The sequence below is a fragment of the Lygodium microphyllum genome, chromosome 16 (assembly GCF_053477565.2).
Source record: "Lygodium microphyllum isolate KBCC chromosome 16, Lygodium_microphyllum_v1.1.10, whole genome shotgun sequence".
NCBI lineage: Eukaryota > Viridiplantae > Streptophyta > Polypodiopsida > Schizaeales > Lygodiaceae > Lygodium > Lygodium microphyllum.
The window spans coordinates 45175653-45319831 of NC_141150.1; the positions used below are offsets into that span (position 1 = coordinate 45175653).

Consider the following 144179-nt stretch of genomic DNA (forward strand, 5'->3'; position numbering starts at 1 on the left):
CTTCATTCTTTGTTCTTTCATTGACTAATGAATAAGGAAAGATTGGCTACACTTTGTGACTGGTAGGTAGAGAGGATAAGATTCAAGATAGATAAGTGAGACCATAAGCAACCAAACTAATTGTAAAAACTAGATTTCTCATGACCAAAAATTGCTATTAAGCATGTGTGGAGTGCACACAAGATCGATCGCTCTGATACCAAATGAGAGAAAAGAAGATTCTTGGAGGCTCAAAAACAAGATAGGCCATAAGAAAACCACATGCTCTATTGCATGAGCTTGCCTCTTTAAATAGGCACATGAATATATTGGATACATTGTACTCGGTTCAATTTGACTTGCCACCCCAAATCCTTATCCTTCCAACTCATCATAAACTCCACGTGGAAGCTCAAGTGATGGTGGTTGATATATCATGTTAGCACAAAGGAGACTCTGCCTAAGAGATTGCATTATAATGTATCTACCTTTATTATGTGACGAGTAACGTTTAAGTAGTCTCCCAGAGTTTACCTTCCAGTCGTGCCATCCATACTCTAACCAAAATGATCAGATTTTGTCCGGCTCTATAACCCTAGGTCTACCCTGCAAAGGAAGCATCTTGTCGTTACCCATGGAGGACCAACCTAAAGGTTTCTAATTGACCTAACAGTCACCTATCAACAACTAGCTCACATCCGGAGGTGTCCTTCGAGAGGCTTCTTGTCCAGAAGGAGCGACTGCCATTAGCCTTGGTTCATGGAGTACAACGCTTTTTCCAATAGTAAAATGGGAGAGAAGGTAATGAGAAGAGGAGACCAAGCAATGAGCCAGAGTATGTAGCTCTTTCTAAGGAACTAGAATAGTGTCTAAATGATGGGACTCATAGATTGAATGTTTTTTGTGATTCCATGCTATTAATGAAGAGTACCCTTCTACAACACCAAACAAGGCTAGGTAGAGGTTGCAAGTAGCTTGCTAGCCATGAAAAACAACAAGAAAACAATCCTTCTCACCAAGAAATCATCTCTCAAAACACACAAGAAGATGGCATGCAAAACATTGGAAAATGCTTCCATCCTCTTCCTCACTCTCCATTGAGTCTCTCTCTCTCTTTCTCTCTTACTCCATCTGCCATAGGCCACACCTCCCTTACTTCTTCTTACTTGTGTTCCCACTCGAGGTATCTACTCATGCATGGACATCAATTCCCCTTTCGCTCTCATCACTGAAGGAATAACAGTCCTCATGTTTGTCTCATCAGAATTGTGTTTGTCTGGTTGCTCATCATTCTCCAAGCTCTGACATATCTCTTTTTTCTGGTCAAGGATTAAGACCCAATTGTATCTTAAATTTAAATTGTGCACTTTGGACCTTGTCCAAGAGGTCTGGGAGTGGCTTAAGATTCGTTGTTGGATTGCTAGCCAACTTTTCAGTCAAGTACCCTAGGATCTCTAGGAGCTCTCGTCTATTGTTTGGGACTTGGAATGCAACAGGGTTGGGTCTTCCATGTAGGCTCTCAGACATCATGTAGACTGGCACTAAAGGTGTGTCCCTGAGCTTGCTAGTTACCTTGATGGATTTCTCATACTCCTCAGTGTCTGAGAACGGTAGGTCAATGGTAGCAAGAACATGCATCTAGTCTCGCTCATCCTCAAGGCACAGGGTATACTTGGTAAGGGCCTTATAGGATCCCCTAGTCTGTCTGTCGCCCTTCAGCATGGTGGAGATAGCATCTAGGTCAACTGGCATAGTCTTCCAAGTGTCCATCTCTACTCTTACAACCTTTTTTGATTGCCTAAGAAGATAAGACCATTTTCCCAGTCTTCTACAACTATTGCATTGCACATCTAAGGTCGGCCTAGCAAGATGTCATAGTCCACTCCCTTCATGACTATAAAGTCAACCGAGAATTGGAATCTTGCAATATTCACTGGCCAATTTTTCATCACTCCATGCGGTTTCACCTTCATTCTGTTAGCGAGTGTGAAATTGAAGCTAGTAGTCTTGATTGGTGGGTTACCCCAAGTTTGGAGTATTGCATGGCTTAGTGCACTCACTCCTGCCCCTATGTCTACAATTCCCTTTCTTGTGGCATCCCCCAAAGCTAGAACTGGCACGACTGAATGCATTTTCATGCCTTCCCAAAAAGCATTGACGTGCAAGGATTTAGGCATGGAGTGTAGCGTCAGACTCAGTATTTGAGTTTCTGCATCGTGCTCAAGCAAGTCTGTGGTAATTGGCTCAGTTGGGTCTTCGGCCCACTATTTTAGATCTAGCCATAGCGTTGGATGTTGGCTAAGCAGGTCACATAAGCTTAGAGTTACAAGGGTGGTCACCAGTGTATTGAGGAGGTTTCTAGTTACTTGCCTCTCTCCTAAGTCTGCGGTTCTTGACAAATGGCCTTGACTATTTTGCTGGCCAGAAGCATTTAGCTTTTGTCTAGGTGGCCTGGCTTGCAGTGCCATCGCCACCCCTGGTCTTGGGCCTCTTTCACCTACTCTTTTACCTTCTTGATGGCTTCGAGTTGGTGCTTCAGGTTAGGGTACTCCCCAACCTTAGCACTTCCCTTTTCAGCCATCCATGGGGCCGACGGTTCTTCCTCTGCGTCAATGACTTTCCCTCCATCAACCAGTAGTGTTGTGGCACTTTTGGTTTAGAGAGTGACCTTAGCGTCTAGTCTTTTCTTCCTTCATCTTTGGCTCTTTTTTCCAACTAAGGTTGCATCAAGGTTGCTGGGCCTTAGCAATGATATGCCGGTCTACTTCATCTATGCATGGATCATGACGTGCAATGGGATAGGTGTGGCCTCCCCATTGAGTGTCTCAACACCGAACAACCCCAATGGAACTGATGTCTTGTTTGTCGAACTAGAGGATGGCCTTTGCCTAGGGCAATCGACAAAGAGGTGAGTGATTCTACTCTCAGTGCATCTCAGGCGAGTCTTATCTCTATTTGTTTGCTCCCTCTCGGGGCACCGTGAAGAAATGTGTCCTAGGTGACCGCAAGTCCAACACATGATTGGCTCTTGGGTATGTGCCCCTAGGCCTTTGCCTCTCCCCCTACCTAATGCTATCACAGGTACTAATCAGTAGTCCATAAGGATTGTGTTGCCTTCCTCATCATACGACACGTATGGGTTTACATAAGGCTCGTCGTTGCTAGGCTCATCCACATAGTGGACCGGAGTATCACTCGGTCGGTGGGTCACGTAGGGTCCAGGTGGTCTAGGGATACCTGTAGGATTTATTTCCATCCTAGGGATGGGTGGCTTAGTATCATTAACTGCCGAGAGAGCTAGTGGAGCTCCCCTTCCAAGGAAGTTTGGTGGCCTATTCTCAAGGTAGGGTTGACCGTAAGGCTGCGGATATAAGAGTCTCCGAGGTAGTCTACAATGCATGGCGTCATGGCCGAACCTACCACAATTAGCACAAGGTTGTGACCTAGGGTCATGGCACTCGACTAGAAAGTGGTTCCTGGCACAATGCATGCATTGGACATGTGGGTGTGTTGGTCGTCTCATCATCTCTCGTAGTTTGGTTATGTCCATCCTAATCTCTGCTAGCTCCAGTGCCCTTCCCTTTGTCCTACGCACTTGGGCCTGCTCTCTCACTCGGCGTTGAGGCCCTCTCAAAACTCCTCGTATTGGACTCTTCTGGATTCGAGCACCTGGAGCTTCTTTCCTTGAGCTGGTCATCCACTCTGATAGCTTCCTCAAAGACCCTTGCTAGTGTGTCTCACTGCAAGCTCGAGTTGCTAGCTAAGGCTTTGTAGAGCTTTCACTTGGTATTCCACTCATGAATACCGTGGATACCGCTCTTTTGGTTGGTCTCTCACCCATTGGGATTCTCTTGAAGAGGCTCCTTACCTAGGTCATGTAATCTCGAATATCATCTTTCTCTTTCTGCTTGATGTTCATGAGTCGCACTAGCAGGTTGTCAGAGTACCCAAGTTTCAAAAATCTCTTGATGAGTAGATTTTTCAAGCGATTGAAATTGGCACTCTCTACAACATCCAAACTCGTGTACCAAGTCCGGCCTTTTTCACCTAAGCACAATTCAAAATCTTGGGAGCATTGAGTAGGATGGGTAAGGCCATTGGCCTCGAAGACTTGCTCAAACTATTCCACAAAGCTATACAAATCCGTCATTTGCTTGGTATTTTTCCAGTTGCTTTGCCACCACATGGATTTTTTATTGGCTCTTAGAGCCTTGGTTAACCCCTAACCCTGCTAGCAGTGATGTTGCTAATGCTGCAATGCTTTGCTCTGCTACTATGTTATCTAGCAGTCCCTTCGTCAAAAGCTCACCCAATGTGAGGTCTCCCTCTAGCACTCTCTCTCTCTATCTGATCGATTTCTGTCTGCTAGGGCTCGTGCTCTCTGGATCTCTCACATTTCCAAACTCTGGTGCAAGCTCCTAGTTTTCTAGTCATGGTTGTACGCAGCTAGGCCTTGCAGAGCCCTATGAGCCAGCTTTCTCTCTTCCTTGAGGTCTACTATGACATCCTCTATAGGTCTACTGCATTGTTCTAGCCAGGTTTGAACATTGTATTTGTGCACTAACTGTTGGACAGCCTCAGGAAAATCGCCTAGGTCAAGCTCTTCGTTGCTTCTACGGCATGAGCTGCCTTCTTCCATGTCCAAAGCTTCCTACTGTGCCAAGTTGTCGATCAAGTTGATAAGGCTGGGTAGATCCACTTCCACGATAGTGTGTCCTTGTTTTGTTCGGCTTTTTGGCTGTGTTCTTTTCTTGGGCCTACCTTTGGGGATTCAATCACCCTTGTATGTCTTTGGGTCTTCTCTTACTAGTGGGGTCCTTCAAAGTTTTATGTCTGAGTGAGTTCCTTGTTAATTGCAACTGGTTCTCAACTTACCCTCACTCTTGAGTGTGCGCGTATATGTGTTTCTTTCCATGCACTGTGCAAAATCAAGCTGTTAGCTCTTTTCAATTGTGCTTCGAGTGATGGAAACCAGAGTGAGTGAGAAAATAAAGTGTGTGCAGCTCTAGCTCTCTTGTCTAATGGGTTGGCTTGATAGGGTCATGTGTACAGTTCCTAGCTCTCTCGTCGGCTTCTTAGGTTTGTTTGCTGCGCTATCCCATTCGGCTCGTTCAGGGTCGAGTTGGGATCTTACAATCAGCCCACAACACCAAACATGATTCCAGATTGTTTAGCCACAATTTCTAGGTTTGTAACTACCTGTGAGGCATTCGGTGGGTTCTTCTAGAGTGGGTCACGCTTCTCATTAACCAAGGTTTGTGAAGCTTCTGGTTTTTTCTTCCTCAGGCTGTGTCCAATTTACCAGTGTCTAATTCTAAGAATCGGACAGGGTCAAGTTCGATTGTCACAATCGGATAAGATGTGTCCAATCGGACAGCTCAAGTTGGTGGTCCGATTGGGATATGTCTGATTCTCGGAATTGGACAGGGGTGCTCGATCCGATGATTGAATGTATGTTCGATCGGACAGGGTACTAGGTCCAATTCTGTGGTCCAATTCGGACGATCAGACGGGCGAGCATCCAATCCGATAGGGTAGTGTGTCCTATTCCTTCTCGTCCAATTCTCGGAATCAAATGGAGTGGTGTGTCGTCCAATTGTTGCGATCGGATAGGTCAAGTGTCTGATCAAACGGGGTTGTGCATTCGATTTTAGAGTTGGTCCGATTTGGAGCTAGTCCAATTTTCACAATCGGACGAGTATGTCTGATCGGACGAAACAGCTTGTCTGAGTCCAATTCTAGGAATTGGACTGGTCACTGGGTCTAATTTTGGGGATCAAACACTATGGAAAGCATCCAATTCCACCGGTCGAAGTATGTGTCGATTACGTTTTTGCCAAAAATCTTCACTTAAATGTTGCTAGTAGTTACCAGGACTTCCATGAGTCAAGGAGGAGTGTAGGCCAAGGGCATTCTATACCTGAATCTCAGCATCTTCCTATCATTGCGAAGCAAAATTTGCCAAGTGTTGGATTGTTCACCCACCAATAGGGAATGTGAGTGGGGTTTAGACCATCATGAGACAGGTTAGTTTTACCTACTGATGAGCGGTGCCGCAATAGTAATTCAACTTAGTACAAGAGGAACCGTTGATTCACATAATTGGTCATTGTGCTTGGTTGAAAAGCCAGTGGTGTGAAGCTACCATGTGTAGGATTATGATTGAACACCTCTAAGTCATAATCCATGCTAGATGTGGTGCTCTCTACCTCCCCAATTGTTACCCAATTGATAGTAGGGGCACTTGTGCATCCCCGAGAGCATGTGTCGAGAGGCTCACTTGAGGTGCCGAAAGTGGTCGCCTCAAGGACTCTGAATGGAAAGTTCGAATGATCTAACATGCTTTGATCGATTCGACATAGTCTTGTGCCATGCAAGCTCACACACACACACACACACACACACACACACACACACACACAAAGCCAAGACTGCAAATGAGGTTTTTCCTGGTCACCCAAGACCTTAAACCCTTTTCGGCCAGCACCTCAGCCTTCTCAATCACTCCACCTGCGTCTCCGTGACATCTAAGCCCTCTCCTTTTCCCATTTTGCCTTGTTATTGCCCTATCTAGAACTGTTTTACAACAGAGAACTATAAGCTTCCCACCCTGCTTTCTCCTTCCTATCCTACTCTAAATGCAACAAAAATCAAAAGCAAGGTACTGAATTGATTTCTCCTACTCAACCAATCATCAAAAACCAATAATTCTTACTTGTAGCATGGATTAAAACCCAAAACCTCCTATCTATCTCGAGCTCTAGTTCGAGGATGAAACCCTTACTTTGATGCTCGATTTGAAGAGCGCAAGCGCTCAAGCTTGAATCGGTTTGTCGTGGCATTGGAACCAAAATGTAGAGATGAGCTCAAGCTCAACCGCCAAGACCCATGGACTGCTTATTGTTCAAGTGTTTCAAGCAAGCACTAAGCTACCTCTCACACAGCCGATGCACTATCCCTCTCTACGAGTGTAGTGAGCTTACTTTGATGTCCGATTGAGTTGCTTCCTCTCTCAAGCACCCCAATAGCTCCATGATTCGTGATGCAAGCTCAAGCATCCTCAAGACTCTTCCTCCAAGCTCCATCCTCCATAGCCATGCATGAGACAAGAGAAGAGAAGAGGAGAGGAGAAGGAGGCAGGCTTCTCCTCCAAGATCCCTCACCTTCACACACTCACTCCCTTTTTGGGCAATCATCCCTTATCCCCTAAATCCCTTTTTGGGTAATCATCCCCTTATCCCCTTTTTCTTACATGTCCGACGGCCTAGACCCTTTTTCCCATTGTCCTCCTTTCTTTCTAGCTTAGTCCTACCGCCCATTCATCGTTACAAAATGCACAAGAGGGAGCTTGGAGCTCTTTTACAGAGGTTTCGGCTATGCCTTTATATTTAAAGGTGTGCCTTCTTGCTTGCGGCTTCCATGGTTGCATCTTGTACTCCTGGTGGGCCTACACTCTTGTAGGGCACCTGCTAATCATTAGGCAACAAAATAAGCATCTGGAGGTCTCCATATATCAAAGAATATCTCATCAAATGGCAAGGCCTACCCCTAGAATAAGCCTCTTAGTGACCAAAAACCATTTTGGAGGAGTTTTTCCACTTAGAAAAGGCTCCATGGGATGAAGGCTAGCTAGCTGAATATACCCTTGTTTTGACCACCCCAAACTACATGGAGATATAGCACTTTGTTTTGGAATAGTTTCAAACCTACATTAATGATAGAAAAAGTACTTCCCATAAATTTTGTTTTGAAACATGTCATGCCCCATTCTGATCAACCCATAAAATTCTTTGGTAGATTTACCCCAACAAGCCTATGGTGGACAACATGCTATTCATAGTCTTCAAGACCCCAATTGTGAAGAATTGGTGGCCAAAGTTTCGATGCCCATTGGTATGAGCTCTCCCATCAAAATTTTCTCTCATTGTAATGCTAATTAGAGTAATATTCTATAGCCCCACTTTTTAGCCACATCACCTTAAGTCCCTTTCTTTTTTCTTTAAAGGGAAAATATATTTAGGGTTGAAGTGTAAAGAGAGAGATTGCATGGGAACCATGAGAAAATAACCAATTATAATGAGAAGGTATAAAAGGTGTAAAGGGAATCAATTAGGGCATCCAGAAATTGACAATCAACTAGTCTCTTCACCTTCCTTCAAGCTTCCATACCTTTGTCTCCTTCTTTCTCCCTCTTCCTATATTTTTCTCTCCTTCTCTAGTCTTTCTCTCTCCTTCTCCCTCTTTTCTCTCTCCTTCTATAGTCTTCTCTTTGCACTCTTCTCCTCTCTAGTCCTCTTCATTATAAGTAGGTCTCCTAACAAGCCATTGGATAGCAAAGATACTAGAGAAATAATGATTTAGTCTCGGGTAAGTTACTCATGAATATATGTGTGCATCACGTGGGTCCAAAATAAGGTATTGTTAAAATACCAAATTTATAATTTTTTTACATATAGAAGGGCGTAATATAAAAGTGTCATTTACAGATTGAATAGAAAAGGGTTATGTTTTATTCATGAAAAAGTTACAGATAAGGATATTTATAAATAGGCCTTGAATGCACGTGATGTAAAGGACATACATATAGTAACTTCCCTGAGGATTTAGTAAGAGAACTACTAGTTATGATCACTTGTATGTTTTTTTATGAAAGGCATTCATGCATATACGTAGGGACAAGCAAAGTAAGCTTAATCCTAAGAAATGTGCTCTTCTTGGCTATGGAGGGTCGAGTGAAATGGGCTATTACTTATGGAATCATGAATCAAAGAAGGCGATACATTGCCATGATCTCATCTTTGATGATGATGCCATCTTTAATGAGTATAAGAAGCATAAGAAACCTATCAAAATGGTTAAGATCCATAGAGTGGCATTTCAAGATGATGGGAGGCCAACACATGAGCAAATTGTATCTATTCCACATGATGTAGAGCTTGGAAAGTTAGCAAAAATGTTGAGATGGGAGAGGCCATGAAATGGTAGATTGCCTTATGTTTTACAAAATAAAAAAATGGGATAGCCAAGAATCTAGTTGAGCCAATTTTATCAAATCTACAAGGGTTTTTAGATTACCAAATAGATATAATATATCTTTAGACTATGGCATGATCACATATTTGGTAAGCCTTCTTGTTATGCTTGCAGATGCTATGATTAGGGATGATAGTCATAAGTGGAAGAGGGGTATATAGTTAGAGATGGATTCTTTACAAAATAATGCTCCTTGGGAGTTAGTTCATTTGCATAAGGATAAACATGCATTGCCATGCAAGTGGATCTACATATTGAAGATATATTCATCTAATGCGTTGCCTAAGTAGAAGGCAAGATTGGTGGCCAAAGGATCCAAGAAAAAGGAGAGAATTCACTTTGATGAGATAATTCTCATTGGTAGTTGAGATGACCACCCTTCACATAGTTCTTACTTTAGTTGCTAGAGAAGATATGGAGTTGGTTCAGATGGATGCAAAGACCACTTTCTTGCATGGGGATTCACATGAGGATATTTACATGCAAAAACTTAAGGGGTTTGTTGTGGAAGGCAAGGAGCAATTGGTATGTAAGCTACATAAGAGCTCATATGGTTTGAAATAGGCTCCCAAGGAATGGTATCATAAGTTTGATGCCTTTATGCAGTCTTAAGGGTACACTAGGAGTGAACAACCTATACATAAGGGAGGCTAAGGATGTGTTACCAATACAATATGAAGATATGAAGAAAGAAAAGAGTATGGAAGGGCCACAACATTTTCAATTTTTGTGTTTCATTGTTAATTTGAAATATGTAAAGAGAATCACACTCCCTCCCATGCAATTTGTATTCGCAAATGAGTGGCACTTAAGTTAAATCATGTAAATCAATAGCTCTAGGTGCATGTAAGAAAGTGTGGCTAATCACTTGGCCAAAAAGAGGGTTGGAATTCCCAAAAGAGGATGGAAAAAACTTGACCCCTCTTGCAATCTTACTTTTTCCTTCTAGGAGAGAGAGTGAGGGAGAGAGGTTGAGATTAAGGGAAAAGGAGTGAGAATGTGTGATGAGGGACCAAGGGTGAAGCCTCTTTCTCTTATCATATACTCTTTCATGCCTAATCCATGCTCTCCTCTTGCATGATGAAGGCCATAGAGGATTTAAGAGCCTAAGGAGTGCATCTTGGATGGTGGGGTGTACAAGAGTATTATTTGTGCATAGAGATATGCCTTACACATTCATTACAATCAAATGTGGATTCATGTGAAAGAGACTATGTTAGAGGTAGTCATCAACATAGTGGTTAAACCTATTAAATCAATAAGAGGATTTCCAAACTCCCAACATTGAGCATGTGGTGCCTAAGATTTTGGTTTTGTTGCTAGGACCAGGACACATCAACTACAAAGTCAATTGCACATTGCACATTACAAAATAGTAGAGAAGCGGGAACATAAACTCCAAAACCCTTGTGACTAAGTAGATTTCAATTCATTTTGGTTGACTTAGAAAGAATTGGAATTCATTGTAGTAGATTTCATTTCAATTTACTTGAATTAGAAAGAATTGGAATTCATTGTAGTAGATGGAATGAGTTTCTTTAGCAAGTTATAGGAATATGAAATCATAGGACAAATAATTCAATAATGATACTCATGGCTTAAAATGAGAATATATTAATAAGCATGATGTTATTTACATAGTGCCCAAGACAGCTCATCATGCATGAATGGGACTTTACATCCCTTCAACTCAAAATACATCTTAGATGCATGGAAAGGGGCCACTTGAGAATTGGAAAGATAAAAGATGAGATTGGTATGCTCCCAGGTGCAAGTGGTCCCATGGGAAGTGAGACAACTAGAGTTAGGAGAGAGGGGGTTGAACTCCCCCTTATTTTCTTTTTTGTTAAATTATTTCTTTTAAAAAGCATGCAAGATGATCCTTTTAGAAAGTCCCTCAAATAAGCCATCTCCCTTAATGTTATCATCATCATCACTATTGTTTAGCTCCATCTATTTTTGCACCTACATGATCACCACCATCTTCAGTATTGCCCTTCACTCATCACCATTATTAAAAATGCCCTTGACACCTAACTCATCTCCACCATGCTCCATCTACCCCAACTACATGCATTTTAGTGCCTCTTCCACCTCTCCCACCACTCAGCCCAAGTATGATGTCCACCAATGTACACCCTTCTCCCAGCCATCACTCCTACATAACACTGTAGTGCCTATAGTAGCTCCACAATTCCTGTTGATACTTACAACATCTACAACTTTCTCATCAACTCCACACATGCTACTCATAGTGATGTTCACTTCTTTCCAACATTGTGCCTACAATCTTTCCCCCAACATGTCATCTCGCAATGCTATCCTTGCCCCCCACAATCATTAGCTTCCAACCATGCTACTACCCTGCTTCCACAACACCATGAAGGGAGTGAGCCTAGAGTGGAAGCATGTGAATGGAAGCAAGAGCTATGGTGGAAGGAGCAAGAGACAAGATGTGGAAACTCCAATAGTCACAATGTGTGACTGACCTTTCTTTTATTCAAATGCCTCTAAAAGAATAAAGAATGAAATGATAGTGATGGGTGCTCACCAGTTGTGGTGTACAGATATGTAGGTACTATCACAGGTAGCTAGGTGCAGGTGCCTTTGCCCTCAACAACCTTCCACTTAAAGATGAATATGTCCCTAGTGAGAAGAGAACAAGAAAAAAAAAGTGACAAAGTACAAATGTACATAAATACAATAGGATGAGAAAACATGTCATCTCAGCTAATGCCCATCAACTTCCTAAGGAAGGTTCCTAAGGAAGGGAAAAATGCTCTAATGAGAGACTTTTTGTGAGTAGATCTATAGGATTTTGGTCAATTGAGATATTGACAAAACCAACAAATCTTTCCTCATCAACAGCCTCTCTGATGAAGTGGTAATGCAGCTCAATATGTTTTGTCTTCGCATGGAAGAATGGATTCTTAGCTGTCTAGATAGCACTTGATCCGAGAAAATCACAAAAAATATTTGTCTAACATTTTGTTGATTTTTTGTACATTTGGAGCTTTGAAATAAAGAAGAGGGTGGGAACAACCTCTTGGGAAATCCAAGAAATCACTGGATGAAAATATTTCATGGACCGGTTTACCAAGGGGGGGTGAAGAGTAAAGATCAATGGAGGAAGGTGAAGGGAAAATGTATAATGTGAAAAGGAAAGATATGAAATGGATTTGGATCCATCCAAAGGGCATGTGAGGCTCATAATGTCATGACTTTGGAGCCTTATGACAATTCAACCAAATGGGACCCTTCTTGGAAGCATTAGTGGAAGAAAAATCAGGCACATGATTTTGTAAGATTTTTTTAAAAATACTTTCACTCCGATCCAAAAAAACTTTTCAACATGAAAGTTGTAGCGCGAGTTGAAGTTTCGGCTGGTATTTTTTTATAATTTTTTGGAGCTACGAGTCGGGAGATATGGCCAAAATGGTGGATGCCAACTTTTTCCAACTGCAGTGGAGACCACCTCCCAATTTAATACACATCCATACTTTCTTCCCCACACTTAACACTTCCATAAAACATCATTCATTAGACCCCCAACCCTTTCCCCTCTCTTATCCTCTCTCTCAAGCTAATAAACCATTAGAATTCCCCTCCTAAATCACCCTCAAATCATCCTTAGTTGTAGTAGTAATGTATGAACTCTCATTACTCTCTCTCTATTATTGCTAGATATGATCTTATTTTATGAAGATTCTCTATATTTTTTTATAGGAGAGCTCTTGGACTCAAGCTATGGGGGGGAGAATGGAGACAACTCACCTATGATGGAGCTTGATTAAGTACAAATTGGTCAACAAAACATCTAGATGGAGCTTCCATATTGGTGGAACCGCCTTAATGCAGCTTTGGTGGTGTTAATTCCTATTACATCTTAACCTCCTCCCTAAACACCCTCAAGGCCTATATAAAGAGGCCTTCTCCTTTGTAATTTGGAAGAAGAGGAGAGAGAGCAAAGAGGCCTCCTTCAGCCCTATTGAGCCTTCCCCATTCTCCTTCATGAGCTTATGGAATTCCTTCTCTTACTATAGCTTATGTATGCTCTACAATGTAATAAGCCCAGGATATTGGTGTCCATATTGTGTATATTGGTTATGTCCCGAGGGTTCTCCATCTCTTAAGTTTATTGATTCATCTATTTTTTCGTAGTTCTCTCATTCTCACTCACTCTCTCTCTCTCTTCCTCTCTTAGTTTTCATCTCTTCTCCCTTACAATCTCCTCTCCCTCTTGCATAGCGTCCTAGTCCGCTCTTCCATGACTAGGTGGTGCCCTTATCTCATTCACTTTGTGGCAGAAGGGAGTTTGGCATAGTATAGAGGCTGCCATACCGAATTTCCTTCGTCATAAATTGGTGCCCCCGCTGAGGACATTCTCATCCATGCGGGACGATACAACACATGGTGGTGCATCCTCTAAAACAAGTACTCCAAGTGGCTCTTCTCCAACGCCTTCACCAACTCTTTTTGAAGCTGATTGAAGTCCACGACTCCCACAATGGTCTCCCAAGGAAGCCCAAGAAAGGAAGTATGCCTATCGGATGACGGCACATATGCGGGTAAAAGGTGTTCACCTTAGAAATTCCATTCTCTCACAATGGAAAAAATCATGTTGCCATCAATTGCTAGGTTCTCATAATTGTGGTGAGTGTTTTGCAAACAAAGTAAAGGCTCTTCCGGAAGGTCCTCGTCTCCAAATCATCAAATCCCTCTCTCTCTCTGGCCTAATCCACATCAAAGGAGGACAATTATGCATGAACGGTGTGGAGTTTTGTAGAAGTGCAAAGTATGAAGACTACCTTCAACTGTTGTTAGCTCGAAGGTTGGGTGTGGTTGAAAAGGTGGCCATCACACCTTATGAAATATATGTCGCCGAGGATGGACACACTAAGGCAAGAACAATCACTGGTGAGCAAATTCTCCGTATAGCAAAGTTGGTGGGATCCAAAAAGAAACATTCTGGGAAAAATCCTTCATAATTCAAGAAAGTGCATTCCCTCTACTCCCTTAAGTAGTTTCTACTCATGAATAATAATAATGGCCCGAATTTCTACACCTTCCACTCTGTACAAAACATCCAAGTTAATGTATGCATCAGTAGGAAGATTTTCTTCCAACAGCGTCTTGTCATGTACTTTGGAGCTGAAAGATTAAGGGAGATTCTTGTATCACCAGAACCTATAATCTTCCCAATGCTAGACTACAATGCATCCTTCAATGTACATGTCTTTATCCTATTATAATAGTTTCTCATGAATCACAACGAGTTGTATGGACCTATCCGTCCACTTGCTATGCAAACTGTGCATATTGTAGCTAGCACAAAGCTTAGATTCCAAGGCATTATTAGAAGCATATTGGGGCCTAGACGTCTTGCTGAAATCAATGCATCTGTAAACCCATTCATCCTTCCTCTCATAAAATACAACTTAAGTCTAGACGTGTTCATCTTTGTACTCTACTAAGGCAACATGGCATTTCCAAGCTTCTTTGGGCGCAATGGAGAAAATGCATTGGATTTTTTGGACAACCTTGAGATGGCCTTCCTTGTCTCTGGGAGGGATGATGAAGCATTAAAGTTGAGGGCTTTTCCTTTGGTGCTCAAGGAAGAAGCTAGAATGTGGTTCCAAACTCTAAATCCGGCCCAAAGAGCTGAATGGGAAGGATTGAAGGCAGCTTTCTTGCAGAGATTTCAACAAACTAACTCAGCTGAAGAGTTATGGCAACGGCTTTTGGCCCTCCATCAAAGTGATCCTTATGGTTATGCAACTTATGAGGAAGGGTTTTTGAAGCTTTGGGGGCAGTGGTCGGACTCACTAAACCCTGGAGAGAGAGCTCCAAACTGCCTTCAAAAGGATCGATTTATTTCAGGTTTGTATCCCTTGCTTAGGGAGAAGGTAAAGGTGAAATTTCCAAACACTTTTGAAGATGCTTTGAGAATCACTAGGGAAAAGAATCGAAAGATTCTGTACCAAGCCCAAGCTAGCCAAACAGGTTTGGGAAACAACATCACAACTATGAAGGCCTCTCAAGTTTCCCCAAATGTATCTAATGCACCAGGCCTTGTTAGAGGTCAAGAAGACATGATCCAACAAATAAACAATCTTACTAATCAACTAGAGGGTTTGAGAGTGAATCTTGTGCAAGGTGCAAGAAGACCTATCGAGGGGAATGGTGGGAATCGACCACAAATGCGGCGACAAGCAAGGGAGATGTTGTGTTACAACTGTGGAGAAAATGGACATGGCATGTACAATTGTCCTCACCCTAGAAGATATGATCACCCTGCCAGAGGTCCTCGACAACAAGTAAGCCCTCCTTGTGCTAGGACTCAAGAGCAAGAGCAGTCACGACCTGCAATTTTACAACCACCTTATGTTCAAGCTGAAACCCCTGTTGTTCAACCAAATGTTAATGTCATAAAAATAGAGGAGGTGGTCAGGGATAGAAGGCTCCAAGAAGAAATAGCAAGAGGTAAGATGAAGGTAGATGTAGTAGAGACCATGCCTATCAAGCGAGTACGTGTCCAGACTGAGGCAAGTAAGGAAGCAACCAATGAGGCAAGTACATCACGGGCACCTGGAGATGAAGGGAAGAAGAGAAAGACTCGAACTAGGTCTAAAATTGATATCTCTGACTTCCCTTTGGGTTCTCGGACACAACCTTATGATCTGGTAGCAGACGTGAGCTCTCAAGGGCCAAAAATTACTTGGCCACAACTACTTCATGCCTCTCCAAAGCTACGACGACAATGGTCAAAAATGGTAAGCACAAGGGCAAGGCAATGTAAAATGGTTAGTGCAATCAAGGCATATGGACTCAAAGATATAGTGCCTATAGTGGAGGCTCAAATTAAAGGTCAACGGATTCGAAAAACATACATTGATAGTGGAGCAGAGGTTTGTGTCATGACAGAAAAACTTATGCATCAATTAGGTTTAGAAGTAATGGAATCCTCAACCTTCAGGGCAAAGATGGCCAACAATGATGCGGTCACATGTGTGGGTGTAGTGAAAGCTTTGAGAGTTTCTGTTTTTGGAATCACTGCAGCAGTGGATGTTTATGTGATGCCAGTAAAGGGGGAAGGATATCCCCTCATCCTAGGGAGACCTTGGCTTATGGGCATCGGAGCTAGGCAAGATTGGGCAACAGGAGATCTGGAGTTGAGGCCATGTAAGGTGGGTGGCCACAATCAAAAGGTGGTTTACAACTTGAAGAGTGGGCGTCAAGAGAACCTTGAACTAGAAACGTCTGCCGATGAGTGGAGCTCAAGTGGATGTTCCTCATCAGTAGAAGAGGAAGAGAGTTCAAGTGGAGAGAGTGATAGCACTCTCGAAGTTATGGGCGTCACCTTAAAGGAACCTACCTTATCAGAAGACAACCCAAGAATCCAAGGAGAAGATGTGTGGGATGCTAGCCTAGAGAAGATGATATCCAAGGATATAAAGGATGAAGAAAGGGAGGGTTATGTGAATGTTCTCAAGAAGCATGCATCATTGTTTATTTCTGATTATAATCACATTACAGGTGTCACTGCAGTGAAGCATCACATCCAACTCAAAGAAGGAAGCAAACCTATAGTACAAAGATTGAGAAGACTGGGAGTTGTGCAACAGGATGCACTGTTGATGGAGGTGAAGAGACTCTTGAATGCAGGATTCATATACCTAGTGGAAGATTCAGAATGGGTCTCCCCAGTAGTAGTGAGGCCAAAGAAAAATGGTAAGTGGCGAGTATGCATAGATTACAAGCCACTAAATGCTGCAACAAAGAGGGACCACTTCCCTCTCCCATTTCAGGATGAAATCTTGAATGAAGTAGCGGGACATGAGCGGTATACGGTGTGTGATGGCTACTCTGGCTACTTCTAGATTCGCATTGCAGAGGAGGATCAAAAGAAGACCACTTTCATCACACCATGGGGCTGTTTTGCCTTTCGGGTCATGCCCTTTGGTCTCACAAATGCCCCAGCAACCTTTCAACGATTCATGAATATGGTTTTCCAACCTTACTTTGGTAAGTCCATAAGGGTTTTCATAGATGACTTTTGTATTTACAGCTCAAGGAACATACATCTACGCAAGGTTGATGAAGGATTTACTCGCTTAGCTAGGTTGGGTGGACAACTAAATAAGGATAAATGTCACATTGGGGAAAGCAAGGTTACACTACTAGGGCATGTAGTGTCAATTGAAGGAATTGAGGTAGATCCAAATAAGGTAGAAACATTGCTAGCTCTACCTTCCCCAACCTCCATCAAACAATTGGTCTCCTTCTTACAAAAGCTAAGATATTTGGGTAGATTTATACACTTACTCTCTCAGGCCATATACCCCCTGCAGCAACTGACACACCAAGAAACACTTGTATGGAGTGAACAAAGTGAAGAACATTTTAAGGAGATAAAGAAAATGTTGGGGTCACTTCCTATAATCCTCCAGCCTTGTTGGGAAGAAACATTCTTTGTAAACCCTAGTGTGGGAGAAGAGGCCATTGGTGCTACTCTCCTACAAAAAGATCCAAAAACATCCTTCATGAGGCCTGTGTATTTTGCCAGCCGCCTCATGAAAGCCTCAGAGAAGGCTTACACCTCCATGGAACAACTAGTGTTGGCCCTCATGTTTGCAGTAACCAAATTTCGGCCATATTTACTTCCAAAGAGGTTTGTGATCATCACTGTGGAGGATATGTTTCCCTATGCACTACAACATATGGAAATCTCTGACAAAATAGCAAAGTGGGTGGTCCGACTTCAAGAGTTTGACTATACAGTGTAGGTTGAAAAAACAACTCGGGCATGCTTGGCTGATATTTTGACAAATAGGTGCTATGAGAAAAATCTCGTGGTGAAAAGAAAGAACCTTCCACCACCCCCATCCATAAAAACTCTTGTAGATGCTTATAGCCTCTACTTTGATGGTGCATACAAGAGAACTAAGGATAAGGCAGCCGCAGGCATCGTTGTTTTCTCTCCTTTAGGAGAGAAAATCTATTGTGAAGGAATCATCTTGGAAGGTGTCCACTCTAACAATGAGGCAGAATATCAAGCTTTAATTCATGGTCTTTGTTGGTGTCTTAGTAATTCAATCGAGAGATTGAATGCTTTTGGAGACTCCATGCTATTGGTAAGGCAGATGCAAGGTACATGGGCATGCAAAAATACAAACCTCTCTAGTAAAATGAGAGAGGCCAAATCTCTTATGAGAAGATTTAGGGAGGCACAAGTACATCATGTGCCAAGAGACCAGAACAAAGATGCCGACCATCTAGCATCATCAAAGCTGAATGAGTCAATGGTGGGAGCAGTGGCTATCAAACCCCCACTTCGACAAGGCAAGGAAGACTTAGAAGATATTCTACATCTCTTAGAACAAGGAGAAGCTCCCAAACACCTGACTAAGGGAGAAAGACAGTGGCTAGCTCGGAAGGCTACAAGATATCGCATAGTAAATGACAGTTTGTATTGTCTTGGTAAGGATGGTGTGCTTAGGAAAGTGCCGTCAAAATGGGAAATTGAAGAAATCTTAAAAGCTTGCCATGATGATGTGTGTGGAGGCCACTTTGCACACGACATCACAAGTAGAAAGGTTCTACAAGCCGGCTTTACTTGGCCCAGTCTACACCGAGATGTCAAATATTGGTGTCAAACATGTGAAGAATGTCAGAAATCAGGACCACGACGGCTCATAGCAGAACCCCAAACCCCAATCAAGGTCTATGGACCCTTTGAGAAGTGGGGAATTGATGCCATAGGGCCTCTACCACGCACTCCATCAGGAAAAGAGTATATTATCATGGGGGTAGATTACATGACTAGATGGGCCGAGGCTATGCCAACTAGAAGAATCAGTGCTAAGGAAGTGAGTAAATTCATCTTTGATCACATTTGTTGTAGGTTTGGTACCCCTCTTGAAATACTATCAGATAGAGGACCAGGGTTTAAAGCTAATGTGGTGGGTGAACTCATGCAAAAGCTAAATATTCAACGACGACACTCTACCCCTTACTACCCTCAATGCAATGGATTGGTCGAAAAGGTAAATGGAATGATTTGTAAAATCATCAGCAAACAGGTACATTCAAGGCCCCGGGATTGGGACAAGCACCTTAGTGGAGCTCTATGGGCTTACAGAACCTCCTTCAAAACCATATTAGGGTTCACACCTTTTCATCTAGTTTATGGACAAGAGGCTCTTTTGCCTATTGAGGTAAAATTAGCTAGCCTTCGAGTATTAGGTGGCACAGTAGGCTCTCAAAAGGAGAAGTTACATCAAAGATTACTAGACCTAGAGAGGCTACAATTGGATCGTGAAGAAGCCATCAACCACTACTCCCAGGAAGCTGAGAAGCGTAGAAAAAATTTCAACAAGAAGCTAACAGATAAAAACATCAAGGAGGGATCTTTAGTACTTCGATATGACAATCGCTTTGATAAAAGAAAGGATGGCAAGTTTCTCTACCGGTGGGAGGGACCGTTTTGGGTCACAAAAAAATTCAACAATGGCTCCTACAAACTTCAAGACATTGAGGGAAAAGTTCACAAGAACAGTGTAAATGGATGGCGCTTAAAACCCTATCACATCAGGGTGGGGTTAGCTCAAGATACCAAAGAGTGTCTAGAGGCATAAATACCTCTAGCCAGGTTGGGGGGGGCTATATGATCCGAGAAAATCACAAAAAATATTTGTCTAACATTTTGTTGATTTTTTGTACATTTGGAGCTTTGAAATAAAGAAGATGGTGGGAACAACCTCTTGGGAAATCCAAGAAATCACTGGATGAAAATATTTCATGGACCGGTTTACCAAGGGGGGGTGAAGAGTAAAGATCAATGGAGGAAGGTGAAGGGAAAATGTATAATGTGAAAAGGAAAGATATGAAATGGATTTGGATCCATCCAAAGGGCATGTGAGGCTCATAATGTCATGACTTTGGAGCCTTATGACAATTCAACCAAATAGGACCCTTCTTGGAAGCATTAGTGGAAGAAAAATCAGGCACATGATTTTGTAAGATTTTTTAAAAATACTTCCACTCCGATCCAAAAAAACTTTTCAACATGAAAGTTGTAGCGCGTGAGTTGAAGTTTCGGCTGGTATTTTTTTATAATTTTTTGGAGCTACGAGTCGGGAGATATGGCCAAAATGGTGGATGCCAACTTTTTCCAACTGCAGTGGAGACCACCTCCCAATTTAATACACATCCATACTTTCTTCCCCACACTTAACACTTCCATAAAACATCATTCATTAGACCCCCAACCCTTTCCCCTCTCTTATCCTCTCTCTCAAGCTAATAAACCATTAGAATTCCCCTCCTAAATCACCCTCAAATCATCCTTAGTTGTAGTAGTAATGTATGAACTCTCATTACTCTCTCTCTATTATTGCTAGATATGATCTTATTTTATGAAGATTCTCTATATTTTTTTATAGGAGAGCTCTTGGACTCAAGCTATGGGGGGGAGAATGGAGACAACTCACCTATGATGGAGCTTGATTAAGTACAAATTGGTCAACAAAACATCTAGATGGAGCTTCCATATTGGTGGAACCGCCTTAATGCAGCTTTGGTGGTGTTAATTCCTATTACACCTTAACCTCCTCCCTAAACACCCTCAAGGCCTATATAAAGAGGCCTTCTCCTTTGTAATTTGGAAGAAGAGGAGAGAGAGCAAAGAGGCCTCCTTCAGCCCTATTGAGCCTTCCCCATTCTCCTTCATGAGCTTATGGAATTCCTTCTCTTACTATAGCTTATGTATGCTCTACAATGTAATAAGCCCAGGATATTGGTGTCCATATTGTGTATATTGGTTATGTCCCGAGGGTTCTCCATCTCTTAAGTTTATTGATTCATCTATTTTTTCGTAGTTCTCTCATTCTCACTCACTCTCTCTCTCTCTTCCTCTCTTAGTTTTCATCTCTTCTCCCTTACAATCTCCTCTCCCTCTTGCATAGCGTCCTAGTCCGCTCTTCCATGACTAGGTGGTGCCCTTATCTCATTCACTTTGTGGCAGAAGGGAGTTTGGCATAGTATAGAGGCTGCCATACCGAATTTCCTTCGTCAGCACTCATAGAATCTGAATGCAATGTAGCGACCACATTAGTAATACTAAGATTTGCTAATAAATGGCCTAACCAAGGATCCTCCTTGCAAGCCTTAATGGATGCAACATAGTTAGCCTTAATAGTAGAGAGGACTGTGCATTTCTATACCCTAGATATCCAAGAAACATTACCTCTAGCAAATGTGAAGATATAGCTAAAGGAGGTGGACTTCCTACTATCTGCATGTCATGCATAATTAGAGTTAGTGTATCCCACAACTCATGTATCCTAGCCACCACAACATATGCACATAGCTATTGTTCCCTTTAGGTACCTCATGATACCCTTGATGACATCCCACCATCTACTAGGTGTAGCCATGTAAGTGCCTCGACTCCCACTGCAAATGCTATGTCAACACGAGTGACTATCAAGGCATATATCAAACTACCCATGGTGGATGCATAAGGGATCTTGGCTATCTCGGACTTCTACTCATTATCAAACTACAAACAATTGACCTCACTAACCTTCACATGAGGAGGTAGAGGACATGCAATAGACTTACCATCCTACATATGAAACCACTAAGGACTTTCTGGATATACTCTTTCTATGAGACAGATAAAGGAGTCCCTTAAAGCAATCGAACGTGATACACATTCTAACAATATGCAAGGCTTGTCCCATGTCCTTCATCTTAAAGTCCTTCTTGAGTTGAGTTTTCAAGGCATCCAGCTCATCTCTCCCCGTAATAAGCATATCATCCACATAGAGTATCAAAGTCATAAGGTTGCCATATGATCCTTCTCAGTGTATACACACTAATCCATAGCACTTCAACTATATCCTTGTGAATGTATTAAAACATAAAACTTGTGGTACCATTCCCTAGGTGCATGCTTAAGGCCATAAAGACTCTTTCTCAACTTACACACTAGGTGTTCCCTACCTTATTCTACAAATCAAGCTCTCTCAAGAAAAGGCAAAAGTATAGCTTCGGGAAAGAATCACAAGTATCATTGTAGGAGAAAGAACAATGGAAGGTTGCCTATGAGGATTTGCAAAGGACAATGGCCACCGCACTGACCCAAGTGTAGTAGGCTCAAAAAAAGATGAAGTGTAAATGTTGTAGGAATAAACACTAATAAATCTTTCCACTGACCTAGGGGCTACCTCATATGAAAAATTCCAAAAAAAAACTGGATACTTATAGGTTCTCATCCTCAATAAACAACAGGAGATATACAAGGAGGTGGCACTTAGAGCTTGCATTCTATAAACTGATGACCTATGAAACTCGAGGCCCAAATTTGGACAAGCACAAGCATGTTGCAAGGCATGGAACATGTCAATGAGATCGACCTAATGATATAGAACCAACTAAATAAGACCTCATATATTACCTATAGCAAAAGGGGTATGCAGACCAAAGCTACATAAATTTGGACTCTTGCAAGTTGATCCTTCTTTACAGAATTTACTCTTGCCCTAGAGCAACCCACCGTCATGACATTGCCTATGGATCTATACAATCTACTAGTCTTTGACTTTGGAGAGTCAATGATTAGCTAATTGAAGAAACCGTTAAGTAGAAGAAAGCATATAATGACATCGTTAATGACCTAAAGGCACAATCATAGAAGGTAGCTAATTTTACTCTTCCATCAAAGCTTCTAGTAGAAGAAAAACAAGGAAACCCTGAGGAGGTAGTACAAAAATTTTAGACACAAAAAGAATCCAGTAGTGTGGTAAACTTTGATTTTGATTTGGATAAAGGAAACAAGTTCAGGAGACCTTTACCCCTAAGAATAGTGTAGATACTCATCCAAATATCAAGAAGCATCATAGAGAAGTGGGCATGGCTACTAGATGCTGAGGCCTTCAAGAGATCTTTTCAAGCCTAGGCTAGATAGTTGGAATGGAGATACCCCGCTAGCAAGAAATATAAGGAATGAGAACATGGTAGATATAACTTTTTCCAAATTACAAATGTCAAAGCCAATGAGAAGAAAAGACTCTACATGTCCTTTTTGTGAGGCAATTTACAAACTACTCAAATCCTTCCTTCCTTCCTAACCACATGCAACTGCCTTTACCTCCCCATCACATTGCTCCAACAACCCGCCACACCATATGAGGAAATAATACTACCACTATTCTTCAAGATAAATGCATATATTGATTGAGTAATGATGTTATGGCTACACCTCAAGGTATTCCTTCTTTCTCCTTACTATGTGGAGCTTTTACAAGATATGTTGGATAGCAAATTTGCACTTCACACTCACCCTTCTTTCCAAAGTTTCACCTACAACTACATAGCTTATTAAAAGGGTACATGCTTAGTAAGGAATACCTCTAGCATGTGCTTAGGCCAATTCTTGAATAATGTAAGTGCCCATCAAATTTATTCACAAGAAAAAGAGAGAAGCATGACAACACACTCACCACACCTAGGGTGCATCCCCTAGCCCATGCCCCCACACCACAATCTCAAGGCACATCAAGGGCATGGCAACTCAAGCATGCTTGATAGATATGTCACCTTGGGCATAGCACCAAACCCAATCCTACACCAAATGGGTCCTCAAGTATGGAACAACATTTTGAGTATATTTCAAACTCAATCCAACTCCTTGTTCCATAGCATGTACACTCCACATTACAAATCAGAGGTGATTGAGGTATGCAGGTGATCTTTCAAGAGGAGCCTCATGTTACAATATAGCCAACCCCAATTAGATAGCTTGTTAAAGGTTGCTAATGATATAGTGGCCCAAGATCCAAGGCAAATAGATACACCCCTTAAGGAGAGCACAATTGCATGATTGGTATACTAAGCACATCTAAAACCATCAAGATTGATGGCCCAAACCTTCTACTTCCTACAACTTCATACACTTCCGATGACAATCATCCTCCTCTTTCTTATCACTGTAATAATACCACGAACCCTACCACTCTCTTAAATCTTCAAACAATCCCTTTCCCTTTGAGATCTCTTCATCAACTAACCCAACCATCCCCACCATCTATATTGTGTTCCTATGGTATGAGTGCCATATGATTGGCACTTAACTAGGAGGGGATTAAAATGTTAACAATACAACATGAAGACAGAAAGAAAGAAAAGAGATTGGAAGAGCCATAATTTTTTCAATTTCTATGTTTCATCATTAATTTGAAATATGTAAATAGAAAGGGTCTCCCTCCCATGCAATTTGTACTGGCAAATGAGTAGCACTTGAATTAAAGATATGGAAATCAATAGCTCTAGGTGCATGCAAGGAAGATTGACTAGTCATTTGCCCAAAAAGAATGCTTGAATGCTAAAAGGAGGATGGGACATCCCTAACCCGAAAAACTTGTATGTAAAGGATGAGAAAGAATGGAACTAGCTATTCTGTGTGCTTTTGGCTCTTGCAATCTTGTTTTTGTTTTATGGGAAATAGAGTGAGGGAGAGAGGTTGAGATTGAGGGAAAGAGAGCAAGAGTGTGTGATGAGGGACCAAGGGTGAAGTCTTCTTTTCTTCTCTTTACTCTCTCATGCCTTATCCATGCTCTCCTCTTACATGATGAAGGTCATAAAGGGTTTTGGGAGCCTAAGTAGTGCACCTTGGATCATGGGGTCTGTGAGAGCATTATTCATGCATTCATTCACTACAATCGAATGTGGATTCGTGTACAAGCAACTATGTGAGAGGTAGTTGTTGACATATGGTTGAACCTCTTGAATCAATACAAGTCAAAAGTCCCAACATTGAGCATGTGGCATCCAACAAGATGGTAGCCTTATGATCTTGATTCTTTGTGTGGATGTTGCATATTTGTTAGTTATAAAACTAGATCTACACAATTTCTATAGACTAAATCTTTGCATCTAGTATGAGCTTTTGTAGAACATATGTATATGTAATCATACACTTTGAAATTTTTATATAATTTAGTTGCATGATAAGGGTTGTGGATTACAACATATATAGTAATGTATACCCAATCTAACTTTTACATGCAACTTCTCTATTCTTTACCTAGCGTGTTGTATAAAAGTATAAACGCACACACAAATAGATATATAATTCATCCTAATTTATAAAACACATCATGTGCATACATACATACATATGTACATATGTACATACGCGTACGTGTGTGTGTGTGTGTGTGTGTGTGTGTGTGTGTGTGTGTGTGTGTGTGTGTGTGTGTGTGTGTGTGTGTGTGTGTGTGTGTGTAAGCTTGATAGTGTATATAAAATGAGTGTGTGCATGCTCCCATATGGATCAACATTGTGTCTCTTACATGGGAATAAAAAAGGACTAATGTAAACAACACAAAATGGCTTTCTTTTTGTTTCAAGAGTTTCATGTCGTAATTACAAGAAGTTTCAAAACATTATATACAAGAAAGAAACTCTTCAAGATGAGATAAAAAATATTTCAATGCACTGATACTACATGCTTTAATGTGAGAGAACAACCATTTCAATGTTCAATGATTCTCAATTGGTACTTGAATTGCACCACCCACCAAATCTCCATCTTGAACTGGAACTTATGCACTAGTGCTTGACCCCCACCATTGTTATAGTCCAATACCCTGTTCATAATGCAAATGCTAACTCTTTTCATCTTTTGTCCTTTTTGAATATGTGCTTCATTTAACTTCAAGGAAAACTTCAAAACATCCTAGCATTCCTCTATTGTGAGTTTATACATGTGGACCATTGCAATCTGCACTCTTCTTAGATCAACCCATATATTGTTAAATGCATTGTATTCAAAAATAGATTTTCTTTTTGGCTTTTTGTATGGCATAGACCCTTCAATATGAATGTATTTCCCAAAAACGTGTAGAATCTTACGATTCATAGCCATTCTTCCAATCGATACTACAAGGGCCTAAGGCAATCCAAATGAACTTATCCAATTACATTTAAGGTTTTTAAACCATAATCTAGAGATAGCACAATAACTTTTTCGACTAATACCCATAGTAACATGTATCTCTACAATTTCGTTTTGTTTTACTGTCCTTTATCAATTCTTTGAGAGTTGGGCCTCTCAAATCCACATTTTGAGGTGACTTAAGAATCCTCAAAATATATTTCTTATTCATGGTCTCTTTTAAAATATTGATTCTCTCCTCACTTTCTCAGATATTAATACCCGATATGTTAGAGACATGCTTCTTTGCAAGATTTAGTCTTCTTTTATTTACTCTCTCACACAAGGTAGTTATATTTTTGAATGGTCTCTTCCTCTCTCTGAATCCTATTGGAGTTTCCTTCAAACATGTTAGCTTGTCTTATAATGACTTATTAGCATTTTATAAAAATTCAATCTTATCTATTAGCTCAAAAATACTTGTTTGTGCAATTAATAATGTTTTTTTTATTTCATGCATTTGAGCCATGTGTGTGTAAGATGCAAAGCATAACCTTGTACAATAGTTAAGCATCCCATCGTAACCTTCTCCAACGCATCTTATGTAGTCATGAATATTGAAAAAAGGAGGAGGTTTACCTATAGAAGGATCCTTGGGATAAATATTTACATCTACCCACAAATCTATATGCTTCTTTCCTTGTATTCGCAATTTGTTAGCTTCCATCTCATCTGTCAGTTACTCAATGATGTATACTTCTCCAAGATGTATAAATCAAATCTAGTTGAATAGTAAGTTTGTACTTGCATGTGCTTGCATCAGTGTTATTTGAAGAGGTATTGCTAAACATTTTAGCAAATCAACCACAATGAATCTTATAGTGATAAGAAAGTAAGCGCAAAGAAGAGAATGGCAAAAGAGAATGGTGTGTGAAAAAGAAGATGTGGGAGAAAATGAATGTGATTTTGGTGCAAATATCTTGAAAATACAAAATCTCTCAAGTTTCAAGATAAAAAACGGTCAAAAAGGTGACCTTGACATAAATTAGAAAATGAGGGCAATCAATGGCTAACCCCTTCAATAAACTAAATATTATCTTATTAATCATATTTGAGCAACCAAATTTGGTGGTTTCATTCTTCCAAAATCTCAACTAATTAGCAACTTAATCATTTCCTTACAAGTGCCTTTTTAAAGCCATTTTTGGCTCTATGATCAAGCACTCAAAACATTATAGAGAGCACAACCTATCCATGAAGAATGGATAGTGTTGAAGATCTGAGGACTTGCTGCTTGATCCTAAGAAGCTGGATCAGTTAAGCTCAAATCTAAAAAAAGAACAATTACAAAGGAATCACATCTCTCGCAAGCCTTTTGGTTTTTGAGACAAGAGATCACAATAACTTCATCCTTGTAGCTAATCAATTGGTTAATTATTGAAGTTTTGCAAGCTTGATTGCTAAACTTGATGGAATGCTTATTGTTTCAAGCCCTTCATCTGGCAATGTCTACCTCTCACATAGCCTACACATCCTCCATACTTATCAGTCTATCCATCCTTCTCCCAAACCACGCGAAGTAAGAAGGAATGAATTGATGAGGGTGTAATGAACTCACCACCTTACCATCTCCTCAATGCTACAAAGTAAAGGCTTGATGGTGGCTCTACGATTTGTGCAATGGTACTCAATCTTCCTTCTCTAATATATTGCTCCTGATCTGATCTGTAAGCACCCAATCCATGAGAGAAAATGAGAAGAAGAAGGGGAAGTCCCCCCCCTTCTGCGCTCTGTCTACCTTTGCTAATTTGGTCTATCATTCTGCCACCTTTTCATTTTACGACAACATTATCCCCCCTCCTAGTGGAATGCCAATCCCATAGCACTCTTTATCAAAGGTAGCATGCTTAGCTTGCACCAAAGACGAGGAATGTCACAACAGATAGTCATGGCATCATTGTGAGTAGATATCCCTCAAATGAAGTGGGAATTTAGTAGCATGGATTTTGTACTGGGACTTCCCATTGTTCAAGGGGGCTATGGCTCTATATTCGACATAGTATACATGCTTACAAAATTTCCCCACATCTTCCCAATGAAAATAACATTCGAAGCCTTAGATATTGCCATGCTCTTTGTGAAGAAAATGACAAGGATACTATATTCACCTCATGGTTTTTGGACCAATCTCTTTCAAGCCATCAAAACTCAACTATGCCTTAGCATAACATACCGCCCTCAAATTGATAGCCAAACTAAGAGAGTAAAGCAAGTGTTTGAAGATATACCTAGAGTCTATTGTCATAGAGAACTAAAACAATGGACTAAATTCTTATCTCTAGTGACCCCCTCACAAGTGCTCTATGGTCAAGATTGCACATCAGCTCTTAATTTCTCATATCTTACACTCGAGATAGAAGCATCCAAGAGAATGTTGAAAGATATGGAAGAACAAGTTAAGGCAATCCGACATGATATCAATATTGCCTAAGATCACCAGAAGGCATATGCAAATCCAAAGATATTTGAGTGAATTTTCAAGGAAGGAGATATGGTCTTCGTACAAGTTCGGCCTAAGAAAAGTTCTCTATCACTGGGGAAATGGAGGAGGCTTAGCCCAAGATACTATAGTCCCTACAAGATCCTTATGTGGCTAGGGAGTATGCTTACAACTTTGAAACTCCCACATCATCTCAAGGTTCACAATTTATTCCACTTTAGTTCTTCAATGCATGTGTACCAAACCCTCATCATGTACTTGATTGTAATGCCCGAGCAAGGGCTAATCAAGATGCAACCTAATAGGATCCTCAACACCAAGTAGAGGATCCTTACATCTTGTATAATGGAAGGGCTTCCTAGAAGAGAACACTACAGATGAGGATACCCTATGTAAAGATCACCCCAAATTTCTATATCGACTCCTCTCAAGGGTAGAGGATGTAATGTACCCAAATTTTTTAATAATACACTTCAAAAGTTCCAAATATTATCCATGTACATTAGGCAATTCCTTTTCATTTTTATTATAAGTCATAAATAAAGATCAAATATTCCAAATAGTCATGACAAAAGCCTTGGTGAGAAAGGGGAATAACGTAAGGAGTAAGGAATAAAGAGATAAGCTAAGTAAATAGTAGTAATAATATTATTCATAACACATTTATTGAAAAGATGATATTACAATAGTCCACTCACTCTAAACAAGCTCTAGACTCAGAGAGAGGGCTACAAATATGTCCTAGCTCAACCTACATAGCCAAGGACAGATTCCCATGGTTGTATATTCATAATCAGAGTAGGCCTATCTTAAGAAACCATTCCCTATAGCTCAATTTCCTACATAAACACTACCCAAACTTTACCCTCATTGCTCTTGATAATAACCCTTTTTTGTAGAAAAGGCAAGCAAGCAGCCCCTCTTTTGGGCTAATTAATTCCCTATTTTGCCTACGTTTATAGCCATCATATTAGCTAGAAATTAGCTCTATTCCAACCCATAATCCTTGAATCTCCTCTACCTAAACCTTTAAAAGTAGCATGCACTATCTTCATACTTTTTCTTTGAGTAATATTAAATTCAACCACATGGGGAAGTATTTAGACTAATGAGAAGCCAACGAATATTCCCTTCTCAAGCTAAGGACCTTACAAGAGTTTAAGCTACCCATAGTCTTGAGAAATCAAGAGCTTCCAAGATCATACAAGCTTTAGATACATGAGAGCTTGTTACAAGAAAGCTTTAGGCAAGATGGCACAAAAGAGATATGCAATTGGAGTGGAGCAAGTTGTGTTTATGAAGAGCGTGACACCCCCTTCTACTTGAAACTTTTAGTCCACATCCGATTCTCGTAGTGACTATAAATTGAAAGACATTAAAGAAGTTTGATTGGATTAATGATAATTCACACACACACAAAATTATTGGGTAGAGGATTTTGTGTTTCTAGATTCCCTGCTATCTCGTTAATTAAGCTAACAATGTTGTTGTATGTCTACATGAAATGTCACAACTGTGAAATCTGTCTCTACAGCTACAAGGATTCACAAATATAAAAAGGGATTAGAAAAAGAGTACTACTTCCACTAGCTAAATAGTAGAAACATAAGTTAGTATGCTCTCTTCTTTTTTCAATAAGCTTGGTGACGCAAACTTATTGGAGTCAACCCTTATGCAAACCCCAACTTGCTTGTCAAAGTCAATGAGGACTAATAGCTCTATTGGGTTATTTCTTTTCCAAATTACATGTGTACTTTAAGTTTCTCTCAAGAAGCAAACCCTCTTCCTAAGGAAAGAAAAGTGTACTAAGTGAACTACAAACAACCCAAATGATACTCATGGCGAACCAAAGGGATGTCCTAATGTTCATTATGGAAACCACAAAGATTAGCTAACTTATTTATGTAATTGCAAGCATCAAGTGCCTTAAGTAATATTGTTTTTGTGTAATAAGTGAAGTAACTTGAAAAACTTAATTGTGAAAGGATTGTTTCCCTTGAAAATATTTTTGCTTTTCTTAGTGAAAGGATATACAAGTCAAGTCATATTTTTCGGTGTGGACTTACTTTTCAACAAGAGATATTGATCAAAAAATTCCATATAGATGGCACATGGGGACAAGAATGGCTAGCCCCAAGTCTCTTGCTAGGTTCCCCCACCAAGAACCGATTATCATCACAAGCACTAGGACCGGCCCCACAAGGAGAGGTCTCTTCACAATCATAACTTATTTCCTAAGAATCGTGGTGACTAGCAAGGCTATGGGGATAACAACCATGATATCAAATAAGGGATAGGTACCCTAGGAACCCACTGAACTCCAAAAGTCCAAAGGACCCTCAAGCTAGATATAGGGGTGGTGGATTTGCCTAATCATGGGCAAGTTCAAATCAGTTAAGGGTCATGATGACCTCAAGGTCAAATAAAGTATATTTCCTTTGCTTGGAATAAAAGACTATTTGCAAAGGGCTAATATTATTATTTGTATATCCATACCCAAGTTATGTGAACTAAAATTGTGCTAATAGATGCAATTATTGAAATTCCTTTTACATATCCCAACTAAAAGTTCTAGAACTAATTAGAAAAATAAAGAATGACTTGGGTCTGTGCATGGAAAGTGGATGGACTACTTATCGGACGAAAGTGTCCACCACAGAAGGCTAGACCCAACAAGTCAGTAGGTGCTTCTCAACTAGAAACCAAGTTAATAGAGCCAATGCATTGCCTAGCAAAGGGTCTATATTGTAGAATTGACTTAGCACCCTTTTAAAGGGGCAGGGTAAGATTAAGCCTTATAAGCAAAGGGATTGATGTTCTACTCCCCCTCATTTCTCACTCTCATTAAACCAAGTGCAATGCTAGCCTAATCAAACCCCATAAGTGATCTCTCTTAGCTCAATACTACATTCATATTAGATGTCTTGGTGAGATAGAAACCTTCAAGTTGATCCTTACTTATCATGCCATGCACTTCTCCTACGAGGTAAACCCAAAAGCAACCTAACCAACCAAGCCCATAAATTCCATAGAATCCAGGTGGTGCCACTTAGAATGAGCAAGTGGGTGGCTAGTAAATGCTCCCTCTCTAGCCCCACGAGGATAGGACATTTGTGTGTGTGTGTGTGTGTGTGTGTGTGTGTGTGTGTGTGTGTGTGTGTGTGTGTGTGAGAGCAAAAAGCTCGATTCCACAATCATCAGAGTAGGGATGGAGGCAACGACGCCTATGGTGATTGAGGCCTTGCCCAAGTAGTGACTTTCTTATATAGAACCATATGCAACACTAGAGCATTGAAATATTATTTAAGAAAAATACGACTCTATGTAAAAGGATAGGAGCATCCATCAAAGGTGGGAGCTGCCTCAAGTTAGATACTTGTGGCTAGCACCAACTTCATCTAAACAATTAGCAATAGAGGGTGATAGAAATTGCTAGTATGCTCACATGGTACATGAATGAATTTGTAAGTTTATATATTGATAGATTACACCCCTATGATTACAACTTGGATTTCCCTACACTTGAGCTTTGCCAATCAAAAGCTGAACCGTGTGATCAAAGAAAACATATTAAGACTACATGCAAGACAACTTGGATTAGACTCCTTTTCCCACGTGTGAGGATGCAAAACATTCATTGGATTAGACTACAAATGCTACCAATGAATGAACTCAAAAACACACAAAATAAAAGGATGCTCAATGAAATCAAATGATGATATAATGGCTTCAGGCCTCCATGCCTCGATGTTCAAGAGTAAAGGGTGAGCCAAGGAGTCAATGATGACAAAGTGTCTCTAGATGATTGCATTATCCTAGCTAATGAAGCGTGGCAACAATTGTGAAAGGAATATGCGCTGTGGAGATGTTAGAAACCTAATGGATGTGGAAAATAGTGAAGGGAGTGAAACATAGTCCTCCATAGTTGATATTGATGAAGAATTTATCTCAAGGAAGAGTAACATTGAGACACAAATATATAGCACATCCTTATTAGCTTGGATAATTGTGTTAGAAATGACCAATAGGAGGAAAAACAATAAAAATGCAAATAACCACTATAAAAGAGATGGCGACTAGTAGTAGATTCGATGACAACCCCCAAAGTAGGCAAAAGCTGAAAGTCCAAGAAGTTAGCTACTCTTATGGGCTCAATGGCAACCTACCAACGAGTGTGGGGTGGTAGCCTTCAACAATGAACAAATCCAGCTATGCGAACAATAGCTCTAAGGTAATGGCAGAAACTCCAATAAAAGACTATATCTACCATGCAACCAAAGGAGAGTGGGCCTTGTAAAGAGAGGAGTGATCACTTGGAAGAATTGAGATATATACAAGATTCCCATAACACGTCCTAATATATGGGGGAAAATTTTTTGGGCATTGTCCTACTATGCACGTCGTCTTTAAGGAGCAAAATTAGACATAATGCATGAGGCCTTGATATTGGTGGCTCAACACCCCATCTTATACCTAAAAAGAGTCCTAATGGGAGAGTCGTTAGAGATCATTAGCTAAGACTGGAAGGGCTATGGTCCAAGAATGTGAAACTCCATTAAAGAGGAAACCTCTAGGGAAGAACAATAGCCAATGCTAGTAAGAATAGAACGGCATGAGTGGCTTGGTGACAAGAGAAGAATGATCAATTGGAAGAACCATAAGAGTGACAAAATCTCCACGTGCTTTTTATAGGGAATTTTTGGGCATATAATTCTGCTGCCAACAAAGAAAGCCCTGTGAGTGCTTTGGGGCAGATTGTGAGTTTCGGGTTAGCTCACTGCTAGTGTGTCGTACACACTATCGTCTCCATTGCAAATCCTAGCACGCTTTACAGTCCCACCTCTGGAAACTCCCACAGATGACAGCATGACAAGGGGGCCTTGAGGCCTACCCATAGCCCTCTTGCACGATTGCAGGCATGGGCTGACAACGATTCTCTGTACGATCATTGGATTTTGGGCTTTGGAACTATTGGATCGTCAGATTATTCACGAAACCAAAGATGCAAATACCTCTCTATGACTCTCTAGTAAGGTCAAAACAAACACGCCAAAAGAACCTCTCTGTAACTCTCTGGTAAAGCTCTCATACATTTTGGGGGCCAAGATAACCTAACCCACACTCAAGCCTTGAAATTCCCGTAGCTTTTGAAAAACCCAAATTTTTTTTCAACAAAACACAAGCAAAACTGCTCAACCATTTCACTTGTAAACTTAACAGTGCCATTGTGGCAGTACTTTGAGCCATCTTGTACTTATCCATTACCTTTACAACATAATCAACAAGACCTATCAAATCATCAGTGCCTCCTTTTCCTTGACCTTTCATATTATATTAACCTTACACAATTGGCATCAGTGCCTCCCTTTCCTTGACCTTTCATACTATATTTACCTTATACAATTAGCAGCTGAAATAGGATCAAATTAACCACTTGATAAGCCACCCAGAGAACAGAAAATTAAGCACCATGTAAGCTATCCAAGCTACTCAGAGAACAGAAAATTTGCTTCGGACCAAAAGAATATGCTGAAAATTTCAACATAATTAGCTTTAAACTGAAAAATTATGAATCATAGTTACTTGCTCATTCCGAGTTTAGCAAAATATCAACATATCCATGGGACAAATACATCACCCTCCACCCATGGAATTGCTGAACTAAAGAATTTAGGGTACTAATGAGGAAGTTCATTAGTGGTATTTTCACATCCTCGAAACAGATGTGACGACTCTTCATCCAGCTGAAATGGGCTCCTGGAACAAATCCTGTTGCAACAATCTTCATACAGAATCAAAAATGAATATGCTGCTTCAGCTAGACTGTATTTTTATTCATTTTGCCTGTGGATGCTCATTAAACCAGGTTTGCTCAAAATGTGGAAGGACTATCCTGCATAAAGAATAGCCATTGACCTATGTGAGTTCCAAAACCTTTGCATAAGTTCAGAACTGAATGAAGTCTTACTGCTTTGTTACCCCTGAAAAGAGTAGACGGAGCAGAGTCAAGTGCACAGCGTATGGGCCTGATGAGAGCTCTTGGGGAATCATTACAAACCTGGATAAGCACTTCTTTTGTTGGTTATATTAGCGTTGGATCTCTGTATTTACTGAAAATTTCCCCTATCCCAGATACCAATTCCGGAGAGAGTGGCCTTTCCATTGTGAATGCAGATAGATTTTCTTTGAGTTGCTCCATGGTAGTAGCACCAATAATTGAGCTTGTTACAAAGGGCTGATCCCTTACAAAACCCAGTGCAAGCTGTGCTGGAGTAAGCCCATGTTTGTGAGCCAATTCTGCATACTTCTGCACAGCTTCCTGTGGCATATTTCACATAACCCATATTTAAGGAAGGGATTGACTGCTTTCCTCCAGATGAGGCATTCAACAAACAGAAAGGAAAGTACTTACCCTTGCTAAAGACTTCAAATATCGATCCATGTAACCTGGAAAAAGGTTTAATCGCCCTTTCTTGGCTGCAGCAGTATTAACATCAAGGTACTTCCCACTAAGTACCCCTCCAGCTAGAGGAGAGTATGCCAGAAGGCCCAAATTGCTGTGTCGAGGATCACATACCTCAACCAGATTGACTGCAACCAGATGATATAGGCAAGTCAATATGTCAATAAGAATTTTCCACTTCAAACGTTTAAAAATAAACCAGTTGACAGTACATAAATCAAAACATTCGCTCAAGCCAATATACAACTAAAGTTGCCCCAGTGTTTCATATTGCCGACTGAAATTTGTGACATGAATTGTACCTTCAAACTGGCACCGTACAAGGAGACTGTAGCTGTTCTGGATGCTGATAATTTTAGGGAGCCCCATTGTTTTTGCGAAGTGTACAAATTCCATCACACCAAAGGAAGTCTCGTTGGAGACACCAATGTACCGCACCTATGACCATTTTACAAGTAATGAGAGTAAAGAAAGTAATTGTCCAGTAAGTTTCCATGACTACTTAGTGGAAACAGGGTAAAGTCTGATTTTCATCTTCCAAAAGAGGTGGAACATAAAAGAGATGACACTATAATAGTGGCAATCACCAACACAACTGGTTCCAAAACTGCAAAGAAATATGTAAAGTTGAAGCTCAATTCTGACTACAATTACAAAAGACTGAATGTTATTGTTGTGGAAGGAACAATCGCATGGTTTGATCATTACTGATAGACATCTTCAACAACATAAGAATGAATTTTTCAATTTGTACCTGCATGATCCCCATTTCGCCATTCATGCTTTACAAAAATGCACCTATGATAGAGTACAGTCTCATGCAGAAAAGTGAGGAAGATAAATCTGTATTTTCAGCATTAGTACCTCAGTGAGCGATATGTTCTAAACCGGTTTTGTTTCGGTGCATGAGTGCACTTAAACTTACACCATCCAATCCTTTTTTTGAAAAAGAATAAGACACCATCACCTACTGCAAGGAGTTCTTTCCACTACCGACGAACATTGAGAGTCCTAGGGTGACCTGCCAGAAAGGTCATAGAGATGCACATGCCACATGCCAAAGCAGCACCAACCACACATTTTGAAAGATATTCCTCACCAAGGAATTTGTTACTTAGATTGTGCACCTCCAAAAGATACACCCAATGTGCTCTTTTGTGCTAGACAATCCACAAGTGGTACAGTCAAACCCATTAAAACGAGTGTTATTAAGGATTGCATGCTTGGCTGATGAGGAGGAAGAACTATGAGGTGTTTGAGGGTAAGGAGGGTAGTAAGTATAAGGAGGGGGATAGGGTGGGTAGGCAAAAGAAGTTAGAGAGCTGTTGGGTAAGGCCCTCGCGTGCGTCCAGCAGGCTATGGTGGATGAAACTCCATGGAGAGAGAGAGAGAGAGAGAGAGAGAGAGAGAGAGAGAGAGAGATTCTCCCTAGATAGGATTTGCTTGCTTGGCACATTACAATTTCTTCTTGTTGGGAATAAAGGGCCATCGTGCCTTTTATATGTGCACGGATGTGAACACACCCTTAGCACATTTGTACTTTCATATATATATCTATCTAAAAACCTAAAGAGGTACACTCGTCATTGTACCCAAGAACGTCATGCTCACTCTCCTCTCTACTCTATCTCTCTGCTGTGAGAAAGCATTCTGTGTCTCGATCCTCGCGCCCTCTGTCTTAACAAACTGGTATCAGAGCTGGCAAGGAGTGCACGCATCTCAAGACAACTTAGGAGAGGTAGTCAGACTAGCGAGCAGAGTTGCAGGTGTCTCAAGCGAGCAGGAGTCGCAAGCGGGCAGCAGTCGGCAGGTCACGGGCTGCAGACATCATGCGAGCAGGCGATGGCAGCAGCTGTGCATGACGGGGTAGCAATCGTGACAGGCAGGACGTGACGACCAGTTTCTGCAGGCGACCAGACCTGTGACCAGTGTCCAGCGGGAGCAACGAAGCAGGCAGGCGGAGGCCACGCAACTAACAGGTTGCACGACTGGCACGCGACGGGCTGGTGACGGGCAAGCGACCAAGCAACAACCTATAGGCGCCGACAGGCAGGTCAACGAACCCCAAGTCTCTTTTTTTTTTTTAATCAAAATTTTTTCCAACAGCGTTCGCGCGTGGAAGCACAATTTCCAAATCTATGCAAATTTGGTCTGGAAAAATTGGGGCTTTTCCGGATTTGGGAACTTTATTGCAAAACTGGACAATCTGACTCATAAATTGCAAAATCGGTGCACATTTGCCCGAGAGTTTTGGGGCTTTTCACATTTTAGTGAAATTTTTTCAATTTCACTGAATTTTGTGCACACGGACCCGAGAAATTTGGGGATTTGTCCAGATTTGATGCGAGCAAGACACAACAGTGATATTTGTCTCAAAAATTGCAGGAATTTGTGACATTTCGCCTCCGACATTTGGGGCTTTTCATGTATATACAAGAATTGGGCTGAAATCTATCCAATTTCTCGACATTGATGCACATTGGACCCCGTGCAATTTGGGGCTTTTGCTGTTTGGGTGAAATTTGTGCGCTATTTGGTCATTTTATGTACATGCAACTTAATCCCGTGCAATTTGGACATCTAGCACTTGGAAAAATTAGGGGGTTTTACTGAAACTGCTCTATTTTGGCAAAATTGGCTTGTTCTATGCATGTCAAAGACGGTGCAGATGTATGGTTGATGCTTTGAGCACAAAAAATTTTGGGGATGCTTGAGCACGAAAAATTTTGGGGCTTTTGACCGTGCGTGTCAAATTTTGTGCCATGGGTGCATTACAAAACAAATTGCAGCTAAAATTTGGGACTTCTCATGTAATGTGATGTATTTGTCCTTGGAACAGCTGTAATCAGTTGTGGAGTGCTGTAGCACAAGGTTTAGTGCTTCTGAAAATTTATTTGCGGGTCTGAAATTTCTGCCTTTACGTGGTCATTTATTGTTGGTTGGTACTTGTTTGTACCTTGGTTACTTGTGTGATAGTTTGGGCCCGCATTTGCTGAATTTTTTGGTCGCATTTGGGCTGAAAATCATGGCTAGCAGCAGTGGTAGTAGTAATCTCATGCACATTAAGAAGCTTGAAGGAGCACATAACTTTGCAGCCTGGCGCTATAATATCCTGTTGCAGAAGAAGCAAGCAAAGCCGATTAAGACCAAAGGGACAAAGCCTGTAGATATGGAACAGGAAGATTGGGATGAGTTAAATGAGCTTGCACGCTCAACCATTGAGCTACCGATTTCTGATGCCTTGCTGTTTAACATTGAAGGTTTGGATTTTGCCTATGCTATTTGGACTCAACTGGAAAAACTGTATGCACACAAGAGTGCCGCAACAAGCAAAGTTTATTGGTTGAAAAAGCTTATGGATTTGCGTATGAAAGAGGGTACAGCAATGTCTACTCACTTAAGTAAGTTTAACTCCATTTTCAGCCAGCTGGTTGCCTTGAAGTTCATGATTGATGAGGAATTTAAGGCTACGTTCTTGCTTTGCACTCTGCCAGAGAGTTGGGATACATTCAGGACTGCTATGAGCAATTCTAATGTGATCCTTTTGTATGTTGATGTAGAGAGTGCTCTACTCATGGAAGAAATGAATCGGCAGAACAATGCATCCTGTAAGTCTTCCAGTGCTTTGCATACTAGGGGCAAATCACAACAGAAAGGCAAATTTGATAGCAATGGATGCAATAAATCACGTGGTAAGAATGTTGAATGCCATCATTGTGTTAAGAAGGGTCACTTTAAACGTGACTGCTACAAATGGAAGAAAGAAAAAGAAAAGGGCAAAAAGACGAATGATAGCAAGTAAGAGAAGAAAGAGAGTCAGCCTAAGAAGAGCAGTGTCAAAATTGAAGAGGTGAATGTAGTCATTCATGACAGTGATAGTGGGAATGACGTACTCTTTGTATCTTCACATTTTAGTACACACGCTTTACTTGTAGATACGAATGATGACATGCATACTTGGATTCTAGATTCAGATGCTTCCTTTCATGTCACCCCTCATCGTGAGTGGTTCTCTGACTATACAGGGGGTTGATATGGTGTTGTCTATCTTGGGAACAACTATACATGTGACATTGCAAGTATTGGCAGTGTGTAGCTGCAATTTCAACATGGTTCTATCTTCACACTTCAGCATGTACAACATGTACCTCAGCTCAAGAAAAGCTTGATTAGCACAGGGTAGCTAGATGATGATGGATTTCATGCCACCTTTGGTGATGGGAAATGGAAGATCTGTAAGGGATCTAGAGTGATTGCTAGAGGTTATAAAAGTGATACCTTGTATCCTCTCCATGTATCTAGTGTGAGTGATCATGTTGTTGCCGTGACCGAGCAGCCAAGTGTTTCTTTGTGGCATGGCCGGTTGGGACACATGAGTCAAACTGGAATGAAAGTGCTCTCTCGTTTGGGTTACTTGCCTTGTCTTCGTTATGCTGATTTTGAGCATTGTGATCATTGTGTTTATGGTAAACATGCACAGACGTCTCATAAAAAGTTTGTTTCGCTAAAATCTTCTCCTCTAGAGTTAGTACATTCCAATGCATGTCAGATGCTAGGGTTATCTTTAGGGGGAAAGAAATACTTTGTCACCTTTGTCGATGATGCTACACGGAAGATATAGGTTTATCCTATTCGTAGCAAGGATGAAGTGCTTGATAAGTTTAAAAAATTCTTGATATTGGTTGAGAATCAGACTGATAATTAGACTTAGCTGATTCTTTTCTCCCCTTAAGACACATTGCCTTTAGGTGGAAGGTTGTTGGGAATAAAGGGCCATCGTGCCTTTTATATGTGCATGGGTGTGAACACACCCTTAGCACATTTGTACTTTCATATATATATCGATCTAAAAACCTAAAGAGGTACACTCGTCGTTGTACCCAAGAACGTCGTGCTCACTCTCCTCTCTACTTTGCACTCTCTTTCTCTGTCTCTTTGCTGTGAGAAAGCATTGCGTGTCTCAATCCTCGCACTCTCTGTCTTAATACTTCTGCCCCTCTTTAGTCACTCTGGTTCCTTTGTACCTTGACTATGATATCTGAGTTTTTACACACCATGACCTAGAGCCATCTTGTATCTTGTAGCCATGCAATCTATTTTCGTAAGGGGGTTTGTTAGATTTATTTATCCTTGTGTGTGAACACACATTATTGTGTGTAGAAGTGCATCTTTAAGTGTAAACGCCTTTTACACCCTTAGCATTAAATAAGGGTCAAAGGTTTAGCTACACGGCCTAGCTTATACATTCAAGCCCTATCACTTGTACTTTCATCACACATATCTCACATATAATTATAAATCTATTTCTTCCAATTTGTATACTCGCAAGAGTTCTCTCTCTCTCTCTCTCTCTCAACGTCTTACCTCGCAAAGCCAGTGTCTAATCCCATACAATGATTCTGAATAGGAGATACATAACTAAGAGAGATAAAACATGAGGTAGGTCATGATATGGTCTACTGACAAGCTCAAGAACCACATGTAAGGCATGGTTCAAAGGTACATGTGCATGGCTTAGAGGCTGATCAAAAGCCAATGTGGCTCAGGGACACTAGGCACATGAGTAGAGGCCAAATACATGGGTAGAGCTTTCAAGATCAACTCAAAGGTCATGCGCAAAGTGGTTAGAGTCTCCCCTAAAATATAACTCCTTAGTGAATCGGAAGGAAAGGAAATAAAAAGAAATACAACTCGTTTGAATTAAAATCCAGACAGATAACCCCACACAATTATTTAATGACGGAAAGGTCTTAGCACATGTGTGCACATGGCTAGTGTCTAATTCCAATCACCTAAGTTTTAACTAAATTTGTGATAATCTTTGTAAAAAAAAAAAAAAAATTGGATTAATATTTCCCCTTGATGTTGATGCTGAGGACATTGCAATGAATGTTGATCGCTTGCAATGGCATCACCAAGCATTGGATGCTTGGTGGGTCATTTTTCTGCTAATGTTGAAGGCAAGCACTCCGGTGATCTTTGACATGTTGATGGAAGCTCCCATTTGATGGCTACGCGCTCAAACATGAAAATCCCCAAAGTTTGATGAAGAAATTTCAACCAAAATTGAAATTCCCAAATTGCATGTGAACTGTCCTTTGATGAAAAGTTTAACATTTCAAGTAATTAAGGTTTAAAATGAAAGCGATTTTAATTTAAGCCTTATCTTTGGTGATTACACATGGAGGCAACACATGGATTACGATATGTAACTGTCAATGCAATGGGACAAGCCAAGCGGGACAGGTCAACAAGTTTTCACAATAGGTTCCTGATAAGCAACATGGGGCGACTTGTTGGAAGCAATGGTGTCAAATCTAACGTGACAATGCACAAGTGAGAAAATGGTGGGCTTCATTGATGCAATTAGACAAGCTGATGGTGCAAGTCAAACAGACAACAAGTTTGTCGTGGAGGATAGGCTATAGGGCAAGCGCATAGACAGAAAGCACAACACTTCTTCTTGTTCTTCTTCTTCCTCTTTTGCATTAATGTGCAGTAGTCCTAGACTTGGTATGTAGCAAGTTAGGTCTTGGACAAGAGCTAGCAAGTAACATAAGGTTGAGCTACTAGGGTAGCATGGGTGCCAGAGCTAGCTCTTGGACAAGAGCTACCAAGTAACGTAGGGCTGAGCTACTAAGGTAGCATGGGTGTCATAGTTCGGGCACACCTGCACATGGCAGCATTGGAGATTGCTTTGATACCACTGTTGAGCTAAAATATGCATTACTTGCTGATTAGCCTCTTAAACAGCCCCAAAACACACTAAAAATGCTCTTTTAGAGTAAAATCCTAAAACGGGGAGCGGTTCGAGAGAGTTCAATGGAAACCCTAAAACGGGGAGCGGTTCGAGAAAGTTTAGTGAAAACCCTAATTTTTGGGGCGCCCTTCCACATCTGTAAATAGACAGGCTGCCCCCATTCAGCAATCATCCTTGTTTGCAGGTTACACCAGCCCACACACCCTCTGCTACTGTTGGCGCCCAGTTTCCAGTCTACAGCCCACCTCCATCTGCTGTCCAGCCATCATCGACTGCAGCCGCATCATCTTCAGCCTGTCCATTGCTGTAGGCGACAACTCTCAGCTGCTGGGGACTGCTCCAAACTGTCCCAGACTGCTGTTCAGCCTGCTGTCCATCATCTCCAAGGTCAGCCAGCCTGCGTTTTCAGCATTGCAGGCCCGGACACTCTCAGACACTGTTTCAGCCTGCTATTTACAGCAGACTATGCACAATTTCCAGCCCCCGATCGGTTGTACACTGCTGTGTTTACCAGTTTCCAGCCTCCAGACTGCTGCGTTTTGGTGATCAGCCTGCTGCCATTCACTATTCAGCACTCCTACACTCCGACTGGTGGTCACAAACTTGGGATCCGTCTTCGGTGGACGTCACACTCCGGCATTGCTCTGCCCTTGAGCACACTGTACACTCTTACATTCATTTACAGCATTCATTCACTTCAGAGTTGTGTTCTCTCTCTCCCTTCTTCTGTTTGTGTTTGAGTTTTTGTGTTTGAGTTTTGAGTTTTGCGTTTAGGGTTTGAGTTTTGCCCTTTGTGTCTGTGTCTGTGTCTTTGTGTTTCTGTCGTGGTCGTACACTCTGTGTGTCCTCAGTGCAAACCCTAGCAGTCTTCTTAACATGGTATCAAAGCTGGTGCTCTTGTAAAGAGTATCCTGCGGGTATTGTTGAGAGCTATTCTTTGTGCAAGGCACACAATACAACTCATAACCAAATCACAATGTCCTAAACACCTTCTTCTCCAATTCCTATGATGTCTTATTAGGCTTCTCCATCATTGGAGGCCCTGAGATGGCATTATGGACTCGGTGGGGAGGACGACACTCCACCTTCACCAAATTTCACTAACATGACAGAGGAGGACTTTGAGGAGTACTATCGCAACAAGTACGGTGATGTTTACACCCCTCCTACCAGTTTTGCTACCACATTCGGACCGGTTGGTGAGGCTGGCCACCTCTCCGACCATGGAGGACATACGGCATTCGGAACGTCTGGCGATCCATCTTCATCTCCGCCAGGTCCAATGTCAAGTTTGTACAATTCTTTTGTGTTGCATGAATCAAAACCCTCGCCTGTTTCTTCTTTTGAGGTACAAGATCCAAATGGCTTTGCGTATGTGAACTTCAATAGAGGGGGCTCACGAAGTAGACGAAATTCAGGTACATCTACAGCTTCTGTTTCATTTGAGCATATTACACACACTTCTCACTTCCCTCCCATCCCACCCTCTTCTATATCACACCTTGATCATCTCTCATCATCTTTCCAAAATCTTGGATTATACTCCACATCTGCATCACACACCCTAGGGGTTGGATCTACCATCTCCGCTCCTAGCACCTTTTCCTTCTCCACCCCATTCTCTACCTCTTTGCACCATGGTACTTCGTTAGGGGGAATGCCACCCTTTAACACAGTGCCTCTCACCTTTCAGCAAATGAGCACACCCATCACTCCTGGGTTGACTGTGATGGGCATCCCTCTCACTATCCCTAGCTTCACATCTCCCATGACCACTCATATGCAAGAGTTTCCATCTCAGCTTATGGTGCATCTTCACACTCTCCTTGGGTTACACCTACGCAGGGATTCCCATCTTCTACTCCCCGTGTTCCCATCCCACCTCCTTGGGTTCCTCATGTGGCTACCATGCCCATGGCTAGTCAGCCCATCCCTACCTATGGATCCACCTTGCACACTACCCGCATGCCTAGTGGGCACTCTGGGGCCCATTCCCAAGTGTACTCCACTCCCCCATCCTACCCCCACTACATTTTTTCACACTATCCATCTCCGAGCACTACCACTCCTATTGCAACGGCCAAGAATGCCTTGACGAATAAGACACGTTTTAACGGGTCAAATTTCACTACTTGGTCGAATTTCATGCAACAAGTGCTTGAGTCTCAGGGTCTTTGGAACCTCGTCATTGGTCTAGAGCCTATGCCGGACCCTCGACTAGCTCACCCTGACTACATCCGTCAATGGAGAGTCCGCAATGCTACAGCCAATGTTGAGCTGATGCAAGGATTGCATCCTGAGTTTCACTCTCATTTGCAGCACTTCCCGCTCGCATCAGAGCGTTGGAGTCACCTTCTCGACCACTATGCGGCTCGTGATCGTACTCGATGCATCAATCTTGACTTTGAGCTTCAAGAGTTCTCTCTTAAGGAAGGGGATGATCTGAAAGTCAAGCTGGCTGACTATAGGCGGTTACTTGCCGAGTTCGCCACCACTGGCTCTCCAAAGTCAGATGATGATCAGGTTACATTCTTTTTGAATAAGTTGCCTGCAAAATACTTCAATTTCATTCAACACATCATCTCCCAACCTCGATTGCCAACCTTCTACGAGTTTGAGTGCTAGTTCTTGCGTTACGCAAGGCTGCATGATCAAGTCTACAAGAAATCCTCATCATAGCCTTATTCAGAGCAGAGGGGGTTGGTTGTTTCTTATTCGGGAGGGAAAACCACCAGTGGCTAGAACTCACTAGATGCGAAGGCAAGCCAATCAAAGGGTGACTCCTCTTCCTCCGATGGAACCAAAGAATCAAGACCTATCTGGCAGCAACTCCCTAAGAAAAACTGGTTTTGCACACACTGCCAGAGAGCAGGCCATGTGAATGAGGAGTGTTGCTCCAAGGCCCAAGGTCTTCCACCTAAAAAGCCTCAGCAGACCGCTACGACTTCACAGTCCAGTGGGGGCTTCCACCTAAAAAGCCTCAGCAGACCGCTACGACTTCACAGTCCAGTGGGGCTACGCCTTCCGCTGCTGCCCCATCTGCTCCTCCAGCCCCCACAATGACCCCTGGACATGTGACACATGGATAGCCTCAGCGGCCATCCTTCTCTACTCTTAAAGGATTGGCTGATTGGTCTGCAGGTACTGATCCCGTTGCACTTCATGCATCTATCTCACCTTCCTTCCCACCTTGTCAAGTGTTCCCTTGGCAGATCCCTGCTACTGGGCATATGCGATGGTGGCCACCTTCTTAGACTAGCATGTCTCTAGGTCCTTTCCGATACCCTAGGTCAATCTAGCATTCATTTTTCACACTCTTAGAGTCAGGCCCATAGGATTTTTGTCTCTACATTTTAAGTCTTCCACTGCATTTACTAACACACACATATGCATTTGCATCTTTGTATTTGTTCCTTCAGTTAGCTTTTCATTTTTGTTTTGTTTTGTTTTTTGGAGCATCTCACTACTGACCTCTGTGATTGTAGACTTTAATCTCCTTTGCAAGTTTTGTTTTCAGTGTAGGGTTAACATGCAAGTTTGCCCAATCCTACCTGGGTTGAAGACTTGGGATGCGTGCCGATCCTTCATGGTTTCATCATCCTTGGAGTTTTGCTCTTCTACCAGCATGGAGGCTTCCCCTTCCAAGGCGGATTGTGCAGCATCTCTCTTGATACTATCATGGCGGCGACTTCTACCTAGCTCTTCCAGCTGGGATGCTTCCTCCTCCTCTTCATTCCTTATGGTTCTTGGCACCACACGAAGACCGACATCAAGCTCCTCTTCCTTCTTCGGCATCTACATCCAAGTTGAGAGGGGGTTCCTACCCTTCTTGGTATTCTACAAGCTCCAACACTTTGTCTTCAACATTGGCTTCTCCCCCCTATTGTACCTTACCCTTTGCATTGCATGATTTCATCATCTTTGTACTAGGGTGCTTGGGCAAGTGAACAATTTTCCCATGAGAGACACTATCCAAGTGGCACCTGCTGCATAAGCATTCTTCACTGGTAGCATACTTTGCATCTCAGTGTGCAGAGCACCACTTGAGCGGATCCTAAGTTGTTTCCACCAGCGGTTGTTGTTACCACACCACCATCCTTCTTCATCACATGGATACCTCATCACCTACTTTTCCTCGTCATCGATACCATGAGTGGATGGGTTAGCTTGTACTGTTTTGTGATGTGTTGGATGTACCCTCCCTACTCCCGTCTTCTGGGTCACTATTCCTCAATCGGCCGCATCCCATAAAATTTACTACACTTATTCAAAAAAAAAAAAAAAACAACACACAAAGTTCAATGTGGTTCCATCCGCCTTTGTAGGACTTGGTAGGCCATTGGGCAACCAACGTGTACCCTTTGTCCGATGCCCTGTCCTCTCTGAGGTGACTACTTGGATTCCCTTGGTACGATAACCATCGCCTCTGTAGTCTTGGTAGGTCACTAGGCAGCCGACGTGCACCCTTTGTCCGATGCCTTGGCTACTTTGGGGTGGGACGCCTTAGGATACATAAACATCACCATGGCTGGCCTAACCTTTCAGCTCAGTTTTGGGCCTGAGAGGGGGTGTTGAGCTAAAATATGCATTACTTGCTGATTAGCCTCTTAAACAGCCCCAAATCACACTAAAAATGCTCTTTTAGAGTAACACCCTAAAACGGAGAGTGGTTTGAGAGAGTTCAATGGAAACCCTAAAACGGGGAGCAGTTCGAGAAAGTTTAGTGGAAACCCTAATTTTTGGGGCGCCCTTCCACATCTATAAATAGACAGGCTACTCCCATTCAGAAATCATCCTTGTTTGTAGGTTACACCAGCCCACACACCCTCTGCTGTTGTTGGAGCCCAGTTTCCAGCCTGCAGCCCGCCTCCATGTGCTGTTCAGCCATCATCAACTGCAGCCACATCATCTTCAGCCTGTCCATTGCTGTAGGCGACAACTCTCAGCTGCTGGCGACTGCTCCAAACTGTCCCAGACTGCTGTTCAGCCTGCTGTCCATCATCTCCAGGGTCAGCCAGCCTACGTTTTCAGCATTGCAGGCCCGGACACTCTCAGACACTGTTTCAGCTTGCTGTTTACAGCAAACTGTGCACAGTTTCCAGCCCCCGATCGGTGGTGCACTGATGCATTTACCAGTTTCCAGCCTCGCGTTTTGGTGACCAGCTTGCTACCATTCACTATTCAGCACTCCTACACTCCGACTAGTGGTCACAGACTTGGGATCCGTCTTCGGTGGACGTCACACTCCAACATTGCTCTGCCCTTGAGCACACTATACACTCTTACATTCATTTACAGCATTCATTCACCTCAGAGTTGTGTTCTCTCTCTCCCTTCTTCTATTTGTGTTTGAGTTTTTGTGTTTGAGTTTTGAGTTTTGCGTTTAAGGTTTGAGTTTTGCCCTCTGTGTCTGTGTCTGTGTCTGTGTCCTTGTCTTTGTGTTTCTGTCATGGTCATACACTCTATGTGTCCTCGGTACAAACCCCAGCAGTCTTCTTAACAACCACTGTTGGGTACGGAGCTTGTATGCATCCAGCAAGCTATGGTAGATGGAACTCCATGGAGGTAAGAGAGCGAGAGAGCTCTTGCGAGTATAGAAACTGAAGGAAATAGATTGATAATGATAGGTGAGATATATGAGGTGAAAGTACAAGTGACAGGGCCTAAATATATAGGATAGGCTCTCGAGCTAACCCTTTGACCCTTGTTTAATGCTAAAAGGTGTAAAAGGCATTCACACCTAAATACGCACTTTTACACACAATAATGTGAGTTCACACACAAGGATAGATAATGTGTGTTCACACACCTTGTAGGGACAGTACTCTACAAGCTCCCCCTGAAGTTTGATGAAGTGGCCAATGCTTTGAGGGCATAGACATCCTCGACACCTATGTGCTTTGCCCATATGTCCTCCATGGTGCTTGAGCATAAGGCATCTTTGCGTCTCCAGGGCAAGCTTCTATCTCATTATACAAGTTTTGGTAAGGCTCTTGCAGCTTCAAAGAGAGGTGACAAAAAGAAGAAGTCGAAGGCCAAATGTTATCACTGTGGTAAGAAGGGACACTTGCGAAAGGATTGTAGAGAGTTAGTGGTTTGAAGGAAGAATAAGGAGAAGACAAATAAGTGGGATCCAGACTCTTGTGCTAAGTCATCCTCTTCCTCAAACATGGATTTAGATCCTTTGGCCATAGCGAAGGCCAAGGTGCAAAAGGGATCTTCATCTTCCGATCAAGGGAAGGGCTTGGCAGCCCCTCCTTCTTCTACTTTCTAGTACAAGTGATACGGTCATTCCTTACGACTCTCCGATGCCAAAAAGGGTGTGTGAGAGGGTGGTGAGATGGGGTTGGTGAATCTCATCTATAAAGGTATACAAGTGCACATGTTCCAAAGAGGGACATCCCCAACGCATTGACCAAGCAGATTTAAATCTTAGAGCTGGGGTTGACATCGAAGTTCATGATGGGTTGGTATTTGACACAAAGCAAGAATGGCTCCTAGTCTGAGCTCACATGAGGGGACACTTTGGCGGTCTGGGCCAAAGGCAAGGAATCCATGATCACATATGTTCATAGGCATTTTTGACAAGATAGTCTTGTATACTACTGCAAGACATTGTTGATAGGCATTAAGAGTTTCTCTATTTTCGGGAGCTTGTACGATCGACATTGACATCAGGTTCCCTCCGAGGCACCTTGGTGGTGGCTTGCACATCTACTACTTAGGTATCCATGATTCTACTTTGGCAATCCTTGTTGTATGTACTGTTATGAAATATTATCATTGTATATTATATTGTATCAAATCACCCATGATCTGAGAGATGGTGTTAGCAAATATGTCAACTCATGTGTGAGTCTACGCATGCCAAACTAGGTTGACATGTGTTAGATATTTTAGGCATTTTATTGTGCATTATTTGTGGCATTTTAGGATATTTTATGCCAATCAACTAGCATTTAATGCTCACCAACTACTCTTTATGGCATATTTATTGCCTATATATTGTGCTCCTCCTCCTCACTCATTGTATTCATCACCTGATATCTTGGTGGAGAGAGAAGCCACTATCAGTGCCCGCACAGCCCAATGACTCACTGTTGTACGCAATTGTCTCATGTCTTAGTATATGGATTCCATTTCTCGAGCATTCTTTTGAGTTCTCTTCTTTTGCAGTGTTCTTCTTTTCTCTTTGTCTTCTATTCAACAGTCTATTTCAGCATACATATATGCTTCCATTGCTACATCCACTTTTGACATAAGCCTCCCCTAAAGGTGCATGAGCACCACCCAGAACTGAAGGTGTAGAGGTCCTAAAGCATATGTCTATGTTTGAAAAAAAAAACCCCAGTGTGGTGTGTGCAATGATAGGCGATGTCTAAAATGAAAAGGTGAATGGGATGAAAGGTAATGGTGATGCAATGGAAGAAGTAGGTGGAATGGGTGGGTTTTGAAAGTGTGGTGTAAATGATGATGAGGATGATGCAAAATGCACCATACTCATTCTGACTATGAGAAGAAAAGGAAGAAAAAGAGTTCCCAATCTTTTTCTTATGGTTGCCCCTTCATATATTAACATACAAAAATGGATCTTCAATGGAACTTTTACCATGATCAACATACGGCACTTTAGCTTCATCTTGATCTTTACCAAAATGCCACAAAGGTGATGAAGTAAAAAAAGAAAAAAAAGAAAAGTAAAAACTTATCTGCCTTGCACCAAAGTAGTACTCTAAAAGTAAGGAACATACTCCAATCTCTTTCTCCAAGAGGGGAGCCCATTCCTGATGGAGATCTAGACAGCCCTACAACATCATTAGATTTATGTGCAACATCTAACAAGAGAGAATCAATTATATTTTCTTCAAGTAGCTTTTATCGAAAGGTTATTCTTCTAAGCTCTTCACTCTTCTTCGCTTTGTGAGCCATGATCAGCTGCTACTGCAACTCCTCATATATGATACGATAATGATGTGTGTCTCCAACACAGTCAAAAGGATCTACGACTGTGTCAAAACCTTGTGAAGTTGGCAACATAGACTACTTTGGGTACTAAGTAGGTGTGGAAGTGTTTGATGTCATCTTCCCTCTATAGTTCATGTTTCCAAAGACAGAGCTTTCTAATCAAGGGCCTGACCTCACTCTAATACCATGTAGAAAAAATGCTTGTCTACAAAATACAAACACAATCATACAACAAATGCACAAATTGATAAAGAAACATAGTTAGGGTTAGGGTTAACATAGAGACAATGAACATAGAAGATAATGAAACTAATTAATGAATGAATAAGTACAATGCTCAATGCAACAAATACACTATGCAAGGTGAAAAATGACTCTCGAAAGCTATGCCTTGAGGATTGGGGCAAAGAGTATGAGCAAAAGAGAGTATCGTACTCCAATGGATCTTGAGATGCAGCATGCAGCCTCCAAATGTGTCTCACAATAGCAAATGGAGCCTGTGATGGCCAAATAATGACAGACGAGTAGCAGAATGTGCAAAACAGAAAAACGCAGGTATGCTAAAGATGTGTTTGTACAGATGCAAGCGGCTGCAAAACACAAGATTTGATGGTGTGGCAAATCAGGTCAATACAGTCCATAGCAAAACACAACAATAGGTCTAATGTGGTGTTGAGAAACTCTTCACCCTTCACTCGTAGTTTGAGTTTTTGCGTTATGCGTTTAGGGTTTGCAGCCCCAAAAAGGGGCACTACCCTAGACTGATTGTGCCTATTTATAGGCCACTCTCTCACTCATTCTTTACAACTGATTCATTCAGTCCATCATCTCTTCTCTCCAACCTCTCCACTACCCTCACACCTTCAAGAGGACATTGTGGTTCATGGTTCGTAGATGTCTTCATCATCTTCCTTCTGCTACGGCACCCTTGTTCCCTGGTATCACATTCACTCCATGATTCAGAACTTCATCATTCCATTCATCAGTTTTTTTTTTCTCTCTCTTCAGAGTGTTTGCCGAGTTTACTCTGTGTTCCTCCCTGCAAACCCTACTGTCTCGCTGCTACGTCGTCTTTTGACATGGTATCAAAGCTGGATCTGCTCAAACAGTGGCAAAAATCCTCCACTCTAGTGAAGACAAAGACCGGTGGCGGGTTTGACATCCACTTGTCTTCTTTTTTTACTACATCAAAATCTCGTTTTTGTAGGTTTCAAGTGTTTTCAGCTTGCTGCCCACACCCCTTTTGCGGAGGACATCACAGTCTCAGCTGTCCCTTGCTGTCATCTACAGTCTAATGCCTATTTCCAGCCTTCCTGCAGTTTGCAACTATTTACAACAAAGCAGCTGTTGCTGATCACTCTCCATTTAGAAAACAATCTCATTTTTGCAAATTTCAGGTATTTCAGCTTGCTGGCCACACCCCGGTGTCATGGGATTCTGTGTACAGGATGCAAATAAGCTGAATATTTGCATTCATGAGGCTCTTGATGACTAAACACAAGAGTAAGTTACAAGGTGTTTCCTAGGCATGGAAAGCTTAAGTTTCATAAGTCTCCTTCATATGACATGATATATATGTTATTGGACAATAATATAGCTTGGATGTAAACCTCATGCATAGTTGCACTCGTACGTAGTACGAACTAGTTTGTACTATATGGTTCGTACCGTACTGTATCGTACAAATTCGTACCAAAAAACAAGAACTTTTTTTTTTTGCGTGGTTGTTGTTGGCGGTGGTGGTTTGGGTTATTGACTGTTGTTGTTGTGGTGGTGGTGGTGATTTTGTAGCCTTGATCGATCAACCAAGAAAGGGGGTGGAAGCTTGATTAGACTCCTCATACATGTTTTGTTATGATTTATCCTAGAGCCAAAGGTCATACATAAGGTATTCAAGCAGTTCCAAACGTTTCTAATTGATGTCCCATCATTTTTCACAATATGTTAGTGTCATCAATAAATAAACTCAACACCAGTTGAGAATCATCAAGTAGCTTAATCCTATTGATTTTACCTTTGTTCACAGCTCATTTTGTACCACCCAACCCAAAGCATTAGTACACATTGCTAATAAAACTAGGCCAGAGGATAGCTTGGCCTAATGTACCTTCTGAGAGTACACGAATTAGTGAATGTACCATCAGTAGCTACTTTAGCCTTAGCAATGCCAAACAAAACCATAACAAAATTCATAAATCTTTTACCAAAACCTTTGGTTGTTTGTTTGGTAACTGTTGGTCTCACATGTCATTTTGGCCTCTTATAGACGTTAATAAAGCATCTCATGTCATTTCATCTCTCTCTCGCTCTGAACATTTCAGCCCAAACAAAGGATTGTGAGCAGTAGCACTTATCTTTCTCTTCTTGAAGATTCATGTTCATTTATTGGTCCTACTTGCATTGATATGCTTGATGCAAGTTGATATTGCATAAGCATTGCGGAAGGGGTATCAAGAGAGCATCTTGTTTGCTCTATGTACATGCTTGGGGCTGAAATAGGTAGCCAAGAACAGGGCTGACAAGGGCAACAGGATCTCCTTCTTCTCTCCTACTTCTACATGCTTATTGCAAGCTACCTATTGCTTGTTACATGTTCTTGAATATAGGACTGCTTTTGTACCTCATCAAAGTGTCTTCTTGGAAGGTAGATGCCATGTATATGGGCTGAAATAGGCAGCCCACACAATGATTTTGTGGACAGCAGGTCCCTTTTCTTCTCTATTGCTTCTTATGGTGTGATAAACACTTGTATTTGGTTAATCTATGCACTCCGTGTTAGGGGAAGTTTATGCTATCATCAGAGGTGAATTTTGGAAGTTTTTTTTGGGCTGATTTGGGCTGAAATCTTCAGCCATATTCAGAGATTTAGCTATAGCAGTGTTCTTTGAATTCATTTCTTGCTCTACAGAAGGCATCTTGTCAAGGATCTCTATTTGAAGCTCTCTTGAAGCAAGCCTCTTTGCCCTACAAGCCTTGTAATTGACTCATAAGCTTTTGTCCCTTACAGTCTACATTGAATGTAATCATGCAAAGTTGATTCATGCTATGGCATCATGTATGAATGATGGGATGCATAGTTGATTGTGATACATTACTTGATTTCATAATTTGCAATTGCTCTTACAGTCAAGAAAACAAGCTTGATTCGAGTAATACTCTTGTGATCTTTACTAAGAACATGTAGTTGGAAGCTCTGCTAACATCTTCAAGGACTTGGCTTGAAACCTTCAACTCTTCTCTTATCTCTACCATCTCCGAAGTCAAAGCTCTTGAACCCCAATACAATCTTCTCTCCTAAACCCCCGTGATTGACCGTGAAGTACCTCTTGAACCTTTAAACATTCACTGTAATCTACTTATCTCTTGAAGACACGTCTCTATCTATCTTGTCCAATTTTCTTGCCAAACCCCTGTGGTGGCCTTCAACCCTATGCGCTGCGATACCGGACGCAGAGGACATCGCGGTCCAAGTGACCATTGCTGTCTACAATAGTCTGGCGCCTATTTCCAGCCTATCACACACTGTTCGGAGCTGATTTTAGCATGTTGATTGTTACTGCTGGTTTTTCCTGCGTTTTTAGTCTTTCTCTTTCCTTTAGCTTGCATTTTTTCTTTCTCTCTCCTCACCTGCGTTTTTAGTATTTCTCTCTCTTCACCTACGTATGTTCAAGTGAATGACAAAGGAGGAGAGAGCCAAGCCTATAAGCGAGCAACAATCAAGGAAAAGTCGGCCAGTCGAAAAAGGCCTAAAATATGCAATTGACCAAATAAAAAATGACCAACCAGCTACATTCTAGGGCAAATAAATTAGGTGCACACTAATCATCACTAAAGCAGAAATTCATGGCCACATGTACAAACTCAAACTCACACATGGATTGTCTATGACTCTAATCAACTAACACCCTCTCTCAAATCATGGGTGATCTAGTACAATACAATATACAATGATAATGATGCATCATAGTGCATATAACAATGACCATCAGAATGACCCATGGATACCTAAGCAATGAGTGATCAAGCAACCACAAGGTGCCTCTAAGAAAACTTAATGTTGATGTCAATCATACCATCTCTTAAAAACAAAAAGTAGTCATAGCAACTCTCTATGTCTATCAGCAATGCATCTCCAATACTATACATGATCATCATGTTAGCAATTGGCCTTTGCCTCAGTCGAAGGATTTGAATCAGAGCCAAAGTTAGAGGAGAATGGTGACTCATCAGAAGAGCCTGTATCTTGCTTCTTCTTAGATGCAACAAGAGAAAGCTTGCAAGCACTGCCCACAAAAGCGCTTGGAAATGCCAAAGCACATATGTCTTTGGTCCTACAAGATAGCATAGCTGGTGTGGAGAGGAGTTTTTTGTATTCTCCGTCAAGTGACACCTAGCCAAGGATGTAAGGTATATTACATAGGGAGCCTTGGCCCTTCTGCTGGTAGTCGGTAAGTCAAAGACTGCCACCTGTTGTACAAGGCACGGATGTGTGACATAATCTTCATCATTGAGGTAGGTTCCTACAATGGTTGGCCTGGATGCATTGCCTATCCACTAAGTATTGCAGCCCACAATGTCAAAATCAGAGGTTTGGGAGATCATTAGGAGCCTCACAAGGTGACACATATGGAAGGCACGCTATCAAGTGAATTTTAGTGGCTAGAGCCCCTCAGTATATGTGATCTTGGCAAAGCTCAGCATCCATTATCCACTCGCGTCATGTCGTGGTTATTGGGACTAGGTGCAAGGTGAGTCTCAAGCCTATCATGAGCTCTATGAGCAATTCTTATTCACCTAAGGGTGGCCACAATATGTTATTCACAATGCACCCAAGCAACCCAAGGTGCTGATACATTCCCACTCCATGGCTTCTTTCCCCGTACCCCCAAGTCTGCCTTGAGAGGCTTGTACAATTGATTGTGTGATTTTAAGCTACTCCAGCTAGACTATTGAGGACATGTACTTCTTTGTAAAAAATTTCTGAGTAATATAATTAGCCACATTTTTACTGCATGAAATGTGTGTTTGTGTGTGTGTGTGGAGAGAGAGAGAGAGAGAGAGAGAGAGAGAGAGAGAGAGAGAGAATCCGCAACGGGGGGTGGGGGGTGTGTGGTAGGGTGGTGCGGTGTTGGTGGGGATGATTGTACACATTGTTAAAGTAGTGCTGACATAACTTTTTTAGAAGTCACAAATACATGCATGCTTTGGATTCTTACCTTGCCCTCTTTTATGACATCTTGAAAAGCTTGCAGCTGTTGAACAAATGGAATGCTTTCTCTCCATTTTGAAGGATTGTACATATACTCCCCAAAAAGGGGAACATATCGATCTGGCCTGCAATCATGGTTTCTTCAGATTTCATTGTCTAGAAACACACATTATTAAAAACTTGTTTTAGTAATTCAACTACCATGTGACCTGTCATCAATTAAAAGCTTGAAGTGTAGCTTGAAACTATCTTGATAGCATATCGTACTAGTCTCATTAAGTCCAAACTAAACACCCCCACCCATTCTCACCCATCCAAATTGTGTTACCATGTAACTTATTGTAAAACATCTAAAAAAGTAGACAAGAGGCCAATTGAATGAAGATTTATCTCATCAAGCATTCTTTGAAATTAACCCTACAATCAATCAACCAGGGCTTAAAAGAGGAAGATGGGAGGCACAAGTAAAGCATTATGCTTCAATTATTTACATCAACTTCCTTGGGGATAGTGATTGTTGACACATTGTCAAAGTAAGACTTGAAATATTAAACCTCCAATAATTTCATTTGTTTTAGCTACAAAAAAACTATAAAACTAACACATGACATGGACATGCCAATGCCACTTGCGATATGTCATGATGACTTGTACAAACACTATTAAATCTTAGTTTTTGGAACCCCCAATGAATTCTTAACATTGGACAAGTTGGGCATGAAGGACAATCGTATTTGAAATGTAGTATGAGGGTTAAATGCAAAGCTTTCATTTTAGTGCAAGTTTGGTCTTGATCAAAGTTTGGCCCTAGAACCTTTAAGACTTAAGTTTGATTGGCCACCCACTTTTTTTATGTTGGCAAGCCTTTTAAAAGTTTGGCCCCAAAGTTTCAAGGGAAGCTTTATATTGCCATTCTCTCTCTCTCTATTTTTTTTTCGTAAAAGGTAATTGTATTAATTACGAAAAAAAGGTACAAGATTACATGATTACATGATTACAAGAGACACGAGGGTCCTAGGCCAATGTGTGGGAAATCCCCGTACTAATGCACGAAAAAGGTTACACCAATCATGGCAACGACCCAGAGGCAATTGCCATCTCTCTCTCTCTCTCTCTCTCTCTCTCTCTCTCTCTCTCTCTCTCTCTCTAATTAATTGTATTAATCCATATGTGCCAACAACCCCTATAGCTTAGAAAGTGGAAAACAACCTTCATATGTGGTTGCATGATATATATATATATATATATATATATATATATATATATATATATATATATATATATATCACGTACAGCTTCAGGAATCTTGCACTAAGATGTGGCTCTTTGATACACTAGTCACCTCCACATTACTCTACGGAGTATAAGTATGGGGCCCCAATCTTGATCACCACAACTGATCAGGTCACACAATGATGGATGGAGGTCAATGGAGAGGCCACTTGTATCCATGACTTCTAGGATGATCGAATGTAAGGCTTTGGTACCACATGAGATCATCAAAGTTGAGCTCCCGGCCACACCATCCAATCAATCACATGTGTATACAGCCTAGGGGTGTTGAGAAACCCTTCACCTGCAGTTTGCATTTTTGCATTTCTGCATTGCGCTTAGGGTTTGCAGCCCCAAAAAGGGGCGCCATCCTACACTGACTGTGCCTATTTATAGGCCACTCTCTCATTCATTCCTTACGAGTGATTCATTCAGTCCGTCACCTCTTCTCTCCAGCCTCTCCACTACCCTCACACCCCTTCAGGAGGACATTGCGGTTCGTGGTTCATGGCTGTCTTCATCATCTTCCTTGTGCTACGGCACCCTTGTTCCATTGTATCACATTCACTTCATGATTCAGAACTTCATCATTCCATTCATCAGAGTTTCTTCTCTTCTCTTCTCTTCTCCATGTTTGCCGAGTTCACTCCGTGTTCCTCCCCGCAAACCCTATTGTCTCGCTGGTACGTCATCTTTTGACATGGTATCAAAGCTAGATCTACTCAAACAGCGGCAAAGATCCTCCACTCCAGTGAAGGTAAAGACCGGTGGTGGATTCAGCATCCACTTCTCTTCTTCTTCCACTGCATCAAATCTCGTATTTGCAGGTTTCAAGTGTTTTCAGCTTGCTGCCCACACCCCTTTCGCGGAGGACATTGCAGTCTCAGCCGTCCCTTGCTGTCATCTACAGTCTGGCGCCTCTTTCCAGCCTTCCACCCGTAGTTTGCAGCTGTTTACAGCAAAGCGACTGTTACTGACCACTCTCCATTCAGAAAACAATCTCGTTTTTGCAGATTTCAAGTATTTCAGCTTGCTTCCCACACCCCGGATGCAGAGGACATCGCGGTCCAAGCTGGTCATTGCTGTCTACAACAGTTTGGCACCTGTTTCCAACCTATCACACAGTGTTCAGAGCTGATTTCAGTATATTGACTGCTGCTGCTATTTTTTCCTGCGTTTTTAGTCTCTCTCTCCCTTGCAGCCTACGCTTTTAGTCTTTCTCTCTCCTCACCTGCGTTTTTCTACTAATTGCAACCTCTTATTGTCAGTCGCATCCTCCTCCCACTGGCAGCTTACTTCCAGCCCTTCCACTACCCTCCCATCCCTTGAGGCGGACATTGCGGTTCGTGCTTCACACTGCCCTCACACCCCTTGAGGCGGACATTGCGGTTTGTGGTTCATGGTGACTGACCTCTTTCTTCTTCAACAAGGCACACTGGTATCCATGGCTTCTTTATTTACCAACAGATGACCAGACTACTGAGTACTCCTATTGTGGCATTACCGAACACACCATTGATGCTTGCCGACTTCAACCTTTACTCCCCACCCCCCCGGAGTATATGCGTCTTCCACCAGGCACTCCTTGTGCCACCTCTCCTTTTTGGGCCACAGAGATCGTTTTGCATTGGCTATCAGAGTACTATGCTCAAGGCAATAAGACGCATCCGATGCACACCAATTTCTTTTGAGCACATGGAGGATCAATTGGCACTACGACCTCCTAGAGATCGTTGCAATGCCAACGGCAGTCTTCTCCCACCTATTTTTGGGTACAATGGCTATCACAGCTGGCGGTTCTACAATCCACTCCATTGAGAGACAGCAATTGTTTGATACCATCTCCTCGTCAGTCCGCTCCTTCGAGAGACAATGGCTGATCGACTCCTTCGTGTTCTTCAGCTTCCAGGTCCACTCCATTGAGAAGTAGCGACTGTTGCCCACTCATTGCTCAGTCTGAGCCCCACCTTTCACCCTCACCTACTCAGGTTCGAGAGGCCACCTCTAGGAGTTCTGCACCACCCCAAATACCTTCTTCCGCATACTGGACAGCACTTTCTTTGTCATCAAATGATACAGAGTCCGTGATCCATGAGTTTTTGGATTCCCTATCTACCTTAGAGGGGAATTTAGCGAGGAAGGATCTCGTTTCACTCTATGAGAGGGCTACTTCTCCTACTTTTTCTTCACCTTCAGAGGGGGCTCCTTTACCTCCCGCTTTAGAGAGGGCACCTACTCCACATGAAGTTCTTCACCCATCATCTAGTTTCTTGGGGGTGGCTGTCTTCGAGCAGTCATCTCTTCTACCCATACCTAGCATCACGAGAATCTGCCTAGCTCGAGGCCTTGGAGATTAAGCCGTGACTTGGTGACGAGGCCTTCGTATTCCTTCTAGCATGGATGCACGAAGCTCGTGGCTTCTCTCCTGAGGTTGAGTTTTGGGTTCTCCAATTCACTCTGTCTACTGTTCTTTACTACAAGTTACCTTTCAAGTGGAAATCTTGGATCTTAGGGATATTCTCCATCTTCTTCCTCCTATGCATTGCATGATTTCATCATCTTGTACTAGGGTGCTTGGGCAAGTGAACATTTCCCACGAGGGACATTGTCCAAGTGGCACCTGCTGTGTGAGCATTCTTCAGCATGTAGCATTCCATCTCCATCTCACTCCTCTTGTTCCCCTTTTTGGGCCTGAGAGGGGGTGTTGAGAAATCCTTCACCCTTTACCCACACTTTTGCGTTTTGTGTTTAGGGTTTGCATCCCCAGAAAAGGGCACCATCCTAGACTGAATGTGCCTATTTATAGGCCACTCTCTCGTTCATTCCTTACGGCTAATTCATTCAGTCCATCACCTTTTCTATTCAACCTCTCCACTACCCTCACATCCCTTCGAGAGGACATTGCGGTTCGTGGTTCGTGGTTGTCTTCATCATCTTCCTTGTGCTACGGCACCCTTGTTCCCTTGTATCACATTCACTCCATGATTCAGAACTTCATCATTCCATTCATCAGAGTTTCTTCTCTCCTCTTCTCTTCTCCATGTTTGTCGAGTTTACTCCGTGTTCCTCCCCACAAACCCTATTGTCTCGCTGGTACGTCATCTTTTGATAAGGGGATCTACCCATATAGAGATATACACATTTGACTGGAGTCCTCTTGACAACTTGCCAAGGAGGGTGACACTTCATGTTGGTATGAACAAATGTCAACTTAGTTTGAGTTACATGGCTTTAGCATGGACAAGATATCCCCCCCCCCCCGTCCAATACTCCTTTGATGCACTATCGCTTACCTTGAGCTGCTCAGAGATTGGCATAATTATCAAAATGGATCCTGCCTAGCTAGACATCAAAAGGGCAGGGTTGGCACCAATACAACAGCTAGGAACAAAGATGGATTTCTACAAAGAGCATCTTCTCTATACTATAGATGATGGATTTATTGTCTGCCCGAGATACATGGACAACCTCTCACATGGGATTAGATGTGCTATTGGCCGACTACGTACCTCTTCACACCAGTTAGAGATTGAGGCTGGTAAACACAGATCCATACCACCAAAAGAGTGCATATGCCAAATATGTCAGCTAAAGCCAATGTTAGAGGAGTATTATGTTTGCCAATGCATAACATACTACGAGATCCAAGGCCCTTTCTATTGAGCTAAATTACCATTAGCTTTTCTTGTTGCTCCATCTATCATAGATCCGACATCTATTGCTACCAGACATCTTCGGAGGCTGTCTTGTTGCGTTTTGAGATCCGCTGGAGTATGACGTACTCTCCAGCTCATAACCTTTTGCCTTGGTCCTCGAGACACGAGTGTTCAGGGTATAGTATTCCTTCACTGCATGGTGTGTTTGCTTCATGAGCTTTGTATTATTCAGATTCATTCATCTCAAACTCTTCACTACATTCATTGTCTCTAAGTTGCCCTAACCCTAACTATGTTCTGTTCAATTTGTGCTTTGTCATACAATTATATTTGTGCTTGTGCATTAGGGTATTTTTTCATGGTATCAAAGCTAGGATCTCTCTAAAGAGACCTAGACCTTTGATTTGAAAGCCCTTGGCAAAAAGTAGGAACAACAAGAAGGCAAGATGACTTCGAACACAATATCACCACTTCATTCTCCCAAGTCAAATCCATCAAGATACGAGTGGGGGTGGGCCGCACAGCTTGCTCCTCCAACATCCACCATGGATGGAGAGACATCGGACTACCATGAAGTCCAAAGACCCTACTAGATCTCAAGATCCAAGTACGACCTCATCCTCATGTATCAGGCTCAACAACAAATTGAAGGTAAATTTGAGTTTTCCCCTTTAGATTCAGTGCACTGGCCTAATGATTTTACACAAAGATCCACAAAGGATTGGCCATCCTAACGTGGGAACTAGTGTGGAGTATAAACCCTTCATTTCTTTACCACTTTCATCTCTATCTCTACCTCTTTCATCTATGCCATTTACATCTCCACCTTCATTCACTCCTATCTCAGATATGCAGCATTACACTTCTCGATCCTTTAAATCTACTTCGTCTTTTCAACAAGATATAGGTATTCTCATAAAGAAGGGACTATGCGATCACCCTATTGGTTCATAAGTCTTGAAGAAGATAGACTTTTGTTCTTGAACTCAAAGAAAGGTGATGAGTACAAAAGATTAATTTAAACACTTGTAACTCTCCCCCTTCTTTTCCTTCAATTTTTCCTTCTCAAGGTCATTTTAAAGAAGGTGAACCGTCTTCATTTTCATTCAATGCATTTAATGGATAAAAGGAACCAAAATTATTTCCAACAACTGCATCAACCAATCCATTTAATCTTCAACCTATCCCACCCTCTACTTCTGCTCCACCTTCCTTTCCATCTCCATTAAGTGCATCTCACATGTCATTACACACCACATTGGGTGGCCCTTCACCCTTAGGCACAACCTTTAAGACCTTGCCCTTTCCTCAATCGGGTGGTGTACCTATGATGGAGGTTCGTCCTCCCTTCCATATACTTCAAGGTTTTCAAGGCTTGGGAGTGTCACCTAACCATTATCGAGTGTGGATCAATTGGTTCCACAGTTTGCCACCATGGCATTACCTAGTGGGCCTTTAGGTCATTTTATTGGTCCCCAACCAACATTAGGAAGTCTCACGTATACAATAGACAGGATGAGCCGAGAGTGCCCAAAACTCAACCTCAAGAAAGAATCCACAAGATCCGTGTATCCATGCTCGAAGGAATATGAAGGGCTAGCCACCAAGTCATGGCTGAAACATCCAAGGCCCTGAATTGTGTAGAACTTGTAGAGCTTGGGTATCAATAGGTAAGATGGCATCGCGATGTCAACCAAAGGTAAAGGGTGTTTTCAATAGGGTGACCAAAGGAGTACGTGACGAGTAGGCAACCCCTCTGAAGTTGGAGGAATGGGATCCGCCTCAAAAGGTAAAGAAAGATAAGCCCCCTCTGAGAGAGATAGGGAATCTAAAAACTCATGGATCATGACCTCCCAATTGTCTAATGACAAAGAAAATGCCACCAGTGGTGCCAAAGAAGATATCTATGGCTCCAATGGGCTCTCGAAACTAAGCAAAAGAGGGATAGGAGGGAGGGGTATCACACATGAACTCCTCAATGCCCACATACAAGACAAGAGGGTGTGGAGAACAACCCTAACACAAAAACTCAAACAAAATCATACGACAAAGCATAAACTGATAATTGAACACAGTTATGGTTAGGGTAACTTTGAGACAATAAATATAGTGAATAAGAAACCGAATGAATTCGAATAGAATACAATGCTCATGCAGCAAACACACTATGTAGTGAAGGAATACCAACTTCTGAACTCTCTCTCAAGGACCAAGGCAAAGAGTATGAGCTGAGGAGTGTGCAATACTCTGATGGACCCTGTAATACAACAAGGCAGCCTTCCTAGGTGCCTAGCAATAGCAAACATAGCTCAAGTGTGGCAGGATCAATCAGACAACTAGTCAAAAGAGAGAGGGAATCTACAAACGCAGTAGTCGATGATGGCATGGTAGCTTGGCAGAGGGTCCCAACAGCAAAATGCAGATTTATGAAGAAGACTAGAGCAAGGCATTAGTTGTTATGTGCAGAGCGGCAACCCACAACAGCAAAGGCAAGCTTCTAGATGGTCACCAAGGGATGGCATCACCTCCGGCCAGGGAAACTTCCATGTGTGAAAAGTGGCTGCTAGAAATAAATGCAAGGTTTCGAGAGAGGTTGACAGCAAGCGATAGCAATTTAAGGGAGCTGACTGTGAAGGAGGCCTAGTAGACAAGCACAAATAGTAGGAGATGATGATGGGCAGCTTTGGCTAAGATATCCTCCCCGAACAAGGTGTGGACACCGAAGCTTCAACGCCCAGAAACTACAAAAAGAAGATTGATTGAGTCAAAGGTTAGCTTGTCTATTTCTAGAAAGTTTGGGACTTCCCAAATTAGGATTTGCATGTGGGACACTAAAACTCTCTAGGACCATGTTTCATTTCAATAAAAGGTTTGAGTTCAATAAATTTATTGAGTTTTGGGCTTGCTTAATAAAGACTAATGATTTTTTATCTCAACACCCCCTCTCAAGCCCAAAACCGCAACCAAAGAGGGACTGTAAAAACAAGCCCAAGCCCTTTTTCTTTTCTTTTCCCCAAGGCATCCCACCCCAAAGCAGTTAGGTCATCGAGCAATAAGGGACATGTTGGCTACTAAGTGATCTACCAACACTACAAAGGCAATGGTAACATAACCAAGGGAGCCCAACTTTCTAGTATTCACCCCATAGAGGATAGAGCATCAGACAAAAGGTGCTCATCGGTTGCCAAGTGGCCTAGCAGAAATTAAAGCCCAGCTTAGTTCAACATTCGAGATGACCAACCTTGGTCAATTGTCTTATTTTCTGGGGATGGAAGTTGCTTGCTCCGAGGGTCATATTTTTGTATCATAGAAAAAGTAAGTTGTTCAATTGGGTGGAACAATATAGCACTGATCAAACACGGCCTGTGGCCATGCCTCTTAATCCTACTATCCACTTATCTAACGATACTCTTGGACAACCCTTCGATGAGTTTATTGGTCTATAGTAGGGAAGCTTCTTTGGTTGATTCATAATAGGCTAGATTTAGTGTACTCTATTAGAGGTAAAGTCATCCCCTGGACAGGCTGTGTTAGGGTTTTTGCACAGTACAACAATATACAGCATACGGCAGAGGACACGTCAGCAGTAGGATGCCACGTCAGCACAGTTACAGACGCCACATCATTGTCTGCAGTCGGACTGTTTTTTATTGTTTTTTACTGCAGTCGGCTGCAGCCGACCTAGTGATGGTATTTTATAAATAGCCAGTTGGTGGCACACTCAGTCATTCATTCATTTCAGATTTTGGTCTTGAGATCTATTGGCTGAGACAGACTGTGCTCGGGCTAACGGAGATCGAGGTCATCAAGTCGGAGACACATGCAGATATTTCCTCTGCCCCCGTGTATATTTCTGCACTCTTATACAGCATACTACACCGCAAATTTTCTGCGTTTACACTGTCTCCTTTTCTCTCTCTCTCTTCTCTCTGTGTTCACTCTCTCTCAGTCTATGTCCTACGCTTCCGCATCGCTACACTCTGACATGGTATCAAAGCGGTGAAGATGGACTGACTAAGGGCTGAACCTATATGAAGAGGAGATTTCAGCGCGACACAAGGCTGCATTTCCAGGATTCGAGGGCGAGCGGGAGGGCTACGCATCAGATCAAGGCTGAAGCGAGCGTGGGCGTGCGGGAAAGAAGTCTAATCGGTGAATTTGCTACAGGTTATTGCTGTTCGAAGGGAAGGAAGGCTGCGTTTGAGGCCTTCCATTGTAGATTTTACCTTCTCATCGCCTCCGACGAGTGAAGAAGGTTTGGGCAGCGGAGGAACCAACCCTAGAAGGCTGCCTTTTCAAAGTCAGAGGGGGCTGATTTTGCGTTTGTGCAAGTATTGCAGGTTAACATGTCTACAAAGACTGATTTGGAGTTCCCGGCGATCATGGACAGGAAGGTGCCTGTCCTACCGGCTCTTCCATCGAATCAAAAGCTTGATGGTGACAATTACCGCATCTAGCGGGTGATGTTGTTGGCCATTTTGGAGTCTTATGATTTGGCGGAACTGGTGATGGAGGAGATTAACAAGCCCTCGGTGAGGGATGAGTCCAAACTCTCTTGCCCATTTGCGACCTTCGCGTGGGCAAATTCTCATTGGAGATAGCTCTTCTATGTCTATTGTTGTGCGGGGTAAGATGCAGCTTATTCCAGATGGACGTGGTGGTGCCCACACTTCTGAGGTGTTGCATGTGCCAGGTTTGGGATATCATTTACTTTCGGTCCATAAGATTTGTGCTCTTGGCCTCTTGGTGGAGTTTGACAGTGATACTGTTCGAGTCCTTGATCGTGGATCGAGGAAGGTTCTCTCTGTAGGGTATGAGGAGAATGGCGTCTACAAATGAACTACGAGTACCTTCGGAAGGCATCGCGAGGGTCATTTGTCTGAGGATTGCCGGACATAGTGGTGAGCCATCAGCCATGTGTCTCTTGCATTCGTGGGAAACTGCATCGGGATGTGATTCCCAACAAAGCTTCTAGGCGGTCTACTTCACCCATGGAGCTTGTATCTACGGATCTTTGTGGCCCGATGAGAACCGAGTCCCTAAAGGGGAGCTTGTACTTCATGTTAATCATAGATGCCTACAACAGGATGACTTGGGCCTATTTCTTGACTTTGAAGTCGAAGGCTTTCTCTCACTTCAAGGATTGGCTTCTCTTTGAAGAGAACCGTTCTGGCCGGTGACTGAAGACCTTGCGTTTAGACAAGGGAGATGAATTTATGTCTAATGAGTTTGCTCGTTTTTGTGCAGATAGGGGCATTCACCAAGAGTTTGCTAACACCAATACTCCCCAAGAGAATGGCATTTTGGAGCGGAAGAACTGAAGTGTGATCGAGATGGCGTGCACCATGATGGAGCACCGACAGACACCTCAGTTTCTATGGGCTGAGGCAATGGCTACCGCAGTTCACATCCTCAATCGATCTTCCAGTTCGGCCGTTGACAGGATGACACCTTTTGAGGTTTACTTTGGGACTAAGTCTGATGTCTCTTATTTCAAGATCTTTGGGTGTGACGCTTATGTACACATCCCGAAGACACAGTGTGACAAGTTCGAGGCGGCTTCCCAACGACAAGTTTTTGTTGGCTATAGCTCCCAGTCCCAAGGTTATCATCTGCTTAATCCCGTTAAGCGGGATGTCTACACAAGCCGTGATGTGCGGTTCGCGTGGAAGTTCCGGCCACAAAGGGGGGTGAGGATCACCCCGTTCTTGGAGATCCAGGGGAGAGATGGACTCCTGAGAGAGTTCCTTTGGAGCCAAAGTCTTTTGATGGAGATTCTTCTTCTGATTCCAAGTGTTCACTTCCACCGGCCACCCTCGAGGAGATTCTGCCAGTGGATGTTCCTAAGTCTTCAGCAAATGGAGAGCGACGGGGAGAGGTTCATCCTCCTCCTCGTTGGGCCCGTGACACACTCCGAGATTCAGGGATCGAGGGGGTCCCTCAGGAGTGGGAACCACAAGATGGACCGCGGAGGTCACAGAGGAACCAGGCACATTCTTCGGAGCTTGTTTGCTCCAACTATTGTTTGCTGACCCGTGTTATGCAAGATCGAGAGCCCACTTCAGTAAAGGAGGCTTTGCAATCTGATCATTGGCGGAAGGCCATGGAAGCTAAGTTAGAGGCTATTGAGAGAAATGGCACTTGGTCTCTTGTGCCTTGTCCCTCTCACAAGAAGGTGATTGGTGTCAAGTGGATCTTCAAGAGCAAGTACCTTAGCAATGGTTCTTTGCAAGCACAAGGCTCGCCTTGTTGCTAAAGGTTTTGCTTAGCGCCCAGGCATTGATTTCCATGATACTTTTGCCCCCACTGCTTGTATGGCGACTATTCGAGCTATTCTTGCCTTGGCTGGTCATAGGAGATGGCCTGTCTATCAGTTGGATGTGAAGTCGGCCTTTCTAAATGGTGACTTGCAGGAGAAGATCTATGTTGAGCAACCTCCTAGCTTTGGATCCTCGGATGGGAAAGTTTACAGGTTGAAGAAGGCCTTGTATGGCCTCAAGCAGGCTGCGCGTGCATGGAACGAGAAGATTGACTCGTTTCTTCAGCCGAAGTCCAGATATCGGCGCTCCAAGGCTGATCCGCAGCTTTATGTGCACACTTCCAAGGTTGGTCGTGTGTTGTTTGTGTTGTATGTTGATGATTTGATTCTGACAGGGGATCATGCACAGAAGGTCCAAGAGACCAAGACAGCTTTACATCAGGCATTCGAGATGACGGATTTGGAGCTTCTTCATTTCTTCTTGGGTAAAGTCAACCCATAAGAATAGGTACATTGAAGACATCTCAAAACACGCAAACATATAGTCCAATGTGACATCCTAGGTGCCATGAATAGTGACTAAGCGAACTAGTTGAGTATGTCGAGTGTAGCGATGCGGAAGCGTAGGACATAGATTGAGAGAGAGTGAACACAGAGAGGAGAGAGAGAGAGAAAAGGAGACAGTGTAAACACAGAAAATCTGCAGTGTAGTATGCTGTATAAGAGTGCAGAAATATACACGGGGGCAGAGGAAATATGTGTGTGTGTCTCCGACTTGATGACCTCGATCTACTTCAGCCAAGCACAGTCTGTCTCAGCCAACAGATCTCAAGACCAGAATCTGAAATGAATGAATGAATGAGTGTGCCACCAACTGGCTATTTATAGCTAGAAAATAGGAAATCCCAGCACCAGGTCGGCTGCATTAAATGCAGCCGACTATAGTAAAAAACAATTAAAAACTGTCCAACTGCAGACAGTCCGCCGACTGCAGCTGCTGACGTGGCGTCTGTATTGTGCTGACGTGGCATCCTGCTGCTGACGTGTCCTCTACTGTATGTTGTATACTGTTGTACTGTGCAGAAACCCTAACACAGCCTGTCCAGGGGATGACTCTACCTCTAACATCCCCTCTCAGATCTTGGACAAGGCATTAGACTGAGGGATCTGGAATGCTGACGAAGTAAAGCTTGGGGAAGCACCTTCGTAAACAAATCTGCAAGATTATCCTCCGTCTTGCAGTACTCCACATCAATGGTCCCATCCAGAAGCTTCTCCTGAATGAAGTGATAGTGGATCTCAATGTGCTTCGTCTGAGCATGGAATACAGGATTCCGCACCAAGGCAATGCAACTCTCATGGTCGCACCGCAAAAGAGTAGGACGAGTCTGGGGGCAGCCAAGCTCCTCCAACAATCTCTGAAGCCACACAACCTCACATGTGGTGGAAGACGCAGCCCGATACTCCGCCTCAGTAGAAGAAATGGCTACTGTGTACTGTTTCTTGCTACTCCAAGAGATAACACATGTACCCAAGGTAAAACAGTAGCCTGTAGTAGACTGTCAGTGGTCCACATTGCTAGCCCAATCGGAGTCACTCCAACCTGCAAGAACCAGATCAGAAGCATTTTATCAGTGGGATAAGAAATCCCTAAGTCAGAAGACCCCCTCAAATACCAAAGAATCCTCAGGGTAACCTACCAATGCACTTGTTTGGGTTCAATCATGAGCCCTGCCAAAAGACCCACAGTAAAACAAAGATTAACACAAGTGTTGAGAAGCCAAATCAAGGATCCAATCAACTGACGATAGCGTGAAGCATTCATCACGGGAGAATCTGAGTGTGAAGTGGCCTTCCAATTCGGATCCATAGGAGTAGTAATGGACCGATAAGTCTCCATCTCAAAAGTCACCAAGAGCTCCTGAATGTACCTCTGTTGTCCTCAAGCTTTCCCTTCCACTTTGAGAGGCGACGGCTAAATGGTGCCAAGGTGTTGCTTACACATTCATTCAAACATTTGTATTTACTTTGTATTGTATACCTTCATCCACATCATTAGAATCACCATGATTGTAAAAGGGCACTTAGGCAAGTAAACAATTCTCCTATAAGGGCAATGTCCCAATGGCACCGTTGCATAGAACTTTGCATTAGCATGACTACTTGGATAACTCCAATGCATCGGCATTCTATTCTTTTAAACATGCATCTGTGTGCATTTATCCCTTTTCAATCTTTGGAGTGGTGGAATCTAGATCCATCATATTGGTAGCCTTACACATAGTAGTCTCCAAGGCAAATTCCTTTGCTTGCTTTGCTTGTTCTAGCTTGCTTCCACCTATCTTTTTTGCCTCTACCATATGCCCCCACACTCCCCCTATTCTTTGTTATCGACACCTAACAGTGAAAGGGATAGCCTTGTTTGCTTTGTGAAGGTCATGGGGCTGAAAATCCCTCGTCTTTCTCCCTTTGGGGAACTATTACTCCATAGGCTGAAACCTCATTTGAAAACCCTCAAAAGCCCTCCAAAAAAAACAAAACAAAAAAATCATCTACCTTTGATGGATTTTGTGGCCATTGGGCAGCAGAGCACCCTTCGTTCAATGCTCTATCCTCTTTGGGGTGAACACTTGGGCTTCCTTGGGGAGATAGCAATCGCTTCTATAGTCTTGGTAGGTCACTGGGCAGCCAATATGCACCCTTTACTTAATACCCTAGCTGCTTTGGGGTGGGACACCTTGGGAAAAAGAAAAGAAAAATGGCTTGGGCTTGTTTGCAGTCCCTTGGTTCCAATTTTGGACTTGAGAGGGGGTATTGAGCTAAGTTACAACTAGCTTTCATTAAACAGCCCCAAAACTCAAGTTAATTAATGAATTTAAACATTTTATTGAAAAGAAACACGATTTTAGAGAGTTTGTGTCCCACATGCAAACCCTACTTTGGGAGGCCCCAAACTTTCTATAAATAGAAATACTACCCTCCCATTCAATCAATCTCATTTTTGGAGTTTATAAGTGTTGAAGCTTTGCTGTCCACACTCCATTTGCAAGGATATCTCAGCCACAGCTGCCTGTGTTAATCTCCTACTATCTAATGCATATCTACCAGCCCTCCTTCACAGTCTACTTCCCTAAACTAATGTCGCTTTAGGCCATCTCGTGGGCTACATGTTGATGCCCTTTGATCTATGATCTAGTTAAATGCACTTGTTGCCCCTAGTGTCACTTAGTGCCTAAGACACTAGGGTTAGGGTTTATTTTAGGGTTTCCTATGATGATTAAGATGTTAGGGTTTCATTTTTATTATAAATAGACAATTTGTGCCTCAATAGCACATCAATGTGGCATTATTCAATGCAAACACCTTGAGTGTTATACTCTTTCTCACTCATTAATACATTGCTTCTCATTTGTAATCGAGTATCGTTATGTATCAATTAATTATTTCATTCTCATTCATTTTCCATTAAATTAATTGCAAAATTGCTCCGCGCCTAGGTCAACAATGATATCGGAGCCACTTTTCTTCATCGCGCTCGCCATCGCTTGCGATTATTTTCCACACAGCCATTGCCATTGAGCGCCACACCATGGTTGGTTGCCACCCGAAAGCCATTGCCATCACGCCAGTTTTTGTTGTCCCAACAAGTGGTTGTCGACGATTGGACGCCACCATCTTGACCATTGTCACCACCACTTGGTCTTATCTTTAACACTTCACCAAGCTGGTTTGGCACCCCGCCAGTCTAATCGTTGCCTTGAACCAACTTGTGGCTAATTTGTCACATGTTCTCTGCTTGAGCTCCCTAGTTGCTGTCGACAGCTCTGCCCAACTTGCCACCAATAGTTCACCTACTTGTCATCAACCTGCGTGCAGGAACTGCCTCGTCACCATCTAACTTGCGTGCAGAACATAGAGCGACCTACCGGCCATCTCACCACCTTGATTCGTCGCTCGTCCACCTCGTCGTCGCCCTACCATGCTGATCCAAAAACCCACCGGCCGCCTTCACGTTTTTTGCGCTGCCAACCGTTACGCCAAACCAGTGCCTATCCACCAAGCAACCGACCTCTACATCTTCAAGCGCCACTTGGGTCCCACGTGCCTTGACTAGTCGCTGCACTGAACCTACCAACGCGTCATCCTACCCGGCCTCACGCTGCTGCCTAACCGCCACCTAGCTGACGAGCTGCCACTTCACTGCCTGTCCCTCCCAGGCTCCCGCCGACACAGACGCAACACCTCGCCACCGACAGCCACGTCAAGACCCCCCCCCCCCCAACCACCTTGCAGCCAACAGCCCAAGGTCTACAATAAACAAACACATTTAATTCATTTTCATATTCCAACAAAGCCCTGTTCACACCCATTGCCCTTCCCACGCATGAATTTGGGGCTTTTCTCAAATTTCACTCAATCTTTGTCCAATGTATACGAAAATTTGGGGCTTTCCATCAATTTCCCCAAATTTCTCACCAGGATTGAAGAATCTTGTCATTCATTATCGATAAATTTGGGGCTTTTCACCAAATTAGCCAAATTTTGCCCAAATTTCACCGAAAATTTTGGGGCTTTTCAAGATTTCAGTATTCTTCATCGACATTGAGGCTCAATTCATCACTAGGTGTGTGACATTCAATATCTTTCACGTAAAATTTTCACAAAAATTGTCAAATTTCTCTTCAACTTCTTGATAAATTTTGGGACTTTTCAACATTCAAGCCCAATTTCACCCCAATTTCCTCGAAAATTTTGGGGCTTTTTTGAAATTCATCAAAGTTCATCAATATCAAGGCTTAATTCACATTGTGGCCTGGCATTCGACAACAACTAAGTAATAATTTTATCCAACTTCTTCAAATTCTCTTCAATCTTCAGGTCAATTTTGGAGCTTTTGCCCAATTCCACCACCACCGATGCAACCAAAGTTTGGGGCTTTTGCCTCATTTCATTTTCTTAACCCTTGAAGTGCTCTAAAATCATATTATTTGGCTGCTAGTCCTATTTTTTCTTGACATTGAAGATAAATTTTAGTATTTAGGCCAATTATCGGGTAAATTTTCCATATATTCTGTTGTTGTCCACATTATTGGAGCGCTTTCAACCATTAATATTTGATTTCAGTATATTGCTGATTACCACTCTGATAGGGTAATATAATATTTTTGAAAATAATTATTTTATGCATATTTTTCTCTCCTCTCGACATGAAAACAACAAGAAAAAAATTGTTCTTCATATTATTCACCTCCATTTAGGCGGGTAGCATCTCGTTTATCGGCAGCTTATTATTATTCGGACATCTATTTTCTCTCTTCACTTGGAAAATATTATTTTATTGTTGATTTTCACTCATGGCCAACAATAATAATGATTTCTTGGGCATGCTTGGCACCAAACGACAAGCTTAATGTGGCCTTACATGATACAACATGCTCAAGGCTGGCTTCTCCAACATCGGCACCACCTCCCACCTCCACATTGCGAGGTGGCTCTCATGATGCCAAATCATTTTCCTCTTTCACAACACCTCCCACTCAAGATCAAATTCGATGGGATGGCCGCGATGCCCAAGCACATGCCCTTATTGCATTATTAGTGAAGAGAGGTATCATTCCACACATCAAAGCATGCAAGACATCCTAGGAATCATGGGATAAGCTTGCATTATTATATCAAGTGCGTAATGAAGCACATGTTGCTTACCTACATAAGCAACTCGAAGATATTCGCAATGGAAGAAGGTAACATGGATGCCTATCTCACTAGCATCAAAGAACTTATTGAGCAATTATTAAATATTGATGAAGAAATTCCTGATAATTAGCTTGTTTTCATCGCTCTTAATAGTCTACCACAGTCATATCAAGGTTTTGCTACCACCTAGTGGTTAGTAATTATGGATAACCAAGTTACCTACACTTTTAACCAGCTTGTGTCTCTTTTGTTGCAAGAAAAACAAAGCCGACTCAACTGCAATGCTACCATGGCAACCGAACATGCCTTTTCCACCCATCATCGTGAAAAACTCTAATCGAAGGTAAAAAACAAGGCTGTTGGTCAAAAATCAACAAACTTTCATGTCAATCATCCTTCCACATCCGCCCTTTTCCATCAAAGACAACCTTTCGTGCTGTCCACCATTCTCTTCGAATCCTTCCAAGGGTACAATCAACAAACCTAAGAGGGGTAATTATTGCCAAAAGACAAGGCACGACATCATTGGATATTGTAAGCGCATTGCATTGGAGAAGAAGAAGAAGAAATCCAACCTTGCTCTTACACATGAGACTACAAACTATTCTCAGTTCAAGGATTATACTTTTTTCATTCAACGTCAGTATAATCCTTCTATTCATGATGCTTGTTTTTCTATCACTGATATAGTTTCTACTTGGTATTTTGATAGTAGTGCATCTAAGCACATCACCTCTTGTTAAGCATTATTTTCATCTCTCTCTAATGTACCTAAGGGAGGTATAGTTATGTGTGCTAACAATGCCTCTTATGCAGTTAAAGACATTGGGCATGTGTAGGTTGTCTCCGTCTTGGGCACTCCTTTGACATTGCATGATATTCTCTATACGCCCAACATCAAGAAGAATCTTATTTCCATTTCAACCATTGCAACTTTAAGGTTCCGCACCTCCCAATGTGCGGTACATGATCAAGTTTCTTCTTCCATTGTCTTGATAGGCACCCTCACTAAAGGTCTCTATCGTCTTGATACTTATGATCAGTAACTTGCTGAAAATCCTATTGACAATGCCTTATTAACAAAGAAATATTTTCATGATACACATTTATGGCATCAAAGGCTTGGTCACATTAACTATCAAGCATTGATGAAGCTCAAGTCAGAGGATATGATCAAAGATCTTCTAACAATTCACTTGCCATCAAATCACATTTGTGAAGGTTGTTTACTTGGTAAGATGCATCGATTTTCCTTTGCTAAGGATTCTCATGTTCATTCACCATCTGTTTTGCATCTCCTTCACAATGATGTTTGTGGTCTTGTACAGATCAAATCCATTGGTGGATTTCTATATTTTGTCACATTCATTGATGGCAAATCTCAATTCACTTGGGTATATGGGTTGAAATATAAGTCTGAAGTCTTCTCTTGCAAGACTTTTATTGCCATGATGGAAAACCAAAGTGGTTTTCACATTCGACCCTTCGCACCAACAAGGGGGGTGAATATCTTTCCACATAGTTTTCAAAGAATCTTGCATCTCGAGGTATTCATCATAAATGCACCATTCCTTACTCCCCACAACAAAATGGAGTAGTAGAACAAAAGAATAGGTCACTCATGGAGATGGCAAGATGCATACTAAAGAGTAAGAATTTACGTAATTCTTTTTTGTTCAATGCTATTCTATGTGACGCTTATGTTTTGAACACGTGTCCTACAAGAGCTTTACGCACCATCACTCTTTATGAGGAATGGACTGGCTCTAAGCCTTCTCTCTCCCATATAAGGATTTTCGGATCATTGTCGCTCTCTCTTCTGCCCATTTCGTTAGGTAGTTTGTGGCCACAATGATATATTTGGCCTATAAATACTGTGTTGCACGACTAATGGGTCCAATGAAGTCGATCCCCCATTTTTCGAAGGGTTGTCGTGCAATGATTGGGGTCAATTCCATTTGATTCTTGCAAATCTAGACCTTTGTTCGCTGACACTCGTCACAATGCTTGATGAATCGTGCTATATCGCGAATAAGCGTGCGCCACCACAATTGAGACTGCAGTACCTTGCGGGCTGTCATGTCTCCACTAAAGTGCCCTCCAGCAATTCCGTTGTGTGCCTTGCGAGCACATTGTGCATCTCATGCTCGCATACGTATCTACGCAACAATCCATCTTGCCCTAGCCTATATAATTGGCATGTTATCAACTGATAGGGTTGGATTTTGAGGATAAGCTACCTAAGTCGGGCTTTTTCTATCGATTGCTCAAGTAATCCATGCTCCACTTGGACGATGTCATTTTCCCAATATGGCATTAGATCAGCCTTGAATAAATCTCTCTCGCTAGAAAGGTTAAACAGATGGGCGTTTGGCAATTCATCGGCAATGCCTTGTCCACAGCAGCCTTTCCCGTGGGGATGCGTCACATGTGGTCAACCATATAGTGTTGTTTTCCCTTCCATATGTTATCTTCGCTAAAAGTGCTTCTCAACCCTTGTTGGACTATCCAAAACAACCTATTATTGATGCATCAGACATCTTTGACAACCTACTACCACTTTTCCATAATGGTTCCATGGCTAATCCTCCTTCTCCGCCTTCATTTCCACCACTTACAGACACATTATAGCAGTCCATTCAGCTTGATTTACAACCACAACAGTATCATGATACCTTCTCTGAAGAGCAACCCCCTATTCTTGATTAGTTGGAGCATACAAGGGCTGAAATTCAGCAGCCTGAAAGAGTCTCTCGCTGGCTGCTAGACACACTTCAGGACAGTAAGCAGCCTCTTTCTTTGGCTGCCCGCACATGAGCCTCTACTCATAAAGAACAAGGTAATCTTCTTGCATGTGCATTGGCAGCTACAAGCTACCGAATGCAATGAAGAACCTCTATGTTATAAAGATGCTTTTTCATATGATCGTTGGGTGGAAGCAATGAAGGTAGAGATTGATTCCATCCATCAAAATGACACTTGGGAGCTATGTGACTTGCCTCCTAGTAAGCATGCAATAGGTACCAATCCTTTTCCATGGCCTCTCGCCATTGGGGGTGCTAAAGAGCCTCCTACCAACTTTCCGGTATTAAGCGTTTTTGTGTAAACTAAAAACCCTTAGAGTTGTCTTGTTGGTAGGATCTTTTGTGCTTGATTGTTTATGTGATTAGTTGGCTTCTTGTTTTTTAGTTGGATTTTTTGTGTTTGTCTACAGTGGGAATTTTTTTTAATATTATTCTAAATCTCTTCAGTTTGAAAACTTGATAGTCTTGGTCAAGATTGGTTTTTTTCCTTAAACAAATTGGAGCTAGATTTTTTTTAAAGTTATTGGTCATCTTGAAACAAGTATAGTTTCTTGCCGATCTTTGCACATCACAAGGATTATGGGTTCCCGAGTACTTCACATTGCACTTGTTGGATGCACTACATTCAGGGATCGTCTCTTGATTTTTTCAATTAATTCCATGCCACGGGTTGGGTAAATGCAATTTTTGCACCATCGTTGAGCACTAGCACAGCATGATGCCCATGAAGGACTCCTCCAATTGCGAGAAGGGTTGTTTATTTGGTCAAATATTATAAGGACCACTATTTTTTGGAGGTTCTATGAGATTGGGATGGGTGGAGAGGAGTATAATATTTCATTCTTTCATTATGTAATAAGAGGTGAAGTTAAGGATAAAAAATAATCAAGGGATTGTGTTTTCATCTTGCATGACGCACAGGCACTTATAGATAGGCTAAGCACTAATTTTTCAAGGTATCCATTTTTTTGTGTGTAGCATTGCTTGTATGATTGCATGGCATGGATCTAATTTTGCACTTCTTCTCAAATCATGTGTGTATGAGCATGGAGTTTATATCTTCAAAGCATGCTTTTTGGGTTAGGACAACACAATGCATTGAATCAAGAGCAAATACATCAAAAAGACGATACTCTTTTGAAGAAAAAAAAGTGACATGATTTTTTTCTTAGAGAAAGGTTTATCCTGCCCTATGCTTGGATTTTATTCAAGTGTCGGTATACTTCCTCAATCTTGGGTTTCTTCTGTGTAAAGCATTTATTTTGTTTGGGATAGTCTTGCCCTTGAGAATAAGGGGAACCATTTATCACAAGATTTATGGATCTTACTAGCAGGCTTCGATGATCATATAAACATGTAAAGTCATAATGTGGTTTTGATATGTCCTACGAGAGAAGGATGGTCATTATTTACATAGTGAGGACTAGAGTCTTCGAGGACAAAACATTTCAATTCTCTGGATTACCCACATTGGCATGAATTCCTTTTTGTGTATCTATGGTATTGGAAAAAGAAAAGGCTATTGGGAAAAGAAAGGAAGCAATGGTTGAAAGTATGTGGAAAAGCATTGTTCTTTATGGCTAAGGTTATGAAGCCTTAAATTAAAAAAGGAAAAAGATTAAGACGGCTTTCAAAACGCAGACCTGTGTCGTTCTTCCGGCATTATCAAGAGGACAGATCACTATAAAGAGGTTTTTGGCAATGGAAGATGGGGGCATGTCTGTGGAGATTACAATGTTAACTATGGTGCGGTCTACAAACTGAAAGCCCCGCTTGTATTGCCAAACAAGAGCTTGCACATATCTGAAGAAGGGTTGCTATCTTAGGAGTAAAGCTACAAGCTGGCCTACATGTTTATGGAGTCTGCAACATCAAAATTCCATGCAAGTTTATTGAGGCACTGAGGAGATTCTTATGGCATGTCTTGGAACTTTGAATGTTTGTTTTTTTGGTAGCATTGCTCATGGACATTACCAGTGTATGTTATGGAAGAGTCATCCATGATTGCCCATCAAAAACAACTATCGAGTATTGAGGGTTGCCAACTTAAGAGCATAGATCTTTGTTTGAGGAGATGGACAATTTATCCCACTTGATGGCTCAACAGTGGATGAGCATTTATCAAAATTCATGAAGAAGATAGGAGGACAATAAAAAGTAGCTGGTGGTGGCAGTAGCTTCACTCCGATGAAGTCAACACTTCGCATCTACGAGTAAGGATGTTCTTTTTCGATTTTATGGTTGGGATTGGATATTGATTGCATTTAAAAAAAACAACATATTTATTGGGCTAAGTTTTCTTTATCGAATCATGTGTGGAGCTATAAGTTTTTTTTTTTAATAGGAGAAAATTTGGATGTTGTAATGGACACTTCAAACCTTCCAAGAGGAGCATGTGATATTGCTTGCCCTAAGTTACTTGAGGCAATATTTGGTTCTTTTCTTTAAGGCTTATGTGACATTAATGTCACATTAAATTTAATGTCACATTCAATATTTGTGACCTTAATGTCACATTAAATATCACTTTAATGTCACAGCTTATGAATGAAGTTTGGATGAAATATCAAACTCATGATTTTCTTGTATGGTGTACTAGGTTGTTGTTGCTTCTCCTTTGTGTGTGCTTGAGACTTCAAGAGGTATTATTATTGTTTGATAGATTGGGTTTGCTAGTGTTTGGTCATGTGTTCTTGGAGTTTCTAGTCGAGTTTATCACATAGGCAGAGTCATATATCACTACCGGCACTCCTTTTCTCTTGTGTATCTATAAGCAAAAGCTTTTGTGATTATCTTTTTAAACAGAATTTTATTGGTCCTTGTCTAATGATAACTCACTAGATTCAAGACCCTTGGATATTTTATTACAAAAAGTATTCTAATAACTTTATCACAAGATTATTTATCGATTGGAGATTCCATCAATTTGGTACAAATTTGGATTTAAAATTTAACTACTAAAATATTTCTTATTACAAAAATTATAGTCCTTGAATCTAATTCTTTGTAATTCCTACTTGATGCAATAAAATCAACAATTCTTTTTATGTAGTGCAATAATTTCCATGCAACATATTCCTAGTAAATCTCATGCAATCTAAATTAATTCCTTTGAATTTACAATTATCAAGGCAAAAATTCTATTCAGTAATTTTCTACGCATGAGATTCTATGCAAAATTTTATGTCACTATTGTCATGGATGTAATTTTCCTTTATCAATTCATGAGATGATGATCTATTCGTCATATTTAATATTTAAAATATTATACTTTCTGGACTTAGAGATCTTTGGATATTTACATGTTAGCCTTATACTAGGATGCATTTTTCTTTCACTACATGATGAGATGACATTGGACATAGATGTACTTTAGTCTTGTCTCACAAGCCACATTGGCCTTTTATAGACATTAACATACATCTCTCTCTCTCTCTCTCTCTCTCTCTCTCTCTCATATTCTATCAAATGACTAAGAATACAAAAGTCACATGACTAAAGAAGTACAAAGGTCACAGTAAAGAAGCAACAAGAATTGCCATATGCCAAGGAACCAAGTCCTCTCTGAAACGAAGATCAGTGTGCTAAATAAGATCCATCTGCCAATGTAATACACCCTTCAGCCTAGCAAGGTGTCTCTAAACACCAAACATGGAATAAAAAACAAAAGCATTCCAAGCGATTCAATTGTGCCAACTACCCCAGAAATGGAGAAAAGGAAACAAAATCTTCATATGTGGCTGTCCTCGAGTGAGGTATTTGGACCAAGCAAAGACCCAATCAAAAGGACACAAGGACATGTTGACCAAGGCCCTCCAAATATCAAACAAAAGGGTTAAGATTTTCCGAGCCCAAAGTGTATGAAGGAAATTGGTGGCAAAAGGATTCCACACTAGTAAGATAGAAAAAGCAATTGCCATTGGAGATTCTACGTTTTACAAGTTGTAACGTGCCCGCCTATCGGCTGTCCAAGCACGTTTTAGCAATCCATCGAGAAACGAATCTAAGCATCACTGCACAACACTCCCATCGAATGTTCCAGGGTTTGTTGCCTAGGGTTTCCCGAGTCCGCCTCGCAACGGAACGTTCGTAGCCGAACCCACTAGGATCGACCAAAAATTTGGGTTCCTAGGGATCAAGGTCTCCTGACAACATTCTAGCATCGGGTCGTGGGCATCCTACTTTACGTAGAGATACCCAAGCCTAAGCAGATCCATGCCACACTTGGTTCAAAGAGAATGAGAAACGAGAGGGATGCGTCGCTCAACCTCTCTGCTCGTAGGGCATAGTTCCATTCTGGTCCCCTGAAACGGCATGAATCGGGATTCTAACCTAACAATTCCTAAGGGTCGAACATCGGTAAAATCTTGTGAGATGATAGCTTTTAGTTTTCTAATTAGGTCCTACCACAATTATGTGTGACATTTAAAAATCAGCTTCCTTAATTAAGCCTTTTAGGGAACAGGGCACTGACACGAAAACAGAGTAAATAGTCCTTTTGACAAACAAGTCCCTTAACTTATCTTCAAGTTAATATTTGTCTCCCGCCCATACATGAGAATTTATATATCCCTTCTGTCCAACAGAAGTACCAAGTCCAAATCACATGGCACCATAATTTCCATCCATTATCTAGAATAGGATCTTCTAACGCCACAGACATTGGGTTCACGGCAGTCTTCAACTCCATTCCGAACTAAGCAAGGGGTGTCCAGAGCTCTACCTGACCCCAAGTCCTAGGAGTGAGACACAACTTCCGTGGTTGGCCTTTTTACCACTCGACCTTCGGCCCGTGAATCGAGCAGTGCCCTCTCGGGTTGAAACGCGGTATAACCTTGGAGATGATCCACCCGCGCAAAAATATCATTTCCTTAGTTAATCCAATTAAGAATCAAACATAATCAAGGCAATCAGTCTTGATATCATTTTCCAAGAAAACATTCCTTTATCCCTATGGCAACTTGTCATCACAAATCCCTGCCATGAATTTTCTAACAATCACAAGCACTTGGGCAATCATCCAAACCACAATCCAACAATCAGTTGATGTAAAAGCATTTAGGGAGTTATTCGATCAACCAACAAAACAATGGTACTCTTTTCCAAACATTGCAAGAATAGTCACGATAACCCTTCTATCGCATATTCGCTCTCCCCCTTGGGATCTAAGCGATTCTATGCAAAATTTACTTAACACTTCGGCTAAGACACATGCCAAGGTCTTATACAACTATGCAAGAATGTAAATTCTATTGAGTACTTATATTGATCGACAACCCGACCCTTTTTTCCCCAACAGGTTTAGAAGTATTGGTCTATACTTGATCCCAGGGTTTCCTAATCCCTTGAGTTTTTCCCTTGCCTTTGAGGCCTAGAGATGTTGTTTGCATCTAGCCCAACCTCGAATAGGATTGATAAATATAGTTGCTATCGGACGGATCTCAAGGCATCGTAGTTTTAATCCTGATGATTGTTGTTTGTACTAGCTAAGCACAACATCAAGACTCCCAATCTATTAAACATGAGCTATTAACGAGAGCTTGGGCAAAGGTCTAGAGCTTCAAAAATGATTCTCTTCTAGACTAAGTTGCTTGCCATGCAATCCATCAAGCATGCAAGTTGCACCATATACCTTCGAAGTGATGGAAACGCACCTACTATTGCAAGGACGGGAAGTTGACAATGCTTGAAGCCTTATATGTTGTTTATAAATTCGTCGCATAGCATCTAAATACAATTAACTTCTCTTGATACACGCATTTGGGAAATTCAATCCTTCGAATACTTGCGATGCAATTTATCCTTTTCAGTGTCCTATTCTCATGTAGCATAATACGGGTCTAATGCATCTCATGCGGGAATCAAAGCAAGCATTCATCAATTTGGAAATTCGTTACTTACGACCGGTACCGCAGTTGGATGGGCAGTGATGTCCTCATTCGAGGCTTTTGTTGCGAGATTGCCATCCACGTGTGACATTTTCCGCCTGGGGGCCATTCTCGATCTTCGTCTCCCCTAGATACGAATCACACAAGACTTCTGTGCCTTTTCCTTGATTAGCAGGGGTCAACTGGGGAGAGAATTGAGCTTGCGAGTGGAGGATAATCTCGCGAGACAGGGTATAAGTTTGCGGCCAACGGGGGAAGAAAGGACGCGTGTGGATACCCTCTAAGGAGGGGAAAAGAATGAGATCCTTCAGAGTCTCTCTCTCTCTTTTTTTTCGTAAAAGGTAATTGTATTAATTACGAAAAAGTTTTCATGATTACAAGATACACGATGGCTTTACCCCATCGTGTGTACAAACTGACTCTTTACAAGAACCAGAGGGCCAAATAGTTACAAAATCATGGCAAAGACGCGGAGGAAATTGCCATGTGCCAGGGGCGTAAGTCCTCCCGAGAGAGGATGTCAGAGTGCTGGAGAAGATCTATCTGCCAATACAGGAAACCTTTAAGCCTAGCAATATGCCGCTGAACATTATAAGCAGAATCAAAAAGGAAGGCATTCCGAATGGTCCAGTTGTGCCAATAGCCCCAATATCGAAGAAAGTGAAACAAGATCTTCATATGTGGCTGTATCGGTGTGGGATATTTGGGCTGCGCGAAAACCCAATCAAACGGGCGAAGTGAGAAACCAACCACCGCTCGCCAGACGGCTGACAAGAATGACCAGATTTTCTAAGCAAGGGGGCAAGAAATAAAACGATGACGGGCAGATTCCACAGTGGTGGTGCAAAAGAAACAGTTGCCATTGGAGATTCGGCGCTTTGAAAGAGCTGAAGCAAGTGGAAGACCACCAATCATCACCCTCCAAAGAAAGACCTTATATTTGAATGGTGTCTTATTTAACCAGCCCTCCATCACAGTTACCCTCCACCATGACCAAGATTTATGCAATCCCCATAGAATATTAGCTTTATTAACCAGCCATTGATGATCTTTAATCAGAAGATGATACACCTGGTTAGCTGAAGCCTTTTCTAAATTCAGCCGGCCTGCAAAGTCCCAATCCTGCCAGGGACGATCCGTAGCAAGGGCGGGAAAGGGTTGTCTGCTCTGAAGCACCCTCAAAAGCTGTTCCCATAAATACCTGTATCCACGAGGGATCCTGAAAAGCCTCCTGGTTGTACGAAACGACATGAACACATTGCGACTGGCAAGAGTAGCATCCACGACCGAAGTTAAGCCCAAACGTGCCATACGGTTGAATTGTGGTCAAAGCTCATGTTTACTGTCCCACGAAATTAACCTCGAGACTGCCAACAGTTCCATTTGAAACGAATTAGTGGCTAAACGATCCTCCGCTGGATGCCACTGAGACTTCCGGAGGACCAGTCTCCAGGAACACACCAAATGGGCAAGCAGAGATGAGGAAGAACTGGAGAACCGAGAATCTGCATTAAGAACATGCCACCACGAACTGCGGATGTGGGTATTACCATGCAGAAGCCCATAATCCTCAAGAAAATAACGGGCTATGACGATCCAAGGATGACAATCCGAGCACATGGCGCGAAAAAGAGACCAGCGGAGTGCCGGCATATGAGTGTGGGCATCCAAAATAGCCCCTCCACCCATGCGTTTTGGGGTGCATGCATGCGACCAAGAAATCTAGGAAATACCCGCATGCAAGGAATCCTTCTTCCATAACATGAAACGAATAGACTTCGTAAGATCATTCAATGTCATAGTAGTCCAGGGTAGCAATGGCAAGAAATATGTAAGCATTGGCAACATTATTGTCTGGGCTACTTTGAGGCGAACATGGAAGGGCCAAGCTTGAGACTTCCAATACAGAAACTTAGCCGCCAGTGTTCTCTCTCTCTCTCTCTCTCTCTCTCTCTCTCTCTCTCTCTCTCTCTCTCTCTCTCTCTCTCTCGCCAAAGGAAAACTTTACATTTATATGGAGTCATGTTGAACCAACCCTCCATCACAATCATTTTCCACCAAGCCTGAGAAACAATATTGGCCTTGGTAGGCAACCAATGGTGGTCCTTAATCATAAGGTGATACACTTGGTTAACCAAAGCCTTTTCAAGATGGAGTCAACTCACAATATCCCAATCCAGCCATGGATAGTTAGAATAACGGGAAGGGAAGGCTCCTAAGGCTGCAATTCCCTCAAAAGTTGGTCCCACAAATCCAATATCCTAGAGGGATCTAAAAAGCCTCCTAATGATGCGGAAAGACATCAACCCATTGCGACTCACCAAAGTGGCATCAAAAACAAAAGACAATCCCGAGTGTGCCATACGATTAAATTTAGGTGATGGTCCTCAAATTTCCCATCCCACAAACAAGCGATCCTCCGCAAGATGCCACTACACCTTTTGAAGAACCAGTACACTCGAAATACTTGGTCTATGTCATCCACTTTTATTGTTAATAATGATGGCCTTTTTTTTTTTGCAAATAAAATGTGGCTGATTATATTACTCAAAAAAACTGATTACAACAATGTGCTCATGCTCAACAAACTAGCTGGAGCTAATGCAAAGTCACAAATACATCATGTATACAAGCCTCTCAAGGCGGTATGGGGGGTATGGGGGGGATGGGGGCAAGAAGCCATGGAGGGGGGTGTATCACCATCTAGGGCTGCCTGCCTGCATCACGAAAAACACATCGTGGCCGCCCCAAGTATGCATGAAATGACAACGGAGCTCCTGACGAGACCTAGACTCGCCCTGCACTTGATCCCAATGGCCGCGGAGGGAGTGGATGATGAAGGTCCAAAGCTCTACTAAGGTCGCCTGTACTGAAAGTCCCTCTCCAGCAAAAGCCTCCTGACACCTCGCCTTCCAGATATGACATCTAGTAAGACTTCCTATAATCTCCCATACCTCAGAGCGGTCTGCTGTGGGCTGCGATACCTGGCGAATGGGTAGAGCCTCCAAACCGACCACTGCGCACGACCCTGCCTCGATGATGAATATCATGTCCTCCATCACGGCCTCATACAAAAGGTGACGGCCCTGGCTAACTGCCTGTCAACAAAAAGCTCCCCATGAGATACATCCAAGGCTAGGTGCTATACGGCGAAGGATGCGGCATGCTCCTCTCCACACGAGCTGTGCCTCCTCACATGACCAAAGGCAGTGCTTTGGGGTTTCTAGAGACTGTTGTGTGTAGCTCTTACAACCTCCCTCCTTCTACATATGGGCAAGCTAACTTCCCACCGCCAAGCCTCCATGTGCCACCAACCATAAGAAATACGATACCCTCCTGCATATGGGCAAGCTATCCCATAGGCGGCACCAAAAGGTTCGTCGGAACAGCTCCGTGATGCTGTGCTCCACCCAGTGCCTGCTACATAACGGCGCCCAATCCATATCCTCCTGCATCAGTATGTGTCTGCCAATCCTGGCAGTGTACTCCAGGAACCTCAGTGGCTTCTTAGCGACTACAGTGGCCGGCCATAGCTACTCTCCTAGATCCCACTCCAGCTCATCAAGTAGTCTATCCTCCCAGATTCAAGGGCGCCACTCCTTGAGCTCCTTCCAGAAAACATAGGGGTCCAGTCGCCATGTCTTCCCGTGAAGGCCCACCACCCGAATCCTCCTCCACGAAAGGGCATATCTCCTCATCCTGATGCCCTCTGTCAAGGGCCAAACGCCCCCCTCCTGAACGGTGAAGAAGGTCCCCTGCAGGGTGCCACCCACTCTACCTACCACCTGTAGGGGGATACCTGCTAGTGAAAACCTAGTGGCCCATACCTCCCCAAGCTCTATCGGCACTCGTATCGGGGGAGCAAGCCACTCTAGAGGTATTGTTGCGTCTATCTCCCTTCTCCTCAACTCCACTCCTCGCTAGCAGCCTGATACTCGCTGCAGCACCTCCTCGTCCGCCATCCTGTACACCTCCCGCCATGTCCTAATGGTACGAGCTGGGCCGGCCTCCCAACCAGCCCACTGGATGTGGGGGCACTCGCCAATCTGTGCCCCTTCCCAATCTTTGACTTGAGCGTTTCAGACCACCGACTCACGGTCTATCTCCTCCTGGCAGCATGAGGGGCTCTGGATTAGGGCCTTACGGAGGCCCTGCCACATGTGGAGTAAGCTGCATAGGAAAGGTGATCTGGGGGGGTGATCTGGGCTGACGTGAAGATCCATCTCAGGGACAGCCTCCACTCACAGCCAAGCCTCGATCTACAATACTGAAGAAACCTTCCAGGTCTGCCCGCCTGATGTGAGGCCCCGGACAACTAGCTTGCCCAAGAGGGTCATACTCTAGTACTCTGGGTCTATGATCCCAAGCCCTCCCTCTGACCGATGCCGTATGATGGTCGCCCACGCCACCTTGGCCCTGGAATCCCTGGAGCCATCTGACCCTGACCAAAGGAAGTTCTGCACTAGGCGGCGAAGCTGCACTACGCAGGATGAGGAGAAGCACCAACACGAGGCGATATACCAGGCCGTCGCTAGGAGGACCTGGTTAACCACAAGGGCTCAGCCGGCTAGTGAGAGGCAAGCCGTGCTCCAGTAGATCAGCTTCCTCCGAATAGAATCAAGGACAGGAAGAAACTGCTGGGCGGGGGTGATGTCAAGTCCCACCTGAAACCCTAGGTACCAGACGGTCCGCCCTCCGCTTCCAGGTGGACGTCCCACTCCGTGCTAGAGTCCAAGTCTATGAGGAAACCAACCGACTTTCGCCAGTTGATTTTCGCTCCCACTGCAAGACAGAACACCTCAAGAGCCAGCCTCACTCTCTCCAGCATCAGCTCATCGTCCTCTATGTAGAGTGTTGTGTCACCTACATACTCTAAGTCTAGCAACTCAGTCTCCTCTCTCACTAGAAGTTGGAGGCCGCGTAATCCGCTCACACATGACCTGAGGAAATGGAACATCGCCTCTACAAAGAGTAGAAACAAGTACAGAGCCAGGGGGCAGCCATGTCATACCAATCTCTCCAGCCGAAACTCCTCCCCACGCCTACCACCTATGAGAACCCTGCTAGTGGCTGATCTGTAAAGTGCGGAGACCCAACGAATCCAAGCTTGGGGGAAACCCAACCTCACCATGGTGCCCTCTAGAAAGTCCCAGTCCACCCTGTCATAAGCTTTCTCAAAATCCAAGAGTAGTACGGCTAGTCTCTGCCCGCTATGCTAAGCCCACTCTGTCGCCTCAAAGAAGGTGAATACATTGTCCACGATGCTCCTATCCTGGACAAAACCTGTCTGTGTGTCACGGGAGAGTACCATCCTCTATACTAGCTGTCTCCTCCACTTATACGACCTTGCTTTATTTGTAGCACTAGCCACTCTACAAACTGGCCAGATTCTCCCCTTCTTTTTCTTTGATGTATTAAAGCAGTTTTGTTAATGAAGCAAGGAAATTTTTTAGAGCAAATAAGACCACCCAGTTAATGACAAGTGCGCAACGATGTCTCACACATCCAACGAACAAAAAAGACTGCCTTGTCAATGATAGATGCAAGGCATCCCATGTCTAGCACATCCAACACACAAGAACAAAGGAGAGCCATCTTCTTCAAGTACAAACAACCTTAGGTGGCCTTTTCATTCTTCAAAAGGGATGAAACCTAGCCTGAAGAGATGATATGCCTATAACTCCCCTGAATATATTGTATAGCTGATAGATCAATAGACACTACTAAACCCTTTCAAGGACATGCATGCATTTTATAGCTAACACCATTGATCTACTCTTGCTCACAAGTCTAGTTGAAGAGATATTTCAGACAACAAAGCCAATCAAAATTGCACCATTGTTGATTAGTGATAGGAAACACTATGTCATACAGATTTACACAATGGTATCAAGTTGGTGGATTTGGTCACTTCGATATTCTCTTCAGATGACACAGCTGGTCTTTGCCAATACTCTTAAACAAATTGAACTGCTTGTTCTTTTTGATTTTCTAAGTCCTTTACTCTTGCAAGATATAGTAGACTATATACCTCCATCTTAGTAAAACACATTTCAATTCCTATAAGATAAATAGCTATGTATTTATCAAACTAAGAAGCAAAGGCATCTCTGAAGCATTGTAAAAAGTAGATGTTGGAAAAGCATGTTACCAATGAATCTGAAGAAGATCAATGTAATCTGTACCCAAACGACTTAGGCTTTTCTCTACACTTTCTTTTATATTTGCAGCATCCACACGCATACCAACCCCATGGTTTCGTAGACTAGTCTCTCTTCCAGAAAAGCCAGACACCTTTGTTGCAACAATCACCTGAAACCTCTAAAAGGTTAGTTCTCTTCACAAAACATTACACAGTTCTAAAACATGGCATCAATCTGTGAAAAGCTCACTTTGTTTCGAGGTCTTGATTTTAACCATGTGCTAATAATGCGGTCTGTGTCTCCCTCTTTCTCTTTGCTGATCGGTACAGGATACTGTCTAGACAGAGGAACAATCAGCACCTTGCAATCACTTTACTCAGTTAATTACAAACATATCTAATCTTATTTTCTTGCAATATATGCAATTTTTTTTAATTTCAACACTTTTGATGGTTTGTGAAAACCAGAATGGACTTTAAAAATGAGCTTTTGTAGTTGCTTCAAAGATACAGAAAAAGACCATAGCAGATGCATTATGCTACCAGGGTTCTTTGTATAAGAAATTTTGTGGGACCAACTTTTGAAATTTACAAGAAAGATCTAAAAAATCTGATGTGGAAACAATTGGACTACAAAAGGACCTGATTGAATACTCTCGACTCTACAAAGCAAGAAAAAACCTGAGCACTACTGCCTTAACCAGCAAGTGAAGATATTATGCAATCAATAAAACACTGAAATAAAACCTTCTCATATTTCTAAGGTACAATGTATCACTCATCATCAACACACAGAACATCAGCAGGTCATGAGGAAGAACATGATATACAATTGACTTGCAATGAAGTAAAACACAAGTACAAGAAGTAAAAAACACTTGCAAAAATAAGATATCACTGTGTTTGTACTAAGTAGTATTATCAAAAAGAGGTGAAGAGAACCAGAAGAACAGTAAAATTGACCATCATTACACAATTTACTTCCCCAGCCAAAATTTGGCTTGCCCAAACATATACATATTTGGTCACCTCTCTTGAGAAACCCCTCAATTTTGAGAAGGCATAAAATGTGGTTGATTGGCCCTTGCTAGAGTTCACGTTTTAGAGGATGAGCTTTATCAGGCTGCTGCAGCATAAGGAGTCTACACCCTTTGTCAGCAGCAATGCATATTGAAGCGCTGATGAAGAGTTTGAAGAGAAAAACTCTGCATCTATAAATCAGTGAGACATAATTTCCCTTGTTCTTTTTTCTTTTCCCAAGAAAAGAAAATTCTATTAATAACACCTCAGAGAAAACCCTTGAGATAAACACAAAGTACAAAGAACTCTATGAGGAGTAACTAAGTACATAAAAAATACAATGGTTGTGTGAACAACCAGTCTGGTGGACTAAAATGCCAGATCATCTGAGGGGTCATATGAAAGAAGGTGTCTGAATCCAAATCTACAGGAAAGCCTCTCTTTTCTTCCTCATCCTCTCAAAGTGGCCTTGCATCCTCTCCCATCTCCCACAAAGAGTGTGGACTGTCTCTGTCTAAATCCCGGATAAAGACTCCCCACTAGATACATTCACATCAATGACCTGGCCACATATCACAGTCCATATGTGCCAAGCCATGATGCTTGGAAATTAGCTCCCACGTATGACAATGTCCTTGAGTCCACTGCATCTATGAGTAGTCTAGGATAGGGATCATGCTCAGATGCTATCCAATGATAAGAAAAGAAGTGTTCCCCTGAACATCCTCATAGCTGCATGTTTGACCTCTGTCTATGACTCAAGATACAACCCCTCCCCTCCCCCCCCCCCGCAGTGTTGCCACCATGGACTCCATTATGCCATGGAGTACTATCCCAACAGCTCTACTCCAAATCTCCTTGGCTCTAGGGCAGTCTTACAGGCAATGCTCTATGTCTCCTCTAGATCACCACATCACGTGCATGCCAATAGGTCCCTACCATATCCAAGTCAAGTGCCAATTGTTGAGCTAAAACACACTTTTCAGCTGATTAGCATTCTTAAACAGCCCCAAAACACACTTAATTAATGAAAAACCCTAAAAAGGGGAGCGGTCCAAGAGAGTTTCAGTGGTCTCCCAACAACCCTAATTTTTTTGGGGCACCCTTCTACATCTATAAATAGATAGGCTGCCCCCATTCAGCCTCATCCCGTCTGTGTAGGTTTCACACTCTCTAGTGCAGATTGCAGCCATCAGTCTACCTCCACGTGGCTGTCCAACCTTCGCGACTACTGCCACCTCTCCCTCCAACCTCGCATTGCCCTGGCACCTTCTTCCAGCTATCGCCCACCAATTAGCACCATCTCCCATGCTGCAATTGGCCTCCAACTGCCATCGCTAGCATCTCCACCATTAGGCGACATCCTACATCTTGCATTTGCACCTTCCTGGAGCCGCCTAGCATCATCTCTCCCTTTTGCAATTATCGCCTCTATCTCTGGCAGCCCCTGGTGTCAGTGTTATGCAATTTCCTCTCTCTTCACACTCCCACAGACTTGAGATCCATCTCCGGTGGATGTCACTCTCCGACATTGCTCTGCCCTTGAGTACATTGTACACTCTTACATTCATTTATAGCATTCATTCACTTCAGAGTTGTGTTCTCTCTCTCCCTTCTTCTATTTGTGTTTGAGTTTTGAGTTTGTGGTTTGAGTTTTGCTCTCTATGTCTGTGTCTGTCTCTTTGTGTTTCTATCTTGGCCGTACACTCTGTGTTTCCTCAGTGCAAACCCTAGCAGTTTTCTTCACACCAATTCCTAAACTCCTGTGTGCTATAAGCCATAAAAAGAGAGATATCTTCATAGGCCTAAAGCTGACATGTAACGTGCTCCAAAAGTCATATGGAAACTCATTGGAAATTCCCTCCTTGTGCCAATGGGGAGTGGCTGTTGCTCTAATCTTGCTCATTAATATCTTTCTCCCCAACATAGTAGTGTGGCCAAAAAAGGGTACATCACATGGTCTATTCACAAAAGGGTCCCACCCCACCAACTCTCCCCAATCCCACTATAGTTGCTATAGAGACCTCCTTTGGTATGCCCAATATCTCCATCCATCTATAAGACAACTGGCTGGGCTTGGGTCTATATGCCACTTCATCTCAAATTGTGCCACTACTCTAATCCTCTACTTGGAGCAACCATTGAGAGCTATACGGGCAAGATCTTCTCACTAGAGGCAGCCATTCTCCTCAATCGCCATGAAAGTGAATGTCCTATCTCTGCAAGACACAATGACTACTAGAAGGATATCACAGGAGAGACCAATCCAAGTCCAGGAGATAGTTACATCTGTCTACCAGTCTCATGGAACCCCCTCCATCACAATTTTAATCATAGCTTTAAAGAGGAGTTCTTCTCAACGATAATAGTCAAGGGCAGTTGATGAAGTCCCAAAGATACACATCTCCATGCCCTAATAATGGCAACTGCAAATCTATCCTCAAAGCTTCTCTCTAAATCTTTGGTAATGAATACTCAACTCCCATGGTACTCCATGTGTAGGTGTCATATCTTGTGCCCTCCCCATGATCCCATCAAGAGTTTCTTCTAGGGCTCCTTGCCTAGGAGCAAACCCCTAGCAAAGAGTTTAATCAATGAGGCTTTGCTCTAGCTATCTATGTCTTTGATTCCTAATCCTCCTCTAGATCTAGGATCTATGATGACATCCCAAGCCACCTTCGCTCTAGCTGGGTGAAACCAACCTTCCTCCACAAATAGGGTGGTACAAACCTGGTTTAACACTAATTACAACAAGTAATTAATTTGTATAAATTGAAATGCATACTTTACCATTTAAATCTTGGACAATGGACAGCCTGTTGGCCCCAAAACTCGTACCCCTTGCGGTATTTCCTTAACTTTTATTGAAAATGGATGGAGTACAAATAAGATCCTCTAATCTCCTCTACTAATCCAAGTACCTCTTGCTATCAAAACTAACCAACAAGCCTTCAAACAAATTTTTCCCTTGGTTTGCTTGGGGATCGTCCTTCCCCTTGCTCCCCGAAAGACAAATTCAGCCCCAAATCTGATATTGACCAGCTAGCCCCTTGAATCTCCCTAAAATTCTTTAATTCTAATAGCTGGAATTCAAGTCCTAGGCCCTTAATTCTGAGCATCATCCCAACATGGCTCTCAAATCTTAATTTCTACTGACAGCAAAGATTTTCCAATAGCTCCATCTGTGATAACTCAAACGTCTTGATTTTGCTAAGACAACTTGAGATATGGCTGGAGGATGAGAGAGAATGTTGTAGAGAGAAATTTCAGGGTTCCATCACGAGAAAGGCTGAAAAACTACTGCTACCCTACTCAAACAGCCGTGGAAGCTATCACCCATTGTTGCCCCCTTCTATATGCTGTAATTTACACCAAAAGGACCTTGGGCTGCTGTTATCTCCACCTAGAGGGCTCCAAACTGCTACTACCTGTTGTAGGACTGGTCCCTCGTGGCTGCAAATAACATCAACAACATCTCCTTACTCTCTAACACCCTCCTCTCTCACAATGGCTGGAATAAACTTCCACCAATCCCCCAAAGATATCTTTTCCGCTTGCATGGGCTAGTTTTGCTAAGTGGCTGTAAAAGTGCAGCGATGCGAAAGCGTAGGACCAAGACTGAGAGAGTAGGGTGAACACAGAGAGGGGAGAGAGAGAGAAAGAGACAGAAGAACAAGAAGATCTGATGTATGAAGTATGCTGAATACAAAGGAATACAGATATGTACATGGGCAAGGTGCATATGTCTGTGTATGTCTATTGCAATCTGCCCAATCTCTATCTTGAAATATGCAACTGCAAGTATCAGAGAGTGTGCCGGTGTCTTTATAGCCTGCTGAAAATGCCAAAAATCGGTCAGGTCAGCTGCATTAAATGCAGTCAACTGTATTGCATACTGTCCGACTAGACTGCACTGTCCGATTGGACTGCCATGTAAAAACACAAAAAGCAGCCCCCTCTAACTGTAAAAAGACAGCCTACTAGGACTATGGTTCGCTCATCCCGCTCCTTCTTCACTTGCCGGAGGCGATGAAAACGTAAAATCTGCACTTGAAGGCCAAAAACTCAACCTTCCTCCTCCTGGAACAAAAACAACAAACGGTAGTAACTTCACTAACTTTGCTCCTTTCCCGCACATCCACGCTCGCTTCAGCCTTGTTCCAATGCACAGCCCTCCCGCTCACCCTCGAACATTGGAAACGAAGCCTTGTGTCGGGCTGAAATCTCCTCTTCAAATGGGTTCTTCACTCAGTCAGTTCATCTTCACTGCTCTGATACCATGTCAAAGTGCAGTGATGCGGAAGCATGGGACCAAGTTTGAGAGAGTAGGGTGAACACAGAGAGGAGAGAGAGAAAGAGACAAAAGAATAAGATCTGTTGTATGAAGTATGCTGAATACAAGGGAATGCAAAGTACACGGGCGTAGTGCATATGTCTGCGTATCTCGACCTAGACAATGTCTCGTTGCTGTACACCTCGAAGTCTATTGCAATCTGCCCGATCTCTCTCCTAAAATTTGCAATTGCAAGTATCAAAGAGTGTGCTGGTGTCAGGCTATTTATAGCTGAAAACGCCAAAAATCTGTCAGGTCGGCCGATCATACTACATATTGTCCGACCGGACTGCCACGTGGCAATCCAACTGCATCCTGCATATCTGGCTACTGACATGGCACTACTAACGTAGCACTGACAGATGATAAACTTGCTCCACACACCGAAACACTCTCGAATGATTGCCTGGATCGAAAAATACATATGTACACAGCCTAATTGAGGAAAATGCATGTCCAAGGGATGACAATTTCTAACAGTGGCAGCCTTCTAATCCCATTTTTCAGCATTATCCAACTTATTAAATTGATTTTCAGAATAATAATTATTTCAGTGCTCACAAAATTAATCTCACCAGTCAATTTTTCTTCCAAGTATCATTGAGCAGCCCTTATACTGATATTAATTAATTAATCAATGCCTAGTCTCTAATGTCACCATTAACATTAGTGGCCAATAAATTGATCTAGGCCAAAATTTGACACTATGTATCACCTAATACCTATCAAAGATAACTTATTACAACTTTTGCCTTTAGCATCAACTAATATTTCAGGTCCTTGGGTTCCACATTGTGAAATACTTAACTTGCACCTCACATGTGCAAGTCACATTTGCACATTTGATTAACTTTTAATCAAATGCTCACCAAAGCAATAAAATTTCACGTCCTCATAACACTGGGCTCCCACTCCTAACCAAATAAAGTTCCTAATGAGATGCTTCACCTAGCTAATGTATGACCTAGAGAATGCCCAACAAGAAGTGATGTACCACATAGTTGCTAGAAGAACCTGGTTGGCAATCACTACTCCCCTTGCTAATGAGAGTCTCACCAAGCTCCAATATAGAAGCTTCGGCCTAATGCTCAAAATGAGAGGTGCCGACTATTGCTCTAAGCTAATGTTGGTCCCCACATGGCATCTGAGATATCTCACAACAATCCCGCAAGGAACCCACATGAAATCCTCATGTGGTCACTATTCCAATGGTCCAGTGTTGTATACCCAAAATTCGTAGGATGTGTACCACTTAATTACTCCTTAATTAGGACTCTTGATGCTTTGCAAAATGTCTCTAGGGCTATTACAAAGGCTGTAAAGTTACCCTCATCCCCATCTAGATAGACTACTCTATCATCAATAAACTCCACATCAAGAAGCTTCTCAAACTCAAGTATGGGTAGCCTAATGCCTCTAATACTATAGATCTATCTCTCAAAAAGGAGCTTATGGCCTTAGCTACAAATGAAAACAAGAAAGGAGCTAGTGGATGTTTCTGTCTAACTAATATCTGAAGGCTGACTTTATCTCCTCTCATCACACTAATCATGACCTGGCTGTGTGCTGAAGAATAGAGAGCTGCTACTCCCCTGACCCACTGCTCTAGAAAGCCCATCCTCAACATTGAGTCCTTGAGGAACTCCCAATCCGCACAATCATATGCCTTCTCAAAGTTGAGAAGGAGCCTAATAAGGTCCCTTGTTCTTTTCTTTCCTCCCTTTGTCACAAACTCTATGAACAGGAATTGAGGGTGAAATCCTGTCCACCTGACTGGTGTCTTCACTGAAACACTATCAGCCATCACACAATTCTCACCCTGAGTCCTCTTTTTATGACCATATCATGATCAGCATGAACCCAATTAGATATATAAATTACTTGCAAAATAGACTGAAGCTCCAAGTCCGGTTGAAGATTATGAAAATGGAGTGACGAGATAACACATTCAATCATATTGATTACAAAACTACATCATGCATCCTACTTATAGTTTATTAGTCCAGTCAGTGGACCAAGAGATTGGTTGGTGGAAAGGGTTTAGATCAACTATTACAAGGTGTAGAGATTAACATGTTATCATGTGCTACACAAGAAATTTTTGAAGGCTGTAAGGCATTACAGCAACTTTATTACTTTGCAACTATCATATGTTCTTATAAGCTTGTCTCATCCAAATTGATCATATAGTGTTGTGATCTTTTCTATGCTAACTTCCAAATCAATGATTCTCAAATGCAATTTTTCAGCTATCAAAACAAAACAGTTCACAATTTTTTGATCAAGTGTATCCAGATGTTAAGCCATTAAGCAAGCATTGAAACACATCATTGTGCTGAACCACTTCAGGATAGATAATACATAATCATAACATAAGCAGACTCTTTACTTACCACTTCAGCTGTGTCCAGGATGTTAATGCCATTATCAAATGCATAGCATAGTTGCTCATGTGCCTCCTTTTCTGTGTTCTGGTTCCCCCATGTCATCTGCATGAGAGGTAACACGCGTAAAATGTTGAACAGTCTTTGCCTGAACTTAGTCTATCCTTATTGAGTGCAAAAATATCACCCTTGTAAAAGGTCCTTAACCTGTTTATCAGACATTACGCAATATATCACATTAGTTTTCTTTGTGTTCCCTAATCAATAAGCTGGATGGGGCAAAAGTGTCACCCTTGTCACAGGTCCTTAACAGACAGTAAGCAAGATGTCACATAAGCTCTCTTCATGGAATGTTCGTGCTGCCTAATCAATGGACTGGATGGTCTTTCATCTAGACTATGGCCAGAAAGATCTGTACTCTGTTTCACTTGTGCTTCACAATTGAAACAACAATATCGATTATTGTTCTCACAGTATGTGACCAATCTGTCTCAGGCTTCTTTACCTATTTGTTTGAGTGCTCTGCGGTAATACAGGGAACATGTGGACCAGAATGATGGGTTAGGTTTGTTGAAATAACTTAATGCTTGAAATGCACAACTATGAAAGTGTACTGATGGATGTGGGATACTGCATTACAATTTAGTCGTTTCAATAATTTGATGACAATCTGTTTAGTGTGAACTAATGTCTTTCAACCTTTTATATCTCCATTTAGCTCAAAGCTCTGGCGCCTGCACAGCATGTGAAACTTGCGACATAACACAAATTCAAGTGAGAGTGTGTCTCAATTTCGGATATTTACTCAAGAGAGCACAGACAACAATGAAAGAAACCAAACTACCACAGTGGGTCTCTGTCTAATCACACCACAACAACTTGGGAGGGAAATTTGGAATGTATTTTTACTCAAGAAGAAAACCTAGCAGAACTCCATGAAGACAAAAAGACTAAATTCTGTGTTTGTTGTAGGAAGGCGAAACAGAGGAAACGCTTGAGCTCCAATGGAGGCTCACCGTGCCCAGGGTGACCTCGCTAATGACAAGGTCTGAGTCGCCCAGCCGCTTGTACTGAAGAGCTCTCTGAGCTTGCTGTGGAGACGCCACAGCCGCCCTCACAACACGGGGCAGGCCTTTGCTGCGGCAGGGTAGGGGCCGAGCCCATGATGTTGATGGAGGTGATACTGATGGTGGCGATGATGGTGTTGATGATGATGATGCTGACGATGGCGATGGTGATGATGCAAACGCCGCCGCATTGGAGAGGTGAGGAGCTGCAGACAAGCACAGGTTAGCCATGAGACTGACGATTTGATTGATTGGAGAGAGAGAGAGAGATGCAGTGGCTGAACAACGTCCGTAAATAAAAAGCTCTCATGCAATTAAGTCGTGATTTAGACGTCGTGTATCTCGTCACTATTGTTAATTTACCTTCAATTAATTAATTACTCAGAACAGATGTTTGTTAGCATTGGCCTGTTAGGGCATATGCTATCAGGCTCCGTTCACAGACGCAGGCGGCAGCGCTGCAAACTATGACCAGCCTTCTGCCTCCTTTGTGTGAACAATAAAGTCGGAGGCACAATGTGCTACAAGAAGGTAAAGAGAGGTTTTTTCTTAGTTCCAAGGCTCTTTCGAGGGCGAGGGGTCGGTAGAAAGAGGGTAGGTCCGACGGAAAGAGAATGAAAGTCTCAACCATTTGGGAGATGTCACATCAAAAGCACGCCCCTTTGATATATCTATGTTGCTGTTCGTCTGAATCCAACCTTAGAATGGTGCGGTCGATAAGATGGTGCCGGTCCAAGAAAAATTACCTATTGTTAACGTGAGGTAGGTGGCCTACTTTTACATGCTTAATTACACTTAACTTAGACTCACACTCTCTCTCTCTCTCTCTCTCTCTCTCTCTCTCTCTCTCTCTCTCTTGCATACCTTGAAACTTTCTCTCCTTCCCTCCTTTGCTTCTTCTCCTTCTCCTCAATCCCTTCTTGTCTCCGAGTTGTCTTTCCATCCTTCCCTCCATGTCATCCTCTCCTTCTCGTCCCGCCAACTCCCATGAGCCTATCAAAGGTGAAACCCTTACTACCGTCTATTCATAGCCTCATGCATCTCTCCCAAGAGGCAAATAGTAAGCTTTGATGGCTTCCTCCTTCATCTTCCACAAAGCTCCATGCGAAGCAAGTTGGACATCGAAAGTAATAATCGTAATAGGCAAGTCATTTCTAGATCTATTAAGAGCTTTGATTGTGAGCGAAAAAATTGTGTAGCTCAAAAGCTTTGATGCTTTGCTTGTAAGTGTGGTGCCTTGGCCATTTTGTAAAGAATTTCAAGATTGATGATGGTAGATTATGAAGCAATTTTGAAGCATATTCTAAGAATCAACCACATTATGGCATTTATCGATGATAATATGTTTTTCCTTCATCCTTATCCTAGTAAATAAGCTCCCTTTGCAATCAAGGAAAGCATGAAAACTACTTCATGGACAAAAGCTCCACGACTTGTGAAGCAAACCCCTGCATGTCTCATCGGCCATTCACAATGGCATGGAGCTAAATGAAGAAAATATGAAGGGGCATGAAACCTCATGCATGACATAGCTAAACAAGGCATTTCAACAATTGTGAGAGAAATCCAAAGCCAAAACAAATGTCATTGTCTAGTGTGTACTCGAGTTTGAAGATAACCAATGACTAGACCAAGGGTGCATTGTATAAACTATAGGTACAATGAGCATGCATTGGAGTGTTTTGAGCATATGCAACTTAAGGGATTTGCTCCAAATGTAGTTACCTTTATTTGCATCTTGAAAGCCTATGGTAAAATCAAAGTTGTGGACAATGGGAAAGAATTGCATGCTATAATTGTTATAGATATGTATGCCAAATGTGGTTTGCTTTTGTGCATAAGCACAAATTGTGTTACAAATGTCCAACATGAGCATGGTGAGGAACCATTGAAGATTTTCATACGAGTGTAGCTCAAGAACTCCAAATGTAGTTGCCTACATTTATGTTTTGAAATCCTATGGCATCGCAGTAGCTACTTAGAAGGGCAAAGAAATACATGCTCAAATTGTTTATGACTGGATGAGGATGTCACTATTGGAAATGCATTAGCTTATATGCACACTAGAGGTGGCCTACTTGTGATAGGGCACACGAAGTGTTTGAGAAGCTTCCATTATTGAATGTTGTTTCATGGAGTGAGTTGATGGTAGATCATGCTCAGCATGGGAACAATGACCAAGTATTGAAATGCCTCGTACATATGCAACAAAAGGAGATCTCCCCTAATGCAATCACCTATGTTTGCTATTTGCAAGCTTGTCAAGCATGAGGAAACACCTACTGAGATTGATAGAAAGGGGTTGTTGAAAGAAGACATTGATATAGGAAATGCATTGGTAAGTATATACACAAAATGTGGCTTGTAGCACAAGAGGAGTTTGATAAACTTTCACTTTGGGTTGTGATCTCTTGGAATGTGATAATGTCAATGTATGCTCAACACAAGCATGGTGAACAAGTGCTTATGTGTTTTGACCAAATGCAAGTACATGGATTTTTTTCTAATTTAGTCACTTATGTTTTCATCTTGAAAGCATGCAACATCTTGGGAACTGCAAGTAAAGGCAAAGAATGGCACACTAAAATCATCATGAAGGGATGCTAGAAGAAGACATTGCCATTGGCACTACACTGGTAGATATTTAGACCAAATGTAGCATGCTTGCAAGGGCACGTGAAGTATTTGACAAACTTCCAATTTGAGATCTAGTCCCGTGGAATATAGCGATGACAAGGTATGCCACCCGGCTTGGAAAAATTGAATCTATTTTCTATTTATTTGATCAAATGATTAAAGAACTCATAACTCCAAGCTCAATCACATTCATTATTTTGCTCAGGGTATGTAATCACACAAGCAATGAAAGGCTATGTGTATTTTAAAATGATGACATGCTATGGCATTGCCCCAACTTTAGAGCATCATACGTGGATGGTTGATCTTTTTGCCCACTCAGGAGACCTAGACAAGGCATTAGCAAAGTGATCAAGGATGTGCCATATTCTATCAATCTTATTGTATGGCTTATTGTTTTGAGTGCTCATCAAAGCCCCATCAAAGATGGGGAAATGTGACACTTGAAAGACTGGCCTTTGAACATGCAATGCAATTGAATGAAAAGGAGGTTACTTCCTATGTGTATATGAGGAATTTTCATGCAATCGTGCTAGCAACCAAGAGGATGCAAACAAGTTGGTAATGGAGTTACTTAGTATTATGATCAAACCCTTCCATGGTTATTGGTTGCAAGGCAAACTCATTAAGTCCTTTTCTTCGTGGAATATATTGTTGCACATGACATGCACAAGATAAGAAAAGGCCAGTATTAGATAGAGAACACTTAGAAATTTCTTGGATAATTTGCTTCCAATGGCACAAGCACACAAGCTATAAATAAGAACACTCTACTTTCCTCTTCTTAGCTTAATTTTCCTTACCTTTTGCAATACATCTGCATAGCAAATGCATGAGAGTGCACATTCTCTTTGTACATTATCCTTATAGAATTCAAGCTCCCCATATTTCAAACTCAAGATTAGCAAAGATTCATCATGGTTCTATGGTTGGTACACCTCATACTAAAGGAAAGAAGAAGAAGAAGAAGAAAGTGAAGACTACTGTGAAGAATAAGTCAACCACTGTGTAGTGAAACAAGATGAGGCAATAAGGTGGGGAGCAAGAGGCCTCTTTCTTTAGCAACCAACAAAACATACCTATGCAAAGGTAGCAAACTACACACAGATATTATTAAAGCAAGAGGATTACTTCAAGAAAATGTATATCTTAGTCAGTATCTATGCTAAATGTAGCTCATTTACAAATGCTAAGTAGGAGTTTGGCAAGTTTTTTGTTTGGAATGTGGCCTTATGGAATGTAGTGACTGCAGGCTATGTTCAACATGGGCATGTTGAGAAAGCATTCAATCAAGTAATTTTAGCAAATGTAACTATAGGTTTTCCCTCCAAATGTGGTCACCTATATTTGTAACAAAAAGCATATGGTAGCATAAGAGTTGTAGAAAACAATAAAGAAATACATATTGAGATTACTAGAAAGAGATTTTTGGGAAAATGCAATGTTCCTGAGATTGTATTGCTTGATATGCATGCAAAGTTTGGTTTGCTTGGAAAAACAAAAGAAGTATTTGACAAACTTCCAATTCAGGATGTGGTATCATGGAGTGCATAATGGCAGGGTATGTCAAGCATAGGTATGATGAGCATGATTTGGAGTGCTTGGAGTATATATAACTCAAGGGATTTACTCCAAATCAACTTAACTTTATTTGCAACTTGAAAGGCTATGGCAGAATCAAAGGTGCGAACAAAGCGAAAGAACTACTTGCTCTAGTTGTTTAGGGAGGGGCTCTAGAAAATGATATTACCATTGGCACTCGTTTAGTAGATATGTATGTCAAATGTGGTTCGCTTGCAGAAGCACAAAATGTGTTTAAACGCTACCATTCTTAATGTGCTCATGTGGAATACATTAATGGTTAGATATGTCAAACATGGGCATGTTGAGGTAGCATTGAAGATTTTCAAATCGATGTAGCTTGAGAACCTCTCTCCAAAATGTAGTCACCTATGTTTGTGTTTCGAAACCTTGTGGCATCATAGGAGTTGCTAAGAAGGACAAAGAAATATGTGCTTAAATTGTTTATGAGAGTTTACTAGACAAGGATGTCATTGTTGGGAATTCATTGGTTGATATGCACACTAAAGGTGGCATGCTTGTGATAGGGCACATGAAGTGTTTGAGAAGCTTCCATTATTGAATGTTGTTTCATGGAGTGGGCTGATGGCAAGCTATGCCCAACATGAGAATAGTGACCAAGTACTTAAATGCCTCGTACAAATGCAATGGAAGGAGAGATATCCTAATGCTGACACCTATGTTTGCTTTTTGCAAGCTTGTCACATGATAGGAATTGTAGAAAAGCATGGGGAAATACCTATTAACATTGATAGAAAGGGGTTGCTAGAAGAAGACATTGCTATAGGAAATGTATTGGTAGATATATACAAAAAATGTGACTTGTTGGCAAAAGCACAAGAGGAGTTTGATAAACTTTCATTTTGGGATGTGATCTCTTGGAATGTGAGAATGTTAAGGTATGCTCAAAAGGGACATGGTGAACGTGTGAATGTACATTGACCAAATGCAAGTATGGGGATTATTTTCTAATTTAGTCACTTATGTTTACATCTTGAAAGTCTGCAGCATCTTAGGAACTATAGACATAGGCAAAGAATGGCACACTAAAATCATCATGAAGGGAGTGCTAAAAGAAAACATTGCTATTGGCATTGCATTGGTGGATATCTAGACCAAATGTGACCTACTTATCGAGGCACATTAAGTATTTGACAAACTTTTGGTGGTTGTTCAATATCTATTCTTGTGGAATACAATGATGGTAGGGTATGCCTTGCTTGAAAAATCTGAACATGTTTTCTACTTATTTGATTAGATGATGGAATAATGTATAACTGGAAGCTTAATCATATTCACTATTTTGATCAAGGTATGTAGTCACATAGGCTTACTAATGAAGGGTCATGTGTACTTTGAGATGAGGACATGCTATGGCATTGCAAGCTTGATTAGGATACCTAGATAATGCACTCGTAGTAATCAAGGAGGTGCCAAAATCTATCAATCTTAGAATGTGGCTTACTGTGTTGAGTGCTTTGTCAAAGATGGGGAAATGTGATGCTTGAAAGAATGGCATTTGAACATGCAACATAATTCAATGGAAAGGAGGCTACTTCCTATGCATGTATGAGGAATTTGTATGTAGCCACTGGTAGGTAGTAAGGGAATGCAAACAAGGTGGAAGCTAGAGATTAGAAAAACAAGATAAGAAGAAGCTAGGAAGCTATTGGAGTGATGGATCTTGATCCCCAGTTGAATTGTGGGTTAATAAGCATTCAAATGCTAGATTATCTATACAAATTTAATATAGTCAATCCACATCCTATGTGACTCGATGTAAAAATGTAATATGTTGTCATAATGAGAAGTTGACCTATTAGATATGCCCTTGTTCATACAACCAAAAGGACACCCACAATGATAGATATCGATGAAAATTTCATGGCTATTTATGATTCATGGAACAAAGAGGAAAATCCTACACTCGATATTAGCATCTTAAATGTGGCTTTATGATTTTATTATGATGCATATTGTGATCTCATGTTTTCCCCCTATCACCCAATTTGGGAATTGGTAGGAAAAGTTGTATATATTGAAGAAGAAACTCTTATATATACATCAAACCCAAAATTAAGGGAATGTTTGCATATGAAACTAAATCTAGGATACCCAGAAGAGCTTGAGGAAGAATGTAGAAAAGTACACGACTATATATGGTGGACATGATGCTTGCAAAGGAAGTTGAGTCACTTACAAATCCAAGTTCCATTTGGGGGTGTGTGGATGCTTGATAGAATGAACAAGGAGCAATAATGCATGCTTTCCTTACATGCTTGACAGGATTGTTAGAAAGATGGTCATTGCAAGCCTTCAATAAACGTTTGATAAAGGTTACCAATCATGGAGTAGGACACACAAAATTAACATGGAGTCGTTTTTTAATTATGCAAGAAGAGATTTGAAGGGTCTATCTCAAAAGAGAGTCAATCATGTCTTATATCCAATATGTGAAGCCATGGATGAAGGCTGCATCACCTTGTAGCAACCATACTTGTATGTTGGTGTGGTGCCAGTGAGACATAACACATCCACACACATTTGTTATGCATGTATAAGTCTATTGCAATTGCCTTCTAGCAATGAAAGATACACACACGCATGCGCACACATGCATGCATGCACATACATACATGCACATGCCACACATGCAAAAAATTAACATGGCATCACTGTTGAATTATGTGACAAGAAAAAATTTGAAGGATCTATCTCAAAATAGAGTCAATCATGTCTTGTATCCAATATGTGATGCCATGAATGAAGGTTGCATTACCTTATAGCAACCATACTTGTATGTTGGTAGTGCCAATGAGACATAGCACACTCACATGCATTTGTTATGCATGTATATCTCTATTGCAATTTCCTTCTAGCAATGAAAGATACACGCACACACACACACACACTGTGCGCGCATTTGTTAGAATTGCTTGTTAGGGTTATTACAATGGTGTGATGATAAGGTGGTTATTGTCCCAAAAATTTTGCCTCAACTTAAAATTTGAAGGGTTTGTCTTGAAAGAGAGTTAGCCATGTTTTACATTCAATATGTGATTCCATGAATGAAGGTTGCATCACCTTATAGCAACCATACTTTGTTGATTGGTGCCAATGGGACACACACACTCTCACCTACACACACACACACACATTTTGTTACACGTGTCTCTAGTGCAATTTCTTTTTGGCAATGAAAGATGCACCCATACACACACACTCATTTGTTAGCATTGATTATTAAGGCATATGCTATTACAATGGTGTGACAACAAGCTAGTTCTTGTTCCAAAAAAATTACCCCCACTTAACTTAAGTGGCTCACCTTTAAACTTTTCAATTAGAACTCTTTTACTTGAAGTTTACTTTTATTTTTGTCTATCTTGTGATAGCCCTTACTTTTGTTAAATGAATTGTGGCTCGCTTCCTAGCATTAACCTAGTTCTAGATGTCCTAAAAATATTTTTTGAGAAAAACCACACTTAGAGTTTGTTTTAATCTCAATCCCTCATGCACTTTCTAATTCCAAAGCATCTATGCAATGCTTGACCATACTTTCTTATTTCATCTTCTCAAACTTATACCCACACATTGTTTCAATAGGCTTTGCCGTGTGAATATATAGAGTTTTATGGTATCTTGAATACTTGGTTACGTGGCATATGAGGAGCCAACCTTTCTGATGGAGATGACATGGTGTATGAAAAATATTTATCTACCCATTATATTTACGTGTCATTGAGATTACAAAGATACGCTTAGGAAACCATAATGTTTGAAGACAATTGTATTTTTCATTAATAAATTTGACTTGAGGAGATTTGGTTCTTCTTTTAAGCTTAACATGGAGGTATGATCCACCATTTTAAGGCTAAGGAAGAGCATCATGACATGTGCAAAACAATATAGGTGAACTCGTACTATTTTGAGTTTGTAAGATGCTTACATATGCTACATATTCAAGGTGAAATATAACTGAGTCTACTTATACTTTTTTGGCATTGTGGCTTGAAGGTTGAAATAGCTAAATATGCATTACTACAACCAATTCAAATGAGGACATCAAAGTTTCAAGATCTAGAAGCTAGATCAATCACTTGTCACATTGGCCTTTGTAACTTCTTGCCATCCTTATAAGAATAGTGCAGGAACAAAGCCAATTATGTGAGCCCACAATGAATGAAACCTTAGTAATTGAGCATGTTCAAACTCTCTCCAATGTTTTCTAGATTTGTTTAAAGTAAAAAAATCACATTGAACTTATTATATGTGCATCCCAACAACATTTTTTGCCTATAAAGGCCTTTTGCTACATGAGGCCAAACGCCTATGTGGGGAAGCATCGGTTTGACTTAGAGATAGTCATGGGTAAGTACCTTGTGCCCAGCATTGGTATGACTCACAAATAGTCATGGGTAAGTACATTGTGCCCATATTAGTAGAATGCGAACATCTATGTGATGCATAGGAGGCATTCAATAGGCTCTTGTAGTAGAATGAGTGTTCTTGGACATCCCTCATCTCTAGTCACAAAAACTCTAGATAGACCCATGAGGCTTTTGACCTCTCCCATAGCTTGTAGACGCAAGGGCCACTCCCATAGCTTGCAGACACAAGAGTAATCACAGCCCAGTAGGGTCACATACCTAGCCCTGTGTAGTGCAATGTCTTTATGCATAGTGCATACCAAGTGCTTAGGCGCTACATAGCACCATGGAATGCTATGATTGTTGCATATGCTAAGTAAGGACTTGCTCGAGGAACAAAGTGTTTTCTTCAAATCCAATTGGAGGGCATCTATCTTGATTATATAACCTTAATGGCAAGTTCAAAAGCCTATGACACCATTGGAGCTTTACAAACATGCCAATAAATGCATTCTGAAGACACAAGATGGGATTGGAAATAGAACTTTTTGTGGTGGGAATACTTGTAGATACGTACATGAAATGCAAGTCGCTTGTAGAAACACATTGAATCTTAAGCCACAAACTTTCCATTCACAATGTAGTCTTTTGGGCTAGACTTGTGAATAGACATCTTGTTGGAACTAGATTCATGTAAGGCATCACAAAGAGAGGTAAAAAAGAATGAAGTAAGACATCACAAAGAGAGGTATCCATGTAAGGCATCACAAAGAGAGGTAAAAAAGTAAGACCCTTAGCTCAAACAATAGTTGTATAACTAAGCGCCTTTGCTAGTATCCATGTAAGGCATCACAAAGAGAGGTAAAAAAGTAAGACCCTTAGCTCAAACAATAGTTGTATAACTAAGCGCCTTTGCTAGTATCTTGAATGAAGGAGATGACAATTAATGTCTATATTTTGTCTTGAAGAGAATATTATGTGGATGGTAAATATTATTGACTTTTCTTCAATTAAAATATGTCTTGTTTAAGCAAAAATTTTGATAGCCTTCCTTTTAAAAAGGCATGCAATCTCTTGAACAAAATATATATTGTCTTCTATGTACAATTTTCATTTCAAATATTACAACACATTAAAAAAGAATAAAACAAAAGGGCAATGTTCTAGTGCATGAGAGTGCATCCTTGTTAAATCTTCTTTTTCCCTATTGCATCGAACTACTAAGCATACCTTGGTAAATTCATTGGTGTGTATCTTCTTTCATTTCTAAGTTCTAACTTAAACATGTTGTAGATTTTTCTCATTTTGGCATCTCACAATGAAAGGGCCTTGTGATATTCTTTTACACAGTGTGTATTTTTAATCTCTCTCTCTCTCTCTCTCTCTCTCTCTCTCTCTCTCTCTCTCTCTCTCTCTCTCTCTCTCTCTCTCTCTCTCTCTCTCTCTCTCTCTCTCTCTCCTACACATGATCCATTGGCTCAGCTTAAATTTATACTACCTTCTAATTGAAGGATTTTACAAATCTTTAAAAATCCATATTTCATCTGTACTTCTATACTTTATACTACTTTATAATTGAAATATGAAAGATCTCATAAACCTAAAACCAACCCCACTTGTCATTTACACCACTCCTCTTTTTTTTTAATTTAAACTATATACTACCTTATAATTGAAAGATAGGGCACTTTGTACCTAGATTCTTTCAACACTTTGCACTCGTGTTAGTAATAGTTAGTGCACCTCATGTCCTAACATGCGTACTTGAAGTGGCAATATGGTTTTAAACACAATGGTCTTTGTATTTTGGTTCTATCACTCACATAGAAAATCATGCCATATGTCCTCATGGTCGTTATAAGCTCTTCAATATTGTTGAGCAAGTATTTGTTTTGTGTCCTAAGACATACATATAGCAAGGGGGTTCACACATAAGCATTGTAATTTGGTTTTATTGCTTGCACACTAAATCTTGCTCATTACAAACTTTTTAATATTGCTTTTCAATGGGTGGTGGAGTCACAAAGAAACGAACCTTGAGAAACCCCAAAGGTTTGATCTAATTATTTCCAATTAAACACAAAATATTTAATGATAAAACATCCATATACTAGCTATAAAACATAATATATCAATGTCTTATTATAAAACATTATTATAGTGCGTTAAAAATAACATGTTATAAAATATTCATACCATATCAGTCTTATAATGTTCGCATCTTATTATAATGTTATAATACTTAATAAAATATTCTCAATATTTAGATACTTTAATCTTAAAGCTAATTAAATTTAATACTAAAGTAAATCAAAATGTTTCAAAGTTAATATTACAACATTATATATTTATTCTAATATTAATCATCATATAATAATCAGTCTTATTTATTATTAAATAAAATATTGCAATGTATTATAAAATAAAATTTACATTAAAATACTTTAAAACATTAAATATTAACCTTTAAAACATATTAAAGTGTTTAATAATCATCTTAAAACGTATTAAATGTTTTTGAATATTGAAGGTTTTAAAATAGTTTAGTATTGAAATACCTTAACAATATTTCCATTATTAATTATTAAATTTTTTTAAATTGTAATGTTAGAACATATAAACACATTTAATAAAACATTTTAACTTTTGATGGCGAATATTTATTAAATATCGAATATTTTTTGAAACATTAGCATGGACACATGAGGGGAGGTTCTCAAAAACTAATTAAATTTAATATAAAATATTTATTGTTAATATTAAAAAATAAATCGTTTATTGTATTATGTGTGTGTGTATGTGTGCGTGTGCATGGGGGGAGTTGCCTATCGCATGCCTCAATGTTGATCCATGCTACCCATCTAGTCAACTCATTAGCTCCCTACCACCTAGTTGAGAGAGAGGCAAAGAGAGAGACTCGACGTCACCTAGCACACACAGAGAGAGAGAGAGAGAGAGAGAGAGAGAAGCATTGTTTGGCATCTCATTAGACGGCCAATGTGTCCTACCCATAGACACACACACACACGCGCACACATACACGCACATGCACATGCACACACACACTCACTCACAAAGCAACATTGTGTGGCACATCTTATATTGAGACTAAGGGAGAGAGCACACAAGGCAAGGGTAGTGTGCAATCAAGAGGGTGGCAGGCCATTTGAGAGGGAGAGAGGTTTTCAGGAGAGCTTGGCAAAACCCCCAAATTCCTTTTTTTGATATATAGTAGAGATTTCACAAACCTAAATCCAACCCTAAGTGTCATCTACACAATGTTTCCCAAACCTCCTCTTGTTTTTAAAACAAAAAATCCACTATGTGCAATTATATATGTAGTCTTTAATGGCAAACACACACACTCTCTCCCTCCCTCCCTCCCTCATACATTCATATGCTCTTCTTTAGGGAAGGTATAAACAAGATAGCTAGCTCCAGTTTGTCTAACAACTTGGTTGTCGTGCCCCTTCAACTCTCGTCTTTGAGGTTTTCTAGTAGCTGTCGAGCACTTCATCATCATCATCTTCTAGCTTCTCTAGAAGCAAATACACCTCCTTCACAGAGAAGAAATATTATGTGATGGGGCAACATCATCATGGGATGATGATGCAACAATGGAAGCTACAAGGGAGTATTTGTACATGGTGAATCAAGGTGGCATGTGGGTGTGGAGGCACCCAACTCACGGCGTTGCTCGATTCTTGTGTCCAACATCATGTGTGTGTTGTATGTTACCACATAGAAATGTCAATGGCTATAGTTGCTCAAAAACATGTGCTTCCTCTTATGTGCCTTCATCAGCATCTCAAGCTTCTCCTTGTCTATCTACCACTTCCTCGTCCTCATTAACAACCTAGGTGCCTCCATGTGGAATACCTCAAGCACCAATTTTGCTAAAAAGGAGAATTTCCACTTTCTATAGGCCCTCTCCTACTTTTAAATGATTGTCCTAGTCCTCTTGGAGTTGACGAAGTGACTGAAAACCTTGAAGTCCCATGAGGACACACCAGAGAAGGGGAAAGCTGAGGCCCAACCAAGCACATCAACGGTTGACCTAGTCCAAGGTCCTGAGTCGTTGAGAGATGCACCTTCACTGACCAAGAAAAAGAGGAGAAAACAATGAAAAAAACAGTAGTTATAGGTAGTTGTGGACCCCAAGAACATTGACACCAAGAGCACTGGAGAGCTAAGGAATAAAGCATCGAGTCCATCCACCAATGAACCCATTGATGTCTCTCCTAATAGCGGTGAAACCTTAGACACATCTGTGTGCTCTGAAAAATCAAAGCAGTCGTTACCTCAACGGTTGCTTGCAACACTCAATCCACCGACAACAGAACTCACATTGACCAATAAAGAGTGGATACAACACTGTCACAATAGGGTGACAAATCTATACCAGCCACATCCGAGGAGAACCATGACAAAATAGCAGCAAAACCTCAGGAAAACCGCACAATCCCCAAGAGCATAAGCAATCCTAGCATTGACCAATCTTGCTCATCTAGGCTTGAGCCCCCAGCTATGCTAAAGCCTAGGTAGACTCCTAGAACCTTGCATGAGATAGCAACCGAGCAAGCCCTCATTGAACATAGAAGTGTCGCAGAAAGGCTAACTGAGTTGAATACTAAGCTCAAAGTCTTCGCACGAGTCTACGTCCTGGCAGACATGGGCGCATTCCCTAAGGAGCAGCTTGCAAAATACTTGCCATTTTCCCTATCCTGGGAAAAGCAAGAACATCTTGATGAGCACTATAACAAGCTCCTGCATGAACGCATGCGACTCACCTCTGACGAGGAAGCCGACGAACTGCGCTTAACTGTAACATTCAATGATGTGCTCTGCCAACCAAATCTCTTAGAGATAGAGCAACTAAAGCGACAATCAGAGGGTCAAAGTCAATTTGAACAACGTTGGTTTGAAAACTGCATTGCAATGGCTGAACTAGGAGCCTAAATCATGACAGTCTCAGAAGAGTGATTGGCCAAATAGCGGTCTCAAAGAGACCCAACCTATGTGGTGCCAACTTCCTTTCGAGTGCTAACTGCCATTCGAGGTACGGACTTAGCTGGAACTAGCCAAGAGAACTCTTTGGCTAATAAGGTTCTCACTGAGGAGAAGCTACATGTTGCAAGTAGACTCGGACAAGGTACCATGATACTTGACATTGCAAAATACCTGATGGTATTAAGAAGGCTACCATGAGTACTGGATGCATGTGCCACACTCCAGTACAGTCTCGAGTTCTACAATTGGTTTTTATCCTCGTGAAGTGACATGGATTTGTAAACATGTACATAAATAAACAATGAATTTTTTTACCTTGTATAGATAATATCAACACACACAAGCAATGATAGTCAAGCACAGGGAGAAGAGTTGGGTTTGACAGACTAAGCACCTCAGGTCCTCCTCTCACCACACATTTAGAAGTCGTGTGCCCATTCCTGCCTCCAATTGGAGGGCATGCAACCCTCATTATCACCATAGGAAGCCTTGTCCAACATCTCTGATGGTGTAGATAGGGCACCGTCCCTTTCTATACACCTTTCCCTTTTTTTTCAGTCTATCCTTCCAGGGATGAGCCATGCTCCACTCCATGACAACCACTCTGTGCAACTTAGCATAAGCCAAGATATGCTAACGGCTGGAGGCAAAACGAACATCATCATGGGGGCCATCCCTATACAACAAACATTGCATGCCTCACCTCTCCCCTCCTCATCACATGCACTTGATAGCCCACTGTATAATCCCTTCCATGCGAATAATTTTATCATGTCTCAAGGCCTAATCCTTGGTTCGCATTTTGCAGGTCCCCTACAGTAGCCGACATGGAGCACCCAATGCACTTGGCTTGCAAGGACACTATCCACCGTCGAAGCGAGCATGTAGCAAAAGAGCCTCCGCCGGAACGCTACGTACATACCCTTAAAAGGTATGCAAAGAAACGAGGCCCCAAGCGACACTGGCCCGGACGTAGGCCAAAAGATCCCCAGGCCATGAGAATAGAAGCTCAAGGGAGCACACGGGACGTGGCAACACCGGTCGTGCGGGCCCCCAACAGACGCTTGGGCACCAGGTGCTTGAAAGAGGAGAGGGCCGCTCAAGACAAGCAGGAATTTGATGCATTGTTCAAAAGTATTCTGGAAACAGTTGCAGCCAGGGACTACACCATTCAGGTCCCGGGCGACATCTTCCCTGTCCAACCTCACAGGAGCCCCTCACAAACAGAGCCTCAGTCGCCCGACCACCCGGACTCGCCCCGCCTCGTAGAAATAGAGTAGCCCCACGTTATGTAAAAGGCTTATCAAATGCTACCTGGCCATGACTTTTTGTCTCTAAAGGGTTACGTGCTGACATGTTCCCCAATTATACAAACTTTTCATATCTGTGTTTAATACATTTCACGTCTTTAGCCAAAGAAAAAGCTAATCAAGCGCAGGTGATAAGTATCTAAGTCAACATCATGGAATTCAGATAAGTGATGTCTCCTTGCGTCGCACTAGTTTGTTATAGTTACGGCATATATCGTGCATGTACTCTCATGAAGTGACAAGTGGATGCAGGATGATACAGGTCTTTGTGCGAAAGTGTTCAATGCCCAAGTCACCACAAGACCACCGACCCCACAAAGAGCCGCGACAAAGTCATACTATCGAAAGTGAAAATCACCCTTGTCGACCGCCCACATCGCATGGCCCAAAGCATAGTCATGGGCTACGCTCTCTTTCTGGGTTAAGCTCTACAGTTGGCTCACGGCAGTTGTTACCTCAATTGTACCGACATCGAGTGTCGCAAAGAGGTTTACAATATCTCAAGTGTACCTCCCCATCTCAACAATTGCTTCTCTAACAACGAGGCTAGGGCACAATCATCACTGTAATATCCATTTCCTGAGCCTTCGAAGCTTGACAATTCCCAACCCATTGAAAGGCTGATAGCCTCAACATATTGCAATGGTTATAATCAGGCAAGTCCAAAAAAAAAGAGAGAAAAGAGAAGAGAAATAAAGAAAGAAAGAAAAAAGCACAAGAAAAAGAAACAAAAAAAGAAAACAGAAAAGGAAAAAAGAAAAGAACAGAACAAAAAGATAAGAAGCACCCACGATCACAGCATAGCACCTAAGGGTCCTCAAATTAGGTACATCCAGTGACCTTGGTCTGTTGGCTCCGTCCCTAGTCCCCTAGCCCTTTAGCATCACCCACAATTGTTCAGGGCACATCAAGGGCGGGACATACCTAGGGAGCTTGTCTCGCCTATGGTTAGACCTGTCACCCTGACCAACTCGCACAATTCCCTCTTGCACTCTGTCTTAATACCATTGCAATCAATTGTGGTAAGCACCGCACGAATGGCCATGAAAAGTACACCGTCCTCAGCAAGCAAGTCCACTAGCTCCCAGCTACCGAAAGTACGGTGTCCCTAAGTTCAATTATGCTACATTGTGCAGTCACAATGCAAAGGATATATCATACACCTTCACGTGTACTTCTTCTCAACATGGACAACTTTGCTTCATCCACACATTATTATGAGAAACCAACCCGCGGTCTTTTAACTATATAATATCTAAATATGCACGAGCACTCACATAATATCTGCACCGAAGTATATATACAGTTTGGGTCCTTAAGTGTAGGATAATACTCTCATCTTGCTTAGAGTTTGACCTGTCTCCCAAACTAACTGAACTATGTCTTGTGCACGATAGAAAAGACAAGCACTACCCCTAGGGAGAGACCACCTATGAGAGGTTTTCGATTGCAGGTATTGAAGACTCCAACGAAAGTGTCATTCGCTCTTCATCGACACCCAATTCTGAATTCTTATCCTTTATCATCCTGCAAGCCCGCCAAGAATCGTCATGTGCAGAATCCCCAATAAACCAACACTTGTGCTGGCCATCAATGCAATCCCCAACAAAGAATAGTCCTACCACCAACTCCAATAACCCTACCACCAGCCACCTAGGCCACCAACATGCCCCCAACGACCTTCCTCCACACCACCAACACTCCTCCATGGCAACCATCGATATCCCTTCCACCCATGTCTTCATTGTAGGCCAAAGCCTGCTACCTACGATGGTGAGTGCCATGGGACTGGCACTCGTCTAGAAGGGGGGTAATGTTAACCGTCAGACGAATAAGGTGGAAAATCTGGAAAATCTAAAGCAGAAGACAAAGGCCAAGGCAAAGTGGAACGGAAGACGAAGGTGCGCTAAGAAAAATCTGGAAACACAAGAAGCGCGGAAAAGTCCTAAATAAGGAAAAAGGCACATAAGGAAAAGCGCAAGTCAATACTTTTGTAAAAGAGCGCAAGCGCATCATGGTTTAATTTAAGGAGCGTCGGTCTCTCAACCGTGCAATTTGTAAATGGAGACGGGCGGTAGGAAGGAAGCTAGGAAGATAGGAGAACAATGGGAAAAATGACCTAAGCCATGGTCGGCCATGTAAAAAAGGGGATAAGGGGATGACCACCCAAAAGAGATTTAGGGTTTTGTATATAAAGTTGAAAAGTGAATGAGAAGCTCATTCTTGTGTGTGGCCAAAAGTGGCTCTCTTCTTCTTCTTCTTCTTCTTCTTCTTCTTCTTCTTGCTTGCTTGCTTGAGCTTGTGCTTGAGAGAGGGAGTGTGAGAGTGTGAGGGTGTGAGGGAGTGAGTGTGTGAGGATGAGGGACCGGGGAGGAGAAGCTCTCCATCTTCTTCTCTCTTCTTCTCTTCTCTTCTCTTCTCTTCTCTTCTCTTCTCTTCTCTTGCCTTGCTCGCCGCGATGGAACTTGGAGCGTGGAGCTTGAGGATGGAGCTTGCTTGAAGCTTACACTTGGATCGTGGAGCTACCTGAGTGCGCATGAGAGGAGGTAACTCGATCGGCATGCAGGTAAGCTCACTACACCCGTAGATATGGATGGAGCGTCGGCTATGTGAGAGGTAGCCATTAGTGCTCAGCTTTGAATACTTGAAACAATAAATGGTCCGAGGGTCTTGGTGGTTAAGTGAAAGCTCCCACACTAACAAAGGAGAAACTCCACATTGCAAGCCGAATCAACTTAGGTTACCTATTGACTGACATATTGACTTATATCACACATGTGGACAATCGTCCACAAGATATGGACTATCATGCGATATTAGAGTATAACCCAACCTTTTACGACTGGCTCTTGCAACAATGAGGTACACTAAGGATGCATTAAAGGCCCTTACACCTTTACTTTCATAATCCTAATAAGGATTTTCATCATTTCCAAGAGGGAGGGGGTAAAGTGGAAGATGAATGAAAAATCAAAATAGGAGTTGAACTTCAAAAGAAAATGATGAATTGAATTTTCTTCTTCTTTTAGTAAAAATTCTCCACGAAGTTCTTGCATGGAATGTATGGATTGATTGATGTGGAAATTTTTATTTCATGGTTTATACATTTCACCATCTAATAGTGTTTCTTTCTAATCACTTTATCTTTTATGTAAGAAATGTCATTCAAAGAGAACTCATTGTGGGTTGTTGTGCAATGACAGAAACTCAAATGGCAAGGCAGCAAGATAAAACCAACAAGCTTCCATTCTCAGAGGAAGAATACAAAAAATACTACTTAGCCACTAAGACATGCGTCTTCAACCAACTATTGCCATAACGCAGCATCCATAATTTAAAGGAGCTGGTGACATTGGAAGAGGCTGTCAGACATTGGAAGAGGCTAGTGACAGATAATAGAAATGTGCAACCTTGCTAAGTACCTAGAGAAAATGGGCCAAGACATAGATCATAGCAAATGCACTAAATTTTTGAGAACTTTTGATGTCTAGAAGAACAATTGCATGGTGGTGACAATCTTGGGTGGCTTCTAGTTCTGTGTCCCCTTTTACTATGGCTCCGTTCTTTTTGCTTGGAATTCTCAATATGATTCTTTTTTATTCTCCTTGACTTGATGGTGTAGAACCCTTTTCCTTGTGTTCACTAATCATCCTCTCACTTGAAGTTTCTTATTGTTGAGTTGGGTGGTTAGCTTCTCTCTTCTTAGCAACTTGTTCTGCCTCCTCTTGGCTGAACTCTATTAAATTCTTTCTCCCCCAAATTCCCTGTTGAGAATGAGGTGGGAGGATCCACTAGAGTGGGAGAGCAATGCTCTTCTTGGGTCGGTGATGATTGTTTAGGGGTCTCCTCCACTACTTCTTCTCTTTTCATCTTCCCCATGGCTTCATATATTATGGCTATCATCAACATCCCTCCAAAACCTATGGTCGAGACCTTGGATTCATGTTTTTTCCTTGCTGATTTTGCTATTGTATAGTTGGAGACTCTTCTCCTGTTGCCCTTGGAGCTATTGCTATCACCTTTGTTGATGCTTGGATTGTTTTTTAGACATAAGCATTCCAATTCACCTCATCTAGTGCATTTATTGTAAGACTTTCAAGTAAGGACACTCCTATTTTGTTCATAAGGGCATTATATCTTTGACTCAAGAAGAAAGTGTTGTGTACCATCTTTGCTTGTAGTTTGATGGTGGGCTTAGGAATATCAGCTAAGCTAATTCCGTCATTTGTGTAGACTTTCTTCTTATCCATTCCTAACATCCCATAGATGTCTCTCTTTGACCTCTTTTCTAGCTTGTCTACTAAACCCAAGGCCTTCTCCATGACCTTCAGGCTAAGTTGACTTTCACCCTCCTAGTGGCATCTCCTAGGAGACTAGAAAAAAAATGCAAAAAGAAACTAGAGGAAGAAGATGAGCGCTTGTGGAGAGCAAAAGAGGAGTCAAAAATATCTAAAGAAGAACATAAAAAGAAACACAAGGAAGAGAAAGAAAGGTTGAGAAGAGAGAAGGATGAGCAGATGGCTCTTGCCATTAGAAGATCAATAGAGCAACCCTCTCGATCTAAAGAGCTAGCTATGCAAAGCCCTGAACATGGAGACATGCCTAGTACAAGTGCTACTGCAGAAGAGGCGAAACAAAGACTTGTGATAGTTGGCAAGGGAAAGGCTCCCTTACACCCACCCCCTTTAGTCACAATCACCACAACCACTTCAATGCAAGGAACCATGAAAGGGGCATCGTAAGCAAAGTGTAAGAGCTTGCACCTGCACCAAGCAAAGAAGCTCCACTTGTTGCAGGAACCAAAAGGCCAACAACAACATAACTGATGCGGAATCATGTCAAGGGCCGAAGGTACCTTACCTTGAAGCATCTACTTGTTTGGTGCTCTCACCAATGCGCAACATAGAAGAATATGACAAGCTAGTGAAAGAGCTCCAAAGCCAGTGTGAGAAACAGAAAAGGAGGCTTTCACACCCTTTTGATTGGAGAAAATGAGGGAAAAGATGATATATACCATGGAGATAATAGCTCTAAAAGCGGCCTTAAAGACAAGATAGGGAGAGGAAAATTTGAAAGACTTGTACGAAGAGGAAAGGGAGAGCTGCATGGATCTAGAGCAACTGTGTGCCTTAAACTCTAGGGAAAATAAACATCTGGAGCTGGAAAACAAGGAATTGAAGAGGCAAAGAGAGGAGGTGAGACAAGAGTTGCATGTGGCAAAGATACAAAAAGATGAAGAGACCATGAAGAAGATGGCGGAGCTGCAGAACTAGCTTCATGCAACACTCCATGATCAGGTCATCCTAAGGAAATAGGAAGAGTGTCGGAACCGAGAGAAGGAATAAATTAGCACATTATGGTGAGAGCAAGAGTAAGTAATCACTACCCTTGCATAATACCAAGAGCAAGAGCAAGTAATCACTACCCTTGCATAATACCAAGAGCAAGAGCAAGTAATCACTACCCTCGCACAATACCAAAACCAAGGATTGGAGCAAATGAAAGCGAAGGCGAAAGGATGGGCACCTAAAAATGATGACAAGATTAAAGATTTATCTTATCACATGGCACATTTAAAGAGTGAACGTATTATGGCAAAAAGCAAAGCTAAAGCTATGAAGGCAGGGATGCTTGAGTAGCAAAAAGCCTTCTTGAGTACGGTACTGAATGTCACCCAAACAAGATAGAAAGGGATGATTGATGAACTTAAAAAGGAAATTAGAGTTGGCAATGAGAGAACTTAAACGTGGACTCCATGCTAAGGTTCCCAAACCTAGCACCAACTTAGGTGTGGAGGAACAAAGAGCTCATTTGATCATGGTTGGTTATCCATACAAGAATTTGAATTGCTAGGTTTTGGGGAGCAAAAGCAGCAAAGCATAGCCTCCCCCTAAGGAATCGAGAGAGAATACACAAAGGGAGGCTAGACTTTGAGCAAGACCATGATGAGGAAGAGCAATTGCATGAAGCAAGCACCCCACTACAAATACAATCACAAATAGAAGAACAAGGTGAGGAAACCATACCCCCCAAGAGAATGGTGGAAATGAGGCACAAGCGGAGAGAACACGTAGAGCTAACACAAAGAAAACTCCAAGCCAAGCTACAACAAGTTTCTAATGTGGTCATTCCTCAAGGAGAGGAGTGTGATTATGTGAATTGGAACCAAGAACTTGCAGTATGAGAGCAACGAGAGAATCACGGCCGACCCTTTGAATTCACCTTCAACTTCCCTCGAACACTGGACATATTGTTATCTCCAAGGGTAGTGGAGGAAGTGATAAATATCTTGGTAAGGCTAGGAAAGCAATGGGTGGAGGAGAGAATTAGACACCCCACAACGTGGCAATGAGAGCCTGCAGACTATTGGGAGGATAAGGTGATGGAGGTGCCCAGGAAAGTAGAGGGGTATGAAGCACAATCAAAGTAGCAAAGAAACATTTGGGGACTCTAACTTAGATGCCTAGATGGCATTCTATAACACACTACCATACAAGAGGAATAATCCTATCTACATGCCCTATCCACAAAGAATTGAAGTTGATTTCAACCAGGAGGTACATGGTAGATACAATTTCTCCAAGATCTACAATGTAAATGCCACATCTCCGAAAGAGTGCATGACCTTCACAGAGAGGGACCTCCGCCCATCCATAGTACACTTCCTCAAGAAATTCTCTTCTTGCCCATGAAAAGAAAAGAAGTGAAAAAAATAATTTTTCTTTTTCTTTTTCTTGCCCATGAATGGGATGCCACATAACGTGCTCCCTTGTAACCCAAAAAAAAAAAGATGTGAAAAAAAGAAAAGAAAAATAAAATTCCTCCATTTGTACTATATAAATGTCATAACCACTGCACCTAGGGACTACCCTAGCCCCTCCCCCACTTCACATCTATGGGCGCATCAAGGGCAGGACATTTTGATAGACATGTCTTCCTAAGTCACACACAACACCTCCTGTTACACGAATTAGGTCCTTAGGTATGGGACAACACCTTAGGCTTGCCTATGGTTTCGTGCCTATGGTTCGACTCATCTACCAATTCCACCATCACTTGCACAGTGCACTACACGGTAAGGTAAGACACATCCCCTAGGAAGTGCACTCGTTCTTCTTTTTAGGTACATTGTGCAATAGCACAATAACCTGTGGAGGCCTTCTTCAACCCCCAATCGATCTTTGGCATCAGCAACCTTGAAACCTACTTCATAGAGCATCTCCAACGTGACCAACCTCCCCAAAGGCTCCAAGAATCATTCCACACCAACCCTCAATACCTTCAACCCATACCATCAAATGCAATGGGACTCGTACTTAGCTAGGAGAGGGGTTGTGTTAATCATCGAAAGACCAAGATGAAAAATCCAAAAAATCAAAAGCAAAATATAGTCCCAAGGCAAAAGGATGACTGAGGACAAAGGTGCGCTGAGGAAAATTTGAAGACACAAAGCGTAGGAAAAAAATCTAAATGTAAGATGGAGGCGCATAAGAATAAGCACACATTAATATTTTTGTCAAAAGAGCACTAGGCGCATTGTAATTTATTTTGTAAAGGAGTTCCAGGCTCTCTCTTGTGCAAGTTGTACAGAATAAGAGGCATGGGTTAAGGCTATGCTAATAGGAAAGGAGGAAAAAGAGTGGAGAAATAGGCAAGGGCTAGACCAAAAAGAGGATGGCCACCCAAGGAGAAGGTAGGGCATATATAAAAGTCAAAAAGTAAATGATAAAGCTCATTCTTGATATGTGGCAAAACTTGTTCTCTTCTTGTTTCTTACTTTTTGCTTCATTCTTGTGTATGAGAGAGGGAGAGAGGGAGTGTGTGTGTGTGTGTGTGTGTGTGTGTGTGTGTGTGTGTGTGTGTGTAAGGGACCATGGAGAAGCTCTTATTCTCCTCTCTTCATTCTCTCTTTTCTCACGTGAGTGGCTATGGAGCTTAAAGCTTGGAGCTTGGAGATGAAGCTTGAAAGCGCATCTTAGATCATGGAGCTATCAATGGATTCGTGGGAGAGAAGGCAACTCCATCAAATTCAAAGATAAGCTCACTACATTTGTGTGTGTGAGAGTGTGCATGGCTATGTGAGAGATAGCCATAGCTCTCAACTTGAAACACTTGAAGCAATAAGTGGTCCGTGGGTCTTAGCGGTTTGTTCACAAGAGCACCAACAAGTTGCAAGTTAACTACCTCCAAATCCCATGCTTTGCTAAGTATCTATCAAACTCCTTTGACACGTACTTGCCATCACCATCAGACCATAAGCATGAGACACAATATGAGCTTTAAAATCCATAAAGATGTTCAAAACCTCATCCTTATGCTTTAGGATGGATATCCATGTGTACTTGCTATGGTCATCCACAAAGGTCACATAATATCTAGACCCACCAAGTGATGCATTATGCACGGGTCCATCATGAGCAAATATAGCAACATTCAATTCAGAGATGTTTGTATCTAATGTAAACATCCTACCATGTCTCTAGTCTTTAGCAATCAATCTATATCCTATGCCATACTCCTCTATGAAGTAGCCATCTCTGTTAAATCGTACCTGCAGGTTTTGCTCAAACATCTGACCAATAGATAACTTATTCTTGGTGATCGATGGAACATGCAATACATCATGCAACTACTTTTTTCTATCATCGGGCATAACCAAAAGAAAAATCAGTGTGTGCTATGTCATGTTGAGAATCATCTCTAGTACACATATAGCCATTAGCACATATTTTCAACTCATCAAACCACTCGCCATGCGGTGTCCTGTGGTTTGAGGCACCATAATCGATATACCAAACATCATTAGACTTTTATTGTTGCTATTTGCCCTTGTTGCATACATAAGTCATAGAAAATAGTCTCTCACCAATCTTAGGCTCTACATGACTAAAAGATGCATAATGACCCTACAGTCTACCATTCTGATCAACCTACTTTTTCTAGCACTCTTTTGCAATGTGGCCATGATTGCCATAGTAATGACAATCTTTGTCCTTGTTTGCATTTTCATGAGTAGACTGAGTATGCTAGGATTCTCTACCCCTAGACTGAGATCTCCCCCTAGCGCGGGAGTATCCACCACTTCCACCAACAAATCCCCACTGACTTTGCCCGTGCTGAGATGCATATTGTTGGATTCCCCTACCACAGCTAGAACCTCTGCCACAATGACCACGGCCTTGTTGATTAGGGTAAAAAGTTGCATCTCTATTTTTAGGGCTACTCAAGCTCATAGGTCAAACCCAATTTCACTTCTTCATGAATAAGCAAGGATATCAATCACATTTGCTACATGAAAGTTCATATCCTCTTTAGCAGGGATGTCCATTCAGAAGCAATGGTGGCTAATCCTTCATCAGCTACTGTCCTCCACTTGGAAGTGGTTGAGGCATCGACCCTGAAGGCCTCTGATGCTACATTAACAGCCCCACATATTCAGGAGTGGATTGTTGACAATGGTGCATCCCAGCACATGACTCCTTCTATAGTAGGTGTTGCTTCGCAAGGGTAGATTCTCATTGGTGATAGTTCTTCTATCCCTATTCAGGGACAGGTAACATGCATCTTATTCCAAATGGGTAGGGTGGTACCCATACATCTGAGGTGCTTTATGTACCGGCCTTGGGATACCATTTGCTTTCGATGCATAAGATTTGTGCCCTCAGTCTCTTGGTCAAGTTGATGTGGATTCCTTTCGGATTCTTGACTGTAGATAGAGACAAGTCCTTGCTTCAAGTTATGAGGAGAATGGAGTCTACAAGTTGAGGTCTTCTTCTGCCTTGACTTCTCTTCTTCTTACCTCTTAGACATAGTCCGAGCTATGGCATGCTCAGTTTGGCCACCTCAACTATGATTACCTTCGAAAGTTGTCTAGGGGATAGCCTACACGAGGTTTGCCAAATATTGTGGCGAGCTAGCAGCCATGTGTATCTTGCATCCGTAAGAAGCAAAACTTGGGATGCTATTCCAAACAAGGCTTTGAGGCACTCTTCAATACCGTTGGAGCTTGTTTCTAGCGATCTTTGTGGACCAATGTGAATGGAGTCCCTTAAAGGGAGCTTGTATTTCATGCTAATTGTGGATAATTATAGTAGGATGACATGGGCTTATTTTTGTAAGCTAAAGTCGAAGGCTTTCTCCAACTTCACAGATTGGTTACTCTTCGAGGAGAACCAATCGAGCTGAAAACTGAAGTCCTTACAATCGGATAAAGGCAAAGAATTTGTTTTTAATGAGCTTGCTCATTTTTGTGTAGATCATCGTATCCACCACGAGTTTTCCAACACAAACACCCCTCAAGAGAATGGCATATTGGAGCAGAAGAATCACAGTGTGATCGAGATGGTCCATACCATGATGGAGCATAGACATGGCAAGACAAAAGAAGGTGACCCCCCCTTGCCATCGAAGACCCTGAAGGGATGCACAACTCGGCCCGAGGGGGGACTTTGCCCATCTCCCAATGATCCAGAGCCCGAACTTGTTTGCAAGTGCAAAGATATATTAGGGACAATGAGAATTGACATGTCATGATGATGCCATTGATGTCTATGACATATTGATGTACTTGGGATTATGCCACTGATGTATATGGCATATTAATGTACCACTGATGTACTTGCAATGATGTATGACTAAGAATCAATGCTAAAATGTATCTTGAGATACACATGCAATCATGTATGCAGTTATGACAGTGAATGCAGCAAACAGTGCATGTATGATGCTCAAATGTAAGTGACACGGTCTTGGGAATGCTCATTTTCATGCTCAGCAATGATGTTATAGTGTAGACCATGTGTATGTATGCTAAAGTAATGTAAGGTGCCATGGGAGAAGTGGTTGCAAATAGACAATAGACAAGGAACCATATTTCAACTCTCTTAAATTCCTACAAGGTGCTGTAGACATGTTTAGTCGGTTACAGGGGTAAAAAGTGAGTACCAACACTGAAGAGCAAGCCCCAAAATGTGTTTACAGACCTCCCCCCTATCACTTTGGCACTTTAGTTGGGCTCTACCCACCCCTTACAAGCCAAAACAGTCTCCTACTACTCTCAAACAAGGTGCAAGACTGCATAAAACAGCTACAGATTTGTTGTTACAGAATTTTCTGTACTAAACCTGTAGCAACGTGCTTATGCTCAGTTCGAAGAGGACATCCTTAACTTCAACTTGATAAAAAAAAAGAGGTCAATCGGAGCTTCCTAGCTCAAGTTACAGGCAAAATAGTGACTGGTGATCTAACGGGACTACATCTAATCATAGCAAGGAATAAGAAAAAAACTAAGGCAAATGATGATCTCCAACAACAAATAAGGGATGCACGAGCCCCGACGGCTGAAATTAACCTTGAGATAGAATATAAAGATTACTCTCATGATGTGGGGAACCTCAGCACGCTCACTAACACCCTCGGTTCACATGAGACAAGGCATGCTGAGAGGCATAGAGAATTGATGAAAGGCATTGATCTTGTTGATATTACTTAATCCTACAAGAAGCTAATAAGGCAACAATGTGTATGTTACTCTCTTCTACACCCTCTCTCTCCTCTTCTCTCTCTCTCTCTCTTCTTGACACAAACAAGAAAAAATCAAAAACATCCTTAAAATCTGTGTACTCGTTAGCACAATGAATGTTGTTGATCAAGAGAAATGTGGCTACGAAAACCATTTCTGTGAAAATAACACAAAAAAACTACACTTTCAAAATTATGAATACAGATATGCAAGGGATTCCTCAAATAGACACTTGCCAAATAAAAGCTTCATTATTATATGATAAGAGCCTATCAAGTCCAATTTACAAATTATAAAATAACCTTGCAAACCTGTAAATTGTACAGCAGCCAGTATAAGGGATGGATATGGATTTGTGAAAGAGCAAACTTAAATGTCCCTAGAGAGTCAAAATTGAGGAGCAGAGGCATCCTCTCATGAGGAGCTGAAACAGAAATAAACTTGGGATGGCCAGTACATACGATCTTTACCACACATGAGCCTCTCTGCACTCATCACTTGTAGTCAAACGTAGGCATGGCAGGCCCTGAAGAAGTTTCAAAAGAGCCCAAGCTCTCACTAGCAGGAGAAGCAGACTCTTCCTTTTTGCCACCAAAATATCCACCAGTCCATGACTTCCATCCCTTTTTCTCTGGACTGCTGCTCTCATTGCTGCTGCTAGACAGAACACTAGATAAACCCTCACTGCCAGAACTTGTGCTGGGGAAGCTGGATAAACCATCATATAATGTTGAGGAAGATGTCTCCTCCTTCTTTCCCCCAAAAAATCCTCCAGTCCACGACCTCCATCCTGATTCACTTTCACTGGGGGTTTCACTTTTCATAGAAGCATTTGCCCCAGCACTTGGAGCCCCTAGCACACCTGCGGCATCCCCACCATACATCGCACCACTAGGCAAGCCCATTGGCTGCTCGACCTGTGGTGGTGGCAGCTGCTGGGGCATGCTGGCCAAAACCCTATTGATCATGAGCCCTGCACCTTCGATGAGGGCCAGCAGCACACCGCCAAACATGGCAGACCGCGAAGCAGACTTCAGCCCATGGCGCATCTGTAGAAAGCCACCAGTGGCCGCGCCAGCGAAAATAGGGTTCCAGGGATCTTCCTTTTTCCTGATGTAAACCATGGAGCAATCAAAGACCGAGAAGAGGCCACCCCAAACAGCGAAGCTGCCGCCGACACGGGGGGCATTCATTCGGACAGCCTGGACGCCACCAGCGAGGCGCTCACCATTGGGGGAGTTCTTGAGACCTTTGATGAAATGGAAGACAGAGCCGCCCACAGCACCCATGCCGAAGGCGCCGCCCATGTCGTCAAGGATCCTGTCAGGGCAAGGCTCACGGGATTGGTCCGGAGCAGACATGCTGGATGGCGGGGGATATCTCTCTCTGTCTCTCTGTCTGTAAGTATGTCGCTCTTCTCTCTCTCTCTCTCTCTCTCTCTCTCTCTCTCTCTCTCTCTCTCTCTCTGTGCCCCGTCACTGTGTCCCTCGCTCTCTCTGCGCGGCTGACGAAGACACAGAGAGAACAGCGAGGGTTTCCTTGAGAGAGAAAACGCTTTGGCCTTCAGGCCCCAGCGAAACCTAGGCGGTTCAAATAAATACGCGCAGAGCTATTTTGTGTCCGCTTTGGAGTTTTTAAAAAGCCTAAATTCTCTTCATAATTCGTAATTATTATTCGTAATTCGTAATTCGTAATTCAAATTGTTCATGTCAAGCTTTAGTTCACATTATTGTATACTAGCATTTCGCGCGAGCAAAGAGGCCACTTCGAAGCGCATGTTCGCTCAATAATCCATTTTTCCCTCTTATTTCCCCTCTCCATTTTCAAGATGTTTTATTTCTCTCTCTCTCTCTCTCTCTCTCTCTCTCTCTCTCTCTCTCTCTCAGCATCCTCTCTCTCTGTCTCGCTCACACACACACACCAAACTTAAAAATAAAAGTAGTTTATAAAATTTGTAACACAGAATGCCCGACATAGAAACAATCTCTTCCATATACCATACTTACAAACTTTCCTCTCTAAGTCAATGTAAGGAATCACATGCTTGCTTTGCGCAATACTTAGAAACAACGTTATACTGAAACGGGTCATAATCGAGACAAAGACCTAGTTAAAATGAAGTCACAAAGGCCCACGGTAACATAGCCTGCAACCTTTCCAAAGAGATCCTTCCGCAACAATGTGTACATTAAATCAACATGCTTTTTATGAAACACGCAAGCAGTCAAATCCGAACAGTTATAAGCACTTTGCCCAAGCAATAAAACATTAGTTATCTCCAACCACTTTGGATTTCATGTCATTGTTATAAAAAGGTCAAGATTTCCCTTGCATCACACTATAGCCATGGCATCCTGATATAATTGACATGTGCCTTGGCCTGCCCATGAATGATGACAATAAAACTATCCTCTTGCTAACAGAGACACCAACAATCTGCATTGGCCCATTATTGTTTGCCCCCACCATGTCTAACAGGCCTTTATAGGCCTCCAATAGCAACATTTTCTCGTGACACCAAGTTAACTCGCACTGCTCTATATTACAATAAGCATCAACAATAAATTATTGCAATAATCGACCACCACACAATATGCACACCTCAGTATCTTCGCGCACTTGAAGACGGAATGCATCAAATTATATTTGGGTAACACAATTTTTATTGGACAATTCATATATGTTAACAGGAACACTAACATTACTGTAGGGAACCTTTACATGCCAACCATCATCTCCCATAGGAAAAAGGAGGACATATAGCATTGGCATATATGCTCTATGCAAGTTTGAAATAGCAACACATCAACCACCCCAAGTGTAAACATGAATATCCCAACGATCAAGAGTATCCTCATTACCCTGCCCTAGCATGATAGCTGCAACCTCAGTTTGTTGCAAGAGTAGAGTATTGTTTACTGGTTCTTTAAACACCAAAAATACTCATTCTTAGTTCTTGCACGGGATTATTTTGCAATTGCAAACCCATAGACCTAAAAGCCTATGCATATACGTTGTGTCGATGCATCATGCATTGAAGCTCCCCTAGCAAAATTGGTAATAAATCATGCATAACCCCCGGCCTATTAAGCAACTCATGCTCAGTATCATAAACATAGAGTTGTCAAATCTTAGCATTTCTTGACGTTGCACATCAGGAAGCAAAGTACCTATACAGTGATAAATAGAGCCATGTACTCTAAAGGTGTAACCATTCCTGACAACATGTAGCTCATCAACATTAGCTCCAAGTGATACAAATGCAAGAGCACTATTGTATGCTCATGTGTTATTTTTAAATATCCTACTCTGAGGGTGCATACCATGCAACAAATCATGCAATGGTTGTGGTGGACATTACAATGGTGGCAACATTACTTTTCCATTTCGACAACAATGCCTTCCAAACAAAATCGACCCTTGCACCCGAGTCTCGCATCTCCACAACTTAGTTAAACACCTCTCACACATTTCAGAAAGACTTCCCATGGAATACACATCCGGCTCTTGAAACAGCAGTACCGTTGTTGGTGGATGAGCATCCATTGCAAGCAAAGCATGTAAAATGGAGCACAATCCACCACTCTAGGGATCAAAAATAGCAATATTATAAACACATGACTCATTAACCACAGAATTTTCCACATTGTGGTGATTCCCAAAATCACAACCATCTGTTGACGTAACAATATCAAGCACAACATGATCAACATGCATAATTGCCAAATCTAAACCAACATGCTATTCAATTGGCTCATTATCCCCATTTACAATTTTAGCATGACAAGGCACACTCTCACAAACCACTCTATTAAGATTTCCCCCATTCTAGCACTTAGACATTGAAACATTATTAATGTGTGACTCGATAATCACATGATTAAGACCATTGCAATCACCCTCCAATGGCAAAGCATTCGTCAAATCTACACCAAACTTGAAATCCCCTAATGGTTCTATCCGTTGATGGTAAAACATTAGCCAAGTCTATACCAAACAGTGGTTGGCCTAGTTCATGATGACTACTTAGAATATCTTGATGAAGAGGCAGGTTTTTAATATCCCTACAAATGGGTCTACCATGATCTAAAATCCCTTTCTGAGCCCTAAGCCTAGCAACCTGTCGTCGCTCATACCTTGTGGATGTAAGCACATCCCTATGAACATACAACACATAGTCTCTGCTAGTTGCTCAATGTGAACATTCCATATTAATTGGATGGCCACAAAATATGTTATCAACTAATTCCATCAAAAGCATGGATCAATATATACGTGACATATTTAATATTTAAATATTTAAATTAAATATCAAGACACAAAACCACTGCCATCGTATTTGAGTCAATGCTTGCACCCTGTCAATGTATCTGTCTACAAAGATGTTGCACTCGCCCATGAGAGAGAGAGAGAGAGAGAGAGAGAGAGAGAGAGAGAGAGAGAGAGCCTTGTTTTGCTGAGATAGAGAATTTAGATATAAATACATGCATAATTGATCCATTTCAATTAACTAACAAAATAAAGTAAACATGCAACCATTGAAACGGTTATCAATACACTTTATCAAAGGCATGGTTTGATTTCAACTAGTCTTTAGGTGTTCAAGCTCTAATACCATGTTAGAAGAGAGGGAGAGAGACAGAGAGGAGCAAAAGATGAGCGTCATCTCATTGTTGTTCATCTTCCATTATTCTTCCATCATACTAACTGAAAGAGACTTACACACATAGGTGTAACTAACCAAGACTAACTGTGGTTAAGTCATTGACTACACCGACTTATTGAATGTCACACACGTGTACACTTGTATCCAGCTAATGTCGGTCACACACATTAAGATAGATTGACTGAAGAGTAATGGGAGCTTGATATTCTAACAGCTAGCCCCAGGAACTATGAACGGATGGACTTTGGCCTCCTCGACGAGACATTAGCAATGGAAGTGCGCTCCTTTCCATGCACTTGGAAGGACTATGAGTTTGTGTTTGTCAAGCTTCCTGAGTACCCGAGGAATTGATTGATAATGAAATCTCTCGAGAGCAAGCTTGCACACAACGGCTTATTACATCCTATTGCAGGAGCAAAGTCTCTACAACAAGCTAAGGCATGGATCAGTATATATGTATAAACACATTTAATATTTAAATATTTAAATGTTTAAATATTAAGATTAAATATCAAGACACAAAACCACTGCCACTGTATTTGAGTCAATGCTTGCAACCCTATCAATGTATCTGTCTACAAAGTCTACAAAGACGTTGCGTCCGCCCATGAGAGAGAGAGAGAGAGAGAGAGAGAGAGAGAGAGAGAGAGAGCCTCATATATATAATTGATCCATTTCAATTAACTAACAAAATAAAGTAAACATGCAACTACAGAAACAATTATCAACACACTTTATCAAAGGCATGGTTTGATTTCAACTAATTCCATCGAAGGCATGGATCAATATATACATATAGATACATTTAATATTTAAATATTTAAATATTTAAATATTAAGATTAAATATCAAGACACAAAACCACTGCCACCGTATTTGAGTCAATGCCTGCAACCATGTCAATGTATCTGTCTACAAAGATGTTGCGCCCGTCCATGAGAGAGAGAGAGCCTTGTTGCTGAGATAGAGAATTTAGATATAAGTACATGCATAATTAATCCACTTCAATTAACTAACAAAATAAACTAGACATACAACCACATAAACGGTTATTAACACACTTTATCAAAGGCATGGTTTGATTTCAAAACTAAATGTATTGTGTACATTCAATGTACGCAATACATTGAATGTAAATATACTAACCATAACTGGACTATCAAAACTGCTCCATGTAAATCTCAAGAAAGAGACATCATGTTATACACACTCAATACAGTTTACTCAAATACACTTTGTTATATCAAAAGTGTTACATATCTTAGCACATTCCACGTAGGCTTTACAAAAAGGAAGCATATATTATCATAAAAAGTGCTAGTCCACACACTTTAAAATATGCAAGACAATCCGAACCTATAAGTTCCACCCTAAGCAATTCTTTCTCCTTAGATGCGGCTGTTTATCTGGCGGCTCAATTGTTGTAGCAAAGCATTAAAGCTTCTAGCATTCATTTGAAACTGCAAGAATGGCAATTGACAACCCCTCTGGCAAATCACAAGTTCGTGGTCATCTCCAAGCTCCCAAATCAAAGCCCACATATTATTCACCAATAGATTCAATCTACTTGTCTTAGAAATAATTGTTGAAAGTGCCCTTACTTCACTACCCAGATCAGTCGACACTTACTGGAGAATACCCTGTGTATGCTTTGTCTCACACACAACACCATACAGACCTTTAGCATGTTCATGTAACTCCATTGAGTACATGGCAAGTGCATGATCACACGCGCACATAAACTCATCTGCATTTCCATCAACTCATTCATATTGGCCTCAAGTTTTTTAAAGTCCAAAGCACTTGAAGTAGCCCTCGTGTTTCTCCGAATCTTTGTAGCTCTTGTACATTTAGCAGCATGCATCTCTTGTCCCCTTGCCACCTCTTTTATTTTTCGCACAGTCATTCTATTAGAGCCCATACCTTGGCTCCAATGAAATATATAAACAATCATCTCCAAAAATATATATAGTAGTACTTTGATGCAAGCACAATTAAAGCAACTATTTTCCATGCCCATGCAAATGGCTCCAAGCTGGTAAGCGTCGAAGAGATGATGTTGTTGCCGTTTTGTTTAATTCAACTGAATCCACCACATTCAATGGAGTCGAAAGCACTACGTCGGAAATATCTCCCATGGCTTCACTTTGTTCCATGGCTACACCAAACTTTAAAGAGAACATAAGAGTCACACAATAAATAAATCTCAAAGCTATTCATGGCATAAGAGATAGACACATTCACAACCACAAACCCTAAATGCATGAAAGAATATATGTACAATACGCATGAGCGCCATCATGCACACATGTGAAGCTGAGCGGCGCAGATGCAAGTGAGCTTCTCGAAAACCCTACTATGTATAGACTCATAGTAGGAAGTTTGATTTATATGACTATTACCAGGCCAGATTTGAGCTATGATGTTGGATTGGTAAGTCAATTTATGCAAGCTCCAAGGAAACCGCATTTGGATGCGGCTAGACGCATACTCAGGTATGTGAAGTCCACATTGCAATATGGACTATTTTATGAGACTGGGGTTCAGATATAGTTGCATGGATACACTGATGCTAATTGGGCTGGTAGTATTTCCGATAGACGATCTACCAGTGGATATGTGTTCTCTTTTGGGAGTGCTGCAGTCACTTGGAGCAGTAAGAAACAGCCTACAGTTGCCTTGTCGAGCACAGAGGCTGAGTACAGGGGTGCAGCAATGGCTGCATGTGAGGTAGCTTGGTTGCATAAGCTACTTTATGATATGCATCAGCCTACAGATGGGCCAGTTGTCATTTATTGTGACAACATGAGTAGTATACACTTGGCAAATAACCCAGTCTATCATGCTAGAACAAAGCACATTGAAGTGCATTATCACTATGTGCGGGAGAGGGTTTTACTAGATCTTATTGATCTAGTTTATGTCAGCACAGAGGATTAGGTAGCTGACATATTCACAAAGGCATTGGGCGCAAAGAAGTTGCGCAAGTTCAGAGACATGCTTGGTGTGCAGGAATTGGGATTGAGCTCGAGGGGGAGTGTTGAGATATCGAGCTCCACTCGTGATATGCCAGGGTGATCGTTGTGCATTTATGTCACCGACTTGTTAGTTGCAGATGCAGTTGGTATACCGCCCATGAATAATAGCTAGATGACAGCTATCCTTAGTTAGTATGCCACCTTAGTTAGTTGAGTTTGGTTTGAGACCCATATATAGTGTTCTTCTATTTCTATGTACTAGAGTTCTTTTTGGCTTACACAATTAAGAAGAGGAAAACAGTTTTCAGCCTCCACCTTTGTGTGTATTCCCCCATTGTGTAAGTGAGAAAGCTACAAGTGAGACTCCTTCCTTCTCTCCCACAATCTTGACATTAACCATTATTGGAGCTCACTCCAATCTTTACTGATGCTCGTATACATATGCATTGATGCTGGGATATTTGGCAAATGTGTTGAGGTGCTAACGGTTGGATTTGAGCTTGCATTGGGTCACTTTTAGCAGAGATTTCACTGCTGTAATAAAGTGGACAACAAGCTTTTCTCAAGGCACATTCAATGTATGTTGCTTTTGGATGTCATTCGAGTGCCTCAAACAAATGTATTGATACTTAGCATTGTTCTGTGTACTCAAATATGCTCTTGGATACTCTCGAGCTTTGATTTTGAGCTGGGCACCATTCATATTGACTATGGTTGCATGCCTTGATTGCTTCTGTGGGCTATGCAATCACAGGCTTGAAGCACCTATTGGGTTTTATGCTTCCTCTTGGATGTATGGATTTCATCAACATGATGTTTTTAGCTTTGCTTACTCATTTGGCATTCGACTTTTGTTTTACTGGGAGCTATTCAGCTTTATGTATTCAGCCACATTTGGCACTCGGATGTAGTATAGAGCATTTGGTTTATGCAATTGAGTTTGAGCTTATTATAGTGAGACAGTAAGACTCATTGTGCTTGATATATATTGGATGTACTTACCCTATCGTGGGCTGATTTGATCTCTAGCTTGGACCTGGTACTTATGTCTATCACGGTCTTGTCAATAGTATTTATATGCTTCTGATTATGTATTTAGATTTCCTCAATGGATTATGCATTTGCTAGCTCTCTTCATTTATCCTTGAGACCTACGTTGTACATGAAATCTATACCTATTGCATGTATGGTTACTGAAACATTGTAGTTGTAACAGTATTCAAGTGCTAGTTGTTCGTAGCTTCTTCCTTCTTGGTTGCTCAAAGTTGGTTGTTGGCATATTATTGTAGTTTATTATAACAGCCTCTCATTTTAATTTTATGCATTCGATTTGAGGGGAGTCACTTAGAGTTAATAGTTACTTATGTATAATTTGTAGACAACTCATTCCTTTGGCAGTATCTCTTGTCTCCCCCTTGATTTAGTAGTAGTTTTGGGGCTGATTTGCAAGGTATTACAACAACATGTTTTGCCCTTCTGTGCACTTTCTTGGTCTCATTATGGCTAGTGGTTCTCACGAAAGTGCTATCTTCAATATTGAGAAACTAGATGGGACCAACTACAGCTATTGGAAGACTTAGATATTGCATGTTTTAGTGCAAAAATTGTAGGTTAGACCACTCAAAAATTGGGTGCCAAACCCAAAAATATTATAGCTAAGGATTGGGATGAACTAGATGGGTTATGCAAGTCCACAATCATTTTATCACTCTCTAAACAAGTTTGCTACAATGTTGTAATTGGAAATTTGACCGCATATGAGCTTTGGATATAGATTAAGAATCTTTATGACAAGCAGAGTCCTGCATCTCAAATGTATTGGTTGAAACAATTTATGGACCTTCGTATGAAGGGACTTCCATGTCTGCATACTTGAATGGGTTTCACTCCATCATCAACCATTTAGCCTCATGGGAGATTGAGTTCAAGGATACTTTAGATCCTTTATTTTTTCTTAGTAGTCTAACTGAGTTGTGGGAAATTTTCCATATAGCTCTCTGTGCTAAGGATGTGTTGAAATTGCGCAATGTTGAGAGTGCTCTCTTGACAGAAGAAGTAAACAGAAAGAATGTGGATGCTTCCCATATGTCACATGCATTGACTGTGAGAGGCCAATAGGATGAAAATGGTTGTGGTAGAGAATCTAATAGATCTTAGTATAGGACACATGGATGTCTCACAGTAAGTCCCATGACCATAAGTCTGATCTTACTTGTCATTATTGTGGTAAAGCGGGTCATATTTGGCCACAGTGCCATAAAATGCACAAAGACAAGCATAAGAAAAATGGAAAGAATAAAGTGTAATAAAAGAATAATGATCACAACATTATGCCTAGCAAATCTAGCGTCAAGATTGAGGAGATTAATCTGGTGCAGTTTGATGCATCTAATGATCTTATATTGGTAGTCTCTTCTTTGGATGCTTCATAGCTAATTGATACTTTGTCAGGATATACTCAATATTGGTTGATAGATTTAGAGGCTTCCTTTCATGTGACCCCTCATAGAGAGTGATTTCACTCCTATTGCAGTATGACTAGATTTGTTTGTTTGGGTAATGGCCTGGTATTAGAGATAGTTGGTATTGGTGATGTCCAGCTATGTTTTGGTTGAGGCAACATATTCATTCTTCATGATGTATGTCATGTACTGGCTCTCACAAAGAGCCTTATCTCTACTGGTACCTTGGATGTTAACCCTCAGACGAACAAGGTGGAAATTTCAGAAAATCTAAAGCAAAAGACAAGGCCAAGGCAAAAGTGGAATGGAAGACAAAGGCGCGCCAAGAAAAACATGGAAACACAAGAAGTGTAGAAAAGTCCTAAATCAAGGAGAAAGTCGCACAAGAAAAAGCGCAAGTCAATACATTTGTAAAAGAGCACAAGGTGCATCATGATTTATTTTAAGAGCGCGGACTTTCATCTGTGCAATTTGTAAATGTAGATAGGCGGTAGGAAGGACGCTAGGAAGATAGGAGGACAATTGAAAAAAGGGCCTAGGCCATGGCCGGCCATGTAAAAAAGGGATTTAGGGCTTTATATATAAAGTTCAAAAAGTAAATGAGAGCTCATTCTTTGGTGTGTGACAAAGTGGACTCTTCTTCTTCTCTCCTTCTCTTCTCTTGCTTGCTTGCGAGTGCTTGAGGGAGGGAGTGAGTTTGTGAGAGTGAGGGATCTTGGAGGTGAAGCTCTCCACCTTCTCCTCTCTTCTTCTTCTCTTCTCTTCTCTTCTCTTTTCTTGTCTCGCGCGCGGCTATGAAGGATGGAGCTTGGAGGAAGAGGCTTGAGGATGCTTAAGCTTGCATCATGAATTGTGGAGCTATCAGAGTGCTTGAGAGAGAAAGCAACTCAATCAGGCATCAAGGTAAGCTCACTACACTCATAGAGAGGGATAGCGCGTTGACTATGTGAGAGGTAGACATTAGTGCTCGCTTGAAACGCTTGAACAATAAGTGGTCTGTGGGTCTTGGCAGTTGAACCGATGCTCTCCTCTACATTTTGGTTCCGTTGTCGGGACACGTATTCAAGCTTGAGCACTTGCGTGCTTCAAATCGAGCATCGAAGTAAGGGTCCCATCCTTGAACCAGAGCTTGAGATAGATAGGAGGTTTTGGATCTTTAATCTATGCTACAAGTAAGTATTTTTTATCTTTGATGGTTAGTTTAGTAGGAGAAGTTAGTTTTGCTTCAATCTCATCACCGACGAGTTCATTGCCCATACATGTATTCCCACACCTTCCCCTACATATGTAGTTAGGATTTGAAGGTGCTCGAGCAGCATGAAGGCTTTGATCGCTTGGCATGGTAAATTTTGTGCAAGCTCGGTGAAAAACGCATCGCGTTTAGCCCACCGTCCGAGAGACGACGATTCTGGGCCGAGTCCTAAAATCCACCCTGACTCGGCCCTCAGCCATTTGGCCATTCGGCCCACTTGACACGGATAACCACCGCTCGGCATGTCTGAGTCAACCATTCAAACCAACTAGGCATTCAACCCATCTTACTCGAACACTCAAAAATTCAGCCCTCGGCCTTGACGACTTGGCCCAATCCCACTCAGACATAGCCCGCCCGAATTCACCAATCAGCCCTTGGCCCACCTAACTTGGCCCTCGGCTCACATGACTCGGCCCTTGGCTATTCGGCCCTCGGACAACCGCATTCAGACTGTCCGAATTCGACACTCGGACCAATTGCATTTGGCCCTCGGCCATTCGGACAGGCCAAATCAGACATGTGGCCCCTACAATTCGGACTTATGGGGCCGAGCCTGAATTTTTAGAATCTTTTGAACATTAGACCAGACCACCTAGACACTGACTGTTCGAGCATCAAAAGACCGCATAGATACTAGAGAAGCCTTTCTAGCACAAGGAACAAAGGAATCATCGAGACTCAAGCATAGAAGTGACACTAATCAACTATCTAGTGATTTAGCCCAACAATAGCGTCAAGAGGAGACTTAGGGCACCATCAAATCGTGACATGGCAGAGAGAGCAGTAGAGAACCCTATAAATCAACAAGGACGGAAACTGGGCACACAAGCCTATCAAGCTAAACCCACGACAAGAGTGATAGAGTCGTTTAAGCACTTGTCTTCTCACTCACTCTGAATTCCAGCCCTCAAAGCATGATGGAGAAAAGCTAAAAACTTGATTTCGCACAGTGCACAAAAACGAGCACACACGCACATACGCACAGAGTAAGGGTAGGTTGAGGATTGGTTTGAATCCCCGAAGGGAGGACTAAGCAACGAATACAACTGAAAACCAGACATGTACTATTGTGGAGGTGGATCTACTTGGCCTTATTGATCTGATCAACGACTTGGCAGTACAGGAAGTCCTAGACATGGAAGAGGGTAACTAAAGATGTAGAAGCGATGAGGAGCTTAACCTAAGAGACTTTCCTGAGGTCGTCCAATAGTTAATGTACAAATAGGGCACTTAAACCCGGCTAGAACACCACGGTAGACCAGTCGAGGACATCTTAGCAAACGTGGAGGAGGAAAGAAAACTGGTCTATAAAGCTTTGCAAGGCCTAGTTGCATACAACCAGGATCAACAAACTAGGAACTTATGCTAGAGTTTAGAAATGTGAGAGATCCAAAGGCTGCTAGCCCTAGCAGGTAGGAATCGGTCAGAGAGTGAGAGAGCACTAGAAGGAGATCTCACACTGAGTGAGCTCCTAACAAAGCAGTTGCTAGATAACATGACCACAAAACAAAGCACTGCAACATTGGCAACATCGCTATTGATAAGGTTAGGAGTCAACCAAGGCTCTAAGAGCCAATTGAAAATCCATGTTAGCAAAACAGCTAGACAAATACAAAGCTACCGATGACCCATATAGTTTCATGGAGCAGTTTGAGCAGGTCTATGAGGCCAATGGCCTCACCGATCCTACTCAATGCTCCCAAGCCTTCGGATAGTGCTTAGGCGACAAGGGTTGAACCTGGTACACAAATCTAGATGTTGCAGAGAGCGTGCCGATTTCAATGGCTTGAAAAATCTCTTTATTAAGAGATTTTCTGAACCTGGATACTTCGATAACTTGTTGGTACGACTTATGAATGTCAAGCAGAAAGAGAGAGAGGATATTCGAGATTATGTGACCCATGTGAGGAGCCTCTTCAAGAGAATCCCCATGGGTGAGAGACCAACCGAAAGGGTGGTATCCATGGTATTCGTCAGAGCGGAATACGAAGTGAAGAGCTCTACAAAGCCTTGTCCAGCAACTCAATTTTGCAATGAGATGCACTGGTAAGGGTCTTTGAAGAAGCTATTAGACTGAATAACCAGCTCAAGGAAAGAGGCTCGAGAGGCTCGAATCAAGAAGAGTCCAGTGTTAGGAGCTTTGAGAGAGCCTCAACACCGAGTGAGAGGGCGGACTGAAGCACTTAGGATAAAGGAAAGGGCACCGAGTTGGGACAAGAGCTAGCTGAGATTAGAATGGACATAGCCAAACTATAGGAGATGATGAGATGACCAACGCACCCACACATTCAATGTATGCATTGTGGCAGAAACCACTTGCCAGCTCAGTGTCAAGACCCTAGGTCACGACCTTGTGCTAATTGTGGTAGGTTTGGCCATGACATCATGCATTGTCTATTACCTCGGAGACTCCCATACCCATAGCCTTATGGTCAACCCCACCTTGCAAGTAGGCCATCGAACTTCTTTGGAAGGGGAGCCCCATTGGCTCTTCTAGCACCAAATGATGATAAACCAACCATCCCTAGGATGGAAATAAATCCTACGGGCATCCCTAGACTGCATGGACCCTATGTGACCCATCCATCGAGCGACACCCCAATCCGTTATGTGGACGAGCCTAGCAACGATGAGCCTTATGTAAACCCATACATGTCATACGATGAGGAAGGCAATGCTATCCTCATGGACTATCGACCATTACTGATGATGGCCTTGGGAAGAGAGAGAGGCAGGTGCCTAGGAGGGAAAGCCCAAGAGCCAATCATGTGATGGACTTATGGTCACTTAAGACATATTTCTTTGTGCTGCCCCGACAAGGAGCAAGCAAACAAAGATAAGGCTTACTTGAGATGCGTTGAGTGTGGAATCACTCATCTCTTGGTCAACTGCCCTAGGCGGAGACCATCCTCTAGTTTAGCAAATGAGCCATTGGTTCCATTGGGGTTGTTTGGTGTCGAGACACTTGACGGGGAGGCCACACCTATCCCATTGCATGTCATGATCCATGCGCAAACAAAGCAGGCTGGCTTATCATTGCTAGGGCATATCAACCTTGATGCAACCTCAGTTGGAAAAAAGAGTCAGAGACGAAGGAAGAAGAGACTGGATGCCAAGGTCACCCTCAAAACTGAAAGTGCCACAGCACTGCCGATTGGAAGAAAAGTCAGAGACGCAGAGGAAGAAATGTCAGCTCCACGGACAGTTGAGAAGGGAAGTGCTAAGGTCGGCGGGGAGTACCCCAATCCGAAGCGCCAACTCGAGCTATCAAGAAGGTGAAGGAGTGGGTGAAAGAGGCCCAAGAACACCTAAAGGATGCTGAACCTATACTAGAGGACAAGATTGATGATCTCTCAAGAATAAGCATGCCAAAATCTCCCCCACGACCAAGATCAAGGGAGGCGATGGCACCACAAGCTGGGCCACCCAAACAAAGTCTAAATGCTTCAATCCACCAAGCTAGTCAAGGCCATTGGCCAAGAACTGCAAAGTTAGAAGAGAGTCAGGCAGCTAGCAATCTCCTCAATACATTGGTGACCACCCCTGTAGCTCTAAGCTTAGGCGACTTGCTTAGGCAGCACCCAACGCTATGGCTGGAGCTGAAGTAGTGGGTTGAATAACCAAATGAGCCAACTACCAAAGATTTGCCTGAGCATGATGTAGAAACTCAAATACCGAGTCTGACGCTGCACTCCATGCTCGAATCCTTACACATCAACGCCTTTTGGGAAGTCACAGAAATGTATGCAGTCCTACCAGTCTTAGCATTAGGGGATGTCACCAGAAAGGGGATCTTGGACACAAGGGTAGGAGTGAGTGTGCCAAGCCATGCGGTACTCCAAACTTGGGGCAATCCACTGGTCGAGATTGCTAGATTTAATGTCACACTGGCAAATGGAATGAAGGTGAAGCTATTCAGAGTGTTAAAAATTTGGCCAGTAAAGATCACAGGGATCTAGTTCTTTATTGACTTCATAGTCATGAAGGGAGTGGACTACGATATCTTGCTAGGCCAACCCTGGATGTGCAACCGAGAGTCGTAGAAGACTAGGGAAATGGTCTTATCTTCTTAGAAAATCAAACAAAAGCTATGAGAGTGGAGATGGACACTTGGAAGACCACACCGGTCGACCTAGACGCCATCTCCACTATGTTGAAGGGCGACATATAGACTAGGAGATCCTATGGAGCTCTTACCAAGTATATCCCGTGCCCTGAGGACAAGCGAGATTGGATACACATTCTTCCCACCATTGACCTACCATTCTCAGATACTGAGGAGTATGAACAAACCATCAAGGCAACCGGTAAGTTCAAGGACACACATTCAGTGCCAGTCTGCATGATGACCAAGAGTCTATGTGGAAGACCTGCTCAGGTTTCATTCCGAGTCCCAAGCAATAGACGTGAGCTCCAAGAGATCCTAGGATCTTTAACTAATTAATTGACTTGTAATCCACTGACAAACCTTAAGCTACTCCAAGATCTCTTGGATGAGCCTGAATGGCAATGGTCCGAGGTGCATGATTTGAACTTGAAGTACAATTGGGCCTTACTTCTCAACCAACAAGAAGGGAATAGTCAGAACTAGGAGAGTTAGAAGCAACTGGACAAAGACAGCTCCGATGACGAATATGAGGACTGTTGTTCCTTCAGTGATGAGAGCAAAAAGGAAGTCGATACCCTAGAGTACGACACTGGGGGGCATATGATCGAATAAATACAAGTAGACCCCAGACCACACAAGCAGAGTGCACTTAGAGTAGAGAAAGGAGTCAGACAAAAGGGTTGCGATGAAACTTGGTTGGAGCACATGGGTGCAATTGACTATGAGCAAGTAGACCTACCTCCGCCAAATAATGCACCACTGCTGCAAATGAACTCACCTTCTGAGCTACGACTGCTAGGGGAGAGCCCCTCTTCTAGCGAAGATGGAGAGTTCGATTCCAAATCAGAAGTTAGCTCAGATAGTGATCCTGAAATACCTCGACCTCCCAAGACTAGACGCACCAAGGGGGACCTACCCATCCATAAGGCACCAATGGTTGAGGGAGGAATGATGGAAGCTACCTAAGGAGATGTAGACAGAAGAACAACAAAAATCGCAATACCTACTGAAACAATTCACAAAGTTCAAAAAGGGAGATAGGGTGGTGATCTTGCTGCGAGCCAAATGGCAAGGGCAAGCAAGCGAACCAATTGAGGGACTCGCCAAGGTCAATGAGGTCAATTTAGCTAAGGACGAGAAGACCCCACAACCTATCTTTATAGCAGATGACTTGACTGAGCAAGATGAAGCAAGTCTCGTTACTCTCTTACGAGAGTATATAGATGCATTTACTTGGTTCATAGAAGAACTCAAAGGGGTCGACCCTAGTGTGGTGACTCACAACATATCCATGACACTTGACGCAGCACTGGTCAAACAACGACCATATCCCATGAATCCAAAGCACGTCCATGCTGTCAAGGAAGAAATCAACAAGCTAATGAGATCAAGATTCATCTACGAACACACGGATTGGGTTTCCCCCATAGTCATCGTATTAAAGAAGAGTGGAAAGATTAGAGTGTGTGTTAATTACAAGAAGGTGAATGTAGCTACGAAGAGAGATAATTACCCACTGCCATACACAGAGCACATGCTTGAGAGAGTAGCCAGCAAGGAGGCCTATAGTTTTCTGGACGGGTTCTCTGGGTACAATTAAGTGCAAGTGCATCCTAACGATAGGCATAAGATGGCATTAGCCACTAAATGGGGAGTCTTTGCCTACATCGTCATGCCTTTTGGATTGACTAACACACCAGCCACTTTCCAATAACTGATGTGTACAATATTCAAAGACATGTCGAGGAAGGAGTTAGAGGTCTTTATGGACGACTTGTGTGTTCACTCTGCTTGGCAAGAACACTTACACAGGCTCCAACCGGTCTTTGAACGATGTTAGCTATGCAGCCTCTCATTGAACCCCTTGAAATGCTAGTGTAGGGTGAAGCATGGATGTATCCTAGGACATGTGGTGTCAAAGAATGGCATTGCCACAAATTTCTCAAAGATCAAGGTCATCGTTGATCTTCTACCTCCAGTAGATTACAAGGGTATTCAGTGCTTCTTGGGACATACAGGGTACTATCGACGATTTGTCTTAAACTACGCATTGATTGCTAGGCCTCTATACAAGCTGTTGACCATATTCGAATGGACCGAGGAATGCCAACACTCGTATGAGGAACTGAAAAAGGCTCTGACCACAACACCAATTCTGCGAGCCCCAGATTGGACACCCACATTTCATGTGCACATCGACTCTCCAAAATTCACCGTAGGAGCAGTGTTGTGTCAGCTTGGTGAACACAACCTAGATTACCCAATGAGCTTTGCTAGCAAGCAACTCACTGAGATTGAAATGAATTAATCGACAATAGAGCAAGAGGGCTTGGCCATGGTATTTGCCATAAAGAATTTTTGGCATTACCTTCTAGCTACACCTTTTACTTTCTTTGTTGACCATCAAGCCTTGTTGTACCTAGTTAACAAACCGTGCACTACAGGGCGCATTGCTAGATGGCTTCTTCTGCTTTTGGAGTTTGATTTCCACGGACTACTGGAACGACTGATAGAAAAGGTCAGACTTAGGCGGCTTATCCTGAAAATCCAACCCTATCAATTGATAGCTAGCCAACTTTACAGGCTGGGACAAGATGGGCTATTGTGCAGATGCATGTGTGAGCATGAGATGCATGACGTACTAATAGAGGCACACGACGGAGTCGTAGGAGGATATTTCAATGAAGACACAACAACTCGCAAAGCGTTGCAGTCCCAACTGTGGTGGTCTACCCCCTTTTGAGATGCGACGCGATTCGTGAAGCATTGTGATGAGTGCCAACGAACTAAAGTACATATCTGTAAAGATCGCATGGAGTTAACCCCAATTATTGCACGACAACCTTTCGAAAAATGGGGGATTGACTTTATTGGCCCCATCAATCCCCCGGCACAATATTCACAGGCTAACTACATCATTGTGACCATCGACTATCTAACCAAATGGGCAGAAGCGCGAGCTACAAGAAATAATGATGCTCGGACCACCGCTAAGTTCTTATGGGAGCAGATGATCTCATGATTTCGGCTGCCCCATCAAACTAGTTAGCAACCAAGGCACCCACTTCATCAACGAAGTGATAGCTCACCTCATGTCCTCCTTCCTAATCACCCATTGGAAATCTTCACCATATTATCCACAGGCAAATGGTCAAGTTGAATCAACAAATAAAATCCTAGTGAATGTCCTGACCAAGGTTGTCTCCGCGTCACGCAGTGATTGGGATAACAAATTGATGGCGGCCTTGTGGGCCTACCTCATGGCTTACAAGATGGTGGTAGGATAGACCCCCTTTAGATTGAGGTTTTCCTCAATCAGGTCATTAGCTATAGACACGGGTCGAGGCTTCTCCCCTACCCTTGCTAAGTCAACTTCCTTGACTTTGGCAGGTCCTTCTATCGATTCACTCGTCTATCCTTGTCTTTTTGTGCCCAACAAGATCACTACCCTATTCCCTTTCTTGAACTTAGTGAAGTGCTTTGGTAGGTCTTGGGGTTTCTTTTGTTGTTCGACTTCCATCCCTTTTGGTTGTCCTCCCTTTCTCTACTTCAACCGTTTGCACCTTAGGTGGATCAGCAAGTCCCCTTTGGTGCGTCATCGGGGTATGTCTCTAGATCGCTCTCAAAGCTTACCTCCAATTCTGAGTTAAACTCATAACCCTTGCTAGAGGATGAAGTTTTCCCTGTTGGTCATAACTCTAAGCTCGACTTCGTCCTAAAGAGAGACGCAACACTTGGTTGGACTAACCCTACTTGTTCGTAGTCTATCACACCTAAGTGATCCAGTCAAGTGCAATCGCATTTGGTTATTAGGACTCCTCTTTTAGTTATAAATGCATTGGCTCTCTGCGGCCTGGAGTCTACTTTTATTTGCTCAATCACTCAACTATTAGTGTTGTACTCTATCGTCTCGGCCTCTTTTTTAATGCTTTTAGTTCAGGAATAGCAGTTCTCATACTCATTGTCTAAATTGCTACCATGTCTAACTGCTTGTCATCGTGTACATCTCCATTCTTGACTCTTGTTTCATCCATGATCAATGCCTGATTGTATCTAAAGTTTAGGTCATATACTTGGTCCATCGCCATTTTGGTTCATCCATGAGATCTTGGAGCGGTCTGAGATGAGCAGTTAGGCGACTAGCCAACTCCCTTGTTAGATACTCAAGAATCCCTTGGAGTTCAAGTTTGCAAAACAAGACATGAAGAGGAATGGGCATTTGTTGCATGTTAGGGTTTTTGGCCATCATACAGAGTGGCATTGATGGTAGGGACTTACCCCTTGGAAACGAAGGTGCACTGGCTTTGTGGGACTTAGTGGCTATCCTTGCAGCTTGCTTATAATCTTCTTCCTCATCTGAAAATGGCAAGTCAATGGTAGCTAGCATGTGCATCCAATCCCACTGATCTTCGAGGCAGGGAATGTACTTTGTCAATGGTCCACACGAATTCATGGCTTGGGTGTCTCCTTTCAAGATGGAGGAGATGGTATCTAAGTCAACTAGCATGGTCATCCAGGTGTCCATCTCAACTCTTACTGCCTCCAATCTGTTACCTAGGAATATGAGGCTATTATCCCAGTCCTTGGTGTCCATCTCAACTCTTACTGCCTCCGATCTGTTACCTAGGAATATGAGGCTATTACCCCAGACCTTGATTACTCGCATGTTTCTCACATCCATGGTTGGCCCAACAAGATGTCGTAGTCTACTCCCTTCATAATGATGAAGTTCACCAAGAATTGAATACCTGCTATCTTCAAGGGCCTGTCCTTCAACACTCCAAATGGCTTAACTTTCATGCCATTAGCTACAGTGACATTAAACCTCGTGGTCTCCACTTTGGCAGGGTTACCCCAAGCCTACAGAATTGCATGGCTAAGCATAGTGACTCCCACTCCCATGTCTACAATCCCCTTTCTCGTGACACCTCCTAGTGGACACTAATAGGACCACATGCATCTCTGTGCCTTCCCAAAAAACATTTATATGCAAGGACTTAGGCATTGAGTTTATGTGAGGCTAGGTATCTATGTGGCTATGTCATTTCCATGCAAGTCGGCTATTCTTGGCTTGTTAGATCTCTCTACCCATAGCTTCAATTCTCACCATAATGAAGGGTTTGCCTAAGTAGATCCCCCCATTGGCAACATTGTAGAAATCGATAGCAATGTCATAAGCATGCCATTAGTTTCTTGCCTTTTGTCTTGACACCCTACACTCTTTTTCCACCACTGGTCTTGAGTAGCTTTCCTATCGATGGTGTCTTAGCCTTGTCTTTGTGGTTTTGCATGAGGTGCAGATGCATCTCTTGAGTTTATGTGTGTTGGTGAGACATGCATGCTCACACTGGAGAACTCGTCAATTTCATATTCTAGGATGGGCTCAACATCCTTTAGATGCTCTTGGGCTTCTCTCACCAACTACATAAGCTTGTTGACTATTTCCAATTGGCGCTTTGGATTAGGGTATTCTCCAACCTTGGCACTCTCCTTCTCTACTATTTTGGGTGCTAAAGTCTCAGCCTCTGCATCTACCACTTGCTTCCCTCTCATTAATGTGGTCACATTGTCCATTTTTAGCATTACCTTATTGGTGTCAACCCTCATTTTCTTCCTTCGACAAGTCTTTCTTCCTATCGAGGTTGCATCTAGGTTGCTAGGTCCTGGCAATGAAATGTCGGCATGCTTCACTTGTGCTCTAGTCATGATGTTCAACGAGATGGTGTGTTTTGACTCCAAATATCCCTAAAGGTATAGAAGGCATGATGGTTGAGCTAGTAGATGGTTTTCACTTGGCATATTTGGCATATAAGTGAGTGATTCCACACTCATCAAGGCATCTCAAGTCGGCCTTTTCTGGCTTGTTCTCATTTGGGGCAATGAGATGAGATATGCATTGGGTGGGGCCACAAGTCCAGCATGTGATTGGGTCTTGGCTTTGCCCTCCTAGGCCTCTACCCCGTCCCCAACCTAACGCCATCACCACTACTGGTCTAAAGTCCATTAAGATGGGGTTGGCCTCATTGTCATACGAGACATAAGGGTTCATGTATGTCTTATCCCTGTTTAACTCCTCTATGTAATGTATTGAAGTGTCACTTGGTGGATGGGTCATGAAGAGTCAAGGTGATCTAGGTATGCATGTTGGGTTAATGTCCATTCTGGGGACTGCTGGCTTGGCATCATTAGGTGCTGGGAGAGCCAGTGGGGCTCCTATTCCAAATTGCAATGGTCTATTCCCCAAGTAGTAAGGCTAGTTGTAAAGCTACGGATATGGTAATTGCCTCAACAATGAGTAATGCACAGCATTGTGACTGAGCCTACTGCAGTTGGCACACAAGGTCTAGATCTAGGATCTGTACACTCAGCACTGGGAGGTGGTTTTCTCCATAGTGGACACATTGCACATGAGGTGATGTAAGTCTTCTAATCACTTCTTGAAGCTTGGTCAGCTCAAGCTTTATGTCTGCCAATTCTTGGCTAGGGTCAACGCTCTTCCCTTTCTCTTGGTTACCCTGACTAGATCTCTCACTAGCAACAATAGCTCTCTCTGAGGCTCTAGTGGTTGCACTATCTTGGCTTGTGGCTCTTGAGCTACTCTCCTTGAGCAAGTCATCTATGCATATGGCTTCTTCAAAGACCCTAGCTAGCACGTTGTCGGAGGGGTTTTAGTCAAAAGGTCATGTCCACCGGGGATCAAAGATAGAAGGAAGTAGAGAATAGGAGATGGAAGAGAAGAAAAATAATAGACAAGAGGTACACAAGATAAAGACAAAGCTCAGTGAATCAAATCATAATGTATTGATAGAACCTAAAATTCCTTATTTGGCATACTCAGAAGCAATCTCCAAGAATTAGATCTCTTGGAGCTCCCTCATGGACCAAAAATGTGCATTAAATAGTAGCTT

General features: G+C 42.1%; 2 protein-coding genes across 2 annotated transcripts; both read right to left on the minus strand.

Annotated features, from left to right (window-relative positions):
• Positions 1–33968: 33968 nt before the first annotated feature.
• Positions 33969–95655, minus strand: LOC148022768 (uncharacterized). The gene is made up of 9 exons (XM_087695698.1): positions 95323–95655; positions 94316–94411; positions 86820–86903; positions 86579–86739; positions 54859–54976; positions 35220–35355; positions 34867–35045; positions 34513–34773; positions 33969–34347 (listed from the first exon to the last, which is right to left on the minus strand). The coding sequence occupies exons 1-8, from the start codon at positions 95602–95604 to the stop codon at positions 34537–34539; spliced, it is 1293 nt and encodes a 430-aa protein (XP_087551824.1). The 5' UTR covers positions 95605–95655; the 3' UTR covers positions 33969–34347; positions 34513–34536.
• Positions 95656–122034: 26379 nt separating this feature from the next.
• On the minus strand, positions 122035–123396 carry LOC148022769 (mitochondrial import inner membrane translocase subunit TIM17-like). Its single transcript, XM_087695699.1, has one exon. It carries the CDS (start codon positions 123161–123163, stop codon positions 122297–122299), a length of 867 nt encoding a protein of 288 aa, XP_087551825.1. The 5' UTR covers positions 123164–123396; the 3' UTR covers positions 122035–122296.
• Positions 123397–144179: the final 20783 nt, after the last annotated feature.

Bases quoted from the DNA above. Each gene is read 5' to 3' on its own strand.
- LOC148022768 (XM_087695698.1), bottom strand. From the start codon at position 95,604: ATGGCTAACCTGTGCTTGTCTGCAGCTCCTCACCTCTCCAATGCGGCG. The intron at 86,904-94,315 runs GTAAGTAAAGAG...CTGTCTAGACAG, and splicing joins TCCTGGACACAGCTGAAGTG to TATCCTGTACCGATCAGCAA. The intron at 86,740-86,819 runs GTGAGCTTTTCA...TAGAGGTTTCAG, and splicing joins AATCAAGACCTCGAAACAAA to GTGATTGTTGCAACAAAGGT.
- LOC148022769 (XM_087695699.1), bottom strand. From the start codon at position 123,163: ATGTCTGCTCCGGACCAATCCCGTGAGCCTTGCCCTGACAGGATCCTT.